General features: G+C 42.7%; 2 protein-coding genes across 2 annotated transcripts; both read right to left on the reverse strand.

Annotated features, from left to right (window-relative positions):
- Positions 1 to 317: 317 nt before the first annotated feature.
- On the reverse strand, positions 318 to 75,037 carry LOC135912318 (zinc finger protein 37 homolog). The gene is made up of 7 exons (XM_070520972.1): positions 74,911 to 75,037; positions 54,286 to 54,420; positions 54,102 to 54,170; positions 32,952 to 33,086; positions 32,768 to 32,836; positions 11,684 to 12,082; positions 318 to 1,196 (listed from the first exon to the last, which is right to left on the reverse strand). Exons 2-7 carry the CDS (start codon positions 54,311 to 54,313, stop codon positions 709 to 711), a joined length of 1,188 nt encoding a protein of 395 aa, XP_070377073.1. The 5' UTR covers positions 54,314 to 54,420; positions 74,911 to 75,037; the 3' UTR covers positions 318 to 708.
- Positions 74,823 to 95,036, reverse strand: LOC135912315 (zinc finger protein OZF-like). The gene is made up of 5 exons (XM_065444719.1): positions 94,964 to 95,036; positions 88,784 to 88,840; positions 77,862 to 77,928; positions 75,588 to 75,990; positions 74,823 to 75,082 (listed from the first exon to the last, which is right to left on the reverse strand). The coding sequence occupies exons 3-4, from the start codon at positions 77,926 to 77,928 to the stop codon at positions 75,590 to 75,592; spliced, it is 468 nt and encodes a 155-aa protein (XP_065300791.1). The 5' UTR covers positions 88,784 to 88,840; positions 94,964 to 95,036; the 3' UTR covers positions 74,823 to 75,082; positions 75,588 to 75,589.
- Between the last annotated feature and the right edge of the window lie 32,878 nt (positions 95,037 to 127,914).

Raw genomic sequence — 127,914 nt, forward strand, 5'->3', positions numbered from 1 at the left:
AAGCGGCACGCGCGCTTCGAAAGATCACAGATCGCTTGATTTCTCTGTGTCTGTTGCTGATTTTATTGATGGACTGAGCAGCAGCGAGTCTGAGGATGCTAACTGTTCGTCGGACTTTGAATCTGAGACCGACGATGATGCAAGCCAGCCCGGAACATCGACGGCCGCAGCCTGGAACACCAAAGTGTAGTGCTTGCACTTTTTTTAATGCGAGGTTAAATACCTGAGGGCATACAGGGGTATGGATGCGAGCGAATAAGGATGATTAAATGAATGAAAAAAGAGCTTGCACTTGAATTTTGTAGTGAAACAACTGCTCAATGAAACATTTTTATTTTTTTCAGAGATAGTGATAGCAATATATTTTGTACAACTCATCATTTTTGTTACATTTTTTTTAGTAGATACAAGTGTGTCTTTACAAACTTTGTTCAATTTTATCCCACAATCTTGATTTTGGCATATTATATCTTTTTTAACGGTAATATTTAAAGTAATATTAAAAGAAAAGCTCTACAAGCTGGATATCTCTCAATTCAGTTTATAAATAATTTTATGCCGAAAAAATATCAATTAGTTCGTCCACAACAAAACTTGTGACACCCTGGCCTTTAGGGCTTCTCCTCCAAGAGACAGGACATATGTCAATCAATGTGTCAAAATCAAATCAGTCAATCTAGGAAAAAAGAAACTGCAAGCTCCTGACCGCTAAGTCTTCTTCCCTGCATGACAGAACATGTGGTTGTTGAGGTGGTCTTTCCGCGAAAAGGATGCACTGCAGTGTTCGCAGGAAAAGGAACGCTCTCCAGTGTGGGTACGCAAATGGCGTGTCAGGTTGCTAGTCTGAGTGAACGTTTCCGGGCACAGGTGACACTGGTAGGGGTGCTCGCCTGTATGGGTGCGCAGATGGCGTGTCAGGCAGCTGCGCTGAATGAATGCATCCGAGCACACGTGGCACTTGAAGGGGTGCTCTGCCAGGTGGAAGCGCACACGATGGCGTGTCAGGCTGTTCTTCTGAGTGAATGCTTCCGGGCACAGGTGGCATTTGAAGGGACGCTCGCCTGTGTGCATGCGCAGGTGTTGGGTCATGTGCTTCTTGTGCTTAGTCTTGTAAGCGCACTGACGACAGCAATGCAGCCGGCTACATACAGACACGAGTGAAAGGTACTGCTCACGGGATGCCAATCGCAAGGAAACTGCAAAGTCAGAAGGAGCACAGGAAGTCAGTGTATGAATGAATGAATGAATGAATGAATGAATGAATGAATGAATGAATGAATGAATGAATATCTGGCAGAAAAAATACAGAGAATCTCTGTCAAAGAGGCTGACAAAAAGGCACGAATGCCTGACTAAGTGTTAGTCCCCTTCCCCGACCCGTTCCCAGTGCACAAAACACTCAAGCACACAGGGCAAGCATGGTACACAAAGTGGATACATGCACAAAAAATGAAAAGTACATGAAATACGTAAAAGAAATACTAATAACATAAACAACAGAAACATAACAGAAATAATAACATAACATAGCAGAAATAATAACAGAAATAGCAATGTGTCATCTATTTGATGGAACTAAAGTACTACATCTGGCAATTAAAAAGTCTTGCCACACATGAAAGCAACAAACTTGATAACATTGGCCTGGCAACCCAAATATTACTCTCATATCTACAGTGAGCTGGTGCAGTACATGTCTCACACCATTTCCTATCTCTGTATAGATATCTAAATACAGTAGTATTCCTAATACATACATTACAGCTCACAATACAGTGGGGGGATTTGGCCACCAATTTCGGTACGATGCCTCAATAATTGCTTATGCACTCACTAATAAAACAAAGTATTACATGTTTGCTTTTGCACCACAGAACAGCACAAGAGCACCAATACATATATGAACTTGTGAAGCATATGAGATGAAATATTAACATAAATGAAAGAAAGTATTACAAAACAAAATGAAAAATATGGGAAACTAAAAAAAGAATATAAGAACCAACACAGCATATATAAGAGGTTAAATTGATGTGACACCTGTTGGTAGAGGAGAATACAGCTCCACTTCTGAACATTAAAAAGAAAGCAACATTATCAAAAAAATAATAACTAGCCTTGGAAAGTACAAACTTTGGCTCCCAACACATAGAAGTCAGATTGGGCCTGTAATTTTTATATTATGCTAAACCGTTGATTGATTGAAAACCGTTTATTGACGGCACATATAAATACCAGAAAAATATGTTTATTTGCTATCTAAATGTGCTAATCACATTTAGAATAAGCATAATTAATTATAAGAAATATTTCGGTCTTTCTCAGCAGTGGGGGGTAAACAAGGTAGAAAATTGGAAGTGGCTTAACCTCAAGCCTCCATGTGGGATTTGCTTCACACCATGTGTGTGAAAGCACTGCGACCAGAGACCTTGCTTCGTACTTTCAAAAGAAAGTGAGCCACGTGCAACACTTCTTTCCCATCCTGTGCTCCTGCTCTAAACCAACAAGTGATGCTTGCTGCCTGTTTAAGTGTTGGCCAAAAACTCAGCAAGAAAAAAAATATTTTTGGTAAGTTGCCTGCAGGCAACACTCAATGAAGGGCTAAATAGTCAAATTACTTTTAATTTGAAGGTGGTGAGACAGTCCCATCTTTGAGCATTAAACAAGGGATTCTTTCACTCCAATAGCGCATTGTAAACACTTTCCATGATCCTGTTGCATTTCTTAAGCAACAGCGACATGACACAAAACCTCCCTCCCCGCCTTCACCCCCCACCCCACACATGCAATTGCACGTATGTATACACGAAAACAGTCAATATTCCACACTGTGTATTACATTCTCTGTTCATACATTGCAGGGTATATCTATTTTACCCGAATCATTACCAGGGTGTCTACCAAGTTGACATTTCCAAATTCCCTGAGTTTTCCAGGTTTTCCCTGAGCACCTTTGCGAAATTCCCTGAATGAGCCAGAACATTGTTTTATGTCAAGACAGGCCGACACCACGTTGCCCGATGCTGTCACTCTCTAGTAAGCATACTGAAACAAAAAAAAGACTTAATCCAGTTTGAATAGTAAGGAGTAATATCTATTTTATTTAAAAAGAAAACAGAAGGAAGGTGTTAAATGCACAGAGAAAGAAATGGTAAAGCCCATTCCAAATTGAGTCGAACATTTTCAAATACGAATGAAAAGGAGATGCATACATAAGTAAATATTTTTTTAATATCAGCTATTTCCATCAACTGATAGCAAGCTCATCTGTATGAGGTCCTGAACTTTGTCACAACTAATTATTAAGGTTCTCTCTCAGCAGCTGGAAAGTCAACCTCAACTGTCCTGACATACTCTCAGCCCGTACACAACATCTCAGTGTTGGGTTTCACTGCTTAAACGATTTATTTTGGTTTGGATGAGGGTCACCTGTGTCTCAGCGTCAGCCAACACTTAGTTATTTTAGCTCAAGCTCCTTCAAAAAGGCGCCGGCAATTCCTTTCCCGTTAATTCCTCAGTGCGTCGGTCCTTTCTGTTCTCATCCTCCTTCTAGCACGCTTTCACCACATGGATCATCTGAAGCATCCTCTTGGTCAGTTGTACAGTCAACATTTGATTTTTCGGATTTCCGAGGGGCCGCAAAAGAAAACGAAAAAAAAACAGGCAGTGTGAAAAAAATTAATGCATGTCTGTAACTGCCTTTAAGGGCTAAAATTACCACAGGCAAGTCTGAAAAAGCTCTGAAGGCCTGCCAGTACGCTTATTAGGCATATGAGGGCTTGTACTGTGACAGGAGACGGGGTGCACGCATGTGTAATTAAGGAATACATACTATGTCCCGTGACAATTGCCCCCTTCCCACGCTTGTTATGCTTCACCGCCTAACACTAATGTACTGAGGCGAAGCTAACTTTCGGAGACTGGCATTACGCAACGCGCTGTGCTCTGCGAGTTTCAAAGCCAATCGCGAGGATTACAAAGGCGGAGTCGGCGCCATTGGTGATAGCGGCAAATTATTTCAATGAAAAACACGGCACCGCACGGCAAGAAGCTTAATAGCGAACATAGAAGCAGCTAGGCCTAACGTTGCCGCGGTGGTGGTTACGGCTGCCAGCGGATCTGCCTGCGAGAGTGCCGGTTCGAGGCGGCGAGATAATCAAAATAGCGGCGGTGGCGGCTTTGATTAATGTCATTTCAGACCTGCAGTCAGGGCAGTATACATTGACTATATGGAGTACTTGTTGGTGCCGCAAAACCGTGCAAATTATCGGGCACGTCCGAAAAATCGGGCGTCTAGAAAATCGGTCGTTAACTACTCTGGCAATACATCGTGCCGATGACACGGCGTCAATGACGATTCGTTGCGATTCCTCTGTTACTGGAGCCAGCATTAACACGACTTTCGTTCCCTTTCAATAAAGTTACAGCTAATTTTCCCTGATGGAAGCACAAATTCCCTGAGTTTTCCCTGAGTTTTTCCAGACTGTTCAAATTCCCTGAGAATTCCCGGTTTTCCCTGTTTTCCCGGTTGGTAGACACCTTGATTACATAGCAGTCAGTGCAATAAAACCCTTTATTTTTTTTCATAACTTTAGTAAAATGATGGGACACCAAGCGAATTTGCCATTAGACTTGCTCCAGACAAGAATAGCATGGGTAGCAATCAGTAAAGGGTTGTGTCCCTAACACAATGATAAATCAACCATAGATCAAGCTTCTGTGTTAAGTAACAAAGAAAAAAAAAGGATGCTGTTTGAGAATCAGGCGAGCTGGCTTCCAGTCGAAGCCCAAGCAATACAAATTGTTCGACGTTTTTCCAGGTGGCACGGACACGTCTGAAACAGCATGAGGATCACTGTCAGAGCCAGCATAAACACTAACAGTTCCACCCACACAAAGTACTTCTTTCTTGTGTAGACAGACATACTAAGGCAGGGGCACAGTGCTTTGCTTCACAATATATTATAATCTCATATATCTATTACGAATCCTTATTCACTGACTCCTGCTGAACTTACCCAACGAAACAAAAACCTTTTTTTATGTACGAAAGAATCAGTGTTTGGACATTAAGTTCACAACACAATTAGTCTTGATCACAGTCACTCCTAATTTAAACAACCAATGTCCCAATGCTCTTGCCAGCACTCAGTGCATCAGAAGTGTGATTGGCGAGTATGGGTGAAGCCTCTTTTACTGTAACTGAACATGGCATCTATTAAATCCATCTTTCACGCCTTAAGAGAAAAATGGCTCTTGAACAAGAGTAAACTTTTACCTAGCTTGCAGCCAGGACAAAAATACTCATCAACGTCACTATTGTCCAAATGTACTTCAATTACAATTTCCCCGACTTCCTAGATTGTACAAAACTTCAGAGTAACAAAGACACCTTGGCATGTTGTAATACACGAAGCTTTTTTTGGTTACTGAATAATGTAGTGTGATCAACAATATGTTCAAATGCATACTGCTGTCGCTATCACTTGGACGAAAACACCAGTATATTGGCCATGTGTGTAGGCAATCAAGTGACGAGGTACACATATTTAAATGGCACGAAGTTCCTGGCTTTGCACTGCAGTTCGCATCAATTGCAACACTGCCACAGCACGTTTCACTGCTACACCCCCGACACGAATGCCTGTGCATACACACAGCTCTGCTAGATCTTTTGCCTTTGCACAATAACATTTACTTGGAATTTAGCGCATGTGATGCCTTAAGGGGGGACATGGATTTTCGAATATAAATTTTTTTTAGATCCTCACCCTGACTTGGCTGAGTCATGCTGGTTTCAAGAATGGAATTTAATTTTACAAATGGCCAATAGTTCAGAGATAACTAAAATGAATAGTTGTTTATCTGTACAACAGAAAGAACGCTCCCTACCAGCCAGAATGTTAATTTGACATATGGTTGGATACTATAAAATGTAAGGAAAAGAAATGCTGGAGCACTTTTTTTATAGATCAGGTGTCAAAAATTTTATTGCAAATTAAAATTTAATGTTTAGAAATGGCTAACATGTGGTGCAATTAGTGGTCAACTTACGAATTTCAAAATCAAAAGCCAAAATTTAAAAATCTGCTCCTGACCTTTCGAGCTACACGCATGTAGCTACATGCCAATGCAAAAGTAATGGCTGTGTGCCCTGAAGGTCGAGATATCCCTTCTGCAAATTAACGAAAACACCAAAAGCGATATTTTGAGCGAACATGAAAAACAGAAAATAAAGGAAACTTACTTTTATTACAGAAGACTACAAAATATTAAAATGTATACAACTGCCATTGCATCACTAAAGTCCAGGAATATAGTCTGCCTAGTTGCAGTCATTCCGGTGATGCCTTCTGAGTGCACGCTGCAAGTTTTCAGCAGAGGCATGCTTGTGTGCACATGCTGCTCCGTGACAGTCTTTCTCCGCCATGCACTTGGTGTGGCCAGGATACAGCCGCAGTTCATTGAGTACGGCTGCTGATGCTCTCTCATTCCCAGCATTACACTTCATTGCATGCAGCCTCAACCCCAGCTGCTTGCACAGTGAACAGTGATGCATGCTGTTCCTTTGGTGCAGGTACGTGCCCATGTCATAGAGTGGAGATTTTTGTTGTTTGAGTCTTTCCTCGTTCATGTCACTAAGAAGTGCTTCATCATACAAGCGCTTATACACAGGAAGAAGTGCCTCACACACATGGGGTGACAGATTGTGGCGGTGCTTCGGAGTAGGCTCTCCTTTGGCCTTCGCAACATTTTGTCAACACCATGATTATGGGCCTTCTGGAGAGAGAGATTGATTTGTCGTCACATCATTCGAAGTAGTGTGGTAATACGTGGCCGTGACTGCCTTATGCATGCCCTTTGCATCACCCATGTGCACTTTCAAGGCCCAATGACAATAATTATTCAGCTTAGTAATTAGGTAACCAGTTAGCTTATCCCTGCATGCAATGCTGCCAGCTCCAGAGTAGTTCTGCTTTGATTTAATGAGGGTGCACAGTGAAGAGCGCATTCTCTAGTCAAGATGATTCACACAATCTTCTTTTCCCACAGCTATGTATCCATACACTGGCTTCTTGTAAGGCAAGGAAGGTGCGATTTGTCACCATCCGAAAGTAGAGCTGTGTGCCGCACTTTTGTTTTTGCAGTGCCCTTTGAAAAAGGATCAGTGCACTTTCAACTTCCATCTCACCGGCTTTCTTAATGGTGTTCTTCTGGCAAACCTGATCCTTATTCCAAGCCTGTTAGGTCGGGTCGTCATCTTTTGGTGCCCGTTCGCACCCAGCACCAAAATTGGTGAGCACCACAAAATCGAGGACGAAGCCAGTGAACAGCTCTATCACCGTGGTTACGCCGATATGGGATGAGTGGCCGCGTGTAATCTACATGAGAAATACGACATGGGAGTTCTATCTGCGTTGTTTATATTCAATTGAATGCATAAATTGCGTTCACCTGCTTGCGTCTCGTGCTCCTCGGCGTCCGCGACAACCTTCAGCACGGACATGAGGTTAAAGCACCGCTCTCCCCATCTAATACCGGCTTGTGAAAATGCGCACACGGCATCAGCGCAACATACGCATCGCTTCTCAATTGGAACTTTTTTCCCAATATTCGGGCTGCCAAGTTGTGGACGCTGCCCATACACATGTGCGGCTCGTACAAGATTATATGGTTGTCGAAAATTTACCACCCCCTGTAAAGCGTGCACCGCCGTATATATAGACATGTTGAGGTGAAGGCACCGTACAGCACACTTTAGGGATATGGCGAGAGTTCGCATGGACGAAGCAGAGCTCGCGCGAGGCGATGATGCCTGGAAGGTGGCTTCGGCTGTGCTTTCAAGATGTGACGATTAGTCGCAGACTAGATAAAATTAACAGTCTGGGCGTAATTTGCACCAATATGACTGCATCATATATTACACTACCTCCGATATAGGCCCGCCGGGCGTCTTGTGCAGGAAGGGGGGGGGGGGGGGAGTCAACGAAGTGTCGATGCTAAACGTACATAATTATAGCACGGCCGTGCGCCAGCCGTTCCTATCTTAGAGGTAACCCTAGCACCGGACGAGTCAAAGCGTGCGCGAGCCCAGATGGATGGTGTCTACTCGCGCGCCTAGCGCTAGAGGTCACGTACTTAATCTCACGTTTCAGAGATGCGTTGAAGGGAGAGACAGCAGGGAAGAGTTTGCTACCCTCAGTTCCCGCTCTTCATCACACCAGCGTTTTGTGACAGCGAGTGTTGGCAGTCGAGTGAGATATATGTTCATGTTTGTTTGTTTTCACGAGGGACATAGGTAATTGCATAGTTATTACACATTTATAAGTGGTCCAAAAAAGTACTTTGTCATGTTGTTACAACATACATTAGACGCGCCATGTGATCAGAAGCACAATGCCATGGCCATGGGCTATCCCGTTTCAGAACAATCCTATAAAGATTTCCGACAAGCCTTACAGCTGTCTAACCTGAGCCTATGCTTCCCCACCTTTTACTGCTCCAAAATTTCAGTATCATATTCAATGTAAACTGCAGTTCATGTTCAATAATGCTCGAGGGTATAAACGCTTTCATAGATCTAGTCGCCATAAAAACTTAACTACAAAACTTTTATTACATCCCCCAACCAATATGGCATCTTAAGTAAATCTTCAACTTAAGATGCAGCAAAATCGATATGACGTGGAGCGTACACATCTACATTCTCAGTATGTAATGTCTATAAAGAGTCCAATTTTAACGTAGAATTAACTTCAATATATCGGCTACTTATTATACACGAAATAAATCTTAGTAAGACGTCATTTAGATATTACGACGGGATACGGACGTATCGATCATACCTGGATGTTGATAGGATATCGGTCGTTCACTGGGATATAATTATAGGATGTTTGCAATGTCTAAAGCATTATGATCTATGCACATCTATGGAACATAAATGCCTAATCTGGGAAAGAGCAGCCAAGAAATTGTGGGCCTCAAACTTTGGAATAAGGAAGCGAGTTCACAAGCCCATTCACTGAAAGCATCCAATTGTTTTATATTGTTACACGAAAAGGCACTTTTGTTCCGTTTAGAATCGATTTACTATTGATTTGACATTCTGATGGTGATGTGGCTGTTTGCTGAGTGTCGCCTTTGCTTTTCTTCTCTGAAAGAAGTAAATTGGCAGGTTTCCTTGATTCCCCGTTGATGATGAAGGGGCGTGTGGCTGAGGGCATTGTCATGGTGGAGCTTGACCGTGACGTTGATGTCAGCCCTCACATGCGCGACCCGGCGTTTCAATCTCTTGAGCAGCTCCAGGTAAAAAGCTGAGTTGACACTTTCTCCCTGCGGTACAAACTCAAAATGGACGATTCCTCAGGCATCAAAGAAGACAATGAGCATCGTTTTGATGTGAGACTTAACTGCTCATTTGTACTTTCCTGGGGCGGGGGGATGATTTTGAATGCCACTCGCTGCTCTGCCTTTTCGATTCTGGGTCATTCTCGAACATCCAGGATTCATCTCCAGTTACGACAGAGTTATAGAGTCTGGCTCATTTTTAATCAAATCCAACAATTCACGACAGTGCAAAACTCGAAGTTCTTTCTGATCTTCTGTCAACACTTTCGGCACAAGCTTCGTGCAGACTTTGTGCATTTGCAGATCCTCGGTCACTATCCCATGTACCACAAACGTGGACACGTGTAGGGTGTCAGCAATTTGCTGGATGCTCAGTCGACGGTCGAAACGCCAAACTTCGCGAACATGATCCATGTTTTCGTCGGCTCTGGTCGTTGTTGGGCGTCCGAAACGAGGTTCACAGGCGACCTCCTCCCGGCCCTCCTTAAATGCATTGTTCCACCTCCCAGACTGTAACCTTGAAATGCAGTCATCCTTGAAGGCCTTTTGAAACATCTGGAATGTTTTGGTCGCATTCTTTCCAAGCTACACGTAACTTGATAGCGTATCGCTGTTCAAGCGAAGGCTCCATCGCACCGTGTTATACGCCCACACTGCTCAAGCTCCATCACACCGTGTAATCTGCACACGATCCATCGTCGGTTCTTTCGTCGGTTCTGGTCATTGTTGGGCGTCCAGAATGGTGTTCGCAGGCAACCTCCTCCCGGCCCTCCTTGAATGCCTTGTGACACCTCCCGGACTGTAACCTTGAAATGCAGTCGTCCTTGAAGGCCTTTTGAAGCATTTGTAATGTTTTGGTTGCACACACCCACTACACCATTTCAATACTGCGCACAAGTTTTACTTGGTTTGCAGACATGACATCACCAAACAACCCCGATGCCTTCTCAAAAGTTGTGGTGCTCACTTTCTCATGTTGTTACCTTGGTGTGTGAATGCCGACCAGTGTTATGGGGTTTGCTAATGCTCAACCACAAGTATGACACTGGACGTTTAAAGCTTGAGAACCAACTCAGCTGAGGCATGCATTTCAGCTTGTGACCAGCTTGAGAACACTTCAGCTGGCACAATAGCTTATTCTGTAATAAAACAGTGTGTACTATGTTAAGAGATCATAATAATAAATAAATAGTTGTTACTAAAACATAATATTTGAACTAGGAATTACAATTGTGTCAAATGCGAACTTCACGCAGAATCTCACGTCTCAGCCTATTCCATAAGCTATGTCACAACTTTCCTAACCTGCATGGTACACTGTTACTGCCACTCGCTCGAACTTCTTGCCGCCTGTTCAACTTCTACAGCGTGCAACGCCTTCATGGTTCGACTCTTGCATTCAATAAATCGTTTCTTCCCCAGACATTGAAGACTGGAATCGCCTTCCCAAAGCAGTTGCTCTTGAGAGAAATCCAGACAAATTCAGGCAGTCCTTAACTGAGCTTTTTTGTTACATAACATGAACTATGCGTTTTTGTTTTCTCACACCACTTTTACGATACAGGCATTGTCCAATAGAAGATATTGATTTACATTATGCTTTGTATACTTTGTCTTGTATTTCAATGTCCTGTTGAGTGTCAATGTTTTATTACAAGGTATATCTTCGTTTGTTAGCTTATTCCTATTTACTCGCTCCATCCCATCCTTCTATGGAAGGATGCGTGTTCTGCCTTTTTTTTTTTGCCTTGTGTTTTTCACTGCTCCTTACTGAATCCTTTTTTGTGTGTGTGCACTTTGTACTTGTAACGTATTTGATTCATTGTTGTATAGCATTCACTCCTTTATATGTTATTTCAATACTGTTCCCCCCCCCCCTATGTAATGCCCTGTTAAGGATCCTTAAGGGTTAATAAATTACGACGATAAATAAATAATGATGATGATGTGTTGTTAAATTTTTTACAAAGACAAGAAATTTGGTACATACTACTGTACCCTGACTCAAGTGTATGTTTCTGTTTGCATTGCTCAATTCGTATCTTTTGAGTAATTTCAACAACCTTACTTACACAGTTACAAACATATTTTAGGCCATTACACAATCAAAATATAATTTCGATATGCTGGCATAGGTGAAGTGACTTGAAGGCATTCTATAAAAAATTCTCATTTATGGCAGGGTGAACTTTCCTTCAGGTAATATTAAAAGAAAAGCTCTACGATATAAAGAGCTGGAAATCCCTCAATGCAGCTTATAAATTATTTTTAGCCACAAGGAAAGTTGATCAATCGATTATTCTACAACGAAACTTGCGAGCTGCTGACCTTTAGGGCTTTTCCGCTGAGTGAGAGGACATGTGGCGCATGAGGTGGTCCCTCCGCGAAAAGGATGCACCGCAGCGGACGCAAGGAAAGGAACGCTCTCCAGTGTGGGTGCGTACATGACGTGTCAGGTTGTGCTTATGAGTGAATGCTTCTGGGCACAGGTGGCACTGATAGGGGCGCTCGCCTGTGTGGGTGCGCAGATGACGTGTCAGGCTGTTCTTCTGAGGGAATGCTTCCGTGCAGAGATGGCACTTGAAGGGCCGCTCGCCTGTATGTATGCGCAGGTGTTGGGTCATGTGCTTCTTGCGCTTAGTCTTGTAAGTGCACTGCCGGCAGGAATGCACCTGGCCACATACGGACACGAGTGAAAGGTACTGCTCCGGGGATTCCGATAGCAAGGAATCTGCAAAGTCCCAAGGAGCAAAGGACGTCAATGTGGAAATATGTCCTATATTTCATGGAATCAAAGTGCTACCTCTGGCAATCAAAAAGTGTTGCCACACATGAAGGCTAAACACATGGTGACCTTGGCCTGGTAACCCAAATATTACTCTGATATCCACAGTGTGCTGGCGCAGTAAATGTCTCGCACAATTTCCTATTCCTGTATACATATCTGTATACAATTATTCTTAATACATACATTATAGCTCACAACACAGAGGTGGGATGTGACAACCAATTTCAGTACTATGCCCCAATAAACATTATTGCACTCACCTATAAAACAATATATTACAAGTTATTTTGCATCACAATACAGCACGACAAGATCATCAATAGATATTTGAACACATGAAACATACGAAATAAAATATTACCACAAATGGAAGAAATATAAAATAAAAATGAAAAATATGCAAAGTGATAAAAAAATCAACACAGCATTATGGAGGTTAAATTGACACCACAATTGCTGGTAGAGGAGAACAGAGATCAACTTCCAAGCACTTTAAAAAATAAAAAGTGCTTTTTTGACTACATAAATAACTAGCCTCAGTAGATACAAATCTGTACTCTCAAATATAAGGCTGGATTGGTCTGCAAGTTTGATATTACAGCTAGCTCTTCATTGGCCGCACATATAAATACCAGAAAAAGATGTTTATTTGCTATATAAACATACTAACCACATTGAGAATAAGCATAATCGATTGTAAGAGAAATATTTTGCAGTCTTCTTCAGCAGTAGGGGGTAAACAAGGTAGAGAATTGGAAGTGGCTTCACCTCAAGCCTCCAGGTGGGATTTGTACAGACAGTTGCCTTCATATGTGAACCATAGCTGCACATTTCATTTGCTTTACACCATGTGTGTGACAGCACTGCGGCCAAAGATCTTGCATCGTACTTTCAAAAGAAAGTGGGTCATGTGCAAAAACTCTCCCTCATCCTGTGCCCCTGCTCTAAAACAACAAATGACGCCTGCTGCCTGTTTCAGTGTTGGCCAAAAACTCAGAAAAAAAGCAGACTTGGTAAGTTGCCTGTAGGCAACACTCAATGAAGGGTTGAGAGGGAAATATAAAGAGAGAACATAATTTATTGCATAACGTTAGACTCGTACAGGTGATCAGGAGTGATCAACGCTGTCTTTGGGCGGTCAGCCTCAGCCACGGGAACGCGCCAATAGCCAGAGCAGAAGTATAAAGACAAGTACCGAAGTATCTCGTGCATGTGTTTCGGAAAAAAAACACGAGAAAAACATACTAACCGGGAAAACATACAATCCAAATTAAAGAAATTTGACAGACTCAACTATCGTTGACATCTATGTGATGCAAAGCGTCGGGCGGATCATCGCAGCACGAGGCGCCGATGTGCGTTGAGCTGGTGGTGCTCCGGCGACCTTACATGCGTTTTGTTCTTTTCCTGTTATGTGGTGTTTTAAGAGAGCGATGGGAAACCGAAATGAAATCGAGCTTGTAGGCGACGGTGGATGGTGCTGAAGCGAAACGTGACGCTTTCATGCCTGCAGCAGGAAACAGCGGCGCGTTTGGATTATCACCAACTAAAAGCATGAAGTACCCCATCAATGGCACTACGCATCACCTGCTGTAAAACAGATAGGTGAAGATGCTTATCGCAATATGTTTGGTGGCGATAGCTGTGAATGCGGCATGCAACGACTGGGCCGAAGATTTGCTGGTACCGAAATCAGAAACCGTGTGCCCCGTCGTTTTCACGCGAGATGGGTGGCTACATATTGTTCTCGATTGCGCGCACCTCGCGCATCTTGTTCACACAGCATAGTGGCCGGAAAACATATACGATAGCAGTCTGTAGCAGAGAACGGAGGTGCATTTTGATTATCGCCAATTAAAGGCGTGCGCTACACTTCCGACAGCACCATGCGCTGTGAAAAAGATAGGTGAAGATGCTTATTGCAACAGGATTGGCAGTTATCAACTGTGATTGCTGCGTGTGACGGCCCCGGAGAAGATTTGCTGGTACCTAAGTGAGAAACAGAATGCGCTCTGGCATTTTCATGAGAGAGGGGCAGGCAAGTATTGCGGCGAAGCTGCCGTGGCAGGCAGCTGCATACTGTTGTCAATTGCGGACGCCCCATCCAAATTTCTGTTTACATGGGATCTAGCAGCCGGGAAACTTATCATGCGATCGCAGTTTGGCGACGTGCTGAACATCGGTGCCGAAAAATCTTGTTTTCTGGGAACTTATGAACCAGTAAAAAATGAGCATAACTCTATTAGGTCATTTTTTGTGTTGTTGATTGTGAATGTTGGCGCTGGGAAATTGTATGCGACAGCAACATATAAATGAGGTTCCACTGTATTCAGCACCTTGCAGACAAATAAGAGCGTCATCAATCCGAGGCAGTGGGTAAATGTCTTTTCTTGTAATCGTGTTTAGGCGGCGATAATTGAAGCAAAATCGAATGGAGCCATCTATTTTGCACACTACAACGACAGGTGACGACCAAGGGCTTTGAGAAGGATGAATGATGCTGCGCCGCAGCATGTCGTCTACTTGTTCTGTGATAACTGTGTGCTCTTCTGCGGAAACGCGATATGCATGCTGTTGCAAGGGGGCATGGGAACCGGTGTCGATGGTATGAGACACTTGTTGTGCGACCCAAGGATAGTTGGTTGCAGTCGAAAGAAAGAAACGAACCCGTTAAGGAGAGTAAAAAGTTGGGTTCAACGAGATGGTGAAAGGCCTACGGCAATGGTGTAGCCGAATGATGAGACAGGTATGACATCCAGATGTAAACGGGTGGAGCCATTGGGAATATCAAATTTTTCAATGCATATGACAGCTTACACAAATACTAAAGTCTCACCACGCTTAATGGTCACGGCATAATGATGCGGATAGACCTCTTCCTATTTGCAAACAGCATGACGTCAATGGGAGCGCCCCTCTCATTTGCCGCCCCCCGACGTGGGCGTTGGTTGGCAAAAAAACGTCAGTCGACTCATTTTATGCATAGGAGCGCTGCCTGTATCTAAATGGCTACGATTGAAAATTTTGCATATTGCTATTTTCTGAAGTGGCAGCATCAAGGAACTGTGCTCAGAAAGTAACCATCCTACAACACGTTGTTGCCAAGTGCACGGCACCTTAGAGTCAGCATATGGTTATTTCGTAAGAATGTCTTTTCCGTAGATCAAACAACCACAAAAATTACATTACTCTTCGAATGAAAATTTATTACTACAGAAGATGAGGATTTTCCCCGTGCCATAACTACACATCACTTAAACGCATGGTCATTGGAAAAAAAAAATGGAATTGCACTGACGTGAATGTACTTAATTTGCGTCCATTTACACTGCAATCTTAAACGATATACAAGATTAATTTGTCTACCACCATCAGCCATACCCGGTGGTGGCACCTAAATTCCGATGGGGGTGGAAGGCAAAACCTGTAGTTACTGTGCTTTAGGTGGACGGCGAAAAACCCCAGGTGTTCAAAATTAGGGGCTCTCCTTTACAGCGTTTTTCATAGGACACTCAGCCGAATAGGAATTTTAAACACCATACTTTAAATAATTTTTCCTCTTAAGTCATCAGAATGCAGAATGTATGAAGTGTGTATAAATCATACTGAATTCGTTGCGCATTAACTTCACTGTGCCTGCGGCCTCCATTTGCTGGTTTCAATTTTAGAAGACCTAGTTTTACGTGTTAATGTGCATGATCACAGCATAAATTTTCTGTCATAATGAGAAGTATAAGAATAAGAAATAAAACAAGAATGTTCACTGTTTTAGCTAAGGCACATGATATCTGCTATAAAGCGCTATAAGGTTAGTGGGTCGTCTTTTATGCAATCCCTGTGGCGAAATGTACACACGCAGCATCAGGAATGGTAAAAACATGATTATATAGCGCATGCACATTTCTGGTGGCGAGGCATACGCTCTTCCGGAAGAACTAGATATGTGAGGAGCTCATTTACAGTAATATGTTTAGGCCAACAGATTATACTGAAAAAATTTTTTTGCTCCACATAGCGTGAATGACACTGAGATAAACATGCTCACTGATCATTGTGTCTCATTTATTCCCACCTGTACAACAAAGGGAAGCCCTGAAGTTCTGCCGATGCCCAGTCACTAAGACTGCCCCTATTACATGTCAGCTCGTCCACATTTTTGATAACGTGACGCACTGCTAATCGCGCATTACGCTACTCACACACATTCACACAACAATGTGCTCTATTTTCCTACGCAAAGGTGAGCCCATACTGCCACTATTTTTTGCTGCACACTTTATCACGACAAAACAAATATCCAAAAAGCCAATGTCGCTGTCCACTATAAACCACCATGTTGTTAATCTCTGCTAGTAAAAAAGCCAGCGTTAACAGTTTTACACCACACCTTTTATTAAACAGTGATGCTCTCTAGCATACAATACTACTAATCTGACTGACAACAGTGGAGTTTAACAAAAATAAGCAAAAATAAAGCGTCCACATGGCGCACACCTGCAACAAGCACTGCATGACTGAACCTCGCTAAGAGCTGGCGGAGGCGGTGTTTCGCCAACCAGGATCACTGCATATGTGCCAGTGGCATCATGCTGTGATGTCGCCAGTGCCATAGGACATACCCCAGGAGAGGTCTATTGCATATAGGTATTGAAGTGAACTCAGACCTAACAGTGAGGACGGTAAATGGGAGAAATAAGTTCTTGTGATGAGCAAGCATGTCAGATAATGTAAATGCCACAGTTAACTCTAGCACGGCAGTACACAACAAGGTCACAAGCACCAACATCTCCAGAGAATGATCAATGTCAGCATCAACAAAGACTTTGTGAACACTGAGGTCGGCGCCCACCGATGGCAAGTCACATACCACTGAAAGGGCCACTTGCAATTGTTGATGGCACTATGACACGACATTAAGTCCAATCTGATGAAGAGATCATGAGAACAAGATAGTAAAACAAAAAACTCGATGATGTATAAAACGTCTTAGATGACTACACGGGGGTGCATAGTTGTAGGATGAATGCATTGCGAACTAGCAGTGCAGAGTACTATGCCAGATAGAGAAGTCATGACTTCTTTAATCTCGTGACAAAGATTTTCATGGAGGAGGGAAATGGGGGCCCGGTACAGACAAGCACTTGTGCACATGCTCGCTCAACATGGACGTCAATGACATAATGCAGTGAAAACTGAGGTCTTAAAAAGTTCGATGAGCTATGTTTTTTTTTCCTCCGGAACTGCACTAATCAGTTTCCCTCAAAAGTAGGTGGCCGACGATGCATAGATGGCAGCAACCGTCGATGTGGAGAAGGAGAACGACAGCTCTCTGAACAGTGGTCGTGATGGAAGGGTTTTTGGCGGCAAGTAAGTGGCATCTTGGCAATGAATCTTGGCGGCATGTTGCAGCACACAGCAAAACTGGTCGACGGTGCCATGGTTAGCACACATGGTATGACGACGGAAGTGCACAATGTGAGCAAATTCCACAGGCAAAGCAAATAGGCCTGCTGTCTGGCATGCATCTCGTTTCGGCTTGACAAAGAAGCTGGGGTAACTGTCGTGAAAAGGGGAGAAAGAGGAACCCAGTGCGTTGGTAGTGCGGTGAAATTCAACTGTGGCGGTTGCCTTGCGATCGTGACAGCATTATTGAGTAGTGGAGCTTTGACCCGGGGTGGCTAGCCGTCATACGAGAGTGGTGCCGCAGGAGATTTGAATATAGGTGGGTAAGTCGGCATAAGAGAGAAGTGCCGTCACAGAAGCTAGCAGGTGGACAGATGGGGCGGTGTCAGATATCTGGACACGGATGGCTTGCTGCACTGCTGGAGTTAGGGTTTGGGTAGGCTCCTGGCTAAGAGGGAGCAGCGATAGCTGGTGGATCACTTCCTCTCGAATGAAATGCTTCAGCTGAAGTCCGACACGACAAGCAAGCAGTAACTGCAATGGCCGCGATGGAGTCAGCCTAAGGAACATTTCCATGATAGATGTTACGCTGGTGGCACAATTTGTCGAAACTTTGGCAAAGGTTGAAGATAATGGTGACACTGGTTGGACTTTTGGCAAGCAGTATTTGAAATGCATCATCCTCAGTACCTTTTAGAATATGTTTGCTCTTCTCATTCTCTGTCATCATTGGATTAACATGGCTTCAGAGATGCAATACATCCTCAATATAGCTGGGAGAAGTCTTGCCCTGCTGCTGTGCTCGCTGGCGTAGATTCTGTTTAGCACGTAGCTTGTGGACAAAGGGGCCACTAAATACTTTGCTGAAATGTGTCTTCAATGTGGAGCAACTCAAGACGTCATATTCACGAATCTTAAACCACAGGTTTGTGAGGTTTGTGAGGTTTGTGAGCCAGCCTTCGACGTCATGTTCTCCAGTTCCGCTGAAGATGGCCAGGTTGCCTTGATGGAGAACGCCGGCACAAGCGACAGTAGCAGCCATTGTTTCAGACGGTGCATTGATTGCTTCAGTCATGGTGTTGGTGGGTAACCTACGAGTGTCGAGCTCCAGGGTGACTTGAGGGATTCCAACAACCTCCACCAAATGTAACAAGATTTAATTAAAGGTGAATATTAGTCTAGCAGCAGCAAACAACCCAAGCTATTGTTGATGTTTTCCTGAGCAGTTGTGGCGCACACCCACAGTAGAGGATTGTCAATGAATCGAGCAGTTAAATTAGGTGTACGAATACAAGGGAATTAACAATTTGAACGTTGGATCATGGAACGCAACATTTTTGTCAAAAATAAAGAAAGCACCCAGAACAAAACCATGAATAAATAAAGGACTAATAATAGATAGACAGATAAAAAAGAAATAAATTAATAAAACAAAACCATGGTGGGGAGGGGAAACAGTGAGTCTAACATGGTAATTGATTAGATTCAATTGGGCAACTTTGGATTTACAAGCAAACATTTCTGTGGATGAACCCAATAATGGCGGCTCCAAAAGATAGGATAAATGGCACAGTTAAATCTAAGCCAATATTGTAAAGTGGGATTTCTAGTAAATTTTTTCTTATTACAGAAAAAATGCCCACGAGATGGTGAAGGGATCAAACCTGTGTAGATAGAAGTTTCACCTAAGTACACGGCAGCACAGCCTCATGATGGAAACTTCAATTTTTCGTGTTTTGTGCCAAGAGTGTAGAAGTCCGTAGTCTATGGAGTTATTGTGGAGCCTGACACTGCCTGCATAATGACACTGCTGCAAAATATAGCAGCAGTGGTATGATCAGTCAAGAGGGCAATACAGGAGAATTGGGCCACTTATGGATGCCTTGGCTAACGAACCTGCAATTTCATTTATAATTAGTCCTATATGACCAGGCACCCAAGTTAAATGCACACCTCTCAAGGACGTAGGTACCGTTGAATGAAACGTCCACATTATACGTGAGAAACAAGAAGCAGAAAGGATTGAGCACAATGATAATGAATCAATGACCACAACGAATGACGTAACTGATGGGCCCAATTTGTGTAGAGCCAGCACAACTGCCATGAATTCGGCTCTCTTGCTATCACAGCATGGGTAGTCATCGTTGTTTTCGCGCTGTTACCAAAGAAATGAGATGCGTCTGCTTCATTAAACAGCATTCAGAGATTAGAATCGCAGCACCGTTGCTAGTGCATAAGAATGCAGCCAGCCACATTTCTGTGCATTCAACATGGGTTTGTCTCTCTATTTGTGCACTGTAATCATTTTCTATGATAATCTTCCATTTGCTTCAGCAAAAGCAAAATCAAACTACAGAGCAGTGAAGGTAACTTATTTGCCAGTTAGTGTTTCTGTTACTGACACAACCCCACATACACAAACTTTTGAACAAATCTCTGAAGACAGGCAAAATTCTTTCTTCATGATTTCAATACAATAATGAGGCTGCAGGCAAATTCGCTATTAGACTTGTTCCAGGCAAAAAAAGCATAGGCGGCAATCAGTAAGCAGTCACATCACAATGGTAAATCAATCACAGATCACAGAGCCATGTCATGCCATAAAGGCAGCAAACGGATGCTTTCCAAGAAGAAACTGGTTAAGTGAATTCCTTGCAAAGCCCGAACAACACAACTTTTTGTGTGTTTTGTAGGCGGCATGGATACATCTGTAACGAAACGGAGGTTACTGTCAAAGGCAACACAAACAATAACACACCTACACAAATTTCTCCTCTGAGCCAGCAAACATATTTGGGTTCGGAGCTTGATGCTACAGTTCAAGGTACATTACATAAATTTATTACAATCAATTATCCACTGGCTCATGCCAAACCAACTTCATAAGACTAGAATAGCTTTGGTGCAATAAAAAAGCAGCATTTTTTTTAGCACTTATGTTTCTAGACTCTGTACCTTGATCAAATTGGCTCTTCTTTCAAACAACAAATGTCCCAATGTTCCCCCCAGCATTCACTAAGTACATTGTTTCAAGGCCATCCAGGCATTACTGAACTATTTAAAAATTGCGGACCCGGATTGCAGGTTTTGAGCATGCCAAATTGCTTGCCATATGTTCTACATCTTCCTTCTATCGTCATCGCCACCCATCATGCACCTCTTTCCTCCCTTTTTCTTTCCCTCTTTCCCTTCCCCCAACGCCGAGTAGCTGGCTAGAGGAATATACCTCAGGCCGACCTCTCTGCATTTTGTATCATTAAACTTCTCTCTCTCTCTTGAAAGAGTATTGGTCAGTATTGGTGAAGGCTTTTTTAGAGTCACGGAACATGACATCTGTTAAATACATCTTTCACACTTAAGAAAAAAATGGCTCTTGCACAAGAATAAAGGGTTTTCATCTAACTTGCAGCCAGGACATGGATGCCCATCAATGTGATTGTCACGTAAATTTGTTTATGTTTTGACTTCCCCAATTTTGTCATTCGTCAAAAACCGAAAAAGAACAAATTTAGCTAGTAATGTTGGTACGTAGGAGGCTACGTCACCCCTCCATGGAGGGCCGTGGCCAGGGGGTAGCACACTGGGCATGTACCTACCCCTCAACCCCCATTTTAAGCTTTTATGTTAAAATTCAAGCCCTCCTCTTCCCATTCCAGGTGAAGTGCATGTGCCCCCTCACCCTTCCTCGTGCTGCGAAATATTTCTGGCTGAGCATACTGCACCAGTCAGACACTGTACAACATCATGCATTGGCATAAACTTCCATGCAATGCTTGTAGAAAAGTGCTTGGCATACTTTAAAAGACCACAAGAGCGTTTCTTCACAGTTCAAGAATAACATAATGCGATCCACAGAACCACTACATCTGTTAAATACATCATCACACATATATCTACATACATACATCATCATATACATCATCATATATATATATATATATATATATATATATATATATATATATATATATATATATATATATATATATATATATATATATATATATATATATATATACACATACACACACATCATACATACACCTGAGATATACATCTGTTGCTGTCACTAGAATGAAAACGCTAGTCAACTGGACATACCTGTGCCCTAGCAAGTGTTGAAGTAAGCAAGTTTAAATGGCACAAAGTTCCTGGCAAGACACTCTAGACTACATAGATGACCCAAATGCATGCAGATCTGTCACTCATCTCCAATTTTCTATATTCGAGCACAGGCTGGTGCACATGATGCATGCTGTGGTCCTAGGTTGGCAAGAATACCCTTGCTGTACATGAAAGCGTTTACATTAAGGTTGTGTAGATACATAAAACTTCGAATACCAATTGAACAGCCCCACCCTCCCATTAAATTCATATCTGATTCGAGAATTAATTATTCAATGTTGTAGAATATTAATTTCTTTTTAATATATGTAAGAAACAAAAACACTCATTGCAATCTCAAGACACATGCAACGAGGAGTGCAACAATTGTTCAGAATGTTTCTGCTGCAGGAGAGCTGCTGCTGTAGCACAGAGACACAGGTTTCTGATCGAAAACAGAGCAAATGACTCAAAATCAGTATAAAAAAAATTTGATACAGGCTTTGTTCTGAAAAAAGTAATTCATTTATGTGCATTTAAACACTGTCGCCTTTGAAATAGTCCCCTTGCATAGCAATACAGAGCTCGCAGCATAACTGCACCATTTTGCAAATATGTCTTCGACAGCTTCCTTCAGGAATGAACCAAGCACCCTTCTGTGATTCGAGCTTGATTAATGCAATCATGCAAATTTGGTGACTTCCGAGTTGGGTTTTCAATTCTGAAAAGAGAATGAGATAAGCCGCAGACGAATCTGAGGAGTAGAGTAGAAAGCGTGTTGTTTCGAGTGAGGAACTCGTGTTTGTGGAGTGAACTACGAGAGGATGCATTCTCACAGTGCCGCATCCAGCTCTTCGTGTGTCCTAGATAGGGCAGTTTTCTCCAAAAAGCCTCCCTCATTAGCCCTAAAACTTGGCAGTAAAACTCACTATCCATAGCTTGGCCATTCCCGATTCACAATGATGTGAATGCTGAGAAACACAATGACCATGCACTTTGTCGAGCTGCGGACATGCTTAGCATTGTTTTTTTCTTCATGGCGACAATGAGCTTTTCCACAGCAAAGATTTCAGAATAGTACCTGTACACCTAGGTTTCATCCCTACTCATGATCCTCAATGAGAAAGGAGTATCATACATCAGGTTTCGCTGCAGCTTATTTCTATCTCTTCCCAAGAGTAGAAACCCATTTCAGAGGTTGCAATTCTCTCACAGTTTCTTAAATGAAGCTCAAATCGACAAAAGGTGCTCAACTTGTTCCAGAAAAACAACTTCCAGGACATGTTCGCATATGGCGGGAATGCTGGAAGACATGTATTGATGTGCAAGAGAACTATTTCAAAAGTGAGAAGTGTTTGAATACATGCAAATAAATTATACTCTCAAGACATTCAACAAATATGGCTCATTTTTAAGCAGCCTCTATTTTACAATTTACAAGCACCACAGTTACCCCGACTTCTGATCGTGAACAGTATTATGCAAATGTCTCAATTGGCCTCTTTGATAATCCTTCCCTGACCATTCCGGACTGTACGAGATACTGGCTGAAACACGGCTTCCGGGAATTTGGGACCCTCGGAGACATATAACTGAAGAAGTCCAATGTATTTTGTAGGGACAATGCAACAGCAGCCAATGTGGCTTACCATCATACCTCACATTTATTAAAGGAAAAGCAAAGGTGAAACAGCAGCTGTAGCGACCATTGTAGCCAAGATTCAAAGCATGTTGTCCCATGGCTCGAGTCAAATGCACATGTACGGCACTGGCGATTATGGCAAATGAGGACTCGCGGTAATGAAGATAATGCTACAGATGGCTTCACCTGCAGAAATTAATTCGAAATGAAGCTGCTGTCGCGTAACACTTCTATTTGCACGCACACTTTTTTCGTGCTAACGCCGACTAGCTCCTTGAGATGATCACCACATGTGGCATAGCGCGGGTGTTGTTCTTGGTAGTGGTGTGTCACATTTTCCTAGATGGTGCACATAATGGCATATAATGGTGCGCAAATGCACTTATGCAAGAACCACAGACTTTCCTTCATGATGAAAATGTAGAAATGAAATGGGCGAACTTACAGCATTTGAATAACTGCTTCATAAAAGCTTTGATCACATTGATCAGAAGACGTGTGTTGTATCTGCATATGAATACAGGGTGTCCCACATAACTTGAGCCAAGAATTTAAAAATGAAGCTAATTGAACCAAACGCATGCTTTTCGCAATAGCCTATAGAAACTTGGATAATTTTATTTGTTTTCCCCATAACTCATTAATTAAGTTTAATTACCCAACTTGTTAATTATTAGCTGAGGACCCCAAGTATGATACATAGATTTGTAGAGCACCTTCAAAAACCACTGATTGAGTTGTTTCCCTTACAGTATGTCTCACGTAGTCCTCTTTTCCGGGTTGTAAAGAAAACCCCCGAAATATGAAAAAAGCCACGTGACGAACCGCTTGAACAGTGGTATCGCGCTGCTTTGAAGCGTGCGCTTGGTGAATAAGGTCGGCTCCCATTGGGCGATGGTGAAAATGCATGCTGCTGGCCGAGTGCTGCCAATGAGATAAAAAACGCCCTGCAGCTTCTTCGTCGCCAGTCACGATGCAGCCGACACTGTTCACCGAACGAATGCCCCTGCGCAAGTGCTCCATCACGTGGCTTTTCATATTTAATTTCCATATTTCAAATGCCCATTAACTATAATGGCAGAGCTGGCCTAACAGCCCAGCAGTACAGTTGCATTCTATACAAGATGCAACATGGTGCTTGTGTTTACAAGGGCTTGGAGAGTGCACTGTGGCACCATCAGGAAAAATAGAAAACTAAACACCCTTCCAAGTACTGGGATTGATTAATTACTTTTTAACTAGTTAACTTTTTGAATTTTGCCACCATTGTGCAGTCCTAGGGCAGTTTCGACCAAGGGAACTGTGTTACAGCTCATATAAAGTGCAACTGTATTTGCTGTTGCACCTGTGCAAGCTGCTCAAAGTTGGTGGTGCAGATTAAGAAGTGACCAGAAACGAAAAGATTTTTCTCAAACACCTGAACATTTCAGAATCATTATCAGATGTTAATATGCCACGGCAAGTGACCAGCAGATTTGGAAGCAGTCTATGACTTCTCGTGGAACATAAAGGAAGGTTAGGAGCCGACTGAACAGTCCAGTTTCATATTAGTTCATTCAAGCGTAGCTCAGCAAGTTCTCCACTTGCTTTAGTTTTTAGCTTGTTGGCCTTGAAGATGTCTGAATCCTGAAATTGGACACATATTTGTGGAGTTGAAGGTTGCCTCATTAGGTGATAACTCATTTGACTTGGACTGGAGCATTAGGATCCATTAGAATCCCTAACACATTTCAGAAACTAGAAGTGCAAATCAAATGTCACTGTCCAGATAGACTATCAAAAAGAAGACAATGCTGAACACTGAATTCTGGCTCATTTCTCTTGATGCTTCATCAAGGGAACTGTGTTACAGCTCAATCAGTGGAGGTATATAAAAGGTAGCATATATATAATGTAGAATTTGCGCTTTTTACTCAGCCAAACCTAAATATTTAACATTTTCTACAGATAAATTATCCTCAGTGCATTGCTATATTGTTTAAGAAGCCATGCCTTTATTTGCAGTTAGTCTTCAATTTGTCTGATAAACCAAAATAATATTGTTACACTGCTTTTGCCAGTCGTGCTCCTACTTCAGATGTTTTTTTTTTCTCTTCTTAAATGAGTGATAGCAACACAGTGACATTTTGCTGCCACCAAGACAAACGCTTCCATTTTTTAAGCTAGTGTCTAGAATATGATCATCAGAAAAGTTGTCTTCAAGTATGCAATGCAGGTATAAAAAATTTCAAGAATAAGTGCACTCAAAATAAGCACTTCATGTGTTACTTTATAACTTCATTGTCAAAAAATGATAGTGAAGTCAAGAAATAGTTATTTGCAGTAAAATGTTGCTAAGAGATTGCGCAAAAGATATAAAGGGCTTAATCAAATGTTAACAAGACTTTCTTAATGATGACCCTGATTATGGAGTACCATAACATATCCTTTATTCAGGATGCACAGGGACTTGTCCTTTGGCATCCTGGCAGGGAACACACATATCTCCCACCTAGGTCCGTCATCTGCTGCTACCTGGATGGTACATATTAAATGTGCCACAATTAGTGCACATGGACACTTGTAATATGAATCCCATAGCACAGCAACCCCTAATTTACAACTATAGGCTCACTAAAATGCACTAAAAGACATTACAGTTCAGGTACATGGTATCAAAACCAACTAGAAAGACCTCTTTTTGGTACTGCTTCAAAGGTGTACAATAGAGGCTGGAATGAAGCATATGATGGTCGCTGCAAACACAGCAAGAGGAAACATTCAAGGAACCTTAACAAAACAAGTGTATGAAATGTATGCTAAAATAACATAAACATTACTGACTCCTAGAATGTGAAAAAAAAATGAGAAAGGAGAGTGATTTTAGGTGCACAATGCGGCACTACAGTGATGACAATTAGTGAATATCACTTATGCACGAAATAAATGTAAATGCGGTCCAAAGAACTAAATTCACCTACTGTGACATAATATACAATGTGAAGAGCTACTATACATGAAGCCAGATTGCACATAATTGGAATTGCATCACTTTCTCTGAACAACATAACATTCAAGAGATTAAGTGATATCAATGACTGGCCCATGCCCTTTTTTTGTTTTGGAGTAGTGTTTGGAGTAGCCAAAGATATGTCTCAGAGAAGTTAAATGGGCTTACAGAGGAGGCTTATGAAAACAATTGCAATACATATTAGTATACCAAGCTTTTACAGTGGCCAAGCCATGTGAAAGCAATAAGTGATCGCTTCTTTATAACTTCAACTGAAACATGAAAAAACAGAATGCCGCTTTATTAGAGTTTTCTCTATGAACTGCGATGAAACAATTGTGTTTTAAGATGAGCTGAATAAACAGTTAGGTGGCTTTGAAAAGCACTGAAGCACTTGAACATGCTACCTGGAAATGTCAAAGGCAGTTGAGATCTTTCAGCATGATCCACCAGTATAAGCATATCTTGCAAGATGGGGCAGTCTATAAAAAAAATAAGTACCTTGATAAGACAGCAGAGACATGTGTAATACTCCTCACTTCCTTATATGTATGATTTTTCAAACAATTTTTATGTGTAAAGTCAACCTTAAGTTTGATCAAAACTAAGGGTAGGTGAATATTTGAAGTTAGTAGCATGAATCACACAGTACACAGAAAGTATTCCTATTGAAAGAGGAACTATTCGGTATTTTTGGCTATTCCAAACTAATTAAATATTTCAGAACAACTGACTGTTGGAGTTTGGTTTCTGTTCGCTGTCGGCTAAACAAAGGATTCCAAGTTATAAAAAGTAAACAAACAACAAGTTTTTGAAACGATGCACAAACAAAATGTGCAATGCAGGCTTTGTTCTCTGTTTTGCAGTGGAAGCCCACATGACAAACATTCCATGTGATTACATGTAGCATAGGTTGAAAGTTGAGTTGAGTTGAGTTTAATGGCACATAAGCAGCTTAGGCTATCATGCGCCAAACACTAGGTATAGATTCTTTAAAAAAGTTGGGACACCTCAGTGAGTCATTGTCTGGGCAAGAGCCCAGGAAGTCCCAACAAATTAACTAAAGACCTCGGCCTTCTTCTCAGGGATGACAAGGTGGATGAGGTGTTCTGTAATATGTAGTTAAGCACTCTGCAAGGTCTTAAAGATTTATGAGAACTCCTGCTTCCTTTAGAAAGCTAAAAACACATGATACATCAACAAGCGTATCTTCTCCTAAAATCAAAGCTGGGTGAAAAGGGATGTGTTCTTTGTAAAATATGGTAAAAAAAGTCTTCCTCAGTGGTTCAAGTTTTCTGCATGAAAGTAGGATATGGTTTACTGTTTGTTCATCTCCACATAGTTCATATTGGTGTTTGTCTTGCTTTGTTAGAATGAAGTTGTGTGTTAGGTGTCTGTGTCCTATGCGAAGACGGCACAGAATCACTTCTTTGAAATGTTCCTGGTGTGTGCAAGATTTCCATTCGCCTAACAGAGTCTTTAACAGGTGTAATTTCTTGTTTACTTCATTGTTCCAAGCAGACTGCCATTTCTTTCTTAGTTTAAAATGTATTAACTTTATGCAGTCGTTGGGAGGTATCTTTATTTTTGTGATTTCTTTGTGCAGGGCTTGTGCCGCACACGCATTTGCTCTCTCATTGCCACTAATTCCGACGTGGCTCGGAACCCAGCATAATTTAATGTACAGTCCTTGTGTGGCGGCTTTTATTAAATTGTGTATAATGTCTCCTACTAATGGTGTGACTGCATTTCTGGCATCAAGAGCTGTGAGTGCACTTAGGGAGTCTGTGTATGTGATACTATTTGCGAGGTTCTCCTTTACTATTTTCTCTATTGCTATAAGAATAGCGTAACATTCAGAAGTGAAAATGGATGTGCACTGCAAAAGTCTTAATGTTTTTCCCCAGTTCCCTTGGACAACTGCACTTCCAACATGTTCATTCGTTTTCGAACCATCCGTTGAAAGGTTGAAAGTAACAAAACTGAATACATCGCCAATACTTGTAAAGCATTTATTGAACCAGTTTACCTAATCTTCGTTTCACATAAATTCGAATATGTGCATTGGTTCTCCATATTTTTCATTTTCCACAACTACCAGCAACTCACCAACCATTTATTTAGCACTATTGAAAAGCTAGTGATACAGCAGCGATGCATTCTTGGAAAGCTTGTTTGCCACAAGATGCGAAAGATGTTGAAATGCTATTCAGGCAGCTTTTTTAGTGATAATCATCAATTCTATGTTTAAACCGATCCTTTGCCCCATAGCTGCCTTATTTGCACTTGTCAGTAAAGGCATTGTATCTAATTACAGTGAAATAATTATTCTTGCTGTAAATATATGCATCCACATTTTAATATTTCATATTTGCTTCGATATCCAATACTTACTCTTTGTATTTGATAAGTATTCTAAACAGCTGATAATAGCCAACCTCTAAGAAACATGCTGTTAACTTCTTAAATTTAACAATTCATGGTATGTTTATGCTTATGAATGTGTGTAAGGATATTTTAATTTCAACTTTATTTTTCTGGATAAACTGAAGCACACCTTGTGAAATGGCCCGCTACAAGACCATGCCGTATATTATTAAAGTTTGTTATGTGCTACGTGTGATTGCACGAGGATCGATCATACAGCGGTATACAACGTGCAATCAGAGTCTATGTTCACATTGCAAGCATGGCTACAACCATTACACGTTGACGAAACGTAAAGGGCACACATATGCCTCAGACCATATCCAAATGCTCTGCAGCTAATGACAGAGCTAATCTACAGGGTCACTTAAGAAAAACACCACCACAGGATTGAAGCCTATATAACAATGACATTTATTGTACACCACCGATAAAAAGAGGTTTACAAAACACGTTATACAAATACTCATTCAAAAAGTATAGCTATTGAGGGATGGATTTGAAATGTAAGCTCCGACCAGGTACTGCAATGATATCATGTGTCACCCCCAACAATGGCTGGCCCATACACTGGGTGTTTCTATAGACCTTTATCAATTTTCAGAAATCACCTGTGGCAGATTGCACAATTCTAATCCTTGAGGTGGACAGCTCAGACAGGCAGACATTATTTGCACAAGAAATTGAAATTTATAACTGGTTATTACCAAACTTCTCCTAGTTTTGAACTAACTATCTCTAAAGTACAGCTATTTCCTAGTTTTCTTAAACAAACTCATGCCTTGTACATTTACTTTAGCATGGAATATTGGTGGAAATGCTGTTCTTTGTTCATTCTTTATTATGTTCATTTTCTTGTACGTATCAGTGACCTGTCACCAATGTTTACACCTGTTGGTAACACAGAAACAAACACTAAATGTACGAAATCTTACAGCAGATACTGAAATTAACAAATTGTAGCAAGGTAGTTTACAAGGAGGATTCACTTGAAACGATTTCTCAGAATGACACCAATTAGGAAATGTTATTTCTTCAACATTGCAAAAAGAAATAGATTGACGGTGAACTTACTCTTGTGCTCCAATGCATAAAACGGCATTTTGACAAAAAAGCAAGTGGAATGACAGTGCATTTTTACTGCAAGTTAGATGGCGCATATCTCAAATATGGTGTCACCCACTCAATTCTCTTTAAGTAGATATGCTTTGCAGTCTCACTGGCTAAAATTTGCAAATTGCAATATGTGCCATAAAGTTATTGGTCAAAATCTTGATCAGTTATTTTTTTTTAATTAGTTGATCATGCATTTTGATTTCTCATGCAAGTAACCTCTGCGTCTTCTGAGTAGACTGGCTCAAAGACTAGAATCGTACTACTATCTGCAACAGGCAATCTTTAGGAATAGCTAATATTCTTCATTGGTATATATGGGTGCGGCTAAGGGAACACGACAAGGATAAACACAGTGAACAAGACATTTAATATGCAAACTTTTTCTTCACTTCTGCCACATCCCCAGCAGGCTGGAGAGAGAGAGAGAGAGAGAGAAAGTGAGTGAGTGAGTGAGTGAGTGAGTGAGTGAGTGAGTGAGTGAGTGAGTGAGTGAGTGAGTGAGTGAGTGAGTGAGTGAGTGAGTGAGTGAGTGAGTGAGTGAGTGAGTGAGTGAGTGAGTGAGTGAGTGAGTGAGTGAGTGAGTGAGTGAGTGAGTGAGTGAGTGAGTGAATTAGTGCATGCATGTGTGTGTGCCTGCATGCATAAAAAATAATAAATAGAAAGTACCACAAAGGAATACAATACATAATGTAGAACATTACACCTCTGACATGTGCACTGTGCCTGCCAAGCCGGCTATGGAGAGAATGTCAGTGGCAGCATGCTGTCGAGCAGGACAAGCCCTGCTAGTGTTTACTATTCTGCCTGTGATCTTGGCTATCTCCTTCACTAAATTTCTGCATGAAGCTCTACAGGCTTCGTGGGCAGGTACTTGAAGTCTTTGAAATAGCTCGATTGCTCAGACAACTCTGACGCTGCAGTACTGCTGGCTGCACCTGTGTAAAGAGCCCAGTTGGCATGTGCTTTACACTTTCCAAAACCATAACACCAGCAAGAACTTTATGTACAATACAGAGTACAAACAACATTCCCAGCCACTTCTCTGAATTTCTAATTTACTAAGCATTCTTAGGATGCTTTACGCCCTTTTCAGTAGCTATCATTGTCTCTAACCATTTTCTAGCCAACTTGAGTGATTGGGTTAATGGGATTAGCACAGTGCTGCTGTGCTGAAGGATCCGAGTTCAAAACCAACTGTTAGAGCAATTGAGTCTTTGATTATGTGACCCTGGGTATATTCTGCTCTTCCATGAACCACTTTGATGCCAACTTTGGTAATTGGGTAGGTGCCAATAGGTATGCGTGGCACTCGTGAATGTAAACAAAAATCATTTAGAGGTTCTCTGGTGCTGGGCATAATCAAACCCACATCATATATATTCAGACACAAGTCATGCACAAATATTGCAGTGGCACTGCTAGATTGCGCAGCGTGCCTAAGGGGATGGTGCGAGATGGGAGCGTGGATGCATTCTTACACTTGAAACATTATGCATTTTGGCAGAGACTATACAGTTTATCAGTACGCTACTTTACAGGTACTCGCATTAATGTCGACATTCACTGCGAGATGGGTTCTGCAGGAATTTTCTATTTTCTGAGCGGGTCTGAGTGACACACAGATAAGCGTGGTAAGTTACACAGTCATATACGAGCTAGCCAGCACATATCTTTAGCTGAATTTCATAGTAAGAGAATTAAATTGGCTCTAGGTTATTTTGTTAAATTTATTTTCTTGACAAGGTTCTGTCGTTTATAGCGTAGCAAACTATATGCATGCATAATTCACTTTCAAAGCAATAGCAGAGGAACCACACTGCAGTGTTAATCTCACAGTAATGTGTAATTTGCAGTTCCGACCCAATAGTTGTGATAGGTTACATCATGAGAACCTATGGATAATCTTCAGTAAACCTGCAAGAAATATCATACTGTCATCACTTCATGCAAGACATGTGAGACAAGTGTATGTGCACAATGTTTTTCCAGTCCGCATGTCTAGATATCTCTGCAGCTGATTCCGGCCAGAGGAAACACCCACCGCACCATTTCAATACAGCATGCAAGCTTTACTCGGTTTCCAGACATGACATCAGTAAACATCAACGATGGCTTCTCAAAAGTTGTGGTGCTCACTTTCTCATGTTGTTGCCTTGGTGTGCGAGTGCCGACCAGTGTGTTGGGGTTTGCTGATGCCCAACCAAAAGTATGAGACTGGATGTTTAAAGCTTGAGAACCAACTCAGCTGAGCCATGCATTTCAGCTTATGAACAGCGTGAGAGCATTTCAGCTGGTGCAATAGTCTAGTCTGTAATAAAATAGTATGTACTATGTTAGTGAGATCGCAATAAATAAATAGTTGTTACTGAAACATAGGTATTTGGACTAGGGAGCACAATTATGATATGCGAACTTCACCATACTAGAACTGGTACAGCACAACATACAAAGGAAGAAACAAGCCGAGCCGGCCAGATAAAGGAACAGTATGTTGCGCTGCACCAGTTCTAGAATGCAATACCAACTCGCCCAAACCTCAACCCTAGTGAACTTCACCATAGATGCATTGTTAAATTTGTGCATAGGACAAGAAATATGGCACATACTACTGTGCCCTGAATCAATTGCATGTTTCTATTTTCATTGCTCAATTCTTATCTTTCGAGTAATTTCAAGAAACATATTTACACAGTCACGAACGCATTTTAGGCCAATCGACAATCAAAATATAATTTCAATAGGCTGGGATAGGTCAAGTGACTTGAAGGCATTCTATAAAAAATTCTCATTTATGGCAGGATCACCTTTCCTTTAGGTAATATTAAAAGAAAAGCTCTACGATATAGAGAGATGGAAATCTCTCAATGCAGTTTATGAGTTATTTTTAGCCATAAAAAAAATGTTCTAAATTGTTGATCTACAACAAAACTTGCAAGCTGCTGACCTTTAGGCCTTCTCCACCGAGTGACAGGACATGTGTCGCTTGAGGTGTTCTTTCCGTGAAAAGGATGCACTGCAGCAGATGCAAGGAAAGGAACGCTCTCCAGTGTGGGTGCGCAGATGACGTGTCAGGCTGTTCCTCTGAGTGAATGCTTCCGGGCACAGTTGGCATTTGAAGGGGCGCTCACCTGTGTGTCTGCGCAGGTGTTGGTTCATGTGCTTCTTGTGCCCAGTCTTGTAAGTGCACTGCCGGCAGCAATGCACCCGGTCACATATGGAGACCAGTGAAAGGTACTGCTTACGGGATGCCAATCGCAAGAAACCTGTAATGTCGGAGGGAGCACAGGAAGCCAATGTAGCCAATGTGTCATCTATTTTATGGAACCAAAGTACTACATCTGGCAATTAATAAGTGTTGCCTCACTTGAAGGCAAAAAACTTGATAAGCTTGGCCTGGCAACCCAGCTAATTACTCTGATATCCACAGTGTACTGGTGCAGCATATGTCTCGCACCACTTCCTATCTCTGTATACATCTCTGTATACAATTACTCTTAATACATACATTATAACTCACAACACAGTGGTAAGATTTGGCCCCCAATTTCGATATGATGCCCCAATAATCACTTATGCACTAGCCAATAAAACAAAGTATTACACATATTTTTTTTTCATCACAAAACAGCATAACAAAAGCATCAATACATATTTGAACATGTAAAGCATATGAGATCAAATATTAACGTAACTGAAAGTAGTAAAAATAAAATGAAATATATGTGAATATATGTATTTGCCGAGGTTAGTTATTAATGTTTTATTGATAACAATGCTTTTATTTTAATGCTCAGACGTTTAGCTGTGTTCTCCTCTACCAGCAAGTGTGGTGTCAATTTAACCTCTTATAAATGCTGTGTATAAATGTGTGTATATGCTGTGTGTGCTTTTAATTTAAATGTCACTTTGAAGGCGCCTACAGGTTTTGCATCTGGGACGACAACATGCTTTTATTGCAGGGGAATAATGTAGGCTGACTTTGGCGTGCACTAACATGTCTTTAAAGTTTCTGTTGCGGCGATAGGTAACCCTTGGTACATCCGGGAATGCTTTTCTCAGATGCTCGTTCTACTGGTCTATTGTCTCCACTTCACCACAGAATGAGCATAATGGTGAAGGGACCAGACCTGTGTAGATAGAAGTTTGACCTAAGTACCCAGCAGGCGCAGCCTCATGATGGAAATTTCAATTTCTCGTGTTTGACAAGATCTCTCTGCTAAGGGTGCAGAAGAAGTCGGTAATCGATGGAGTTATTTCAGAGCCTGACACAGCATGCATAATGACACGGCTGCAAAATCTAGCAGCAGTGGTATGGTCAGTCAAAGGGCAATATCGGAGAATTGGATCGATGCGTTGGCTAGAAAATCTGCAGTTTCATTTATAATTAGTCCTTTATGGCTAGGCACCCAAGTTAAATGCACTCCTCTCAAGTACCCAGGTACCAATGAATGAAACGTCCTCATTAGTGTTTCTATTACTGACACAATCCCACAGGCACAAACTTTTGAACAGATCTCTAAAAACAGGAAACATTCCACACACTATATTTACGTTCTCTACTAGTACATTTCAGTTTTTTTTTTTTACCCAGATGATTACTTAACAGTAAGTGCAATAAAACTTTTTTCTTTCTTCGTGATTTCAATACAATAACGAGGCAGCAGGCGAATTTGCCATAAGACTTGTTCTAGGCAAAAAAAGCATAGGCGTCAATCAGTAAATGGTCACATCACATCACAATGGTAAATCAATCATAGATCAAAGTGCCAAGTCATGTCATAAAGGCAGCAAACGGATGCTTTCCAAGAAGAAATTGATTGAATGAGTTCCTTGCAGAGTCCGAACAACACAACTTCTTGTGTGTTTTGTAGGAGGCATGGATACATCTGTAACAAAATGGAGGTCACTGTCAAAGGCAACACAAACACTAACACACCTACACCAGATTCTTCCTATGAGTCAGCAAAAATATTTAGGTTGGAAGCGCGGTGCTACATTTCACAGTATATTACTTAAATTTAGTACAAGCAATTATCCACTGGCTCATGCCAAACCAACTTCATAAGACAAGAATTATTTTCTTGCAATGAGCAGCACTGTTTTGAGCATGAACTTTTTTACACCCCGGGTCTTTGTCAAATTGGCTCTTCTTTCAAACAACAAATGTCCCAATGTTCCTGCTAGCACTAGCTAAGTGCATCGAAAGTGTGATCTGTGAATAATAATAATAATTTTATTTCCAGGTAAACATACATTGTAATAGCCAGACCACTTAGGCATTAATGCTTGTGACCGCAGCTGGGCAGCGCAGCACCGTTGCATCAGTGCGGAGGCATGCATAAATTAAGCATTTAAACATAATATTAGAAGTAGTGGTGAAGACTCTTTTATAGTCACGGAAGATGACATCTGCTAAATCCATCTTTCACACTTAAGAGAAAAATGCCTCTTGCACAAGAATAAAGGGTCTTCATCTAACTTGCAGCCAGGACATAGATGCCCATCACTGTTACTGTCCTGTCAATTTATTTCTATTATGACTTCTCCGACTTCTCCGTCATAAATCAAAAACAGAAAAAGAAGAAATGCAGCTTGCAATGTTGGGACGCAGGAGACTAAGCCACCATTCCATGCAGTGGCATAGCCAGGGGATAGCACACAGGACATGCACCTAAACCCCCAAACCCCCTTTAAAGTTTGGTGTTAATATGCCAGCCCCCTCTCCCCGTTTCGGGTGAAGTGCAACCTCTACAAAGATGTCATGCATTGGCATAAATTTCCACATAACAATTTCTGTGCAATGCCTGTCGAAAGGTGCTTGGCACACATTAAAGTACCCCAAAAGCTTTTCTTCGTGGTTCAAGAACAACGTAATGAGATCCACTGAACATATACACCTGTTGCTGTCATTAGGATGAAAACGCCAACACATTGAATGTACCTGTAGCCTAGCAAGTGTTGAAGTATACATGTTTAAATTGCACAAAGTTACTGGCAAGACTTTATCTAGTCCACATCGATGGCAACCCTGGCACCGCATGTTTCATTGATGCCTGACCAGAATGCACGTCCCACATGTGCCACTCATTCCCAATCTTCAATATTCTAGCACAGCCTAGTGCATATGTTGTGTGCTGTGGTCCTAGGTTGGCGAGAACACCCTTGCTGTGCTTTAAAGTGTTTACATATATGTAAATATTTAAAACTTCAAATACCGATTGAACAGCCTCAGCCCCCATTCAATTCATTACTTATTCGAGAATAAATTATTCAAAGTTGTGGAGTATTCATTTCTTTTTATTACTTATAAAAAAGAAAAACACTTCTTGCAGTGTTTGCACCACAGGAGGGCTGCTGCTGTGGCACAGAGGCACTAGTTTCTGAGCAAAAACACGGAGCAGGTGACTTTTGCTCAAATACTTTGGGGCTATAAAAATTTTGATACTGACTCCATTTTGAAGAAAGTAATTATTTATGTGCATTCAAACGCTGTCACCTTTGAAATAGTCCCCTTGCATAGCAGCACGGTGCTCACAGCATTCCTGTGCCACTTTGTGAATATTTCCTGAATGCCGTCCTTCCTGAAAGAGCCAAGCACCCTTCTGCGATTTGAGCTTGTTTGATGCAATCGTGCAAAACTGGCAACTTTTGAGATGGGTTTTAAATTTTGAGAAGACGAGATAAGCGAAAGCCGTATCTGACGAGGAGGTAGAAAGCATGTAGTTTCTGGTGAGAAACTACATGCTTATGGAGGGAACTATAAGAACCCTTTCAATGTGCAGCATCCAGCTCCTCGTGTGTCCCAGATTGGGAAGTTTTCTCCAAATAGCCTCCCTCAGATGCCCTAAAACTTGGCCGTAAAACTCACTGTTCCTGATGTAGAATACTGTGAATACCGAAAAACACAATGAGCATGCACTTAGTCAAGCTTAGACATTCTTAGCCCTTTTTCTTTTTGTTTCTTTTTTCGTTCGTGGAGACAATGGACTTTTCCGCAACAATGACTTTTGCTTTCAGGGTCATACCTGTACACCTAAGTTTCGTCCTTAGTCACGATCCTCAATGCGAAAGGAGAATCATTCATCAGGTTTCGCTGCAGGTTATTTCGAAAAGTAGAAACCCATTTCAGAGGTTGCCAGTTTGACGTTGATTTCTTAAATGAAGCTCAAATTGCCGAAGGGTGCTTGACTTGTTCCAGAAGTAAGACTTCCAGGATATGTTTGCATATGACGGGAATGCTGGGAGCAGTGTATTAATGTGCAAGGGAGTTATTTCAAAGGTGAGATGTGTTTGAATACATGTAAATAAATTGTACTCTCCAGTCATTCAACAAATATGGCTCACTTTTAAGAAGCCTATATATGCATTTCTACAAGCTATTGTTAAGGCAGTCTCACAATGTTTGCATCCATTTAAAACAATGTGCAGCGATATAGTACCTCATTCATTTCCTTCATCAAACCAAACACTATATGAGAATCCAGGAATATGTTGCTCCCTCCTTTCATTATTTTCATGGTTCATTTACTTTCATCAGATTACTTTTAGATCAAAACTAATGAAACATCAAGGCATCGTTATAGTAAGTTTATCCCATTACAGCCTATAAAAAATAATTGTTTCAAGTTTAGTTATTTTCCCCGAACTTGTAGAGACTGGAACTCTCTTCCAGATTCTGCTGTTCGGTCAACATCATTAGCTGAATTTCTACGGCACTTAGATAATTATATCTATGGCACTAGCACAGGGCGATGAGGTCAGATTGCTGCTGCATAAGATGGCTGTTCCGATTTCTGAGTGATGCATCTTCGTTTTGTTTATGTGTGCATTTCACGAGATGTTTTCTTTTTCTTTAACTAATGTATAACTATGGTTTTCAATATGTTTTGTACTACTTATTTTGCTGTTCAGTTTCTTTTTGTTTTTTCCACGCCTGTTACAGCCCCTGAATGAGGCTGACAGTCTTAATAAATGAATGAATGAAATGATTGGTCATGGTGCCTTAGGTAAGCAAAACTAGTAGTTAATAATTTGCAAGCTCCACACTTACCCCGACTTCTGATTGTGAACAGTATTATGCAAGTGTCTCAATGGGCCTCTTTGACAGTCCTTCCCTGATCGTCTTGGACTGTACGAGATACTGGCTGAAACACCGCCTCTGGGAATTTGAGACTGTCGGAGACATATAATCGAAGAGGCCCGATGTATATTGTAGGGACAATGCAACAGCAGCCAACGTGACTTGCCGTCATACCTCACATCTATTAAAGGAAAAGCAAAGGCGAAGCAGCCGCTGTGGCGACCATCGTAGCCAAGGTTCAAAGCGTGCTCTCCCAAGGCTCAAGCCACATACACATGTGAGGCACTGATGATTATGGTGGATGAGGACTCGCAGTAATGAAGATGATGCTACAGATGGCTCCACCTGCAGAAATTAATTCGAAATAAAGCTGCTGTCGCGTAACACTTCTATTTGCACGGACACTTTTTTTCGTGCTAATGCCGAGTAGCTCTTTGAGATGATCACGACGTGTGGCGTAGCGCAGGCGTTGTTCTTGGTAGTAGTGCGTGACATTTTCCTCCATAGTGCGCATAAGCGCACTTATCCTTTATGCCATAAATGCAGGAATGAAATGGGCGAACTTGCAGCATTTGAATAACTGTTTCATAAAAGCTTTGCTTCACATTGATCACAATATGCGTGTTGAATCTGCATATGAATGCAGGGAGTCCCACATAACTTGAGACAAGAATTTAAAAATGAAAGGTGCGTCAGAAGCGAATTGAACTGAATGCATGCTATTCACAATAGCCTATAGTAACTCAGACAATTTTTTTTTTCCCCAACTCACTAATTAAGTTTAGTTACCCAACTTGTTAATTATTGGCTGAGGACTCCAAGTATGATACACAGATTTGTAGAGCACCTTCAAAAACCACTGTCGAGTTGTTTCCCTTACAGTACGTCTCACATAGTCCTTTTTTTCCGAGTTGCGAAGAAAACCCCCGAAATATGAAAAAAGCCATGTGACGGAGCACTTGCGCAGTGGTATAGTGCTGCTCTCAAATGTGCGTTCGGTGAACAGGGTCGGCTGTCATCGGGTGACGGTGAAAATGCATGCTGCTGGCCGAGCAATGCCAATAAGATAACGAAGGCCCTGCAGCTTCTTTGTCGCCAGTCATGATGCAGCCGACCTTGTTCACCGAACGCATACCATCGCGAAGTGCTCCGTCACGTGCCTTTTTTCATATTTTGCGGGTTTTCTTTGCAACCCGAAAAAAAGGACTATGTGAGACGTACCGTAAAGGAAACAACTCGATCAGTGGTTTCTGAAGGTGCTCTACAAATCTGCATATCATACCTGGGGTCCTCAACCAATAATTAAAAAGTTGGGTAATTAAACTTAATTGGCGAGTTATGGGGAAAACAAGATTGTCTCAGTTACTAAAGGCTATTGTGAATAGTATGCATTTGGTTCAATTTGCTTCCGACATGCCTTTCATTTATAAATTCTTGACTCAAGTTATGTGGGACACCCTTTATATGTCTTTCATTTTGGTCAGCAAAAGGGAGCGCTTTGCTAAAGGTGTATGTCACGTTCTTATGTGTAAATAAATGTAATGAAAACATGTAATGCTAATTATAATAGTGCTACGTGCTACTAGAAGATGACGATGTTGACCCTTGGATTCAGTGGGATCTACCAATAAGCGGCCACAGCTGATTTGATGATGACAACATGCCTTCCTTGATGTTGACGGACTTCCATGTTGGCCAGTGCTTGCGAGCCTTGTAAATACACCCTGTAAATAGTTACATTACTGTGCTTTCAGGTGACAATATCTTATTTTTGAAGCCATACTATACCAGGTGGTATTGTTATGTATAGGAAAGAAGCCATTAGTAGATCACGCATGTGCAATGTGCACAGACAGTTATGCCCCGCTTGATTCACCCGGAATTCAATTTAGCCTCTCGGTCGAAGGTGCGACAGGTGTAGCTTGCCGGTATGCAACCGACCTTGGCCATATCTACGCACGCACTGCCCTCTCTTTGTCCCCACTCCTCACATTCGTGGCTAGTTTTCTTTGGTTCCCCGAGGAGGCGGTAGTTGATGAAGAAAAATAATGACCATTGATTCAAGAAAATAAATGTGTGTGCATAACTTTTATCACAATGACCACTAATCAAGGCAATAAATGAGTTTGTCCCTTTCTTAAAAATTCTGTGTCACCTCTGTGTCGTGAACTAAGCAGCTTCGCTGGTCATCCACTTTCACAAAGTGGAATGGCTCAAGATTTTTTGGTTACCCTGCACAGGTCTTTTCCATAATACCTTTTCTGTGTGTGTGGGCTAAACATATTTATCAATAGATTAGGGACTATATTACAGCCCATCCAGATCCACTCCTAAGATTACAACTGCAGCAAACCTTGAAAGGAGGTAGACACATATCTTATTGCTGAATGCATTTTGCTAACTTCAATATTTATTTTCTAGACAGAACAGGCTATGCTTTGCAGCCAAAATGGATCCTGGATGACAAAACTTTTCAACCCAACTCTACCTCTTCATATGGGACACAGGGGTTTTCAACACCGTTTGTGTGTTTTCACAAAAAAGCCTAATAATGAACCGACCTGCATGTTAAGGACTGCTTTTCTCACAGAAATATAGAAACTGACATTCACTGACAATGGAAGGGCATGGGTAGATGAGTTGGTTCTGATGCTCCTCCCATATACAGCCCGACATCATGAAACCTTCACCATATTTCAAGCGTGCATTAACTATAATTTCAAAGCTGGCCTAACAGCCTTTAGAAGTACAGGTGCATGCAATATAAGTGGCAACATGGTGCTTGTCTGTGCAGGGGCTCGAGGAGTGCACTGTGGCACTCTCAAAGAAAAAATAGAAAACTAAACACCCTTTCAACTACAGGTATTTATTAAACCATCTTTTTGCATTTCACCACCATTGTGCAGTCCTAGAGCAGTTTTGACAAGAGGAAGCATCTGGCAGTTCATATTAAATGCGACTGTACTTCCTGTTGCACATGTGCAAGCTGCTCACATTTGGTGGGGTGGATTAAGAAGTAACCAGAAACAAAACGCTTTTTGTCAGACAAATATATTAAAATTTCAGAATCATCATCAGATGTTAAAATGGCATGGCAAGTGACCAGTAGATTTGGAAGCAGTCCTCAACATCACGTAGAACGTAAAGGAAGGTTAGAACCAGACTGAACAGTTCAGTTTCATATAAGTTCATTCAGGCAAGTCGCTTCTAATAAACAGCTCGCCAAGTTCTCCTGCTGCTTCAATTTTAGCTTGTTGGCCTTGAAGATGTCCCAATCCAGAAATTCGACACATATTTGTGGAGTTGAAGGTCGTCTCATTAGGCAATAACTAATTTGGCTTGGACTGGAGCATTAAGATCCCTTAGGATCCCGAACACATTTCGGAAACTAGAAGTGTAACTCAAAGGTGACTGTCCAGATAGATAATCAAAAAGGAGTGAGTCAATGCTGAACACTGGATTCTGGCTCATTTCTTTTAATACTTAAATTAACTTAAGCCCAATCAGTAGAAGTATATAAAAAGGTAGCATATATAATGTAGATATTGTGCTTTTTACTGAGCCAAACCTAAATATTTAACACTTTCTTCAGATAAATTTTCCTCAGTGCATTGCTATATTCTTTAAGAAGCCCGGCCATTTATTTGCAGTTTGCCTTCAGTTTGTCTGATAAACCAAAATAATATTGTTACACTGCTTTTGCCAGTCGTGCTCCTACTTCAGATGTTTTTTTCTTCTCTTCTTAAATGAGTGATAGCAACACAGTGACATTTTGCTGCCACCAAGACAAACGCTTCTATTTTTTAAGCTAGTGTCTAGAATATGATCATCAGAAAAGTTGTCTTCAAGTATGCAATGCACGTATAAAAAATTTCAAGAATAAGTGCACTCAAAATAAGCACTTTATGCTTCTTTAATAAATTTATTGTCAAAAAGTTACATGAAAAAACAGTAAAAAGAATAGCTCATTTGCAGTAAAATGTAAAGAGATTGTGCAACATATATAAGGGGCTTAATCAAATGTTAACAAGACTTTCTTAATGATGACCCTGATTATGGAGTACCATAACATATCCTTTATTCAGGATGCACAGGGACTTGTCCTTTGGCATCCTGGCAGGGAACACACATATCTCCCACCTAGGTCCGTCAGCTGCTGCTACCTGGATGGTACATATTAAATGTGCCACTATTAGTGCACATGGACACTTGTAATATGAATCCCATAGCACAGCAACTCCTAATTTACAACTATAGGCTCACTAAAATGCACTAAAGGACATTACAGTTCAGGTACATGGTATCAAAACCAACCAGAAAGACCTCTTTTTGGTACTGCTTCAAAGGTGTACAATAGAAGATGGAATGAAGCATATGATGGTTGCTACAAACACAGCAAGAGAATACATTCAAAGAACTTTAGTGTATGAAACATGTATGGTAAAAAAACAAACATTACCAACCTCTCAAATGTTAAAAAAAAATGAGAAAGGAGAATGAATCTAGGTGCACAATGTGGCACTAGATTAATGACAATTATTGAATATCACTTATGCACGAAAATAAAAGTAAATGCGCTTCAAAGAACCACATTCACCTTGTGTGACGTAATATACAATGCGGAGAGCTACTATACATAAAGCCAGATTACAGATAATTGGAATTGTATCACTTTTTTTGAACAACATAAAACTCAAGAGATCAAGTGATATCAATGACTGGCTCATGCTGTTTTTTTTTAGTAGTGTTTGGAGTAGCCAAAATGTGACTCAGAGAAGTTAAATGGGCTTGCATGGGAGGTTTATGAAAGCAATTGCAATACATATTGGTATACCAAGCTTTTACAGTGGCCAAGCCATGTGAAAGCAATAAGTGACCGCTTCTTCATAACTTCAATTGAAACATGAAAAAACAGACTGCCGCTTTATTCGAGTTTTCTCTATGAACTGCAATGAAACAATGGTGTCTTAAGATGAGCTGAATAAACAGTTAGGTGGCTTTGAAAAGCACTGAAGCACTTGAACAGGCTACCTGTAAATGTCGAAGGCAGTTGAGAACTTTCTGCCTGATCTCACTGGTATATATAGTCTGCCTGATCTCACTAGTATATATATATATATATATATATATAGTCTCCCAGCATATCTTGCAAGATGGGGCAGTCCATAAAACAAACAGGTACCTTCATAAGACAGCAGAGACATGTGTAATACTCCTCACCTCCTTATATGTATGATTTTTAAAACATTTTTTATGTGTAATGTCAACACTAAGTTTGATAAAAACTAAGGGTGGGTGAATATTTGAAATTAGTAATATGAATCAAACAGTACAAAAAAACTATTCCTATTGAAAGAGGAACTATTGGTATTTTTGGCTATTCCAAACTAATTATATATTTCGAAACATGTGACTGTTGGAGTCTGGTTTCTGTTTGCTGTCTGCTAAACAAAGCATAACAAATGATAAAAAAGTTAAACAACAAGTTTTTGAAACGATGCAGAAACAAAATGGGCAATGCAAGCTTTGCTTTCTGTTTTGCAGTGAAGGCCTACATGACAAACAAACATTCCATGAGATTACATGTAACATAGGATGAAAGCACCAAAACAGAATACATCGCCATTATATGTAAAGCATTTAATTACCTGCTTTACCTAATCTTTGCTTTACATAAGTTCCAACATGCACGTTGGTTCTCCATATTTTTCTTTTTCAACAACTACCAGCAACTCATCAACCATTTATTTTGCATTTATGAAAAGCTGCCTCAAGTGGCAGCGATTCATTCTTGGAAAGCTTGTTTACCACAAGACTCCAAAGATGTTGAGAGGTTATTCGTGCAGCGTTTTGAGTGACAATCAGCAATTTTGTGTTTGAACCGATCCTTTGTCCCATAGCTGTCTTACTTGCACTTGTCAGTAAATGCATCGTACCTAATTACAGTGAAATAGTTATTCTTGCTGTAAATATGTGCGTCCATATTTGAATATTTCACATTTGCTTCGATATCCAATACTTACTATTTGTATTTGATAAGTATTCTAAACAGCTGATATTTGCCAACCTCTAAGAAACATGCTGTTAACTTCTTAAATTTAACAATTCATGGTATGTTCATGCTAATGAATGTGTACAAGCATATTTGAATTTCAACTTTATTCTTCTGGATGAACTGAAGCACACCTTGACAAATGGCCTGTTACAAGATCATGCTGTATATTATTAAAGTTTGTTATGTGCTACGTCTGATTGCACGAGGATCGATCATACAGCGGTATACAACATGCAATCAGAGTCTACGTTCACATTGCAAGCATGGCTACAACCATTACACGTTGACAAAACATAAAGGGCACACATATGCCTCAGACCATATCCGAATGCTCTACAGCTAATGATAGAGCTAATCTACAGGGTCACTTAAGAAAAACACCGCCACAGGATTGAAGCCTATATAACAATGACATTTATTGTACACCACCGATAAGAAGAGGTTTACAAAACACGTTATACAAATACTCATTCAAAAAGTATAGCTATTCAGGGATGGGTTTGAAATGTAAGCTCCGACCAGGTACTGCAATGATATCATGTGTCACCCCCAACAATGGCTGGCCCATACACTGGGTGTTTCTATAGACCTTTATCAATTTTCAGAAATCACCTGTGGCAGAGAGCACAATTCTAATCCTTGAGGTGGACAGCTCGAACAGGCAGACATTATTTGCACAAGAAATTGAAATTTATAACCGGTTAATTACCAAACTTCTCCTAGTTTTGAACTATCTCTAAAGTACACCTATTTCCTAGTTTTCTTAAACAAACTCATGCCTTGTACATTTACTTTAGCATGGAATATTGGTGGAAATGCTGTTCTTTGTTCATTCTTTATTATGTTCATTCTCTTGTACGTACTGGTGACCTGTCACCAGTGGTTACACCTGTTGGTAGACACAGAAACAAACACTAAATGTACGAAATCTTACAGCAGATATTGCAATTTAGAAATTGTAACAAGGTAGTTTACAAGAAGGATTCATTTGAAACGATTTCTCAGAATGACACCAATTAGGAGATGTTATTTCTTCAACATTGAAAAAAAAAAAAAAGATTGACGCTGAACTTACTCTTGTACCACAATGCAGAAAATGGCATTTTGATAAAAAGGCAAGTGGAATGACAGTGCATTTTTACTGCAAGTTAGATGGCGCATATCTCAAATATGGTGTCAACCACTCAATTCTCTTTAAGTAGATATGCTTTGCAGTCTCACTGGCTAAAATTTGTAAATTGCAATATGTGCCACAAAGTTATTGGTTAAAAACTTCATAAGTGAAATTTTTTAATTATTCGATCATGCATATTGATGATCTCATGCAAGTAATCTCTGCATCTACCCAGCAGACCGGCTCAAAGACTAGAATCATGCTACTATCTACAACAGGCAATCTTTAGGAATTGCTAATATTCTTCACGGAAACACCTGGTGGTATATATGGGTGAGGTTGATGGAACATGGCAAAGATAAGCACAGTGAACAAGACAATTATTATGCGAATGTTTTCTTCGTTCCTGCCACATCCTCAGTGGGCTGGAGAGAGAGAGAGAGAGAGAGAGTGAGTGAGTGAGTGAGTGAGTGAGTGAGTGAGTGAGTGAGTGAGTGAGTGAGTGAGTGAGTGAGTGAGTGAGTGAGTGAGTGAGTGAGTGAGTGAGTGAGTGAGTGAGTGAGTGAGTGAGTGAGTGAGTGAGTGAGTGTGCACGCATGCGTGTGTGCCTGCATGCATAAAAATTACCGACGATTACGTTACTTCCTAATGCGAAATTTGAGCGCAGCAAATAAGCTGTTTCACCTTTTCAATAGATTGAGGCAAAGAATTCGAGCAACACATGTATGCGCTATCACAGAATGTTTTTTTTTTTATTTTTCACACGTATTCCTTTAACAAAGACTCCGCTAACAGTTCTTGACAGTCATGAAGGAAGCTTTGTGGTCGGAGAAATAGACTGATATATGTTCGACTTGGTACACCAATGCTTGATTCTCAAAGACGTTCTCGGCGGCGGCGATGAGCTTCTGCTTCAGCCTCGCTTACTGCTGGTTGCTCTCGACGGCGGCGATGAGCCTCCGCTTCGGCGGCGCGAACTGCAGGGTCTTCTCGGCGGCGGCGATGAGCTTCTGCTTCAGCCTCGCTTACTGCTGGTTGCTCTCGACGGCGGAGATGAGCCTCCGCTTCGGCGGCGCGAACGGCAGGGTCTTCTCGGCGGCGGCGCTTAGCCTCTGTTTCGGCGACGCGTACTCCTGGATCATCTCGACGGCGGCGACGGTAAGCTTCTGCTTCGGCGGCATGCACCTCTGGATTCTGACGGCGACGGCGCTGGGCCTCTGCTCTGGCAGCTCGTTTAGCAGCAGCAGCAACAGCAGCAGACGGAGGACTTCCATCGGTCGTCTCGCTCATGGCTCAGAAAGAACTGGCAGATAATTTCGCAGTGGCGAACGGCAGCGGCAATTTCGGCTCGGGCGGTGCACATATACAGATCCGCCGCCACCGATCTGGCTCTCTGATTGCCACCGCACAGGGGTTGCATTGGAGGAGGAGCGAAGAAAGGAATTAAGTTCGAGCCGGCGCTTTGACAACCGGAGACTCGCAGGAAGAGGGGGGAGGGGGGCGGCGTGTACACCCAGCGGCAAACGATGGGGGCAGAAGCGCGCGCAGCAAGCGGACAACACGATAAAGGGAGGAGGGAAGAGATAGCAGCGACTGACTGATGCCGCTGACGCCGATGGTGAGTCAACCCCAGCTGCGGAGTTGGTTTCAGGGACAACGCCGCCGATGCCGACACAAACAATATGATACCCTCGCTTCCGCAGCGCTAAGAACCAGGTCTAGCCGTGGGAAGGTGGTCACGTATTCGTCGACGTGCCGGGGCCTACGTGAAATAACCGGCGCGTCGGCAACTGAAGAGCACCCTATCCGCCACACAAGAACAGGGGGGGGGACCCTTTCCTCCTCTTTCTGCATGGCGGCGACGGTGTTCTATGCAGTCACGTTATCTTGACTCTCTAGCGGCGTCAGCGGCATCCAGCGGTATCAGTCGGTCGCTGCCAGCGCTGGGGGGATGAAAGGGGGGCGGAGCTGGTTACGAGGCCGACGACAACGCCGACGACGCGAAACCCAGGAACGGACGCCAAAGAGCTGCGCTCTAAAAGTAATAAATAAAAAGTACTACAAAGGAAGACAATACAGAATGTAGAACATTAAGCCTCTGACATGTGCACCATGCCTGCCCAGCTAGCTATGGAGAGAATGCCTGTGGCAGCATGCTGTCGAGCAGGACAAGCCGTGCTAGCAGTTGCTATTCTGGCTGTGATCTTGGCTATCTCCTTCCTTAAATTTCTGCATGATGCTCTGCAGGCTTCATGGGCGGGCACTTGCAGTCTTTGAAAGTGATCGATTGCTCAGACAACTCTGAAGCTGCAATACTGCTGGCTGCGCCTGTGTAAAGAGCCCAGTTGGCATGTGTTTTCATTATCATCAGCAGCAGCCTATTTTATGTCCACTGCAGGACGAAGGCCTCTCTCTGTGATCTCCAAGTAGCCCTGTCTTGCGCCAACCGATTCCAACCAGCACCCTCAAATTTCCTAATTTCATCGCTCCACCTAGTCTTCTGCTGTCCTCGAATGCATTTCCTTTCTCTTGGTATCCATTCTGCAATGCTAATGGTCCAACGGTTGTCTAACCTGCGCATTAGATGACCTGCCCAGCTCCATTTTTTTCTCTTAATCTCAATTAGAATATCAGCTATACCCGTTTGCTCTCTGACCCAAACCGCTCAATTTCTGTCTCCTTAACGCTATGCCTAACATTCTTCCTTCTATCGCTCTTTACGCAGTCCTTAAATTATTCTCAAGCTTCTTTGTCAGTCTCTAAGTCTCTGCCCCATATGTCAGCATTGGTAAAATGCCCTGATTGTACACCTTCCTTTTCAATGATAATGGCAAGCTTCATGTCAGGAGCTGACAATGTTTGCCGTATGTGATCCAACCCATTTTTAGTCTTCTATGAATTTCTTTCTCATGATCAAGGTTTCCTGCAATTATCTGATCTAGGTAAACATATTTCTTTACTAACTCTAGAGGCTGACTGGCGAACCTGAATTCTTGTTCTCTTGCCAGGCTATTCATCATTATCTTTGTCTTCTGCATATTAATTTTCAACCACAATCTTACGCTCTTCTCTTTTAAGGTTCTGTATCATTTGTTGTAACTCGTCTACAGTGTTGATGAATAGAACAATGTCATCGGCAAATCGAAGGTTGCTAAGATATTCCCTGTCGATCCTTACTCCTAAGCTTTCCCCTTTTAATAGCTTGAATACTTCTTCCAAGCATGCAGTGAATAGCACTGGAGATTGTGTCTCGTCATCTGACCCCTTCCTTTATAGCCATCTTCCTACTTTTCTTGTGTAGAATTAAGGTGGCTGTGGAATCTCTGAGATATTGTCCAAGGTATCTATGTAAGCGGTCTGTACTCCTTGATTACGTAATGCCTCTATGACTGCTGGTATCTCTACTGAATAAAATGCTTTTTCACAATCTATGAAAGCCATATAGAGAAGCTTATTGTACTCTGCGGATTTCTTGATAACATTATTAATGACATGGATGTGGTCCGTTGTAGAGTATCCCTTCCTGAGGCCACCCTGTTCCCTTGGTTGACTAAAGTCCAGTGTTGCCCTTATTTTATAGGAGATTATTTTGGTAAATATTTTATATAATACAGGGAGTAAGCTAATGGGCCTATAACTTTTCAGTTCTTTAACGTCTCCCTTTTTGTGTATTAGTATAACGTTTGCATTCTTCCAATTTTCTGGCACCCTTGCAGCCAATAGACACCTTGTATAGAGAGCCACCAGTTTTTCAAGCATTAAGTCTCCTCCATCTTTGATTAAATCGACTGTTATTCCATCTTCTCCAGCCGCTCTTCCTCGTTTCACGTTTTGCAAGGCCCTTCTGACCTTATCGCTAGTTATAGGAGTCTCTGCAACCTGTTGATTACTGTTTCGAATGGAGGTATTGTGGCTCCTCTGGGTACTGTACAGGTCAGTACAAAATTATTTCGCAGCTTTTACTATACCTTTGAGACTGCTGATGACATTACCCTGCTTATCTTTCAGTGCATACATCTTTGTTTGTCCTACGCCAAGTTTCCATCTCACTGATTGAAGGCTGCGTCCATGTTTTACGGCTTCTTCACCCTTTCTCATGTTATAGTTTTGAATATCACTTATTTTCACCTTGTTTATCAGTTCTGACAGTTCCGCATACTCTATCTTATCTCTTTAAGTTGGACATTTTCGGTCCTTGTTGTTTCTGTATTAGGTGCATAGTTAGTTGGGAGAGCTTGCCTACTGGTTGCCTTAAGGCATTGCCTCCCACTTCAATTGCTGCCTGTGAAACCAGTCTAGTTATGGTTTCATTAATTAGCTCTGTCACCTTCATCTCTCTGTTCTAAGGTTGCATATTTGTTGGTAAGTACCAGCCTGACTTTGTCTGCTTTTACCCTTACTGCCTCTAGGTTGACCTGTTTCTTCTTGACTAATTTTACTCTTTCTCTCTTCAAATTGAGGTGAATCCTAGCCCTCACTAATTTATGATCACTGCACTTTACCCTACCTATCACTTCTACATCCCGCACTATGCTGGGATCGGCACAAAGTATGAAATCAATTTCATTCCTTGTTTAACCATTAGGACTTTTCCAGGTCCACATTCGGTTGCTACATTTCCTGAAAAAAGTATTCATTATTTGAACCTTATTTCTTTCGGTGAATTCTATCAACATCTCTCCTCTAGCATTCCTAGTATCGAAGTAGTAGTTGCCAACTGCTTGTTGCCCAGCCTGCTTTTTCCCCACTTTTGCATTGAAGTCGCTCATTACTACAGTATAGTGAGTTTGCACTTTTCTCATTGCTAATTCAACATCTTCATAAAACTGATCTACTTCATCATCGTCATGACTGGACGTTGGAGTGTAGGCTTGAACTATCTTTAATTTATACCTCTTATTTAGTTTGGTTACGACTATGGCTACCCTCTCATTAATGCTGTAGAATTCGTCAATGTTGCCCGCTATGTCTTTATGGATTAGGCATGTGTTCTACACATTCCCAAACCATAACACCAGTGGGAACTTTAGGTGCCATATGAAGTACAAACAACATTTCCAGCCACTGCTCTGACTTTCTAATTCACTTAGCATTCTTAGGATAGTTTATGACCTTTTCAATAGCTATCATTGTCTCTAATCATTTTCTAGTGCCATGCTGCTGTGCTGAAAGATCCGAGTTCAAAACCAGCTGTTTGAGCGATTGCGTCTTTGATTATGTGACACTGGGTCCCGGCTGCTCTTCCATGAACCTCTTTGACGCCAACTTTGGTAATGAAATATGTGCCAGAGGGTATGTGTGGCCCTCATTAACGTAAAAAAATACCATCATTCAGAAATTCTCTGGTGCAGGGCATAATCAAACCAACAGGGAATCAAACCAACAGGGACAGAGATGGTTTGCCTGCCAACGCCACGCAAGACTTCTTCAAGGCTGCTCTCGAATCACTGTTTTGTTAAACTCAGCCCATTGCTCATGTAATACTCCATGTCCGGGGTCTTTGAGGTATAATAAATAAATAAATAAATAAATAAATAAATAAATAAATAAATAAATAAATAATATATTCAGACATGCATCATGCATAAACGTTCAAGCGGAAGTGCTACATTGCGCAGTGTGTCCAGAGGAATGTGCGAGATGAGAGCCTGGATCATTTTTACGCCTCAAACATGACACATTTTGGGAGTGGCAATGCACTTCGTCGCTATACTCTTTAATGGCAATTGCATTAGTAACGACATTCACTGTGAGATGGGTTTTGCTGCAAGTTTCTGATATATGAGCTAGCCAGCACATAATTTTAGCTGAATTTCACAGTAAATGAATTAAATTGGCTCTAGGTGCTTTTGTTAAATTTCTTTCCTTCAGGCAGAACCTGTCAACGCAAGATGTCTTTCTTCTACTCAAGGAAGACCTCATCGACCACCTGAGTACCCGAAGCAAATCATCGATTTTAGCCATCGACGTAAAGGGGGCCTTTGACAACGTCAGTCACGAAGCTATCCTCTGCAACCTCGAAGACGTGGGCTGCGGTTCCCGGACATACGACTATGTCAGGAATTTCCTCACGGGCCGCACGGCCACCGTTGGAATATACAACCTGCACAGCGACAGCTTCCGACTACCGAGCAAAGGCACCCCGCAGGGCTCGGTCATATCGCCGTTGCTCTTCAACGTCGCAATGATCAAACTACCCAGCCTCCTTGACGCGATACCAGACGTAAGACACGCTTTCTATGCAGATGATATCACGTTATGGACAAGGGCCTCAAACACTGGACCACAAGAAACATGCCTACAGGAAGCAGTAGATACCATCGAGAGCTACTTGCACAAATGCGGCCTCTGCTGTGCTCCCGAGAAGTCCGAACACCTCGTCCTCAAGTCAAGAACGAGAGGCAGACCACCCGGCTACGATGAACCCGATCCTAACGTCACCCTCAATGGAACGCCCATTCCAAAAGTGGAAACCCTACGAGTTCTAGGGTTACACATACACAAAGACGGGTCCGGGGCGGCCACCCTCCCGCGACTACAGCGAACGCTATCACAGCTCACGCATCTCGTCAGGAGAGTTGCAAGCCATAGAAGCGGACTTAAAGAACAGGACACGCTACGCGTGATGCAAGCACTCCTCACCAGTCGAATAACATACGGCACGCCCTACCTCGCGCTGAAGAATGTAGAGGTAGAAAAAATCAACATTCAAATACGAAAAGCCACCAAAATCGCCCTGGGCCTACCATCTACGGCTTCGACTACGAGGCTTCTCAAGATGGGCGTACACAACACCTGGCAAGAGCTAGCTGAAGCTCACAAAGCCAGTCAATTAGAACGACTGAAGCTCACGCCCACCGGAAGATCAGTGCTGCAACGGCTGAGCTACGGTGAAACCTTTATAGCCACCACGGACCGAAAAGAAAAAATTCCTGCGAACATCCGCGAATCCCTGTGCATAGCCCCAATTCCACGCAACATGCACCCCACGTACCACAAGGAAAGAAGACAAGCCCGAGTGGATGCTCTACGGCGAAGACACAGGCAAGATCCGGACGCCAGATAAACCGACGCAGCCAAATACCCGCAAAGAAACGCTTACGCCCTGAGCGTCGTAGATTCTCAGGGCAGAGAGCTAGCGTCTGCCACAGTCCGTGCACAAAACCCCGAGACTGCAGAAGAGACAGCGATCGCCCTAGCGACTACCACGTGCATGGACGCAGCTGTCATCTTCTCCGATTCTCAAGCAGCCGTCAGAAACTACGCTAAGGGTCGCGTGTCGACACAAGCACTGAAGCTATTGAAGCACCGCAGTACTCCGATCCCCTACACCTGCGTGATATGGGTTCCTGGGCACGAGGGGCTAGAGGGGAACGAAGCGGCACACGCCGCGGCCCGAGGCCACACCTGCCGGGCCAACCTTTCCTACTCTCGAGACGCCCGGTCTGCGCCAGCGGAGGCAGAGACCGTACCCATCACGTACTCAGGGATGCTTCAACATCACAGGCTGGAACGCAGGGTGTACCCACCACCTCACCCAAAGCTCAACAAAGAAGAAAGCACTACACTCAGAAGACTGCAAAGTAATACATATATCCACGGAATCATCATGCATAGACTGTACCCAATGCTACAAGGATACCACTGCCCAATGTGCGGCGTACCGGACACCTTAGCGCACCTGATCATCGAATGTCCATGGCATATAGACAAAGACGCATTGCCTTCACCAAGAGACTGTTGCAACGCCAGACAAAGCGAAGACCTCATGGAAACGTGGGAGGCCAAGCTAGTCTCCGAGGACCTGGAACAACAACGACGTCTCGTTGCCAGGGCCAAGGAAGCAGCGAAGGCCAGAGGGTTCCTGGAATGAGGAGACCTCCCACCGAGAGTTGAACCAGGGCTTACCCCGGAAAACTGTTTCCAAAATAAAAGTTTATTCCTCCTCCTCACGTGGTTCTATGCTATATAACGTAGAATATAAAATGTGTGTAATTTGCTTTCAAAACAACAGCAGAGGAACCACAGTGCAGTGTTAATCTCACAGTAATGTGTAATTTGCAGTTCTAACCCAATAGTTGTGATAGGTTACATCATGAGAACCCTTGCACAATCTTTAGTAAACCTGCGAGAAAAATCACTGTAATAAATTCATGCAAGACATGTGAGAAGAGTGTAAGTGCACAATAACCTTTTTCCAGTGCACATGTCTGGATATCTCTGCAGCTGATTCCGGCCAGAGGAAACACCCACCGCACCATTTCAATACAGCATGCAAGCTTTACTCGGTTTCCAGACATGACATCAGTAAACATCACCAATGGCTTCTCAAAAGTTGTGGTGCTCACTTTCTCATGTTGTTGCCTTGGTGTGCGAATGCCGACCAGAGTGATGGGGTTTGCTAATGCTGAACCACATGTATGACACTGGACGTTTAAAGCCTGAGAACCAACTCTGCCGAGGCATGCACTTCAGCTTATGAACAGCATGAGAGCATTTCATCTGGCGCAATAGTTTAGTCTGTAATAAAATAGCGTGTACTATGTTAGTGAGATTGTAATAATAAATAAATAGTTGTTACTAAAACATATGGACTTGAACAAGGAAGCACAATTATGTCAAATGTGAACTTCCCCCATGCTGCGTTGTTAAATTTGTGCAGAACATAAACACTACTGTGTCCTGTATCAACTGTATGCTTGTTTCCATTGTTCAATTCTTATCTTATGAGTAATTTCAAGACACAACACAGTTTAGGCCAATCTACAATCAAGATAATCATTCATTATGCTGGATAGGTGAAGTGACATGAAGGCATTCATAAAAAATTCTCATATATGGCATAGTCAACTTTTCTTTAGGTAATACTAAAACAAAAGCTCTACAATATACAGAGCTGGAGATCTCTCCTTTTATGAGAGATCATATAAATTTTATGGATCCTATAAATCATTTAAATCAATAAATAATTTTATGCTATAAAAAATGATCAATTAGTTGATCTACAACAAAACTTGCGAGACCCTGACCTTTTGGCCTTCTTCTCAGAGTGACAGGACATGTGTCGCATGAGGCAGTCTTTCCGCGAAAAGGATGTACTGCAGCGGATGCAAGGAAAGGAACGCTCTCCTGTGTGAGTGCGCAGATGGCGTCTCAGGTTGCCATCCTGGGTGAATGCTTCCGGGCACAGGTGGCATTTGAAGGGGCGCTCACCTGTGTGTATGCGCAGGTGTTGGTTCATGTGCGTCTTGTACTTAGTCTTGTAAGTGCACTGCTGGCAGCATTGCAGCTGGTCACATACGGAGACCAGTGAAAGGTATTGCTTATGGGATGCCAGTCGCAAGGAACCTGCAATGTCGGAGGGAGCACAGGAAGCCAATGTAGCCAATGTGTCATCTATTTGATGGAACCAAAGCACTACATCTGGCAATTAAAAAGTGTTGCCTCACTCGAAAGCAAAAAACTTGATAAGCTTGGCCTGGAAACCCAAATATTACTCTGACATCTACAGTGTGCTGGTGCAGTATATGTCTTGCACCATTTCCTATCTCTGTATACATCTCTGTGTAGAATTATTCTTAATACATATATTACAGCTCCAAACACAGAGGTGGTATTTGGCAACCAATTTCAATACGATGCCTAAATAGTCACTTCTGCACTCACCTATAAAACTAAGTATTACATGTTATTTCACATCACAATACAGCACGATAGGAGCATCAATACATATCTGAACACGTGAAGCATATGACATGAATATTAACATGAATGAAAGTAATATAAAATAAAAAGCATGTGAAATCAAAACAAAAGAAGGAATGACTCAACACAGCATTTATAAGAAGTCAGAATGACACCACACTTGCTGGTAGAGAAGAATACAGCTACACTTCCAACCATTAAAATAAGGGCATTGCTATCATTAAAGAAAATAAATAACAAGCCTTGGTAAACACAAACTTCGTCTTCCAACACATGGACATCGGATTTGCCCAGTAATATTTATATTGTGCTAAAACTGTTTATTCACGGCACATATAAATACCAGAAAAAGATGTTTATATTTATCTAAATGTGTTAACCGCATTGAGAATAAGCCTATTGAATTATAAGAAAAATATTTTGCAGAATCTTTTTCAGCAGTAGGGGGGATCATACTTTCAAAAGAAAGTGAGTCACACACGAAACTTTTCCCTAGCCCTGTGTCCTGCTGACTAATTAGTCAAATTTGCAGGTGATGAAACAGTCTTGTCTTTCAGCATTAAACAAGGGATTCTTTCACTCTAATAGTGCAATGTAAACACTTCCCATGATCCTGTTTCATTCCTTAAGCAACAGCAATATGAAACAAACCCTCCCACCCACCCTCACCCCAACACATGCTATTGCACATATGTATACATGAAAACAGTCAATATTCTACACTGTATATTACATGCTATGTTCATACATTGCAGTGTATTTTTATTTTACCAGGATGATTAGACAGTAGTCAGTGCAACAAAACCTTTTTTTTTTCATGACTTCAGTAAAATGATGGGGCAGCAAGTGAACCTGGCATTAGACAAGAAAAGCATAGGTAACAATCAGTAAACAGTCGTATCACCGTTACGATGATAAATCAACCGTAGAGTGTAACTGCTGTGTTATGTAATAAACAACAAAAAATTGATGCTGTTCGAGAATCAGGCAAGCAGGCTTTCAGTTGAAGCCCAAGCAATACAACTTGTTCGATGTTTTTCCAGGTGGCACGGACACATCTGTAACAGCACAAGGATACTGTCAGAGTTAGCACAAACACTGACAGTTGCGCCCACAAAAGCATTTTTTTTTATTGACAGACATACTTAGGCTGAGGTACAATGCTTTCCTTTTCAATATGTTATAATCTCATACATCTATTACAAACACTGACTCATGCTGAATCTACTCAATAAAACGAAATAATTTTTTTAAGTATGAAAGAGTCAGTGTTTTGAACAGTAACTTGACTACACAATCAGTCTTGATCATATTGGCTCCTAATTCAAACAATCAATGTCCCAATGCTCCTACCAGCACTCACTGCATCAAAAGTGTGATTGGCAAGTACTGGTTAAGCCTCTTTTACTGTAACTGAGACATCTATTAAATACATCTTTCACACCTTCAGAGAAAAATGGCTCTTTAACAGGGATAAACTGTAACCTAGCTTGAAGCCAGAGCAAAAATACTCATGTATGTCACTACTGTCCAAATTTATTTCAATTAATATTCTCCCCCTCCCCCCCCGAATTTTTAGACTGTACAAAACTTCAGAGCAAACAAAGGCACCTTGGCATGTTGTAATGCATGAAGCTCTTTTTGGTTATTGAATAATGTTATGTGATCTACAATGTCTAAATGCCTACTGCTGTTGCTATCACTTGGATGAAAACACCAGTCTATTGGCCATGCCTGCAGGCAAGCAGGTGATGACCGAGGTACATATGTTTAAATGGCACGAGGTTCCTGGCATTGCAGTGCAGTTCGCATTCATTGCAACAGTACATTTCATTGCTGCAACCCCGACATGAATGCATGTGTCACATTTGCCATTTGTCCTAGTCAACCACATCATAGTAGTCTATCACACACATTATTATTATTATCATCATCATCATATTTTTATGACCACTGCAGGACGAAGGCCTTCCTCTACAATCTCCAATCACCCCTGTCCTGTGCCAACTGATTCCAACTAGCACCCCGAAATTTTCTAATTTCATTGCCCTAGCTAGTCTTCTGCCATTCTCGAGTACACTTCTCTTGGCACCAATTCTGTAACCCTAATGGTCCACTGGTTATCTAACCTGTGCATTACATGACCTGCCCAGCTTAATTTTTTTCTCTTAATGTCAATTAGAATATCCGCTATACCCGTTTGTTCTCTGATCCAAACCGTTCTTTCCGTCTCTTATGCCTAGCACTCATCGTTCCATAGCTCTTTGCGCGGTCCTTAACTTGTTCTCAAGCTTTTCTGCCAGTTTTCAAGTTTCTGCCCGTATGTCAGCACTGGTAAAATGCACTGATTGTACACCTTCCTTTTCAATGATAATGGCAAGCTTCCAGTCAGGAGCTGACAATGTCTGCCGTATGCACTCCAACCCGTTTTTATTCTTCTGTGAATTACCCTTCTCATGATAAAGGTTCCCTGTAAGTAATCGACCTAGGTAAGCATACTCCTTCACAGACTCTAGAGGCTGGCTGGCGATCCTGAACTCTTGTTTCCTTGCCCGGCTATTCATGATTATGTTTGTCTTCTGCATAATATTCTTCAACCCTAAAATTACACCCTCTCTGTTAAGGTCCTCAATCATTTGTTGTAACCCGTCTGCAGTGCTGCTGAATAGAACAATGTCATCTGCAAACTGAAGGTTGCCGAGATATTTGCCGTCGATTCTTACTCCTAAGCCTTCTCATTTTAATAGCTCGAATACTTCTTCCAAGCACGGTGGCACATTTGGATTATTGCCTAGTAAAAGCGTGCAGTACGCTACCAATGGCACTACGCACCCCGCACTGTAAAACAGGTGAAGATGCTTGCTGCAACAGGTTTGGCGGCGATAGGTGTGAACGCAGCATGCAGTGACATGGCCAGAGATTTGCTAGCACAGTACCGAATTAAGAAACTGTACATGCCGTCATTTTCACATGAGACGGGAGGCTATAATGGGGGGAGCTCCACCACTGGAAAAGCTGGTGCTGCAGTCCGTGTGACGTGGCATGAAGGACCATGTGGACACAGCAACCATGTCGGCTGCTTCGAAAGCAACGAAGCAAGCTGAAACCGAAAGCTTAAAGTCGCACCTGTGCTGCGTTTCTGATTAAGTGGGGTGTCTTCAGGTGTCTACTTGACAGCACTTGAAAGCACTATAATGTGTAGTGGCTGCCTTTGAAAGTGTCTAACATGGTACGCTACTGCTCGGTGCTGAAGTGCCAGACGTACGCTATGGAGCCCGGTATCGGCCTTCACATATACCCGCAGGACAGGAAGCTGCGTTGGGTCACGAAACTTAGAACCGGCAAGTAGCCATTGGCTATAACTCAGGTGTGCAGCAAGCACTTAAGATTAAGCAACACCATAGCATAAGATTTCTGCTATGGTGTTGGGGCTATGATGTTCAGTGAGTAGCACAGGGCGCGCACTGATACGCTCGCCTGTGTTCATTGTCCAGCTAATGTCATAAAGTTAAGCTTTGATTTATGAACTTGTTGATGCTAGATACTGGCAAGTTCACGGGTATGGAAAGGGAACTATAGATAGCCCATTAAAAAGAGGCATGGCATATGCTCATGTTTGCTTTAGCACCAAAGAATCAAAGTATATAGAATTAAGAAAAATAAGCAGTGAGAAATTGCTCGCTGAGAACACCGATAAGCATACAGTGCGATGCAACTTAAAAAATAATGATAGTGAAATGTCCAAGATTTCAGAAGAAACAAAAAACAACAACACTGAATTGTCGCAACGGAACATCACAAGTCGTCGTAGGCGTCGAAGTCCCTAGTTATAACGAAATTATTTTTGAACAGCTCTGATTGCGTTTACGCAACAATGGTTGCTACTGTACTGTCAAATGCTCATATGCTGCAGCCTAAAGCTCAAGGCATGATGCAAAAGCAAAACATTGTGTGTAGACATGCATGCAAGTGTGCAGATGGTCGCTGCAAACCCGTGCAACCACTGCATTGAGCCTTCATTCTGCTATGCTCCATTTGGTCGTACAGACAGCCCACTATAAGAGTATATTTCACATAGTTTGCTCTCAGCAACTGCCTACCTTTAACGCAAGAAACCAGTTCTGGGGATTCAATGATGGCAACCACGTGCAGTAGGCATTCACTGTACGTATTCAGTAAAGAGACAGCATCTGTAAACCATCCTATGCTCTGTTTGCCCAAGATTATTACTTTGACAGTCAAGAACTTCTGTCACTTCAAGAGTACTTTCAGAAATGTCCAGGAAGGCTCCCACATGGTGTTTTTATTGAGCACCAACATCCAAACCTATGATGAGCACGTCGTGTTATCCCTCATACTACGCAAGCAAGGCACTTGCGACAGATAGCGAGTCCGTAAGTCCTCACCACCAATACTGTTCTCAATCACGGGCCTCGCGCAGTGTTCTTGTTCACATGGGATCTAGCGGTCGGAAAATGTATACGATAGTAGTCTGCAGCAGAGAATGGCAGCACATTTCGGTTATCACCAATTAAAAGCGTGCGCTACGCTTCTGAAGGCATTACGCACTGTGGACAGCACTTATCATAATAGGACTGGTGGTGATAGCTGTGAATGCTGTGTGTGATTACCCCGGAGAAGATTTGCTGGTACTGAAGTGAGAAACTGAGTACCACTGCATTTTCATGTGAGACGGGTGGGCGAGTATTATGGTGATGCTGCCGCAGAGGGCAGCTATATACTGTTGTTGATTTCGTACGCCCCATGCATTTTCTTGTTTACATGGGATCTAGTGGCCGGAAAACTTATCATAAGATTGCAGTTTGGCGATGTACTGAACGTTTCTGGTTTTTCGGGTACGTATGAACCAGTAAAAAATGAGCATAACTCTATTAGGTCATTTTTTGTATTCTCGATTGCACGTGCTGAGGCCAAGAAGATATATGTGACAGGACCGTATCAACGAGGTTCTGCTATGTTCGGCACCTTGCAGTCAATCAACAGCATTATCAATCCGAGACAGTGGGTAAACATTTTTTTTTTTTTCGTAATCCTGTTTAGGCGATGATAATCGAAGCGAAATTTAACGGAGCTATCTTTTTTGCACTAGAACAGGTGCCGACCAAGGGCTTACAGAATGATGCTGCGCCACAGCCTGTTGTCTACTTGTTTTGTGATAACTCTGTGCTCTTCTGCGGGGAAACGTGGTACGCACGCTGCCGCAAAGGGGCATGATAACCAATCTCGATGGCATGGTACGTTTGTCCTGCGACCCAAGGATGGTTGGTTGGAGTCGAACGAAGAAACAAACTTGTTAAGGAGAGTAAGAGGTTGGGAGCGAAGAGATGGTGAAAGGTCTGCAGCAATGGTGCAGTCAAATGATGAGACAGAAGTTATGGCATACAGATGTAAATGGGTGGTACCATTGTGAACGTCTTCAATACACATGACAGCTTGCACAAATCATAAGGTCTAACCATGCAGTATGGTCACTGGATACCAGTGCAGATTGCATATGGGTGACGATGCAAATTCAAACCTAACAGTGAGGAAGGCGAATGGGAGAAATAAGTGCTTGCAGTGAGCAAGCACATCAGATAGTGTAAATGCCACAGTTGAGTCTGACACGGCAGCACACGACAAGATAACAAGCACCAACGTCTCTGGAGAGAGATCAGTAGGTCGAGATCAAAGGGTATTGGCGGCGAGTCAGCGGCGTCTCGGCAACGAATCTCAGGGGCATGTTGCGGCGATATCTCTGCAGCATATTGCTGTGCTTAGCAAAACTGGTCATAGGCACCATGGCTAACAGACATGGTACGACAACAGAAGTGCACAATGTGAGCAATTCCACAGGCGAAGTAAATAGGCCTGTTGTCTGGCGTGTGTCATGTGTCGGCTAAACAAAGAAACTGAGGTGACTGCCGTGGAATGTGGAGTAAGAGGAAACTGGTGCGTTGGTAGTGGAGTGGAATATGATGGTGGGGGTTGGCTTGCGATCCCAGAAGCATAGTTGAGCAGCGGAGGTGTGACCTGGGATGGGTAGTCAGCCTACGGGAGCAGTGCCATCACAAAAGTCAGCAGGCGAATAGAGGGAGGTGTGTCAGATATCTGGGCACAGATGGCTTGCTGCACTGCTGGAGTTAGTATTGGGGTAGGCTCCTGGCTAAAAGGGAGCAGCGATAGCTGGTGAGCCACTTCCTCTCGAATGAAATCCTTCAGCTGAAGTCCGACATGGCAAGCAAACAGTAACTGCAGTGGCCGAGATGGAGTCAGCCTGTGGAACATTTTGGTGGTCGATGTTACGTTGGCGGCATAATTCGTCGAAACTCTGACAAAGGTTGAAGAGAATGGTGACACTGGTTGGACTCTTGGCAAGCAGCATTTGAACGTATCATCCTCAATACCCTTCAGAATATGTTTGATCTTCTCATTCTCTATCATCTTTGGATTAACATGGCTTCAGAGATGCAGTAGATCCTCCATATAGCTGGGAAGTCTTGCCCAGCTGCTGTGCTTGCTGGCATAGACACTGTTTGGCACTTAGCTTGTGGACTGCGGGGCAGCTAAATACATTGGTGAAATGCGTCTTCAATGTGTGCCCACTCAAGATGTCAGATTCACGAATCTTAAACCACAGGTTTGAGACATCAGCAACGTAAAATATGACGTTATTCAGTTTTGTCTGGTTTTCCCACTTATTGTGAGCGCTTGTTCATAGGAGGACTGCAAGCCTTCAACGTCATGTTCTCCGGTCCCGCTGAAGATGGCCGGGTTGCCCTGATGGAGAACGCCGGCACAGGTGACACGAGCAGCCATGGGTTCAGACGGTGCATTGGTCGCATCAGTCATAGTGTTGGTGGGCAACCTAGGAGCGTGGAGCTCCAGCCTGACTTGAGGGATTATAACAACCTCCACTAAATGCAACGAGATTTAATTAAAGGTGAATATTAGTCTAGCGGCAGCGAATAGCCTGAGCTATTGTTGATGTTTTCCTGAGTAGTTGTGGTGCACACCCACAGTGTGGGGATTTGCAGTGAATCAGGTTGTTAAATTAGGCGTACAAATACAAGGGAAATAACAATTTTAACGTTGGAGCATGGAACGTAAAATTTTTGTGAGAAAGAAAAAAAGCAAGCAAAACAATATCATGAATAAAAATGAACTAATAATAGATAGATAGACAAAAATGAAATAAATTGATAAAACAAAACCATGGTGGGGAGGGGAAACAGTCAGTCTAACATGGTAATTGATTAGATTCAGTCAGGTAATTTTGGATTTACAAGAAATATTTCTGTGGCTGAACCCAATAATGGAGGCTCCAAAAAGTACTGTTAAATCTAGGCCAATATTGCAAAGTGGGATTTCCAGTAGTCTTTTTTTTTATTTCTTTAGAAAAACGCCTTAAAGATAAAAAGAAATGGTCTATTGTCTCGACTTCGCCACAGAATGAATATAATGGGAAAGGAACCAGACCTGTGCAGATAGAAGTTTAACGTAAGTACACGGCAGGGCAGCCTCGTGATGGAAATTTCAATTTTTCGTGTTTGGCAGAAATCTCTGTGCCAAGAATATAGAAGAAGTTGGTAATCCACAGAGTTAGCTAGAGAGATGTACTTCCACTTCGTTTGCTAGTTCCTGCGCTCATGCAGTCACTTGCGCAGGTACCAAAACTATGCCATTTTCTACCGTGTTTTAGCGCGTGATCAAGCTCTGCAATATGCTTGCGTCGGCCTCAGTATTCGTGTACCACTGAATTATACCACTAGTCATGTGTCCTTGTGCGCAGCGAGCAAAATCGTGCACTGCGCAAAACGAGTCAATCACAACAGCTCGTGCATGACACCATCAGTGGAAGTGTACAATGCTGCAGAAAAAAAAAAACATGAAGGCGAGGCCCGTGACGTATGTGCGACACAATCCTTGAGGTCTGGTATGGGAGAATGCAGGGGAGGAATTTTGCTTGCGGAGGCTAGACGAGTAAGTGGAGAGAGAGTTTATGTCTGCGGTGAAGATCACCTTCTGAAATCATGGGTTCACAACACTGAAATTGTTCTATCTTGGCTATCAATGAGCCGATATGAAAAATTCTTGCGACAGAATGCTCCCTAGAGAACACGTAGCAACTTCCAGCATATAACAAAAATTTGCCATGGGGCCTGCTACCCAAACTTTTGGTAAACAAACTTTAAGCCAGTCTCACAATGTTTGCATCCCTTTAAAACAATGTGTAGCTGTGTAATATCACACTCATTACGCGTGCAATGCTCTTCACGTAATGCGAAGACGTGGGATGTTTTCCCACCTGTGGCAAGTTGTTTTTTCATCCACTTTATTTGCCATTAATTTATAATTTCTTTAATTCCATTAGTAAGTAAAAGTAATATCCCCTATGTTGTCCTTGTTTGTTGGCTTCTTATGATATGATTAATAAAAATTGGGCCCCTCTGTTAACCCCATTTCTTCTTGTTACACACACACACACACACACACACACACACACACACACACACACACACACACACACACACACACACACACACACACACACACACACACACACACACACACACACACACACACACACACACACACACACACACACACACACACACACACACACACACACACACACACACACACACACACACACACACACACACACACACACACACACACACACACACACACACACACACACACACACACACACACACACACACACACACACACACACACACACACACACACACACACACACACACACTGATGTTACATGCCTTTCATTTTGGTCAGCATAGAGGATTCCCTTTGCGAAAAGTGTATGTCACGTTCATGTATTAAGGAAATGTAAATAAAACATGTAATGCTAGTTATATTTTTGCAGCCATACTATACCAAGCATGGTACCATTATGGTTATGTCCGCATGATGCAATCGAAGGTAAATTTATCCTCTCCCTCAATGGTGAGAGAGGCAGAGCACGACCACACCACATTGTGGGGGAGTGGCTGAGTTTGAGACAGCACACTCTGCCGTAGTAGGTATAAGTTATCTAACTCAAACCTGCGCTAGTTAGGAATAATAAGGCTTAAAATTTACAATCAGTTGCAGAAATTTGATGATTGCTCGGCTATGGTACACCTGTGTTCGACATGTAGGGCCTGTACAGAAATGGAATGAAGAGATATGGCCCGGAACACAGGGGTGCCAATCGCCGCCTGCTACCTTTGACCACGGTGGGCCTACTACAAATCGGGGGTGCATGTGATTGCAAAATTAGACCATAGGATGTCCACTTATATATATAGCTGGATATCATGTAAGGCATGTAAGTTTTGTAATGCACAAATAAGCATCAATTCTGCATTTTTGATGTCATTTTTGTACCCTAGTGGCCCGTACACCGTCAGCAGCGTGCACACAGTGCATCACGTATCCCACCACAGCTGCTTCCCCCAATACAGTATAATTAACTTTTTTACCAAGCGGACCGGGTAAAAATTTCTAATTTCATGAACTAGAAAAGAACAGCACCAACTAAGATAATCAGAAGCAGAAGAATGACACAATACCGCTTGTGATTGTCTTAGTCGGCACTGTTCTTTCCTAGTTCAGGTATGCACCATCTAGCCCAAATGAAGGTTGTTCTGAACCATGTTTCTAATATTATGTTGATTTCGAAATGAGAAAACATTTTATACTCAATTTAATGTTCGGTTGTAGTTTTTCTCAATGTTCATACTCAATTCCAGTACAAAATTTCACTATTTCAACATTCCCAGTTTCTACGGATGAAGCATCTGGCTGTTTTAGCAATCAATGGGCTGACTGATGCGACCAAAGGCATAACACACTTTTTTTTAAAGTTTCCTACTGCTACTACTATTACTACTACTACTACTTTTTTTATCCTGCACAAGTCTTTTCCATAATGCTTTCTCTGCATGTGTGGGCAAAACAGATCCATCAACAGATGTGAGCATATTCTTCAGCAAATCAAGCTCCACTCTTAGGATGAGAACTTTGGCAAACCTTGCGAGGAGGTAACACAAATATCTTCTCGCTGAATTCACTTTCCTAACTGCAATATATTTTTCTAGAGAGAATAGGCTATGCTTTGCACAATAGAAGGATTGTGGATGACAACTTTCAATCCAACTCCACCTCTTCATAGTGGACACATAAGTTTCCAAAACAGTTCATGTGGTTTCACAAAGAAGCCTAAAGATAGACACCCGCACATATTAGGTGCTGCTTTTCTCACAGGTGTATGGCAAGCTGCAAATACACTGCAATGGAAGGGCATGAGTAATCGAATATGTTTTGATGCTCCTCTCATGTCCAGCCCAACATCATGAATTCACCATATTTCAAGCGCGCATCAACTATAATTGCAAAGCTGACCTAACAGCCCAGCAGTACAGTTGCATTCAATATGAGCTGCAATACGGTGCTTGCGTTTGCAATGGCTCGAAGAGTTCAATGTGGCACCGACACACGAAAAACAGAAAACTAAACACCCTTCCAACTACAGGTATTTATTAAACCAACTTCTCGCATTTTGCAACCAGTGTGCAGTCCTGGAGCATTGTCGACCATGGCCACCGCATTGCAGCTCATATCGAATAGGACTGTACTTCCTGCTGTGCATGTGCAAGCTGCTCAACATTAGTGGCGCAGATTAGGAAGTGAGCAGAAAAAGAAATACCTTAAAATTTCAGAATTAGCATCAGTTGTTAAGGTGCCACAGTAAGTGATTAGTAGATTTGAAAACAGTTTACAACAGCATTTGGGACATAAAGGAACGTTAAACCAGACTGAGCAGTTCTGTTTGATATAAATTCATTCAGATGTGTCCCTTCTGATCAATAGCTTGCCAAGTTCTGCTGCATATTTCGTTTCTTTAGCTTTTTGGCTTTCAAGATGTTTGAAACCACAAATTGGAGACATAACTGTGCTGTTGAAGGTCACATCATTAGGCAATAATTAATGTGGCTTGGACTGGAGCATTAGGATCCATTAGGATCCTAACACTTTTCAGAAATCAGAAGTGCAGCTCAAATGTCTTTGTCGAGACAGATCACCAAAATAAAGTCGATACTGACGACTGGATTCTGGCTCATTTCTCTCAATATTTCAACCAACTTAAGCCTGTTCAGTAGAGGTGTATGGAAGTTATCAAATAACATAAAAATTGTGCTTTTTACTCCACCGAAACTAGATATTTAACACTTTCTTCGCATAAAATATCCCCCATGCAACAGTATATTTTTTGATGATGCCATGCCATTTATTTGCAGTTGCTTTCTATTTGTCTGATAAACCAAAATCATATTGATACACTGCTTTTGCCAGTCGTGCTCCTGCTATAGCTGTTACAGCTTTCTTTTCTCTCTCCTTAAACGAGCGACAGCAACAGTGACATTTTATTGCATGAAAGCAAAAGCTTTTCTTTTTTTACCTACTGTCTAGAATATGATCACCAGGAAACTTGTGTTCAAGGGAGCAATGCACATATAAAATAAAATCCACAAATAATTGCACTCAAAATAAGTATGTTATGTGTTTTTTTAAATAATTTATTGTCGAAAAGTGATATGAAACAACAGTCAAGAAACAGTTCATTTACAGTAAAATGTCAAGAAATTGTGCAACAGCTATAGGGGGCTTAATGAAATATCAACAAGACTTTCTTGAAGTTGACCCCAGTTTATGGAGCACCATAACATAACCTTTACTCAGGTTGCAGAGGGACTGGTACAGAATATAGATATCTCCCATCTAAGTCCTTCATCTGCTGCTACTAGGATGGTACGTATTAAATGTGGTGCTATTAGTGCGCATGAATGCTTGTAATTTGAATCTCATAGCACAGCCACTCGTAAATTACAGCTGTAAGCACACTAACGCACATCAAAGGACATTACAGTCTGGGCATATGGTATGAAAGCCAACCAGAAAGGCCCCTTTTTGGTACTGCTTCAAAGGTGTGAGAAAGAGGCTAGAATGAAGCATACGATGGCTGCTACAAATACAGCAGGAGACACAACAATAGCGTATGAAACACGTCTGCTAAAATAATGCAAACATTATTGACCTCTCAAACATTAAAAAAATTAAGAGAGTGATTTTAGGGACAATATGTGGTACTACATTATTGACAATTAATGAATATCACTTGTACACAGAATGAAAGCAAATACGGTTCAAAGATCGAAACTCACCTATACTGACATAATATACAATGCAAACAGCTACTATATGTGAAGCCATATTACGCATAATTGGGATTGCGTCATTTTCCCTGAACACCTTAAATTTCGTTATCAAGTGACATCAATCACTCGCCCATGTCCTTTTGGAGTAGAGTTTGAAGCAGTCAAAAATTTGCCTCAGAGTCATTATATGGGTTTGCAGAGGAGGTTTATGAAAGCAATCGCAATACATATTAGTATACGGAGCTCTCACAGCGGCCAAGCCATGCGAAAGCAATAAGTGTTTTTTTTTTTTGTTTATAACCTCAATCAAAACATTAAAAATCAGAGCACCGCTTCATACCAGTTTTCTCTATGAATTGCAATGAAACAGTGGTGTCTGAAGATAAGCTGAAAAAACACTCAGGTGACTTTGAAAAGCACTGAAGCACTTGGACAGGTTACCTGGAAACTTCGAAGGCAGTCGAGAAATTTCAGCATCATCTCACCGGTATAAACATATCCTACAATATAGGGCAGTCCATGACACAAAAAGGTATGTTGAAAAGACAGCAGTCATGTGTACTAATGCCCCTCACCTCCTTCTACGATTTCTTTTTTCGATTTTTATGTGTAAAGTTTACACTAAGTTTCATAAAAACTAGTGAAGGGCAAATATTTGAAGTTTCGAATACAAATCAGACACAGTACCGTACACACTACAGTACACACTACCATATTTACTCGATTGTAACCCGACTTTTTTTCATGATTTTCGTTGCTTGAATTCGACTCTCGCATTACATTTGAATCACAGCAATATTGACCATTTTAAAACAAATGTCCTAAATCTCATGGTTATTAGCATTACGCTGGCAACCTGTGCGCTTCGATTCAATCCATAAACAAGTCAATTTAAGTCAGTTTTTGTTGTAATCGACCCCATTTTCCCTGTGCTTGTCACTGGTGTTGCGGTTACGGTGCTGCAGTACCCCCGAGGCCTTTCGCACTTTGACTCCATTTATTTGTGACATTATGGCACCATAGCGCATTCGATATGACGCCCGAGAGGATGGGAAACTCCACCATGGCACAGCGGCTCGAAGTCAATGTGTCGATGGTTCGTGGATTGCAAGACCAACATGAGGCCTTCTTTAAATCTGAGGCCAGTCCGAAGGGCTTTGTGGACTTTGTATTGGCCTTATAGTGTCCCCGAATGAAATGGTTTTGCAGCCTCTTAAGAAGTACTTAATCTTGAACAAGCTCGAAGATGATGCGATTCTCAGGCAATCACTTTCGGAGATAGTTTCGCTTTCGCGAGACTTGGCTCGTTTCGGTACTGAATGCTTTGAAGTGTACGGCTGACAGCGCTCATGCCACTGGTAGCAAGCTTGGCACAGCACTAAAACACTTGTCAGGGATGCTTTCGGGGCCAAGTCACGTAAAATTTCGTGAAAGTGAAACTACCTCTGAAAGTGATCGCCCATCAATACCGCTCAAGAGAAGTTGTCATAACCTCAGACGATGACGATAAGTGAACAGAACTCGTTTCTGAATTGTGATTTCTTTAATAAAGGCACAATTTCTTCTTACTTTCATCTCGCATTACATTTGCGGTATTATTTTTTGTTTATTTTGCTTGACTGGAAAGTCAACCCTTGCGTTACGATTATGGTTGCATTGCATTCGAGTAAATACAGTAACGATTCATATTCGAAAAGGTTCTACTTGGTACTTTTGACTATACCAAACAATTAATTATTTTGAAACAACTGACTGTTAGCACATCTTGAAGGGTCAGTGCAAGATGATGAAGACAGAAGGCAAAAACACACAGGACAGCACTGAACTCACAACTAACATTATTCGAAGCACACACAAACTTATGTACTACAAGCCATAGCCACGTGCTCTCCCATCGATGGCTTCATTATAAGTGCACAGGCAAAAATGCAAAATCCTATAATCTAATGCCACTGGGAGAGCACGTGGGAAATCTAATGGGAGAGCACGTGGCTATGGGTTGTAGTACAGAAGTTTGTGTGTGCCTTTGAATAAAGTTAATTGTGAGTTCGGCGCTGTCCTGTGTGTTCCTGCCTTTCGTCTTTGTTATATTGCGCTTACCCTTCAAGATGTTCAACCAGTATCAATTAGCCGAAATGTCGATCCTTCTATAGTCTATGACTGTTAGAATCAGGCTGCTGTTCTCTGTCTGCTAAACAAACAAAGGATTGCAAATTAGAAGAAGTGAAACAACAAGTTTTTTTTAAACAATGCAGAAACAAAATGGGCACTACAAGCCTTCTTTTCTGTTTTGCAGCAGAAGCCTACATGACAAAGAAACATTCCACGAGATTACATGCTACATAGGATGAAAGCAACAAAATTGTATGCATCACCATTAGTTGTAAAGCATTTATTTAACCACTGTAGTTAAGCTTCGCTTCACATGAATTCCAACCCGTGTGTTGGATCTCCACATTTTTTTTTTTCAGAACTAACAAAAAGTCGGCACCAAATTATTTTGCATTTTTGGAAAGCTAATCATAAAGCAGTTACAATGATCTTGAAAGGTCATTCATGTAGCTTTTTTAGCGACAATCATCGATTTTGTGTTCAAACCTATCTTTTGTACCTGATAGCTGTGTTACCTGCTCTTCACAATAAATGCATACCAGAACAAAGTGAAATAAGTATTCTTGCTGTAAACATACGTGTTCACATTTGAATATTTCGTATTTGCGTTTATATTCGATACTTGTTGCGTGTACTTGATCCGCAGTTATAAGAGTGGAAACCTGTGTACCTCTAATAAAAATGCTGTTAATTTAAATTTCAAAACTCATGGTATGTTTAGGCTAGCAAACTTGCATGAGCATATTTTAACTCCAATTTGATTGTTGTGGATAGACATAAGCACATTATATCAGATGGCCACCAATAAGACTATGCAGGACATTACTAAAGTGTGTTATGTGTAACATGTGATAGCAAGAGGACTAAAGGTACAGCGGTATACAAGGCGCAATATGAGTCTATGTTCACATTGCAAGCATGGCTACATCCATTACACGCTGACAAAACATAGAGGGCACACATATACCTGAGACCATAGCTTAATATAGGCCTAGAATGACAGAGTGAATCTACAGGTTCGCTTAGGAGAAACATAGCATTAAGGCCTATATTACTATGACATCTATTGTAGAGCGCTGAAAAAAAGGTCTACAAGACAAATTATATAAATGCCCATTGAAAAAGTATAGCTATTTAGGGATGGATCCTAAATGTAAGCTTTGAGCACATGCTGCAATGATACCACATGACACCCAACACAATGGCCGGCCAATATACTGCGTGTTTCTGCAAAGACATCAATTTTCACAAATCGATGGTGGCAGATAGCACAATTCTAATCCTTTAGCTGCATAGCTCAAACAGGCAGACATTATTTGTGCAGGAAAATGAAATGCACATACGGCTGATTAACAAAAATTCTCGAAGGCTTGAACTCAAGTACATCTATTTCTTAACTTTCTTGTACAAACTGATGCCTTGTATACGTGCTGTGGCATGCGATATTGGTGGAAATACTGTTCTGTGTTGATATTTTACACGATAGCATTAAGGAGCTCGTGTTGCAGAAAAGCCGGTGTCTACGGCAGTGTTGGCTGTGCGCCGAAAATGGCGGTAGGCAATTCATAAATAAAAACAACTTGCAAAATGGGCTGGGTGGGAATCGAACCAGGGTCTCCGGAGTGTGAGATGGAGACGCTACCACTCAGCCATGAGTTTGATGCTTTAAAGTGGGACAAAAGCACCTCTAGCGAATGCGGTGTTGCCTTAGAAACGTGCCGTAGAAAGTTATACTGCGGTGTATATCAGTAATTATGAGCATGTAAATTAGAGAAGTCACAGTTCAACGCATAGCGAAGTATATTTCCGCTACATTTCTTCTGCGCTTGGCGCGCACGCAGAGCCATCTTGCGGCAAACACAGAAGACCCCCTCCTCTCAATGTACGGCTCTGCTCCAACTGGTGGCACGCCACTCGCCCGCACAACGCGGCTCCTCTTTCTGCTCACAGTGCGATTCCTAGGTGCAGCATTCGATGCAGGACACCTCTGACGCGTCGCTGCTCCATAGCGCATCTGGTGGGATAGTGTCCTCTGCGATGTGTGCCATGCTGCTGGCGAGGAGTCATGCGCCTGCGTGGTGCTCCCAAGCTAGAGGACAATCCGAATGAGGCGTCAGCCCCATGATTGCGTCCACTTTCATGGCGCGTCGCGACCCGGCTGTTCGTGCCAATCACGACATATGGCTCACGTAGATTGTTTCTCCCTCCGAGACACCAGTGTGAGTTCTTTGGTTCGTTCCGCTTGCTCAGGTGCATGTTTCGTCTTTGTGTGACTCAAGAGCATGCCGAGTGAATGAGTGGGCGGTGCAAATGGGTTGCGATAACGCTATCGCGTTCCGTTCTTGAAGGCGAAGCTTAAGCGTCCTCCAATTTTTATTATGTTCATCCTTCTGCACGTAATAGTGACTTGTCACCAAGGCATTAAAGCTGCTGGCTGGCACTGAAATAAACAATAAAAGAATGGAAATCTTGCAGCACATATTGCAATTTACAAATTGCAACCGGGTAGTTTATAAGGCGGATTCACTTGAAACAAATGCTCACAATGATGCCAATTTCGAGATATCTCCTGAACATTGCGAAGAAATGCATTGACAGTCAAGTTACTCTTGTGCTTCTAGGCATAAAATGCCGTTTTGTCAAAAGAGTTAGCAGAACACCAATGCATTTTTACCGAAAGTTTGACGACGCATATCTCAAATATTGTGTGATCCACAGAATTCTCTTTGAAGTTGATATGCTTTGCAGTTTCACTGGCTACAATTTGTAAACTGCAATTTTCGCCATAAAGTAGTTGGTTAAAAACTTTTGAGCAAATTTTTTTCTTTAGTCGATCATGCTCTTAACTTCTCGTGAAAGTAATGTCCACCTCTTCGAGTAGACAAGTTCAAGGAACGAATTTTGCTACTATCTGCGACAGGAGATTTCAAAAAAATTGCTAGTATTCTTCACAGGAAACCTGGTATATGGGTCAGAATGAAAGCATGTGGCAAGGATAAAACAGTGCACAAGACATTTGATATGTGAAAGTTTTCTTCACTTCTGCCTTATCCCCAGCGAGCTGGAGAGAGAGAGAGAGAGATGGAGAAAGTGTGTGTGAATGCAACTGAATGACTGCATGCATGCATGCATAACTAAAAATAAATAAATAAGATACACAACAAAAGAAGACAGTATAGAATGTAGAACATCATACCTCTGTCATCTGCATCGTGCTTATTTCTGCTGCAAATGACAAACTTGCCCAAGTTCCTGCACTTACTATATCTATTTGCATTTGGGCCAGCATACTTCTCTATATATCTCCGAATGCAAAACTCACTGCATGAAACAGATTTGGGAATGTGGTGTAAAGAGCAAATAGTGCATGGTGCCCAGACTCGTTGACATTAGCTTTAAAAAAACATCCAACTGCCACAATGCTGGCAACACAGAAAGAAAGGAGTGTGGCGGTGACCATGATTGCAACTGTGGAGACTCATGCTCAGCAGGCTATGGCAAGAATGCCTGTGGTCGGATGCTGTCGGGTGGAACACACCCTGCTAGCTGTTGCTATTCTGGCTATAGTATCAGCTGTCTCCTTCACTAAATATCTGCATGCAGCTCTGGAGGCTTCGTGGGCAGGTACTTTACTCTTTGAAGTTGCCAGATTGCTCATCTAGGGCTCTGAAGCTGCAATGCCACTGGCTGCACCTGTGTTAAAGAGCCCAGTTGGCATGTGCTTCATACATTTCAAAACCTCAACACCATCAGAAACTTTAGGCGCCAGACAACGCACAAACAAGTTTTTCAAGTCGCTGCTCTGACCTTTTAACTTGATTAACATTCTTAGGATACTCTATGCCTTTTTTGGCAGCTATCACTGTCTCTAACTGTTCTCTAGCAAACTTGCACCTGCCGTCGTTTCTCAGTGGCTGTGGTGTTGGGCTGCTGAGCACGAGGTCACGGGATCGAATCCCGGCCACGACGGCCGCATTTCGATGGGGGCGAAATGTGAAAACACCCGTGTACTTAGATTTAGGTGTACGTTGAAGAGCCCCAGGTGGTCAAAATTTACGGAGACCTCCACTACGGCGTGCCTCATAATCAGAAAGTGGTTTTGGCATGTAAAACCCCATAATTTTTTTTCCTAGCCAACTTAAGTCATTGTCTTAATGGGCTGAGCACCTTGCTACTGTGCTGAAGGGTCTGGATTCGAAGCCAGCCGTTCAAGCAGCATGGGTCTTTGATTATGTGATACTGGGTGTCTGCTGCTCTTCCATGAACCTCTTTGATGCCAACTTTGGTCAAAGGGTATGTGCAAGTGGGTACAAGTAGCACTCAGCTAAGTAAAAAAAAAAAATTGGAGGACGCTTAAGCTTCGCCTTTAAGAGTGGAACATGACAGCATTAAAAGATCCCTGGCAGCTTCTCACGCTTCCTTGCAACTGGAATGTATGTAACCATAATGTTTACCAGGAAACACTGGCTGTGAATGCTATGCAACGACGAGCGCCAGCTGGAGGTATTGCAAGGAACTGGATGCGAGGCTCCGTGGCCCCCAAGACACCCGCACGCTGGTGCTCGCAAATGGCAGACAGCACAGCTGGTTTGTGAATGGTAGAAATGCTGCAAAAGGGGTTTCTTTGAGTTTTTGCGTAACAGAATTATTTTTTCTCATATAGTCAAATTACAATCTGTGAGCTATCATGTCTGTAGGTTGTGTGTAGGTCACAGTTTACGATTTTTCCACATCTTTTAGCTTGAGAAATTCAATTATTTCAGTAAATTTCTTGTGTCACATGAAGAACCTGGGTATAGGGGGTACAATATTTTTTTTTTTTGCCGAAATGACGTCTGATGCCGACACCAGATTTTTTGTGGCACAACCTCCTTAACGCTGTCGCGTTAAAATCCTCTACAAATTCTCTGGTGTTGGGCAGAATCGAACCTGCATCACATATATTCATACACGCGTCATGCATAAAGTTCGCAGTGGCACTGCTAGATTGCACAGAGTGCACAGAGGGATGCGCGAGAAGAGGGCCTGGCTGCATTCACATCTCAAACATGACGCATTATGGCAGTGGCAATGTAGTTTCTCGCTACACTACTTTAATGCTAATCGCATTAGTGCCGACATTCACTGCACGATGGGTGATGCTGGATAAATCTCAAACATGAAGCATTATGGCAGTGGCAATGTAGTTTCTCGCTACACTACTTTAATGCTAATCGCATTAGTGTTGACATTCACTGCACAATGGTTGATGCTGGAACTTTCGATTATCTGAACCGGTCTGCATGATAAGCATAGCATTTTACCTAGGCATATAGGAACTAGCCAGCACACAATTTTAGCTGAATTTCACATTAAATGAATGAATTTGGCTCTAGGTGCATTCGTGAAATTTTTTTCGTTCACGAGGTTCTGTGGTATATGACACAGAGAAAAAATATACATATGCTATTTACTTTCAAAACAATAACAGAAGAGCCACAGTGCAGCGTTAATCTCAAAGTACTGTGTAATTAGCAGTTCAGACCCAATAGCTGTTATATGTTACGTCATGAGAATCTATGGATAACCTTCAGTAAACTTGCCAGAAATATCATACTGTCATCAATTCATGCAAGACATGTGAGACGAGTGTATGTGCACGTTTTTCCAGTCCACATGTCTACATATCTCAGCGGCTGATTCCGATCAGAGGCACCACCCACCACACCATTTCAATACAGCATACAAGCTTTACTCGGTTTCCAGACATGACATCACTAAACATCAACGATGGCTTCTCAAAAATTGCAGCGCTCACTTTCTCATGTCGTTGCCTTGCTGTGCGAATGCCGACCAGAGTGACAGGGTTTGCTAATGCTCAACCACAAGTATGAAACGGGACGTTCAAAGCTTGAGAACCAACTCAGCTGAGGCATGCATTTCAGCTTGTGACCAGCGTGGGAGCATTTCAGCTGGCGCAATAGTTTAGTCTGTAATAAAATAGTGAGTACTATGTTAGTGAGATCGTAATAATAAATAAATAGTTGTTACAAAAACATAAGGACTTGAACTAGGAAGCACAATTATGTCAAATGTGAACTTCACCCACGATATGTTGTTAAATTTCCACAGAAGACAAGAAATTTGGCACATGCTACTGTGTCCTGTATCAACTGTATGCTTGTTTCTATTGTTCAATTCTATTGTTATGAGTAATTTCAAAAAATGTATTTATACAGTCACAAACACATGTTAGGCCAATCCACACTGAAAATAAAATTTCGATATGTTGGGACAGGTGAAGTAACATTAAAGAACTTATAAGAAAACTTCGCATAAGGTATGGCGAACTTTACTGTAGGCAATATTATAAGAAAAACCCTATGGTTGAGAAAGCCAGAAATATTTCAATACAGTTTATAAATCATTTCCTGGCATAAAAAAGATATATACAGATCAACCAGTTGACCTACAACAAAACTTCAAGCCCCTGACCTTTAGGGCTTCACCTCCGAGTGACAGAATAGGTGGCGATAGAGGTTGTCTCTCCGTGAGAAGGATGCACCACAGTGGATGCAGGCAAAGGCACGCTCTCCAGTGTGGGTGCGCAGATGACGTGTCAGGCTGTGATTCTGAGTGAATGTTTCTGGGCACAGGTGGCACTGGTAGGGGCGCTCTCCTGTGTGGGCACGCACATGGCATGTCAGACTGTTACGCTGAGTGAATGTTTCCGAGCACAGATGGCACTGGTAGGGGCGCTCTGGCATGTGGGTGCGCAGGTGTTGGATCATGTGCTTCTTCTGCTCAGTCTTGTAAGTGCACTGCCGGCAGGAATGCAGCTGGTCACATACTGACACGAGTGAAAGGTACTGCGCTGGGGATGGTGATGGCAAGGAAACTGCGAAGTCACAGGGAGCAAAGGAAGCCAATGTAGCAATGTGTCATATACTTCGTGGAACTAAAGTGCTACATCCAGGTATCAAAGAGTGTTGCAACACTTGAAGGCGAAACACTTGATAACGTTGGCCTGGCTACTCAAACATTACTCACAAGGCAACAGTGCACTGATGCAGAACATCTCTGTACATCTCTGTACACAATTATTCTTAATACATACATTACAGCTTTAAACACAGAGGTGGTATTCGGCAACAGATTTCGATACGATGCCTAAATAGCTACTAATGCAGTCACCTACAAAACTAAGTTATTACATGTTATTTCGCGTCGCAAAACAGAACAATAGGAGCATCAATACATATTTGAACATGTGAAGCATATGAGATAAATATTAACATAAATTAAATAAATATAAAATGAAAAGTGTGTGAAACTAAAAAGACGAAGGAAAGACTCAACACAGCATTTATAAGAGGTTAAATTGACACAACTGCTGGTAGAGGATAATGCAGCTACACTTCCGAGCATATAAAAAAAAAGCATTGTTCTCACTACAAAAATAACTAGCCTTGGTAGACGCAAACTTCTACTCCCAATATATGGAAGCTGGATTTGGCCAGCAATTTTGATATTACAACTAACTCTTTATTGACGGCACATATATATACCGGAAAAAGACGTTTATTTGCAATCTAAATGTGCAAAACACTTTGATAATAAGCACTATCAATTCAAAGAAAAAAAATGTTGAACAAACTTTTTTCAAAAGCAGGGGGAAACACAAAGCAGAAAACTGGAAGTGAGCTTTACCCCAAACCTATGGCTGGATTTGGAATTTCTAGACAATTCTCTTTACATAGGAACCATATGAGTACATTTTATTTGCTTTATACCTTGTGTGTGACACCACTTCAGCCAGAGATCTTGCATTAGTGTGTCTCCTCTGAGCATACTTTCAAGAGAAAGTGAATTACGAGCAAAATTTCTTCCTCGGCCTGCGCTCCTGCTTTAAGCCAACAAGTGACGCTTACTGCCCGTTATTCACTGTTGGCCCAAGACACTTAGCTAGAAACTTTGTACTTAATACCAAAACTCTGCAAGAAAAACAATGTTTTTCTGGCACTTTGCCTGTAGTCAATACGAAGTAAAGGGTTAAATAGTTAAATTAAGTTTATACCAAACACTGTGCCACAGAAGGATTTATACAACACGTCACAAGAGTCAACTGATGTTATCACATGCAGCATATAAAGTGAAATAGCATTATAAATGAAAGAAAGAAATATAAAACAAAATGATCAATACTTAAGCTAAATAAAGAATAAACACAGTGTTGATCACATTGACACCATATTTGCAGCAGCTGCATCTTTAAGCATTAAACAAGAGATTCTGTCGTTGTAGTAGTGGATTTCAAACAATTTACATGATCCTTTTTCATTGCCTCAGCAACTGCAATATGAAACAACACGCACCCCCCCCCCCCCCCACACGCACGCGCGCGCACACACACTTACACACACACACACACACACACACGCATTGCACATATATATGAAAACAGTCAATATTCCACACTATATATTACACTCTCTACTTGTACGTTACGTCTTTCTTTTTTTTTTTAGCCTGATGATTACATGTCATTCAGTGCAATAAAAGTTTTTTCTTTTTTATGACTTTAGTAATATGACAAGGCAGCAAGTGAATTTGCCATTAGACTAGCTCCAGACAAACAAGAGAAGCATAGGTGGCAATCAGTAGTCGTATCAACATCACAATGGTAAATCAATTGCAGATCAAACTGCTGTGTCGCACAGCAAAGAGAAAAAAATTTAAGCTGTTTGAGAAACTGGCGAGCTGGTTTACAGTCGAAGCCCAAGGAATACAACTTGTTACAACTTGTTCGACGTTTCTTCTGGCAGCATGGAAACATCTGTAAAAGCATGAAGATTACTTTCAGAGCCAACATAAACACTAACAGTTACGCTCACATAAAGTTTCTTTTCTCTGTAGTGACAGACGTTAATAAAGGGAAAATGAGACAGACGTATTTAGGTAGAGGCCCAATACTTTGCTTCACAATATATTACAATCTCGTATATCTATTACAATTATTCACTGACTCATGCTGAAGCTACTCGATAAAACTTTTTTCAGTATGAAATAATCAATGTTTTGAACATCAAGTTCACTAAGCACTGTCTTGATCATGATGGCTCCTACTTCACTCAAATGATGTCCAAATGGTCTTGCCAGCACTCACTCAGTGCATCAAAAGTGTGATTGGCAAGTACTGGTGACACCTCTTTTACTGTAACTGAACATGACATCTATATACATATTTCACACTTTCAGAGAAAAATGGCTTTTGAACAAGAATAAACTGTTACCTAGCTTGCAGCCAGGACATGAATGCTCATCAATGTCCCAATTGTCCAAATCTATTGCAATTACAATTTCCTTCCCTTTCCAAATTGTACAAAACTGGTTATCAAAATAATCTAATGCAATCCACAAGACGTCCAATGTCTACAGCTGTCTTTGACACTTGGTTGAAAACCTGTCTTTTGGACCTGTTCATAGGCTCTCAAGTGATGAGGTACACATGTTTAAATGGCATGAAGTTCCTGGCAATGCAATGCAGTTTGCATCAATTGCAACACTGCCACAGCATGCTTCATCGCTGCAACCCCAAAATGAATGCATGCGCCACATCTGCCGTTGGTCTACAGTCGACCATATTGTAGTAGTCTAGCACTCATACAACTGTGCTAGATATTTTGCCCTTGTGCAATAAATTTTACTCGGAGTCAGCGCGTGTTTCATGCATTCCCTTGTGTGGGGACGTGGTTCTTTAAAAACAGCTTAGTTTTAGAAGAAATTTAACGAAAATTCTTTTGGACCAAGTTTCTCACGCTGGTTTCAAAAATGTAACGAGATTTTGGATATGGCCAATAGTTCCAGAGTGAAATAAATTTAATTAGGTATTGTTTATCTGTACAATAGCAAGGACACTACCAGCCAGAAAGTTAGTTTTGACATATGGCTGGATAGTAGAAACTGTAAGGAAAACAAATCCAGGAGTACTTTTTTTATATGGCAGATATTAACAATTTTATAGCAAATTAAAGTTTAATGTTTAGAAATTGCTCTCATGTGGTGCAATGAGTGGCCAACATACAAATTTTCTATGGCGGAATTTAAAAATCTGCTCCTAGTATCTCAAGCTAAACGAATGTAGCTGCATGCCACTGCAAAAATAATGGCTCTATGTGCCCTGAAGGTCAGTATATTGCTTCTACAAGTTTAAAAAACACCAAGAACAAGCCTTTGAGAGAACATAAAAAATAACACTACAAAATATCAAAATATTTACAACTGCCATTGCATGAATAGCCTCCGGAAATATAGTCGGCCTGGCTGCAGTCATTCTGGTGATGCCTTCCGAGCACCCGCTGCAAGTTTTCAGCAGAGGCGCGCTTGTTTGCACGTCATCCTGTTACCTGCTGGTCTTTCTCCACCATGCGCTTGGTATTACCACGATTCAGTCGCAGTTCTTTCAGAACAGCTGCTGAGGATTTCTCATTCCCGGCATTCGGAGACTTTCATTTTGTTTTGAGCCTTTCCACGTTGGTATCACTCAAGATGCGCTTCATCAGACAAGCGCTTATACATCAGGTGAAGTGCCTCCTACACATGGGGTGGAAGATTATAGCAGTGCTTTGGAGCAGGCTCCCCTCTGGCCTTTGCAGCATTTTGTCGACACCATGATTATGGGCCTTCTGGACAGAGAGAGCGATTTGATGGCACATCATTCGAAGTAATGTGGTGGTGCATGGCTGCGACTGCATGGCCTTTGCACCACCCATGTGAGATTTGAAGGCCCAACAGTAATAATTACTCAGCTTAGTAATTAGGCTACCAGTTAACTTACTCTTGCCTCCAAGGCTGCCAGTTTCAGAGCACTTCTGCCTTGAATAAATGAGGGTGCGCAGCATAGTGCTCATTCTCTTGTCAACATGATCAACACAGTCTTCTTTTCCTACCGCTATGTATCCATACATTCTGGCTTAAGAAAAGTGCAGTTGTCACCATTCAAAAGTAGCTGTGTACTGCATCTCATGCTTTTACAGTACCCTTTGAAAAAGTATGAGTGCACCTTCAACTTCCATTTTGACCGGCTTTTACAGCAAAGCATGGCTAGGGTTCTGTGCATTTTTGTTCTCCATGAACAAACACTATCATCATCAACGGCTCATGCCCTTGTAAGCATTCATACTCCCATTCCTACATTTCGCCGTGCCCACAAGGCAGACGCTATAGGCACTCAGCAAAATGACGTGAACAGTGCTTAAACTCTTTCTAATAATGCATACAACATACGGAACAGCATGTTGAAAAGTGTTATCAATGGCTCATACCTCCGTGAGCAATGGCTCATACCCCCTTGCACCAGCAAAAAATGCAATGACTCATCCTGTAAGGTTCATGGCTACTCACTTTGCATGAATTAGCTGCGATGACGCTATTCCTGTTTTCGGTGATTTCAATGTGGATGTGTCGGTACCAAAAAGGGAGGAGTTTACTTACACATTCTGTGTTGCAGACGTGTCCCTTGCGATGCCACACCGATTCCAGCCCAACTGACCACCCGGCAGTGTACGTGCATCGATTTGACATTATCAAAGAATGTAATTGCAGTTGCAAGTGAAATAATGGCCACCAATCAGGACAATAAATTAGTGTGTGTGCCTTTCGTTGCGCTGACCAACCCTCAAGACAATAAACGAGTTTTATTTTGGAGGGCAGCTCTTAGGTGCCCGTTCCTGCAATGAGTGTCAGCATGCTCAGTGTAACTGAGCGAACGAAAGGCAGCGGGGCATGAAAGACGGTAACAGCTAAGAGAGCGCAAGGAGCGCACAGCAGAAGCATGAGGCAGAAAATGGAGGAGGAGGGCATGGCGAAAGCGTGAGAAAAACATAATGCGGTGACGATGGCTATGAGATCGCTACAGAGTAGCCCACGTCAGTTGGATCAGTCAGTTGGACATAACTGTAGGCTACCAGGTGACAAGGCATACATTTAAATGGCATGGAGTTCCTGGTATTGCACTGCAGTTCGTATCAATTGCAATTACAGCATGTTTCTTAGCTGCACGCCCAATACGAGGAAGCGTGTCAGGGGTGGAGGAAAATGAAAAAAGCGCACCATAAAATTGTCAAGCAAATATTTGGACAGCAGTGGAGGGGTGGGGGCAAATCAAGAACCATCGGCTAAGGAAAAGGTTAAAAAAATGGAGAGGAGTGCAGACGAAATCATCACTGTGAACATTCAGAACTTTCAAGCAGGAGATTGCCAATGAAAACATCTACAATAATTCTAGGGGAAGCTCTTTGTTTGAAGTTATGAGGAGTGTTTTGTGGACTAAAACGTTCCGAGTCAAATACCAAGGATTACACGTTATGCGGTGCATGAGGAGAGGAGGAAACGGCTTAACTGATACTTTTCTGTAAAGTGCTTTGCCCAACAGAGGAACAGGGCTGATTTTTTTCAAAGTATTGGGGTTTAGGGACAGTCTAGGCAAAATAGACCTTAAGCAGGTAGAACTAAGAAAACGGAGGTCATCTGATTGGTGGAGCAAGGGTGAAATTTCACTACCCACGAAGTACAATGTTATCACTAGTAACGGCTAGGTGGCATGAGCCGTCACCCGATATAAGGAGTTTAGCTTTATCCATCCATCGCCAGTTTACTGATGACGCCAACGATAAGGCATGCAGCGAGGGCGTCACCGATACCATATATGGAAAGGAAGCGCGCCATGAGCGCAGGTCTGTCTGCGGCGGCGGCTGCTGTTAATCGCGCCCAAACGTCACCCATCCGCTGTCTCTTGCGATCTCCTGATCAGCGAGGCAGTCACGCCACACTTCGCTCCATTTGCAACGTGCCACACGAGAATTGTCCGCGCTAGCCAAATATTTCACGAAATGAAAACTGCGCTCCATATTAGCTTTAGGAAGTATCGTAATCGTCGGTGAAATTTTTTTGATGCCACTGCAGGACGACTTCGGCTGGCAAGTAGTGGGTGGCCGAAGATCACGAGCTAGCACAAAGGCTGTGGATGAGGAGATCACATTGCCATGTAATCAGCGAGAGCATGGCGTCAAGAGAACTGCCGTCGGTAGAATGGTTCAGAATGGGATTATCAAAGCTTCAAGGATGCCTCAACTGACTGAAGAGCACAGAAAGATAGAAAGATCATTATACGGCCTCGAGGAGGGCTCAATTTGAACAAGGTGAGCACCACCCCGATTGGTTCCGCAGTCATCGAGGCGTCCGGCCTAACGGAAGAGGAGGCCCGTGAAGATGTTGTCTGCCCAAACTTCACTCAAAATATCATCGTAGTCAGCACACCTAAGCCCGAACATCCTGCGAAGTACGTTAGAGTCAAGCCTTTCAAGATTACGGAAGCGGAATACGAGGTAAATGCATACAAAGCGGCACCACATGCAAAGGCGTCATCCAAAGAGTGGACATCAGACTCCCAAGCTATGATAACAAGAAATATTGTGCATGACTTAAGCCCGCTTGCACTGGCTGCTAAGCGCATCAAGATGTCGGGATCAGTCATTGTACTTTTCGAGGGACTAAAAGTGCCCAATTTTGTCAGGTATGGATCCACACTAGTGAGATGCTACCTTTACAGGAAGCAATTCGACGTCTGCTTCACCTGGGGAAGGGTTGGGCACCACTCTGATGCGTGTCCAACACCTGACTTTGTTCAGTGCAGGGGATGTGGAGCTTGCAACCCAGGAGATGAACATGTGTGTATACCTAAGTGCAAATTTTGTGAAGGCGATCACCCTACTGGCGACAAGTTTTGTAAGCAAAGATTTCAAGTCCCTTACGTCGTAAGACTCCATCGAAGAGAGTGCAACAGGACTCGGTTGTCAATATGAGTGCAGTGGGAGGCGCAACAGCTGGCGCCCAACCATCGCCCCGAGAACAGGGAGCACTCACGCTCCAAGAGTCGCACCAGATCCAGGCATCATTCACTATCCAGGGAGAGAAGGCGCTCCAAGTCAAGGGAAGTGCAGGTGCGCTTCGTGCAAAGGGACTCAATACCTGGCGAGAAGACAACGCCAGGAACCACCTGGGCTGACAAAATCAAAGGTATGGCGAGGGTTGCTGGGGGCGCCTCGGCAGCTGTGGGTGATGACAATGATGCCAGAATAGAGCAATTAATTAAAGAAGTAACTTCTTTGAGAAAAGCTAATGAAGAATTGACCATGCAGGTAGTAGAGCTTCGTAAAAAAGAGCAGTCAGGCCCTGCTAGAGTAGAGATAGACCTGTAAGCAAAAGCAACGATCCAGGGGAATCCAGCTCCCCTGCCCCTAAAAAGAGAGCGGTGAGTTCCGAGGATGATTCAGTCTTCTCAGCCCTCAGTGAAATAAAAGAGGCAATTAAAGCGATAAGAGAGACAGTGGAAACAACTAACCTTAAAGTGGGCAAATTGTGGAAATGGAGGCTAATGGCAGAGAAAATACTTAAGAAAATGGAGGCTTGAGGGGATGATAATGATGAGTATCTGCCATCAGAGGCGGATAGTATAAACTCCATTCCTGGATTGTCTAGGGCCATCTCAAAAAGTAAAATAGTGGGTAATAGAAAGGCAGCCTCACCTAATAACAATGGACAGTAATCATGGATTAAACGTGTGGCAATAGAATTGTCATGGGTTCCAACACAAAAAAGCAGCACTGCAACAGGTGATCAGGTCATCTGAGGCCAGGCCAAAGGTAATTATGCTGCAGGAAACCTTAGCGGACGAAATTATGCTTACTGGGTACAAAGTTATATGTAGAGACAAAAAAATTGGGAGGGGGTTGGCGACCCTCATTGACAAAAAGTTGCCATACATTGAGCATGATATTCACCTTAGACATTCCTGGTTTGAATTTATTCTAGTTGAGATAATACTTAAAAGGAACAGAGGTAAGATGCAAAGCATTTTCTGCTTGAATATTTATAGCAATCCTAACGACACGAGACAGAAGTTTAGAGCACTCTTCAACAAGGTGCTTTCGGTTGCCAAAAACTCCCCGCTCATTATTGGAAGGGACACACGTGGGGATGCACTTGGAACACAAAGAAGGGAGAGGAGCTATGGAGTCTTGCCATGGATCTGGGGTTATGCTTGATTACTGATCCGACGTATCCCACCCGTCCACAAGCAGGGACCCCACACCAGATCTTACTTTTGTAAACAGTTCAAGAGCAGCCAATTGGGAAAATTCAAACTTGGATCTCGGCAGAGATGATTACATCATACACATAACCATACGCATACCGAGACAGGAAACTAGAATCTTCAAGTTCGCTGATTGGGATCAGTTCAGAAAAATCAGGGCGAACAGAAGGAAAGTGGGGCCTCTAGATGCCGAGCAGGAGCCCCTTCAGACATGGGTTATCCAGCTCAGAGAGGACGTCAGAGAGGCCACTAAAGAAATCAGGACAGAGGAAAATATTGAAGCTATGGACAGCAGGCTGGCGCATCTGATTGAAGCCAAACAGGCTATATTACAGAGATGGAAAACGCAGAGACTTAACAGAAGGCTAAGGAAAAAATAGCGCAATTAAACAGAGAAATTGATGATCATTCAAAGACCCTCGTGAAGCAACAGTGGGACGAGATCTGTAATATAGCTGATGGTAGACTCAAACATGGAGGTAGCTGGAACCTCCTCAAGCACTTGCTCAACGAGAATGAAACAAGGACAAGCAAGAGAACAGCTATAGCTAAGTTGGTTCATCAGGAAAGCCAAGATAAAAGAGAGAGGGATATCATGGATAGTCTCACAGCCAAATATCTCCCACTTAAACAACCAAACGAAGGAGACAAGAGCCCAGAATATATGGGAGGCATATGTGAGGAACTTGACCGGGACTTCACTGAGTGAAGTGAGGGCGGCTCTTCACAGTCTTAATGGTAGATCGGCGGCTGGACCTGACGGAATAACTAAGATATTAAGAAATCTAGACGATGAATCAATTTCTTATCTAACTGAACACTTCAATGAATGTTGGAGAAAAGTGGTATACTTAGAGGAATGGAGGGTGGCCAATACTATCCTCATACCAAAACCAGGCAAACAACTCGCTCTAGACAACCTCCGTCCTATTTCCTTAACGTCATGTCTAGGCAAAGCTATGGAACATGTCGTCCTAAATCGACTCACGAAATACGTTGAGCAGAACAACATCCTCCCATACAACTTGATTGGCTTTCGTCCCGGGCTGTCAACTCGGGATGCTATGCTGCTGATCAAACAGTAACTTATACAGGCCAGCCCAGCGCATACGAAAACTCTTTTGGGATTGGAGGTGGAAAAAGCTTTTGATCGTATAAAGCATAAGGCAATACTTGACGTCCTCTTGGAGATGGGTTTAGGTAAGAGACTTTTCAACATGATTAAGGACTTTCTTAGAAATAGAACTGCACAACTCATGCTGGGTGAGCTTAAATCAGAAGCTAAGAATTTGGGAAATAGGGGCACTCCACAAGGGGATGTGCTCTCACCCATGCTATTCAATTTAGCAATGTCCAAGGTTGCAAGAAATCTGGAGAAAATTGAGGGTATACATTATGTGATATATGCCGATGACATAACCATATAGAGTGCCAAGGGTAATGTAGGACAGACAGAGACCAGATTACAGGAAAGTTTATACGTTGTAGAGAACACACTGAAAGACATGGGGTTGAAATGCTCGGCAGCCAAATCAGAACTCTTAGTCATTAAACATCGCAGAAAAGGTCGTAAACCAAGAGGTTACATTCCGGAAGATGAGCCAAGAGTGTGCTTATACACTCATGAAGGATCCGCAATCAGGCTAGTTGAAAAAATCAAGGTTCCTGAGTATCACATAGATGGAAACAATGCTAACTATAGAACCAATACTCGAATAAAACAGATGAAGTCATTAGGTTACTAATGAGAATTACCAATAGACACGGAGGCCTAGGAGAAGACAGCGCTTTGAGGCTAATACATGCCTTTGCTCTCTGTCCCTTCACCTATGTGGTTGGATTATTCAAATGGAAGCAGGCAGAACATAACAAACTTCATGTGATGCTCAGGAAGCTCGTTAAAGTAGCCCTAGGGATACCTAGTCACGCTGCAACCGACAAACTCATGAGTTTAAGGGTGCACAACACAATGGAAGAAATTGTGGAGGCCCGACAGCTAGCGCAACACGAAAGATTGACAAAGTTACGAGCTGGCAGGAACATATTACAGGCAACAGGTGCAGAACTGAATACATCAAGGAGCTCAATAGAGGCTGAAGTAGAATTAAGGACTGAAGTTAGGAACAAGATCAGAACCAACCCTCTCCCCAAAAACATGCATCCAGAATATAATGTTGAAAGGAGAAAGGCAAGAGCTAAAGCACTCTTGCAGGAAATAAAGCAGGAGAACGAACTGACAGCTGTAGTTGATGCTGCCTGTGTGAAAGGTAAAGAAGCATATACGGCCATTGTGTCAAATTATCAAGGAAAGGTGCAAGACGCTCTCACTATTTTTACCAAGGACCCCATGGTAGCAGAACAAGCAGCAATTGCTCTAGAGATCAGGAATAACAAGTTGGCCTGCATTTACAGCGACTCGAAATCCGCTGTAAAGTGTTTTGATAAAGGCTACGTAGCCAGAGTTGCAGCTAAACTTTTTGAAAACATTGGGATTATGAGAACTGAAATCCGATGGTTTCCTGTGCATATGGGGAAAGTGGACGAGACTCGGGTAAATCTCAATGAGATTGCTCATGACTTGGCACGAGGACTTGCTAACCGTGACAGTCACAACCGAGCCATTCACCATTAAGCTAGAGAATCTAGAGATCATTCAATAACATACAGTGACGCTAGCAAATATTACTATTTAGGACGCAGACAATTCCCATTGCCACATTCAAAACTGAACAGGGCTCAGGCAGTCTCACTGCGCTTATTGCAAACGGGTACATATCCCACACCGTACACCATTAATAAAATATATCCAGAGGGGTAGATTAAGATGGACTGCAACGAATGTAATGGCATCATTGGAATCAGACATATGCTGGCGGGGTGCCCCGCGACTCTCCCCAACCTCGTTGAGGAATGGACACAGTGGGAGAAAAGGATTCAAAGCCCATTGTTTCAGGACCAACTATAAGGGCAGTCCAGAGGGCCCATGATGTCGCTGAAAGGCTTGGCCTGACTGTGCCAACGTGGGAGCGGCCCGCCTTGGCTTAAGAAGTCGAGCCTCCGGACCTCATTGCAAGTTTTCACACACACATACACACACACACACACACACACACACACACACACGCGCGCGCGCTGCAGGTTTTGCTGTGCATGCCTTGGTGAGAGACGTTCATTGCCGCGAGAATATCGTTTAGGGTGGTTTGGCGATTGCGAGTGCTCTGCATTGTCCGCAGAGCGAGAATGTTCACGACGGACGGCTTGACTTTTGTTTCGCTGCTTACACGCGGTGAACTCCACCTCTCCACAACATCGCCGCAGTTTGCCCACTCGACAGCCTACTTCACAGCAAGTCCATAATTCCGCTCACCTTTTCGCACTGTGACGCTAGCACCACACATCGTACACTTCACACATACCAGCAACGTATTCGGAGTCCAAACCCGCAATGATGAAACTCGTAGCAAGCTCGTTTGTTCCGAGCAGCAGCGACGTAAACGCATCCAAAAGGTACGGTTTCCACTCAGTTACAGAAGTTGAAGCTGGCGCTTGAAGTTTGTTCTTCGTGAATGCGCTCCAAATCTGACGCGGCCGCGGTTGAGAGCGAGAGGTAGGCGTAATCCGTAGTTGGAGGCTTCGTCGTCGCTCGACCATGTCGACTCTGGGAGCGAGACGTTCTCGATGTCGTTGGAAATTAACAGTGCTGAGCGCTTCAAGTAAAACTCCCCGTCTTTCTCTTCCTTTTCTTTCATGTCGTCATGAGGTCATGTCGTCGGCGTACACAAATATCACCGACGATTACGATAACGCTAATTTTGAGCGTAGCTCCACACGTGTTTTCATTTCACGTCTCATGCTTGTCTCGCGCGGCACCCGCGGCTGGAGAACGCGAGAGCTAGTGCATGACCAGTGCGAGAATAAAGAACGAACGTTGGTTCTAAGTCATAGAGTGTTGGCCAAAAACTCAGCAAGAAAAAAAATATTTTTGGTAAGTTGCCTGCAGGCAACACTCAATGAAGGGCTAAATAGTCAAATTACTTTTAATTTGAAGGTGGTGAGACAGTCCCATCTTTGAGCATTAAACAAGGGATTCTTTCACTCCAATAGCGCATTGTAAACACTTTCCATGATCCTGTTGCATTTCTTAAGCAACAGCGACATGACACAAAACCTCCCTCCCCGCCTTCACCCCCCACCCCACACATGCAATTGCACGTATGTATACACGAAAACAGTCAATATTCCACACTGTGTATTACATTCTCTGTTCATACATTGCAGGGTATATCTATTTTACCCGGATCATTACATAGCAGTCAGTGCAATAAAACCCTTTATTTTTTTTCATAACTTTAGTAAAATGATGGGACACCAAGCGAATTTGCCATTAGACTTGCTCCAGACAAGAATAGCATGGGTAGCAATCAGTAAAGGGTTGTGTCCCTAACACAATGATAAATCAACCATAGATCAAGCTTCTGTGTTAAGTAACAAAGAAAAAAAAAAGGATGCTGTTTGAGAATCAGGCGAGCTGGCTTACAGTCGAAGCCCAAGCAATACAAATTGTTCGACGTTTTTCCAGGTGGCACGGACACGTCTGAAACAGCATGAGGATCACTGTCAGAGCCAGCATAAACACTAACAGTTCCACTCACAGAAAGTACTTCTTCTTTTTTGTGTAGACAGACATACTAAGGCAGGGGCACAGTGCTTTGCTTCACAATATATTATAATCTCATATATCTATTACGAATCCTTATTCACTGACTCCTGCTGAACTTACCCAACGAAACAAACACCTTTTTTTAAGTACGAAAGAATCAGTGTTTGGACATTAAGTTCACAACACAATTAGTCATGATCACAGTCACTCCTAATTTAAACAACCAATGTCCCAAGGCTCTTGCCAGCACTCAGTGCATCAGAAGTGTGATTGGCGAGTATGGGTGAAGCCTCTTTTACTGTAACTGAACATGGCATCTATTAAATCCATCTTTCACGCCTTAAGAGAAAAATGGCTCTTGAACAAGAGTAAACTTTTACCTAGCTTGCAGCCAGGACAAAAATACTCATCAACGTCACTATTGTCCAAATGTACTTCAATTACGATTTCCCGGACTTCCTAGATTGTACAAAACTTCAGAGTAACAAAGACACCTTGGCATGTTGTAATACACGAAGCTTTTTTTGGTTACTGAATAATGTAATGTGATCAACAATATGTCCAAATGCATACTGCTGTCGCTATCACTTGGATGAAAACACCAGTATATTGGCCATGTGTGTAGGCAATCAAGTGACGAGGTACACGTTTAAATGGCACGAAGTTCCTGGCTTTGCACGGCAGTTCGCATCAATTGCAACACTGCCACAGCATGTTTCACTGCTACACCCCGACACGAATGCCTGTGCATACATACAGCTCTGCTAGATCTTTTGCCTTTGCACAATAACATTTACTTGGAAGTCAGCGCATGTGATGCCTTAAGGGGGGACAGATTTTCACATATAATTTTTTTTTAGATCCTCACCCTGACTTTGTCATGCTAGTTTCAAAAATGGAATTAAATTTTGCATATGGCCAATATTTCAGAATAACTGAAATTAATTGTGTATTGTTTATCTGTACAATAGAAAGAACGCTCACTAACAGCCAGAATGTTAATATTGACATATGGCTGGATACTACAAAACGTAAACAAAAGAAATGCTGGAGCACTTTTTTTATATAGCAAATTAAAATTTAATGTTTAGAAATGGCTAAAATGGGATGCAATTAGTGGCCAACTTACAAATTTCAAAAGCCAAAATTTAAAAATCTGCTCCTGGCCTTTCGAGCTACACGCATGTAGCTAACATGGCAATGCAAAAGTAATGGCTCTATGTGCCCCGAAGGTCGATATATCCCTCCTGCAAATTTACGAAAACGCCAAAAGCGATATTTTGAGAGAACATGAAAAACAGAAAATAAAGGAAGCTTATTTTTAATACAGAAGACTACAAAATATTAGAACGTATACAACTTCCATTGCATCACTAGTGTCCAGGAATATAGTCTGCCTGGTTGCAGTCATTCCGGTGATGCCTTCTGAGTGCACGCTACAAGTTTTCAGTAGAGGCATGCTTGTGTGCACATGCTGCTCCGCGCCGGTCTTTCGCCGCCATGCACTTGGTGTGGCCAGGATACAGCTGCAGTTCATTGAGTATGGCTGCTGATGCTCTCTCATTCCCAGCATTACACTTCATTGCATGCAGCCTCAACCACAGCTGCTTGCACAGTGAACAGTGATGCATGCTGTTCCTTTGGTGCAGGTACGCACCCATGTCAGAGAGTGGAGATTTTTATTGTTTGAGTCTTTCCTCGTTCATGTCACTAAGAAGTGCTTCATCATACAAGCGCTTATACACAGGAAGAAGTGCCTCACACACATAGGATGACAGGTTGTGGCGGTGCTTCGGAGTAGGCTCTCCTTTGGCCTTCGCAACATTTTGTCAACACCATGATTATGGGCCTTCTGGAGAGAGATTGATTTGTCATCACATCATTCGAAGTAGTGTGGTGGTACGTGGCCGTGACTGCCTTATGCATGCCCTTTGCATCACCCATGTGCACTTTCAAGGCCCAATGACAATAATTATTCAGCCTAGTAATTAGGTAACCAGTTAGCTTATCCCTGCATGCAATGCCGCCAGCTCCAGAGTAGTTCTGCTTTGATTTAATGAGGGTGCGCAGTGAAGAGCGCATTCTCTAGTCAAGATGATTCACACAATCTTCTTTTCCCACAGCTATGTATCCACACACTGGCTTCTTGTAAGGCAAGGAAGGTGCGATTTGTCACCATCCGAAAGTAGAGCTGTGTACCGCACTTTTGTTTTTGCAGTGCCCTTTGAAAAAGGATCAGTGCACTTTCAACTTCCATCTCACCGGCTTTCTTAATGGTGTTCTTCTGGCAAACCTGATCCTTATTCCAAGCCTGTTAGGTCGGGTCGTCATCTTTTGGTGCCCGTTCGCACCCAGCACCAAAATTGGTGAGCACCACAAAATCGAGGACGAAGCCAGTGAACAGCTCTATCACCGTGGTTACGCTGATATGGGATGAGTGGCCGCGTGTCATCTACATGAGAAATACGACATGGGAGTTCTATCTGCGTTGTTTATATTCAATTGAATGCATAAATTGCGGTCACCTGCTTGCGTCTCGTGCTCCTCGGCGTCCGCGACAACCTTCAGCACGGACATGAGGTTAAAGCACCGCTCTCCCCATCTAATACCGGCTTGTGAAAATGCGCACACGGCATCAGCGCAACATACGCATCGCTTCTCAATTGGAACTTTTTTCCCAATATTCGGGCTGCCAAGTTGTGGACGCTGCCCATACACATGTGCGGCTCGTACAAGATTATATGGTTGTCGAAAATTTACCACCCCCTGTAAAGCGTGCACCGCCGTATATATAGACATGTAGAGGTGAAGGCACCGTACAGCACACTTTAGGGATATGGCGAGAGTTCGCATGGACGAAGCAGAGCTCGCGCGAGGCGATGATGCCTGGAAGGAGGCTTCGGCTGTGCTTCCAAGATGTGACGATTGTGACTAGACTAGATATGTGACTAGATATGTGACTAGATAAAATTAACAGTCTGGGCGTAATTAGCACCAATATGACTGCATCATATATTACACTACCTCCGATATAGGCCCGCCGGGCGTCTTGTGCAGGGAGGGGGGGAGGGGGGGGAGTCAACGAAGTGTCGATGCTAAACGTACATAATTATAGCACGGCCGTGCGCCAGCCGTTCCTATCTTGGAGGTAACCCTAGCACCGGACGAGTCAAAGCGTGCGCGCGCCTAGCGCTAGAGGTCACGTACTTAATCTCACGTTTCAGAGGTGCGTTGAAGGGAGAGACAGCAGGGAAGAGTTTGCTACCCTCAGTTCCCGCTCTTCATCACACCAGCGTTTTGTGACAGCGAGTGTTGGCAGTCGAGTGAGATATATGTTCATGTTTGTTTGTTTTCACGAGGGACATAGGTAATTGCATAGTTATTACATATTTATAAGTGGTCCGAGAAAGGTATTTTGTCATGTTGTTACAACATACATTAGACGCCATGTGATCAGAAGCACAATGCCATGGCCATGGGCTATCCCGTTTCAGAACAATCCTATAAAGACTTCCGACAAGCCTTACAGCTGTCTAACCTGAGCCTATGCTTCCCCACCTTTTACTTCTCCAAAATTTCAGTATCACATTCAATGTAAACTGCATTTCATGTTCGATAATGCTCGGGGGTATAAACGCTTTCATAGATCTAGTCGCCATAAAAACTTAACTACAAAACTTTTATTACATCCCCCAGCCAATATGGCATCTTAAGTAAATCTTCAACTTAAGATGCAGCAAAATCGATATGACGCGGAGCGTACACATCTACATTCTCAGTATGTAATTGGACAGTATGAAGAGTCCAATTTTAACATAGAATTAACTTCAATATATCGGCTACTTAATATATACGAAATAAATCTTAGTAAGACGTCATTTAGATGTTACGATGGGACACGGACGTATCGATCATACCTGGATGTTGATAGGATATCGGTCGTTCACTGGGATATAATTATAGGATGTTTGCAATGTCTAAAGCATTATGATCTATGCACATCTATGGAACATAAATGCCTCATCTGGGAAAGAGCAGCCAAGAAATTGTGGGCCTCAAGCTTTGGAATAAGGAAGCGAGTTCACAAGCCCATTCACTGAAAGCATCCAATAGTTTTATATTGTTACACGAAAAGGCACTTTTGTTCCGTCTAGAATCGATTTACTATTGATTTCACATTCTGATTGTGATGTGGCTGTTTGCTGAGTGTCGCCTTTGCTTTTCTTCTCTGAAAGAAGTAAATTGGCAGGTTTCCTTGATTCCCCGTTGATGATGAAGGGGCGTGTGGCTGAGGGCATTGTCATGGTGGAGCTTGACCGTGACGTTGATGTCAGCCCTCACATGCGCAACCCGGCGTTTCAATCTCTTGAGCAGCTCCAGGTAAAAAGCTGAGTTGACACTTTCTCCCTGCGGTACAAACTCAAAATGGACGATTCCTCGGGCATCAAAGAAGACAATGAGCATCGTTTTGATGTGAGACTTAATTGCTCATTTGTACTTTCTTGGGGCGGGGGGATGATTTTGAATGCCACTCGCTGCTCTGCCTTTTCGATTCTGGGTCATTCTCGAACATCCAGGATTCATCTCCAGTTACGACAGAGTTAAGAGTCTGGCTCATTTTTAATCAAATCCAACAATTCATGACAGTGCAAAACTCGAAGTTCTTTCTGACCTTCTGTCAACACTTTCGGCACAAGCTTCCTGCAGACTTTGTGCATTTGCAGATCCTCGGTCACTATCCCATGTACCACAAACGTGGACACGTGTAGGGTGTCAGCAATTTGCTGGATGCTCAGTCGACGGTCGAAACGCCAAACTTCGCGAACATGATCTATGTTTTCGTCGGCTCTGGTCGTTGTTGGGCGTCCAAAACGAGGTTCGCAGGCGACCTCCTCCCGGCCCTCCTTGACCGCCTTGTTGCACCTCCCGGACTGTAACCTTGAAATGCAGTCATCCTTGAAGGCCTTTTGAAACATCTGGAATGCTTTGGTTGCATTCTTTCCAAGCTACACGTAAAACTTGATAGCGTATCCCTGTTCAAGCGAAGGCTCCATCGCGCCGTATTATACGCCCACACTGCTCAAGCTCCATCACACCGTGTCATCTGCACACGATCCATCGTCGGTTCTTTTGTCGGTTCTGGTCATTGTTGGGCGTCCAGAATGGGGTTCGCAGGCAACCTCCTCCCGGCCCTCCTTGAATGCCTTGTGCCACCTCCCGGACTGTAACCTTGAAATGCAGTCGTCCTTCAAGGCCTTTTGAAGCATTTGTAATGTTTTGGTTGCATACACTCACTACACCATTTCAATACAGCGCACAAGCTTTACTCGGTTTGCAGACATGACATCACCAAACATCCCCGATGGCTTCTCAAAAGTTGTGCTCACTTTCTCATGTTGTTACCTTGGTGTGTGAATGCCGACCAGTGTTATGGGGTTTGCTAATGCCCAACCACAAGTGTGACACTGGACGTTTAAAGCTTGAGAACCAACTCAGCTGAGGCATGCATTTCAGCTAGCGACCAGCTTGAGATCATGTCAGCTGGCACAATAGTTTATTCTGTAATAAAACTGTGTACTACGTTAGTGAGGTCATAATAATAAATAAATAGTTGTTACTAAAACATAAGTATTTGAACTAGGAATTACAATTATGTAAAGTACAGACTTCACCATTGATGCGTTAAATTTTTGCAAAAGACAAGAAATTTGGCACGTACTACTGTACACTGACTCAAGTGTATGTTTCTGTTTGCATTGCTCAATTCGTATCTTTTGAGTAATTTCAACAAACTTACTTACACAGTTACAAACATATTTTAGGCCATTACACAATCAAAATATGATTTTGATATGCTGGCATAGGTGAAGTGACTTGAAGGCATTCTATAAAAAATTCTCATTTATGGCAGGGTCAACTTTCCTTCAGGTAATATTAAAAGAAAAGCCCTACGATATAAAGAGCTGGAAATCCCTCAATGCAGCTTATAAATTATTTTTAGCCACAAGGAAAGTTGATCAATCGATACATCTACAACAAAACTTGCAAGCTGCTGACCTTTAGGGCTTCTCCGCTGAGTGAGAGGACATGTGGCGCATGAGGTGGTCCCTCCGCGAAAAGGATGCACCGCAGCGGACGCAAGGAAAGGAACGCTCTCCAGTGTGGGTGCGTACATGACGTGTCAGGTTGTGATTAAGAGTGAATGCTTCTGGGCACAGGTGGCACTGATAGGGGCGCTCGCCTGTGTGGGTGCGCACATGACGTGTCAGGCTGTGATTCTGAGTGAATGTTTCTGGGCACAGGTGGCACTGGTAGGGGCGCTCTCCTGTGTGGGCACGCACATGGCATGTCAGACCGTTACGCTGTGTGAATGTTTCCGAGCACAGATGGCACTGGTAGGGGCGCTCTGGCATGTGGGTGCGCAGGTGTTGGATCATGTGCTTCTTCTGCTCAGTCTTGTAAGTGCACTGCCGGCAGGAATGCAGCTGGTCACATACGGACACGAGTGAAAGGTACTGCTCTGGGGATGGTGATGGCAAGGAAACTGCGAAGTCACAGGGAGCAAAGGAAGCCAATATAGCAATGTGTCATATACTTCGTGGAACTAAAGTGCTACATCCAGTTATCAAAGAGTGTTGCAACACTTGAAGGCGAAACACTTGATAATGTTGGCCTGGCTACCCAAACATTACTCTCAAGGCAACAGTGCACTGATGCAGAACATCTCTGTAGATCTCTGCACACAATTATTCTTAATACATACATTACAGTTCCAAACACAGAGGTGGTATTTGGCAACAGATTTCGATACGATGCCTAAATAGTCACTAGTGCACTGACCTACAAAACTAAGTATTACACGCTATTTCGCGTCACAAAACAGAACGATAGGAGCATCAATACATATTTGAACATGTGAAGCATATGAGATAAATATTAACACAAATGAAATAAATATAAAATTAAAAGTGTGAAACTAAAAAAAACAAAGGAAAGACTCAACACAGCATTTATAAGAGGTTAAATTGACACAACTGCGGGTAGAGAATAATGCAGCTACACTTCCGAGCATATAAAAAAAAAGCATTGTTCTCACTACAAAAATAACTAGCCTTGGCAGATGCAAACTTCTACTCCCAATATATGGAAGCTGGATTTGGCCAGCAGTTTTGATATTACAACTAACCCTTTATTAACGGCACATATAAATACCGAAAAAAGACGTTTATTTGCAAAATGTGCAAAACACTTTGATAATAAGCACAATCAATTCAAAGAAAAAAATTTTGAGCAAACTTTTTTCAAAAGCAGGGGGAAACACAAAGCAGAAAAACTGGAAGTGGGCTTTACCCCAAACCTATGGCTGGATTTGGAATTTCTAGACAATTCTCTTTACATAGAAACCATATGAGTACATTTTATTTGCTTTATACCTTGTGTGTGACACCACTTCAGCCAGAGATCTTGCATCAGTGTGTCTCCTCTGAGCATACTTTCAAGAGAAATTGAATTACGAGCAAAACTTCTTCCTCGACCTGCGCTCCTGCTTTAAATCAACAAGTGACGCTTGCTGCCCATTATTCACTGTTGGCCCAAGACACTTAGCTAGAAACTTTGTACTTAATACCAAAACTCTGCAAGAAAAACAATGTTTTTCTGGCAGTTTGCTTGTAAATACGAAGTAAAGGGTTAAATAGTTAAATTACGTTTATACCAAACACTGTGCTACAGAAGTATTTATACAACGCATCACAAGAGTCGACTGATGTTATACCACATGCAGCATATAAGGTGTAATAGCATTATAAATGAAATAAAGAAATATAAAACAAAATGATAAATATTTGTAGCTAAATAAAGAATAAACACTGTGTTGATCACATTGACACCACATTTGCAGCAGCTGCATCTTTAAGCATTAAACAGGAGATTCTGTCGCTGTAGTAGTGAATTTCAAACAATTTACATGATCCTTTTTCATTGCCTCAGCAACTGCAATATGAAACAACACGCCCCTCCCCACACACACGCATTGCACATATATATGAAAACAGTCAATATTCCACACTATATATTACACTCTCTACTTGTACGTTACGTCTTTTTTTTTTTTTTAGCCTAATGATTACATGTCATTCAGTGCAATAAAGGTTTTTTCTTTTTCATGACTTTAGTAAAATGACAAGGCAGCAAGTGAATTTGCCATTAGACTAGCTCCAGACAAGAGAAGCATAGGTGGCAATCAGTAAACAGTCGTATCAACATCACAATGGTAAATCAATTGTAGATCAGACTGCTGTGTCGCACAGCAAAGAGAAAAAAATTTAAGCTGTTTGAGAAACTGGCGAGCTGGTTTACAGTCGAAGCCCAAGGAATACAACTTGTTACAACTTGTTCGACGTTTCTTCTGGCAGCATGGAAACATCTGTAAAAGCATGAAGATTACTTTCAGAGCCAACATAAACACTAACAGTTACGCGCACATAAAGTTTCTTTTCTTTGTAGGGACAGACGTTAATAAAGGGAAAATGAGACAGACGTATTTAGGTAGAGGCCCAATACTTTGCTTCACAATATATTACAATCTCGTATATCTATTACAATGATTCACTGACTCATGCTGAAGCTACTCGATAAAACTTTTTTCAGTATGAAATAATCAATGTTTTGAACATCAAGTTCACTAAGCACTGTCTTGATCATGATGGCTCCTACTTCACTCAAATGATGTCCAAATGGTCTTGCCAGCACTCACTCAGTGCATCAAAAGTGTGATTGGCAAGTACTGGTGACACCTCTTTTACTGTAACTGAACATGACATCTATATACATATTTCACACTTTCAGAGAAAAATGGCTTTTGAACAAGAATAAACTGTTACCTAGCTTGCAGCCAGGACATGAATGCTCATCAATGTCCCAATTGTCCAAATCTATTGCAATTACAATTTCCTTCCCTTTCCAAATTGTACAACACTGGTTATCAAAATAATCTAATGCAATCCACAAGACGTCCAATGTCTACAGCTGTCTTTGACACTTGGTTGAAAACCTGTCTTTTGGACCTGTTCATAGGCTCTCAAGTGATGAGGTACACATGTTTAAATGGCATGAAGTTCCTGGCAATGCAATGCAGTTTGCATCAATTGCAACACTGCCACAGCATGCTTCATCGCTGCAACCACAAAATGAATGCATGCGCCACATCTGCCGTTGGTCTACAGTCGACCATATTGTAGTAGTCTAGCACTCATACAACTGTGCTAGATATTTTGCCCTTGTGCAATAAATTTTACTCGGAGTCAGCGCGTGTTTCATGCATTCCCTTGTGTGGGGACGTGGTTCTTTAAAAACAGCTTAGTTTTAGAAGAAATTTAACGAAAATTCTTTTGGACCAAGTTTCTCACGCTGGTTTCAAAAATGTAACGAGATTTTGGATATGGCCAATAGTTCCAGAGTGAAATAAATTTAATTAGGTATTGTTTATCTGTACAATAGCAAGGACACTACCAGCCAGAAAGTTAGTTTTGACATATGGCTGGATAGTAGAAACTGTAAGGAAAACAAATCCAGGAGTACTTTTTTTATATGGCAGATATTAACAATTTTATAGCAAATTAAAGTTTAATGTTTAGAAATTGCTCTCATGTGGTGCAATGAGTGGCCAACATACAAATTTTCTATGGCGGAATTTAAAAATCTGCTCCTAGTATCTCAAGCTAAACGAATGTAGCTGCATGCCACTGCAAAAATAATGGCTCTATGTGCCCTGAAGGTCAGTATATTGCTTCTACAAGTTTAAAAAACACCAAGAACAAGCCTTTGAGAGAACATAAAAAATAACACTACAAAATATCAAAATATTTACAACTGCCATTGCATGAATAGCCTCCGGAAATATAGTCGGCCTGGCTGCAGTCATTCTGGTGATGCCTTCCGAGCACCCGCTGCAGGTTTTCAGCAGAGGCGTGCTTGTTTGCACGTCATCCTGTTACCTGCCGGTCTTTCTCCACCATGCGCTTGGTATTACCACGATTCAGTCGCAGTTCTTTCAGAACAGCTGCTGAGGATTTCTCATTCCCGGCATTCGGAGACTTTCATTTTGTTTTGAGCCTTTCCACGTTGGTATCACTCAAGATGCGCTTCATCAGACAAGCGCTTATACATCAGGTGAAGTGCCTCCTACACATGGGGTGGAAGATTATGGCAGTGCTTTGGAGCAGGCTCCCCTCTGGCCTTTGCAGCATTTTGTCGACACCATGATTATGGGCCTTCTGGACAGAGAGAGCGATTTGATGGCACATCATTCGAAGTAATGTGGTGGTGCATGGCTGCGACTGCATGGCCTTTGCACCACCCATGTGAGATTTGAAGGCCCAACAGTAATAATTACTCAGCTTAGTAATTAGGCTACCAGTTAACTTACTCTTGCCTCCAAGGCTGCCAGTTTCAGAGCACTTCTGCCTTGAATAAATGAGGGTGCGCAGCATAGTGCTCATTCTCTTGTCAACATGATCAACACAGTCTTCTTTTCCTACCGCTATGTATCCATACATTCTGGCTTAAGAAAAGTGCAGTTGTCACCATTCAAAAGTAGCTGTGTACTGCATCTCATGCTTTTACAGTACCCTTTGAAAAAGTATGAGTGCACCTTCAACTTCCATTTTGACCGGCTTTTACAGCAAAGCATGGCTAGGGTTCTGTCCATTTTTGTTCTCCATGAACAAACACTATCATCATCAACGGCTCATGCCCTTGTAAGCATTCATACTCCCATTCCTACATTTCGCCGTGCCCACAAGGCAGACGCTATAGGCACTCAGCAAAATGACGTGAACAGTGCTTAAACTCTTTCTAATAATGCATACAACATACGGAATAGCATGTTGAAAAGTGTTATCAATGGCTCATACCTCCGTGAGCAATGGCTCATACCCCCTTGCACCAGCAAAAAATGCAATGACTCATCCTGTAAGGTTCATGGCTACTCACTTTGCATGAATTAGCTGCGATGACGCTATTCCTGTTTTCGGTGATTTCAATGTGGATGTGTCGGTACCAAAAAGGGAGGAGTTTACTTACACATTCTGTGTTGCAGACGTGTCCCTTGCGATGCCACACCGATTCCAGCCCAACTGACCACCCGGCAGTGTACGTGCATCGATTTGACATTATCAAAGAATGTAATTGCAGTTGCAAGTGAAATAATGGCCACCAATCAGGACAATAAATTAGTGTGTGTGCCTTTCGTTGCGCTGACCAACCCTCAAGACAATAAACGAGTTTTATTTTGGAGGGCAGCTCTTAGGTGCCCGTTCCTGCAATGAGTGTCAGCATGCTCAGTGTAACTGAGCGAACGAAAGGCAGCGGGGCATGAAAGACGGTAACAGCTAAGAGAGCGCAAGGAGCGCACAGCAGAAGCATGAGGCAGAAAATGGAGGAGGAGGGCATGGCGAAAGCGTGAGAAAAACATAATGCGGTGACGATGGCTATGAGATCGCTACAGAGTAGCCCACGTCAGTTGGATCAGTCAGTTGGACATAACTGTAGGCTACCAGGTGACAAGGCATACATTTAAATGGCATGGAGTTCCTGGTATTGCACTGCAGTTCGTATCAATTGCAATTACAGCATGTTTCTTAGCTGCACGCCCAATACGAGGAAGCGTGTCAGGGGTGGAGGAAAATGAAAAAAGCGCACCATAAAATTGTCAAGCAAATATTTGGACAGCAGTGGAGGGGTGGGGGCAAATCAAGAACCATCGGCTAAGGAAAAGGTTAAAAAAATGGAGAGGAGTGCAGACGAAATCATCACTGTGAACATTCAGAACTTTCAAGCAGGAGATTGCCAATGAAAACATCTACAATAATTCTAGGGGAAGCTCTTTGTTTGAAGTTATGAGGAGTGTTTTGTGGACTAAAACGTTCCGAGTCAAATACCAAGGATTACAAGTTATGCAGTGCATGAGGAGAGGAGGAAACGGCTCAACTGATACTTTTCTGTAAAGTGCTTTGCCCAACAGAGGAACAGGGCTGATTTTTTTCAAAGTATTGGGGTTTAGAGACAGTCTAGGCAAAATAGACCTTAAGCAGGTAGAACTAAGCAAACGGAGGTCATCTGATTGGTGGAGCAAGGGTGAAATTTCACTACCCACGAAGTACAATGTTATCACTAGTAACGGCTAGGTGGCATGAGCCGTCACCCGATATAAGGAGTTTAGCTTTATCCATCCATCGCCAGTTTACTGATGACGCCAACGATAAGGCATGCGGCAAGGGCGTCACCGATACCATATATGGAAAGGAAGCGCGGCATGAGCGCAGGTCTGTCTGCGGCGGCGGCTGCTGTTAATCGCGCCCAAACGTCACCCATCCACTGTCTCTTGCAATCTCCTGATCAGCGAGGCAGTCGCGCCACACTTCGCTTCATTTGCAACGTGCCACACGAGACATTGTCCGCGCTAGCCAAATATTTCACGAAATGAAAACTGCGCTCCAATTTAGCTTTACGAAGTATCGTAATCGTCGGTGAAATTTTTTTGATGCCACTGCAGGACGACTTCGGCTGGCAAGTAGTGGCTGGCCGAAGATCACGAGCTAGCACAAAGGCTGTGGATGAGGAGAGCACATTGCCATGTAATCAGCGAGAGCATGGCATCAAGAGAACTGCCGTCGGTAGAATGGTTCAGAATCGGATTATCAAAGCTTCAAGGATGCCTCAACTGCCTGAAGAGCACAGAAAGACAGAAAGATCATTATACGGCCTCGAGGAGGGCTCAATTTGAACAAGGTGAGCACCACCCCGATTGGTTCCGCAGTCATCGAGGCGTCCGGCCTAACGGAAGAGGAGGCCCGTGAAGATGTTGTCTGCCCAAACTTCACTCAAAATATCATCGTAGTCAGCACACTTAAGCCCGAACATCCTGCGAAGTACATTAGAGTCAAGCCTTTCAAGATTACGGAAGCGGAATAAGAGGTAAATGCATACGAAGCGGCACCACATGCAAAGGCGTCATCCAAAGAGTGGACATCAGACTCCCAAGCTATGATAACAAGAAATATTGTGCATGACTTAAACCCGCTTGCACTGGCTGCTAAGCGCATCAAGATGTCGGGATCAGTCATTGTACTTTTCGAGGGACTAAAAGTGCCCAATTTTGTCAGGTATGGATCCACACTAGTGAGATGCTACCTTTACAGGAAGCAATTCAATGTCTGCTTCACCTGGGGAAGGGTTGGGCACCACTCTGATGCGTGTCCAACACGACTTTGTTCAGTGCAGGGGATGTGGAGCTTGCAACCCTGGAGATGAACATGTGTGTATACCTAAGTGTAAATTTTGTGAAGGCGATCACCCTAGTGGCGACAAGTTTTGTCAGCAAAGATTTCAAGTCCCTTACGTCGTACGACTCCGTCGAAGAGAGCGCAACACGACTATGTTGTCAATAAGAGCGCAGTCGGAGGCACAACAGCTGGCGCCCAACCATCGCCCCGAGAACAGGGAGCACTCACGCTCCAGGAGTCGCACCAGATCCAGGCATCATTCACTATCCAGGGAGAGAAGGCGCTCCAAGTCAAGGGAAGTGCAGGTGCGCTTCATGCAAAGGGACACAATACCTGGCGAGAAGACAACGCCAGGAACCACCTGGGCTGACAAAGTCAAAGGTATGGCGAGGGTTGCTGGGGGTGCCTCGGCAGCTGTGGGTGATGACAATGATGTCAGAATAAAGCAATTAATTAAAGAAGTAACTTCTTTGAGAAAAGCTAATGAAGAATTGACCATGCAGGTAGTAGAGCTTCGTAAAAAAGAGCAGTCAGGCCCTGCTAGAGTAGAGATAGACCTGTAAGTAAAAGCAACGATCCAGGGGAATCCAGCTCCCCTGCCCCTAAGAAGAGAGCGGTGAGTTCCGAGGATGATTTAGTCTTCTCAGCCCTCAGTGAAATAAAAGAGGCAATTAAAGCGATAAGAGAGACAGTGGAAACAACTAACCTTAAAGTGGGCAAATTGTGGAAATGGAGGCTAATGGCGGAGAAAATACTTAAGAAAATGGAGGCGCGAGGGGATGACAATGATGAGTATCTGCCATCAGAGGCGGATAGTATAAACTCCATTCCTGGATTGTCTAGGGCCATCTCAAAAAGTAAAATAGTGGGTAATAGAAAGGCAGCCTCACCTAATAACAATGGACAGTAATCATGGATTAAACGTGTGGCAATGGAATTGTCATGGGTTCCAACACAAAAAAGCAGCACTGCAACAGGTGATCAGGTCATCTGAGGCCAGGCCAAAGGTAATTATGCTGCAGGAAACCTTAGCGGACGAAATTATGCTTACTGGGTACAAAGTTATATGTAGAGACAAAAAAATTGGGAGGGGGTTGGCGACCCTCATTGACAAAAAGTTGCCATACATTGAGCATGATATTCACCTTAGACATTCCTGGTTTGAATTTATTCTAGTTGAGATAATACTTAAAAGGAACAGAGGTAAGATGCAAAGCATTTTCTGCTTGAATATTTATAGCAATCCTAACGACACGAGACAGAAGTTTAGAGCACTCTTCAACAAGGTGCTTTCGGTTGCCAAAAACTCCCCGCTCATTATTGGAAGGGACACACGTGGGGATGCACTTGGAACACAAAGAAGGGAGAGGAGCTATGGAGTCTTGCCATGGATCTGGGGTTATGCTTGATTACTGATCCGACGTATCCCACCCGTCCACAAGCAGGGTGGACGGGTGGGATCTTACTTTTGTAAACAATTCAAGAGCAGCCAATTGGGAAAATTCAAATTTGGATCTCGGCAGAGATCATTACATCATACACATAACCATACGCATACCGAGACAGGAAACTAGAATCTTCAAGTTCACTGATTGGGATCAGTTCAGAAAAATCAGGGCGAACAGAAGGAAAGTGGGGCCTCTAGACGCCGAGCAGGAGCCCCTTCAGACATGGGTTATCCAGCTCAGAGAGGACGTCAGAGAGGCCACTAAAGAAATCAGGACAGAGGAAAATATTGAAGCTATGGACAGCAGGCTGGCGCATCTGATTGAAGCCAAATAGGCTATATTACAGAGATGGAAAACGCAGAGACTTAACAGAAGGCTAAGGAAAAAATAGCGCAATTAAACAGAGAAATTGATGATCATTCAAAGACCCTCGTGAAGCAACAGTGGGATGAGATCTGTAATATAGCTGATGGTAGACACAAACATGGAGGTAGCTGGAACCTCCTTAAGCACTTGCTCAACGAGAATGAAACAAGGACAAGTAAGAGAACAGCTATAGCTAAGTTGGTTCATCAGGAAAGCCAAGATAAAAGAGAGAGGGATATCATGGATAGTCTCACAGCCAAATATCTCCCACTTAAACAACCAAACGAAGGAGACAAGAGCCCAGAATATATGGGAGGCATATGTGAAGAACTTGACCGGGACTTCACTGAGTGAAGTGAGGGCGGCTCTTCACAGTCTTAATGGTAGATCGGCGGCTGGACCTGACGGAATAACTAAGATATTAGGAAATCTAGACGATGAATCAATTTCTTATCTAACTGAACACTTCAATGAATGTTGGAGAAAAGTGGTATACTTAGAGGAATGGAGGGTGGCCAATACTATCCTCATACCAAAACCAGGCAAATAACTCGCTCTAGACAACCTCCGTCCTATTTCCTTAACGTCATGTCTAGGCAAAGCTATGGAACATGTCATCCTAAATTGACTCACGAAATACGTTGAGCAGAACGACATCCTCCCATACAATTGATCGGCTTTCGTCGCGGGCTGTCAACTCAGGATGCTATGCTGCTGATCAAACAGTAACTTATACAGGCCAGCCCAGCGCATATGAAAGCTCTTTTGGGATTGGATGTGGAAAAAGCTTTTGATCGTATAAAGCATAAGGCAATACTTGACGTCCTCTCGGAGATGGGTTTAGGTAAGAGACTTTTCAACATGATTAAGGACTTTCTTAGAAATAGAACTGCACAACTCATGCTGGGTGAGCTTAAATCAGAAGCTAAGAATTTGGGAAATAGGGGCACTCCACAAGAGGATGTGCTCTCACCCATGCTATTCAATTTAGCAATGTCCAAGGTTGCAAGAAATCCGGAGAAAATTGAGGGTATACATTATGTGATATATGCCGATGACATAACCATATGGAGTGCCAAGGGTAATGTAGGACAGACAGAGACCAGATTACAGGAAAGTTTGTACGTTGTAGAGAACACACTGAAAGACATGGGGTTGAAATGCTCGGCAGCCAAATCAGAACTCTTAGTCATTAAACATCGCAGAAAAGGTCGTAAACCAAGAAGTTACATTCCGGAAGATGAGCCAAGAGTGTGCTTATACACTCATGAAGGATCCGCAATCAGGCTAGTTGAAAAAATCAAGGTTCCTGAGTATCACATAGATGGAAACAATGCTAACTATAGAACCAATACTCGAATAAAAGAGATGAAGTCATTAGGTTACTAATGAGAATTACCAATAGACACGGAGGCCTAGGAGAAGACAGCGCTTTGAGGCTAATACATGCCTTTGCTCTCCGTCCCTTCACCTATGTGGCTGGATTATTCAAATGGAAGCAGGCAGAACTTAACAAACTTCATGTGATGCTCAGGAAGCTCGTTGAAGTAGCCCTAGGGATACCTAGTCACGCTGCAACCGACAAACTCATGAGTCTAAGGGTGCACAACATAATGGAAGAAATCGTGGAGGCCCGACAGCTAGCACAACACAAAAGATTGACAAAGTTACGAGCTGGCAGGAACATATTACAGGCAACAGGTGCAGAACTGAATACATCAAGGAGCTCAATAGAGGCTGAAGTAGAATTAAGGACTGAAGTTAGGAACAAGATCAGAACCAACCCTCTCCCCAGAAACATGCATCCAGAATATAATGTTGAAAGGAGAAAGGCAAGAGCTAAAGCACTCTTGCAGGAAATAAAGCAGGAGAACGAATTGACAGCTATAGTTGATGCTGCCTGTGTGAAAGGTAAAGAAGCATATACGGCCATTCTATCAAATTATCAAGGAAAAGTGCAAGACGCTCTCACTATTTTTACCAAGGACCCCATGGTAGCAGAACAAGCGGCAATTGCTCTAGGGATCAGGAATAACAAGTTGGCCTGCATTTACAGTGACTCGAAATCCGCTGTAAAGTGTTTTGATAAAGGCTACGTAGCCAGAGTTGCAGCTAAACTTTTTGAAAACATTGGGATTATGAGAACTGAAATCCGATGGTTTCCTGGGCATATGGGGAAAGTGGACGAGACTCGGGTAAATCTCAATGAGATTGCTCATGACTTGGCACGAGGACTTGCTAACCGTGACAGTCACAACCGAGCCATTCACCATCAAGCTAGAGAATCTAGAGATCATTCAATAACATACAGTGACGTTAGCAAACATTACTATTTAGGACGCAGACAATTCCCATTGCCACATTCAAAACTGAACAGGGCTCAGGCAGTCTCACTGCGCTTATTGCAAACGGGTACATATCCCACACCGTACACCATTAATAAAATATATCCAGAGGGGTAGATTAAGATGGACTGCAACGAATGTAATGGCATCATTGGAATCAGACATATGCTGGCGGGGTGCCCCGCGACTCTCCCCAACCTCGTTGAAGAATGGACACAGTGGGAGAAAAGGATTCAAAGCCCATTGTTTCAGGACCAACTATAAGGGCAGTCCAGAGGGCCCATGATGTCGCTGAAAGGCTTGGCCTGACTGTGCCAAGGTGGGAGCGGCCCGCCTTCGCTTAAGAAGTCGAGCCTCCGGACCTCATTGCAAGTTTTCACACACACATACACACACACACACACACACACACACACACACACACACACACACGCTGCAGGTTTTGCTGTGCATGCCTTGGTGAGAGACGTTCATTGCCGCGAGAATATCGTTTAGGGTGGTTTGGCGATTGCGAGTGCTCTGCATTGTCCGCAGAGCGAGAATGTTCACGACGGACGGCTTGACTTTTGTTTCGCTGCTTACACGCGGTGAACTCCACCTCTCCACAACATCGCCGCAGTTTGCCCACTCGACAGCCTACTTCACAGCAAGTCCATAATTCCGCTCACCTTTTCGCACTGTGACGCTAGCACCACACATCGTACACTTCACACATACCAGCAACGTATTCGGAGTCCAAACCCGCAATGATGAAACTCGTAGCAAGCTCGTTTGTTCCGAGCAGCAGCGACGCAAACGCATCCAAAAGGTACGATTTCCACTCAGTTACAGAAGTTGAAGTTGGCGCTTGAAGTTTGTTCTTCGTGAATGCGCTCCAAATCTGACGCGGCCGCGGTTGAGAGCGGGAGGTAGGCGTAATCCGTAGTTGGAGGCTTCGTCGTCGCTCGACCATGTCGACTCTGGGAGCGAGACGTTCTCGATGTCGTTGGAAATTAGCAGTGCTGAGCGCTTCTTCAAGTAAAACTCCCCGTCTTTCTCTTCCTTTTCTTTCATGTCGTCATGAAGTTACGATAACGCTAATTTTGAGCGCAGCTTCACACGTGTTTTCATTTCACGTCACGCTTGTCTCGCGCGGCACCCGCGGCTGGAGAACGCGAGAGCTAGTGCATGGCCAGTGCGAGAATAAAGAACGAACTTCAAGTTATCGCCACAGAGCGCGAAAAATCTACCGCGGCGCCACGCGGCGCATTCCAGCGTTCCAGCATGAAGCGCGCAAGTGTAGTTACTATAATATTGTCGCATACTTTAGTTTGTATTTTTTATGCTAGGGGCGCTCAACGCGGCTAAATATTGGTTGGTTGGTTGGCGATTTTGTGGCGGAAGGACGTGCGTTTCGGAGCTCCGTGGCGACGACGAAATCATAAGTTTTTGTGCATGCTTTGAGCTTGCTTCTGTTTTTATTAGCTGTTTTTTGTATTTAAATAGTAATTGGGCGTGCGGACGCTCCTGTGTCGAGGCTTTAGCGACTTCGTTCGTGGCTAGGTGGTCTTTTTTTCTTCTTTTGTTTTGCATGGAGCGGGGGCGCAAATTTTGAATTCGTGGTAAGCGTGGTAAACGTGCCGGCTTTGTCTGGATCTGGCGGTTTCCCTCGTTGGGCCTGGGTGCTAGGCGGGACCTGTTTGATAGGCCTATGTAACTATCTCAGCTAGCTCTTCGAAGTGATTTGGCGGACGTGCTCGTTGAGCCTGAGGAAGTAGGCCTAGCGATGAAACCAAACAAAGGGAAGGCCGCGGGGGATGCGGAGCAAGTGCAGTGCGACGAGTGCCTGCGCTGGTGCTCCCTCGACGAGACCAGTTTCCAGAGCTTAGCAGACGCGGAAGAGTCTAGCTTTACGTGCAGGCTGTGCGAAAAGGTCAGGGAAGCAGTCCAAAAACTGGAAGGAAATTGGACAGCCAAGTTCGAGGAGCTGAAAGCAGACCTGAAGGAGGAGCGGGAGAGGCGGTTAGCTTTGCAGGCGAAAGTCGCCGAGTTGGTCAAGGTGGAAGCGGTGCAGGCCGCGCAATTAGTAAGAACCGTGGCCGAGCTTGGAGAAGAGAAGGAAAGGAGAGCAGAACTGCATAGGCGTCTCGATGCGCTTGAGACGCGCGCAGCGGAGAATGATGGGTCGGAACACCAAGCCGGAGGCAAAAGCACAGAAAGTAGGGTAGACCCTACATGCGAAGTCGGGGGCAGGGTGGCAGGGCAAGCGGTAGTCAGCTCGCCGCCGGTGAATCGGCGTAGTTATAGCGAAGCAGCGCAACACGCCCCGCGGGAGGCGACGCTGCAGCCACAGGAAGCCGGGAAGCAGGGAGAGGTAGGAGAGAGTGAAAGGGTGATCATCGCTGGCGACTCAAACATGGCTGGGTGCTCAAAAGCAATTGTGGAGAGGGTGAAAGGCGACAAAAGAGTGGCGGTAGGGACATTTCCAGGGCAGACACTGGGTTCTGTCATGGAGCGAGCAAAAGAAAAGCTCACGGAAAATGCCCACGTGCGCAACCTTGTCGTAGTAGCAGGTGGGCTAAATGACGTCCTGAACAGGAAAGGGCCAGGACTAGCCCAGCGCTTGGCGAAGGGGGTGGACGACTTGCGCGAGCTATCCCCTCAGGTGCAGATCGTGGTGTGCACGGTGCCGGAGGTGCCTGTGCGTGACAGTCACGTACAAAGAGCCGTAATGGCTGCCAATGAGGCAATATGGAAAATGAGTCGAGAGAAAGGCTTCGAGGTTGTCGAAGTAAACAGGGAAGTGAGAAGTTGTGGTGGTTTTAAACGAGATGGGATCCACTTCAATTACAGGCTAGCACGAGAAGTGGGCTGGCGACTTGGGGGTCGCGCTGTTGCTTTTTTAGGGGGCCCGCGGGCGCTCGGGAGGTCAGAGTAGGTAGTAATAAAGAAGGTCCCCTAGGGGAACAGCAGAAGAGCATCGCCGTCGATAAGAGGAAAAGGAGGAAAGCAAGAACAAGAGCTCGCCATGCAATAGGCTACATAAACATGCAGGGCGGCAGAAGAAAGGAAAAGTGGGCAGAGATTGAGGAGCAGTTACATAGAGAACAAATAGGGGTATATGCGGTTACAGAAACGCACCTTAGAGACTCAGAAGAGCCGCCACTTATTGAGAATTATGTATGGGAAGGGTGCAACAGAACTAAGTCGGAAAGAAAGGGAGGGGGAGTCGGAATGCTCATCCATCAGGGAGCCAAATGGAAAAGAGTAAATTCACAATGTCAAGAGCATCTTTGGTTATCAGGTACAATGAGTGGGAAAGAAACTTGGCTTGGAGTTACGTATTTGTGGACCGGAATAAATTGCACAGAGAAGAATAAAGAATTAGTAGAATGCATAAGCGCTGATATTAGGGGTTTCGGGAATGGTGCTGAGATAGTCCTATTAGGTGACATGAATGCCCACATAGAGGATTTAGACGGCTATACCGACAATAACGGGAAGTTAATGCTAGACCTTTGCGAGCAACATAACCTCGTGATTGTGAATACAGGGCCTAAGTGTGAAGGACAGATCACGTGGGAAGTGGGAAACCGGCAATCGACCATTGATTACTGTCTGATGACAGAAGGAATTCAGGATAAGTTGAGAGAAATGGTCATCGATGAGGAAGGGTTTAGCAGCATAGGGAGTGACCATAAACGCATCATTTTGAAAATGGGATATGTAGTTGGGAAAGAGAGCAACGAAAGCAAAATGGCCAGCCCAAATTTGAACGCTGAACAAATAGCAAATATAGTCACTAGAGTGGAGGAAGAAATTGGCAAGTCGCCAAGTAAGGGGTGGGAATATGGTGAGCTTCTAAGTGTAGTAACGACAGAAATACGGAAAGAGAAACAACACGTTCATTGGAAAGGAAAAAAGAAACCGAAAAGCTGGTGGAACAAGGAGATACGAGAAGCGATCGCCGAAAGACAGAAAGCATCTCGAGAGCACAGGCAGGCAAAGAAGGCGCAGTTGCCACAGGATGAAGTAACCGGTAAATGGGAAATATACCGGGAGAAAAAGTCTATGGTTCAAATACTGGTGCAAGCAAAATTAAAAGGTGAAAGTGAGAGTTGGTTGTCAGAAATACGTGAGAAAAAGAAGGCCGCACCTAGAATATTTTGGAATCACATAAAATTATTAGGCAGAAAATCAACAACAATACAACAACATATCCTAGACGAAGATGAAAACAGACTGGAAGGAGAAGCAGCAATAAATTACATCCAAAAAGTAACAGCCGAATCTTTCCAAGGCAAGGACGAGGTTGTATTTGAAGAGAAAAAGAGCATGAAAGAGACCCAAGGGGGAAAGGAGCTAGTGCTTACAAATTTAAACTGGAAGAAAGCGGAAGAGAAAATACCTAAGCGCACAGCCACAGGGCTAGACGAGGTTCCCGTTAGGCTGATAAATGAACTGGGACCAAAAAGTAAGGAAGCTCTCGTGAAAGCAGTTGAAAAAACTTTAAAAGATAGACGAATACCAGACAGTTGGCGACAAAGTAGAATGAATTTAATTTATAAAGGTAAGGGGGAGAAAGACAGAATTCACTCGTATAGACCGTTGACCATTACATCGGTAATATACAGGCTAGCAATGCAGGCAATCAAATTAAAGCTTCAAGCATGGGCAGAAAATAATGACATTTTGGGAGAGCTTCAGAATGGCTTTAGAATAGGTAGGCGTTTGGATGATAACTTGTTTGTTCTTACTCAGTGTATTGAAATATCAAAAGCAGAAAGCAGACCGTTGTATGTGGCCTTTTTGGACATTACAGGAGCATACGACAACGTAGACCGCAGCATTTTGTGGGATATTCTGGAAGGGGAAGGCTTAGGTAACGATTGTATACAGCTTTTGAGAGAGATTTACCTAGAAAATACTGTTTGCGTTGAATGGGAAGGGATGAGGAGCGCGGAGAAAGTTCATATCAACAAGGGACTGAGGCAGGGGTGCCCTTTATCCCCGCTGCTGTTTATGATGTACATGGTGAGGATGGAGAGGGCGCTAGAAGGAAGTAATATCGGGTTTAATCTCTCATACAAACAGGCAGGTACAGTAATAGAGCAGCAACTCCCAGGTTTATTTTATGCAGACGACATTGTGTTGCTCGCAAACAACCAAAGTGATTTGCAACGTCTGGCTAATATTTGTGGACAGGAAGGCAACAATTTAGGTTTGAAATTTAGTGTTAGAAAATCAGGTGTTATTGTATTCAATGAAAACAGTGAACAGACAGTGGAGATACAGGGCCAAGAAATACCTCGGGTAACAGAATATAAATACCTTGGTATATGGATAAACGAAGGCAACGGATATATGGAAACACAGGAAAAAACCATAACAGTCAAGGGGAAGAGAAATGCAGCCATAATGAAGCACAGAGCGCTATGGGGATACAATAGGTACGAGGTCCTCCGAGGTATGTGGAAAGGGGTAATGGTTCCAGGACTTACTTTTGCAAATGCGGTTGTTTGCTTTAAATCAGGGGTACAATCAGGACTCGACGGGAACCAAAGGTCAGTGGGTCGCCTCGCATTGGGCGCTCACGGGAAGACTACAAATGAAGCTGTGCAAGGGGATATGGGCTGGACTAGTTTTGAAGTGAGGGAAGCTCGCAGTAAAATTGAGTATGAAGAACGGCTGAGGAATATGGAGGAAAGTAAATGGGCTGGGAGAGTGTTCAGGTATCTGTACAGGCAAAACATTGATTCACAGTGGAGGAAAAGAACTAGGAAGCTTACCAGCAAGTATGCGGCCTGTGGGGTGGGCAACACAGCAACAAAGAAGGTCAAGCGGAAAGTCAGAGAGGCTGAATTAATCTCATGGGTGGCGGCAATGGAAAAGAAACCTGCCATGAGTAACTACTTAAGGGGAAAAAACGAAATTAGGAAAGAAACCATTTATGATAACTCAAAGGGAAGCTCATTACTTTTCGAAGCGAGATCGGGATGCCTTAGAACACGCACGTATAAAGCGAGATATAAGAAGGAAGAAGAAGCATGTGCTTGCTGCGGTAAAGCTAGGGAAACGACGGAGCATATTTTATTAGAATGTGAAGACATCTATCCAGCGGTCGATTTAGGCACCACTGGCCTCCTTGAAGCCCTTGGGTTCAGCGGGAGCAGTGGAAAAGCAAACAGGTCCGCAATAGACATCAGTAAGAGGCGATTGGAGGATTGGTGGAAGAAAAGTAGGGAAACGACAAAGGACGGAGACGTACAAAAGCACAGTTCGCAATAGGGTATCAGAAAATTTGGACGTGGTAGTTCATAGTGTGTTTTTTTGTTCTCATGGGTTAACCTAGGTAGGATATTAGGCAGCATAGTAGCAAGAGCTTGGTGGCGCAAGCCACCGCCCCGTTCCAAAGGGGACGCTCATAACATCCATCCATCCATCCATATTCTATTTATAAATGTACATATAATAACGAACAAACATAGTTAACACGTCATTTTGTTTTAAAAAAGTGGGCGGCTGTTTCTAGTGGACTTTTGTTAACAACATTTGTGTTTTATTACTTGAATAAAGTTTTTGAGACCTTACCTACGTTTGATATGCAGCAGCTCACTGATATTGATTGCAATACGTGACGTTCGTCGATTCAAATTGTACGGCGGTAACATGGGTGCTCCATGTGGGCGGTAATGCTTGCAAAAGGGGTGGTCGTTCTTTTCTTTTTTTTAAGCAGTATCACGCAGATTCTTTTTAATTAGGTAACAATAATATCTCAGTCAATTTATGCGTCTAACATTCGATAGCCGCCACCAAGCGAACGTGTTTAAAGACGGTGAATTTTAACAGCTGCGGCGTAATTCAGTGCTATAATTAACGGCTGCATGCACGGCTTTCGTCGTTAGCGATCTGCTACGTCTGGCCGTGTAATGACGTGTTTGACTTTTAAAAATTTGCTAGCTAGCGTGAAAATTTGCCACTGGAACCTGGCACAGTCTGTCTAGAAACTACCCACGAAAATAGATTAACCAATTGCAGCCTCAAGGTGTGTGTAGCGCTGAGTGAAAATCACTGCTTCGCATTTTAAACTTTGTATTTCCTTGCGTGCGAGGCGGATAAAACAGATTCCGGTAGTCATTTCTTAAAAGTGGACAATAATAATGATAAGGTTGTTGCTCTTCGAAGAAAATTCAAACAAAGCTCTTGTTATTTTTCCACGTTGCTAAAATTCCCAAGACGGAGTACAGCATAAATAAATAGTTTTGTATGTTTCTACATAAATGATACGCTGCGATAAATTCATTGCACATTAGTGCAAGTGTGATTCCGGTACGTGATAGTTGGACTACTTGCATTTAGTAGATAACAAAATTACCGTGGTTTTTAGCTAAGCTATATAGCAAAGATTTCATCTAATCGAGGCTTCACTAGCACAGCCCACACAAGGACACCATTGAAAGAAATGCACACTCAAAACAGTGTTGTGTGTGTTTGTGTGCTTTTCTGTCATGGATCGAGCGTTTTGTGGACTGTTCTTAGTCATACATGAATCACAAACTCACCCACGCTTCCACCATAGTAATTGAGGCGCTTTCTTATTTTGCCTGCAGCTTCCAAGATGCGCGCTGCTTATATTTGATCACCCCTTGGACTGTATGTCTCTGGACTTGTACGTCCAGATCTGAATGTGTCACCACTGCGCCAGAATCCTCACAGGGTATGTTTCTGAATACTTCACCTATAACCATGATTTGTTCATTTATTTGACTAACTTTTGTTTCACCACTTTTGCTTGCATGTTTGTCATGGTTTCATCATTTATCTTTTCAGGAAGATGGACAAAAGAGAGATTATTTGTCTGCAAGATGCCCACGCCAAGCCATAAGAAGCTCATCGGTCGACAATAACATGCAGGTCCTCTTGAACTATATATGTGCCTCACCAAGAAATGTTTGCAGGTTTACCAGACAGAGGGGTGCGAGCATCAGCTAGGAAAGCAGCAGTCTACAGTTTTGCATCGTACCGAGCGGCAATGCCGAAATTTTAGATACAAGCTTATTTGCATGTAAGGGCGTTTTATGACAACTTGTTTCTTTTCAAGACATTATAGCTATGACGCGACCAGAAGAGAAACAGTGTAGCAAGCTCCTATAGGAGCTTGCTACACTGTTTGATAATTCACGAACTATGTCATCTGCTCTTTGCAAATCAGTTTGACGGGTATTACTTCCAAGTATTGCATGCTCCCTCTCAACATTAATTTGTTACATGAAAATGCAAACAGCTTTAAAGCCATCAGAAACGCTCGCAGTTTTGAAGAAATTATACTTCATGTTGAGAGGGAGCAAACCTTGGCAGTCACGCTTCAGTTTATTATTCTATCTTTTATTTAAAGTACCCTCAGGGCCATATGGCATTAAAACGGGGAGCAGTTCCAACATAGTATAAGTAAAGCAAACACACACACAAGTGCAGTGAGTTCTGGAAACGTAATGATTCTCCTGAGCATACAATGTTAGCTAATGTTTTGCAAAAAAGTTTGCTGTTGGTGATGGCTGCCATACTTGAGGGAAGGTTGTTCTATTCCAGCTGAGATGTACGGAAGATGAAAGATTGAAAGACTTCGTGCAACATGAATAAATTCCTACCTTACTGCAATGATTATAAAATGGTTTGAAATGTACTGAGGTCGCAGTATGAAGTCGTTGTGAAGTGTGGTGTGATGGAAACATTTATGAAATAGTGAAGTACTGGCAACTTTGTGGCAGTAAGCTAGTGGAATAAGTGCTAAGTTAGTTTTCATTGAGGTACTTGTGGTACGGTTATAATAAGAAAGAATGAAACGAGTAGAGAGAAGTAATAAGATTAATGCTACTAGGATCCCCATATGCGCTTGGTGTGGCCAAAATATAGCCATAGTTCTCCGAGTATGGCTGCTGAGGCCTTCTCATTCATGGCATTAAACTTCATTATAGCTTCAGCCACAGCTAGCTGCTTGCACAGTGAACAGTAACGCATGTTGAACTCCTTTGTCACAAGAGCTAGCTCATACCATAGAGCGTAGACCTTCGTTGTCGTTTTGAGTCTTTCCTCGTTGACATTGCTCAAGTGCTTCATCAGATAACTACTTATACGCAGGAACAAGCGCCTCACATTCACGGGGTGGCAGATTGTGGTGGTGCTTTGGAGCAGGCTCCCCTTAAGCTTTCGTGGCATTTTGTCGACCCCATAATTCTAGGCCTTCTCGACAGAGAGTGATTTGACATATCGCATCATTCAAAGTAATTATGGTGGCACATGGCCATCATTGCCCTAGGCGTGGCCTTTGCATTCCCCTCACGCAATTTCAAGGCCTTTAATTATTACCAATTAACGGTACTAATTACTCAGCCTTCTAATTAGCTCACCAGTCGGCTTACCCATGCCTCCAAGGCTGCCAGTTCCAGAGCACTTACGCTTTGATTCAGTGGGGGTGTGCTGCACAGTGCGCATTCTCTCGTGAACATGATTAACACAATCTTCTTTTCCTACAGTTACATATCCATACACTCTGGCTTCTCGTAGGGTTAAGGATAACCTTCCGAAACTGGAGTTGTGTACCTCATCTTATGCTTTTGCAGTGCCCTTCGAAAAGGGATCAGTGCTGCTTCAACTTCCATCCAGCTTAATTGCAACTGGCACACGTCATCCTTCTTCCAAACCTGGTAGGTCGGGTCGTCACCTTTAGGTGCCCATTCGCACCCGGCACAAAAATTGCAGAGCACCACAAGATCGAGGACTAAGCGTGCCAACAACTCAGTCGCCGTGCCGACGCTGATATGGGACGAGTGGCCGCAAGTCATCCACGAGCCTCCGTATGACACGGCAATTATATCTGCATTGTTTATCTTCTATTGACCATATAAGCTGCGGCCGGCTGCTCGCTTCTCGCGCTCCCCGGCATCCGCGGCAAGCCCGGACGTCAAGTTTAAGCACCGCCCTCGATCGCCATCGAGTAGCGGCGCGCGAAAATTCGCTGATGCGCGCGCGCGGCGTCAGCGCACCGAACGCGATGTTTCTCGGCTGGAATTAGTTTCTTTTTCAATTTTTGGGCTGCCAGCATGAGAGTGCTGCCCGTACACATGTGCGGCCCTTAGTCGAGATTATACGGATGTCGAAAATGTACATTGCACTCCCCCTGTAAAGCGTGCACCGCCGTATATACAGACACGTTGAGGCGAAGCCACCGTACGGCCCACTTTGGGGAACTGGAGAGAATTCGCTTGGATTACGCAGAGATAGCGCGAGGCAATGATGCCTAGAAAGTGACTTCGGCTGTACCCAGAAGAAGCCACAGGTAAAATTAACGGTATGGGGGTAATTAGCGCCAATATCAAGGCACGATAGACTGCATGTGCTATCTCCCCACAAGCCGGCCCGGCTTGTGGGGTGAGGGGGATCGAGTGTGAATGCTAAAGAAGACAAAGTCGACGTAATCCAAGCACGGCCATGATCCGCCCTCGTTGGACGTAAAGCTCTGGCGGATTCAAACATTGTGCGAGCCAGGATGGATGGTGTCTCCGCACGCGCCTAGTGTTGGAGGTCACGCACGTAATCTCACGTTTCGGAGACTCGTTGAAGGTAGAGACAGAAGAAACAGTTTGCTACCCTCAGTTCCCGCTCTTCATCGCGCCACCATTTTTGCGACATCGAGTGTCGGCAGTTATCGAGAAAGATATCTGTTCATGATTTTTTTTTTCACGCGTGACATAGGTAATTACGTGGTTGTTATAGATAGCTATGTCTGGTCTGAATAAAGTATTTTGTCGTGTTATTACAACATACATTAGACCTCATGTGATCAGCAGCACAACGCCATAGCCATGGACTATCACGTTTAGCAACAATAATTACCCGAAGATTTTCGACAAGCCTTCACAGATGTCTAACCCGAGCCTATGCTTCCACATTCTACTTCTCCGAAATTCAAGAATCACTTTCAACGTGAATGACATTTGATGCGCAATAAAGCCCGGGGGATTTAGCGTTTTCAAAGATCTAATCGCCACAAACTATTAACTACACAATACTTTAATTGCATCCACAAACCAATTAGGGAATCTTAAATAAATCGTCAAAAAAACTGAAAATGCAGCCAACGGACATGACGTAGCCCGTACCTCTACGACGTCAGAATATGTGATGTTCATAAAGAGTCTGAACGTCAGTAAGATATCGGCTACTTATATTTTTAAAAATAGACGTTAACAGGGCGGCCTTGATGTTATGACGAGATGTGGACGAAACATACCTGGATGTTGATAGGATATTTGCAATGTCTAAAGCATATCATGTTCTATGCACATCTATGGAACATAAATGCTCATCTGCATGGGACAGAGCAGCCATAAAGTTGTGGGCCTCGGGGCTTGCAATAATTGGAACCGAGCTCACAAGCCTGTTCTCTGAACGCACGCAATTGTTTTATTTGTTACACGTACGGCAGAGCTTTTGTCCTGATTACCGCCCATCTACCATCGATTTACCGAATTGCCAGTGATGCGACTGTTTACCAAGTGTTGCTTTTACTTCAATGCTTGTCTGAAACAAGTGAAATGGCATGTTTCCTAGCTGCCCCGTTAGGTGATCCAATCAAAAGGACAAGAAAGGTTGTTTTAGTGCAGTGACTGAGTTGTAATCATAGGGATAAAATGTACACCGCAGTGCAGCAGCATAAAGTGTAGTTCTGTCAAGATAGTATGCAGGATGCAATTGCATTAGATTTCAGTTACGGTATTTACCTGATTCTGTCGCGTGCCACCCCCCTCCCCCCCCCCCCCTTAGGAAAATTGGCCTGCTTGGTGCACTCAAAATTCAAAACTAAAACCGCAATTGTACGCTTTACCACACAACACGACTGCATTGGGGTGAAGATGGCTTTAGCAAACCGGCCGCAAACCAGCTGGCTCGTTGGCGCCTCTCGGCGGTGCCGCGTGCACGCGTTCGTCCTAGTCATTAATTAAGAAACACAAAGACGTAACGAATTTTACAGCGAAGCCGTTAGGGGCATGTTCCGCCACGATCGTGAGCGTGTCATACGTGGGCCGATCCCCATACGTGGGCCGATCCCGAAGATAGTGCATGCAATACCGGGACAACTCACGGCGGAACTGAAGCAGGTGTTAAGCACTCCCCATACGTAGGTCGATCCCGACGATGGCGGGCCAATCCGCGGCGGGGGTGCAGTTTGCCATTGAGGGGCCCGCATACACACACTCTTCGCTGGTCATCCTTCTTGACAGGGTGGAAAGGCACTTGACTTTTCTTACCAATCACTCGGGTGCTCGATATAGTTCTACTTCATTTCGGAGCCTTAATGTCATTTCCACTTTAGTTGTCTACGCTGGTCAGATGGAAAGCAGGCGCGCGTTTGATTTGAGGGCGTGTTAGAATCTCCCTAATGGAAGAACTGTTGCTGCATGACTGTAGCCTTCAGCTAGCACCGGTGATGAAAGCGATGGCTCCTCAATATGTTGCGTCAGATTAGGAACATGCTAAGCGTGCCCGTCTGAAGCGGTGGCGTCCAACTACCGCTCCCTGGAACCATCAGCTAGCACCATGGCAGCCAGCTTCAATAAACTGCAGCTGTGGCGGCTTTATTTTGCGCCGCCTCCACAGAGTGTAACATGGTAGTCTTATTGTATCAATAAAGAAAAACTTATTAAGACATAAACACTTTAACTAGGAAACACAATTATGGCAAATGCAAAATATGCCACAAATGTGTTTATAGATATGCAGAAAGGACTGCAAATTTGTAGGGGCGCACGAATGCTCGAAACTTTCAAATAGCGAATCGAATAGTGGCTCATTCGATTCATTCTTCGAATCAAACAATCACTATTAGTAAATGCGCATCTTTTTTCAAATACTCCCAAAATATCAACGGTGCCAAAGTAATCATAAGATTGGAGCAAAAGTATGGTAAATTTTCACCCACGCAGGGATAGTATAGACATAAAACATAACTTGTGTAGTGGAGCAGGCTACATCACTTAGGAAGCCATACTTTACAGGTTGTACAGGGATCATTCACACTCTCTGAATAGTCGTGTGCATGCGAAGAAACTACTTGTTTGCTCGAAGAAATTTTCATACAGTATACAGCCTTCTACATAACATTACAAGAAACTCTAAGGTTTAGGGACCCGGAAACCTCTTGATGCAGTTTAGAAATCACATACTGCCATGAAAAAATCTATCAATCCGTTTATCCACAAGAGAACCGCACACCCCCAACCTTTAGGGCTTCTTGCCTGTGTGGCGGGACATGTGGCTTGTAAGGTGGTCCTTCCGTGAAAAGGATGTGCCACAGTGTATGCAGGAAAAGGGGCGCTCTCCTGTGTGGCAACGCACATGCCGCTTCAATGTTGAACTGTCAGTGAACGCGTCTGGGCACAGATGGCACTGGCAGGGGGCGCTCGCCTGTGTGTGTGTGCAGGTGTGACTTCATGTGCTTCTTGTGCTCAGTCGCGTAGGTGCACAGCCGACAAGAATGCAGTTGGCCTTGTATAGACACGAGTGACTGGTATTGCTCCAGAGACCGCAATGTGAAGGAACCTGCAAAGTCACAGCGATTACAGAAAAGTGATGCAAACAATGCGTCACACTCTACGAAACCAGAGTGCTATACCCGACAATCAAAAAGGGCTGCCACATTTGTATACGAAGTACGTGATCTACTGTATAGACCCATGTAAAGGCCGCGTGCACCCACAACTTGGCAACCCGAAATTCGAAAAAAATAAAAATAAAAGAAAGTCCAACCCAGAAGCAATTGTGTTTGGTGTCCCGATGCCATGCATGTGCATCACTGCATTTCCGTGCACAGCCTCTGATGCAATAGTACATCCGTAGATCCTGGGTGCGCACAAGTCAAGGCAGTGCCAGCATAATTTTGACCAAAAGGTTCGATACCATGCAAGGGCCACACCTTGCCAAAATTGGTGAAAAAGAAGTGCTGCCCTTAGAGGAAGCGACATGATACCTTTGGACTACCGAAAACAAATATTACTGTTATGGCAACAATGCACTGACGCATTACATGTCTCACACAAGTTTCTATCCCTATATACTTAACTATCCTTCATACGTACAAACTCCTACTGCCAGTACACATCGGTTGGAATCGCCATGCAATTTTGATATTAGGCACTGATAATGAAATTACTTTGTATGCATAACACTTCTTTATGTACTCACACATCAAGCTATTACTTCTTTTTTTTAAATAAGAAAGATTAGCACAAATGCATGAATTGATATAAGAACACATGTAGCACATGTGAAATGAAGCACGAATATGAAAAAAACTAATAAGCAAGAAACTGAAAAATGTATGATAGTGAAAAAGAAAAAAAAGAATAAACACAGCATTTACAGAGGTCAGGATGGCACCGCATTTGCTGACAGAGGAATATACAGCCACATTTCTGTGCATTAAACAAGAGATTGACTCTTTATTTGTGCATTGTAATAATTCTTCAAGATAATTTTTCCATTGTTTCAGGAAAAGCAAAATGAAACTACTCAGTAATGAAGGTAAATTATTCACCAATTAGTGCTTCTGTCACTGACACAACCACACATGTACAAATTTTTGAACAGATCTCTGAAGATAGGCAACATTCGATGTACTATAAATTACATTCTCTAATAGTATATTGCAGTCTTCTTTTATCGTTATGATTACTTATCACTCAATGCAATAAAACTTCATTTTCTTCATGATTACAATTCAGTTATGAAGCAGCAGGCGAACTTGCCATTAGACTTGTTCCAGACTAGAGAAGCATACGTGACATTCAGTAAGCAGTCACATCAACACCACAATGGTAATTCCATCCGAGATCAAACTGCCGCTTCATGTAACAGAACCAACAAATGGTTGCTTTCTGAGAAGAAGCTGGTTAGATGGATTCCTTCTAAAGTCCGAACAATAGAACCTCCTGTGTGTTTTGTAGGAGGCATGGATACATCTGTAACGAAAAGGAGGTCACTGTCAAAGCCAGCACAAACACTAACACACCCACACAAACTTTTTCCTCTGAGTCGACAAACAAATTTAGGTTGGGAGCAGGGCACTACACTTATATTATGACCTCATATATCTATTACAAACATTTATCCACTGGCTCATTCCAAAGAAAGTTCATGAGACTAAAATACCATTTTTGCAATAAGAAAGCAGCATTGTTTTGAGCACTAATGTTTCTACACCCTACGTCTCGATCAAATTGGCCCTTCTTTCAAACAAATGTCCCCATGTTCCTTAGTGCATTGAAAGTGTGATTGGAGAGTATTGGTGAAGGCTCTTTTACAGTCACTGAGCAGGACATCTGTTAAATCCAGCTTTCACACTTAAGAGAAAAATGGTCCCCATTTTTAAATCCCCATTGCTAAAAGTGTATGTGACGTTCATTTATACACAGATTGTCACAGATAGTCACACAGATAGTCATGGATAGTCACATGTGCACAGATAATCAAGCCCAGCATGATGCAATTGGAGATAAATTTAGCCTCTCATTCTATAGTGCGAAAGGTGTCAATACGTGCAGGAGTGGCTGTATGTGAGAGAGCTCACTCTGCCTTAGTAGGTATAATATATCGAACTCAAGCCGACGCACATCAGGAAAAATAAGGCTTACAAATATGCAATTTATTGCAGAAATCTTAGGGTTGCTCAGCTAGCTTCTCCATGAAGGACATGTCCAGAAATGGAATGTAGAGATGCGGGCAGCAAGACAGGGATGCAAATTCACACTTAACACCTTCGACTATGGTGAGCCCACTATGAACAGGGAGCAAGCATGATTGCAAAATTACATCAAAGGACCTCCACTACATAGTTGCATATGATGTTAAGCATGTTAGCTTTGTAACACACAAATAAATATGAATTCGGTATTTTTAATGTCAGTTTTATACCCTAGTGGCCTGTACACTCTCAGCAGTATGCACAAGAAGCACCACATATCCCATCACATGTGCATCCCCAATAGAGTGTACCTGACTGAGTGTACCTAAATGTTTTACTGAGCAGACCTGGCACAAACTTATTTCATGTTGCTTTAGAAATGAGGAAACATATTATACTCAATTTAATATTCAGCTGTAGTTTTTCTCAATGTTCATACTCGATTCCATTAGAAAATGTCACTATTTCTACATTCCCAGTTTCTATGGATGAAGTACCTGGCTGTGTTGGCTGACTGACGTGGCGGAAGGCAGAACACACTTTTTTGAAAAGTTTACTGCTGCTGCTACTACTACTACTAATTTTTTTATCCTGCACAAGTCTTTTCCATAATGCTTTCTCTGCGTGTGTGGGCAAAACACATCCATCAACAGATGTGAGCATATTCTTCAGCAAATCAAGCTGCACTCTTAGAATGAGAACTTTGGCAAACCTTGCTAGGAGGTAACACAAATGTCTTCTCGCTGAATGCACTTTGCTAACTGCAACATCTTTTCTTTTTTTCTAGAGAGAACAGGCTATGCTTTGCAGCCAAGATGGTTCCTCGATGAGAACACTTTTCAACCCAACTCCACCTCTTCATATGGGACACATAAGTTTCCAAACTGTTTGTGTGGTTTCACAAAGAAGCCCAAAAACAAACTCCCCTGTAAGTATTAATTTCTCACAGGAGTACAGAAGCTGCATATATGCTGCAATGGAAGGGCATGGGTAGATGAACCGGTCTGGATGCTCCTCTCATGGCCAGCCTGACATCATGCGTTCACCACATTTCAAGCACACATTAACTATAATTGCGAAGCTGGTCCAACAGCCCAGCAGCACTGTTGCATTCAATATTAGCTGCAACACAGTGCTTGTGTTTGCAGAGGCTTGAAGAGGGCACTGTGGCACTGTCACAAGGAAAAATTAGAAAACTGAACACCCTGCCAACTACAGGTATTTATTAAACCAACCTTTTGCATTTTGCCACCATTGTGCAGTCCTGAAGCAGGTTTGACCAGAGGAACCGTGTTGCAGCTCATATTAAATGCGACTGTACTTGCTGTTGCGCATATGCAACCTGCTCAACGTTGGTGGGGGGATTATAAGGTGACCAGAAACAAAAAGATTTTTTCGAAGACAAATATATTTAAATATCAGCAGTATCATCATATGTTAAAATGCCACAAGTGATCAGTAGATTTGGAAACACTGCCTAAAACATCACGTGGGGCGTAAAGGAAGCTTTAAACTAGACTGGACAGTCCTTTTTGATATAAGTTCATTCAGGTGTGTCACTTCTGACCAGGAGCTCCTCCTTTTGCTTTAGTTTTTTTAGCTTGTTGGCCTTCAAGATGTCTGAATCAAGAAATTGGGTACATAATTGTGCACTTGAAGGTCGTATCCTTAGGCAGTAATTAATGTTGCGTGCCTCATAATGAAATTGTGCCTTTGGCATGTAAAATCCCAGAATTCAATCAATTCAATAATTCGTGTCGCTTCGACTGGAGCATCAGAACCCTAACACTTTTCAGAAACCAGAAGCACAACTCAAATGTCACTGTACAGACAGACTATCAAAAAGAAGTCATTGCTGACGCCTAGATTCTGGCTCATTTCTCTTAATATTTCATCCAACTTAAGCCCACTCAGTAGAGGCGTATGAAAGTTAGTGTATAATGTATAAATTGTGCTTTTTACTCAGCCAAAACTATAATATTTAACGCTTTCTTCAGATAAAATATCCTCTGTGCATCGCTATATTTTTTAAGAAGCCATGCCATTTATTTGCAGTTTGCCTTCAATTTGTCTGATAAACCAAAATAATATCGTTACACTGCTCTTGCCAGTCGTGCTCCTACTTCAGATGTTATGGGTTTTTCTTTCTTTTTCCTTAAATGAGTGACAGCAACAGTGACATTTTATTGCATAAAGGCAAAAGCATTTTTTTTTTTTACCTAGTGTGTAGAATATGATCATCAGAAAAGTTGTGTTCAAGGGAGCAATGCACATGTAAAATAAAATCCATAAATAATTGAACTCACAATAAGTATGTTGTGTGTTTCTTTAAATAATTTATTGTCGAAAAGCAATATGAAACAAAAGTCAAGAAATAGTTCATATGCAGTAAAATGTTGCTAAGAAATTGTGCAACGAATATAGGGGGCTTAATCAAATGTTAACAAGACTTCTTTAAATATGACCCTAGATTATGGAGTACCATATAATATATCCTTTATTCAGAATGCACAGGGACTTGTCCTTTGGCATCCTGGCAGAGCATACACATATCTCCCACCTAGGCCTGTCACCTGCTGCTACCTGGGTGGTACATATTAAATGTGGCACCATCAGTGCACATGGACGCTTTTAATTTGAATCTCATAGCACAGCCACTCGTAACTTATAGCTCCAGGCGTCCTAAACTGCACTAAAGGACAGTGCAGTCTAGGTATGCAGAATAAAAAACAAGAAAGGCCCCTTTCTGGTACTGCTTCAAAGACGTGCAAGAGAGGCTAGAATGAAGCTGATAATGGTTGCTACAAACACAGCAAGAGAATGATACACTGATGGTTCCTTCACAAAACAATAGTGTACGAAACATGTTTGCTAAAATAATGTAAACATTACTGATCTCTCAAATATAAACAAAAATGAGAAAAAAAAGGTGATTCTAGGTATACCATGCGGTATTACATTAATGACAATTAATAAATATCCACAAAATGAAAGCAAATGTGGTTCAAAGAACAAAATTCACCTATTGTGACATAACATGCAATACAAGAAGCTACCATACCTGAAGTCAGATTACACATGATCAGGATTGCATCACTTTCTCTGACACCTCAAAATTCGATATGAAGTGATATTAATGACTGGGACATTTCGGAGTAGCATTTGGGGCAGTCAAATATGTGTCTCGAAGCCATTAAATGAGCTTGCAGAAGAGGCTTATGAAAGCAATTGCAATGCATATTAGTATGCGGAGCTCTTACAGTGGCCAAGCTATGTGAAAGCAATAAGTGGTCGCTTGTTTATAACCTCAATCGAAAGATTAAAAATTCCAGTTTTCGCTACAAACTGCAATGGAGCAGTGGTGTCTGAAGACGAGCTGAAGAAACACTTTGGGGTGGCTTTGAAAAGCACTGAAGTACTTGAACAGGCTACCTGGAAACTTCGAAGGCAGTTGGGAACTTTCAGCATGACCTCACTGGTGTAAACGTATCCTACAAGATGGGGCAGTTCATGAAACCAAAAGGTATGTTGAAAAGACAGCAGAGGCATGTGTATTAATGCCCCTCGCCTGCTTATGTGATTTTTTTTCAACTGTTATGTGTAGAGTTTACACTAAATTTTATAGAAACTAAGGTTGGGTGAATATTTGAAGTTTCAAATACAAATCGAACAGTACACACTAACCGTTCATGTTCAAAAAGGAACTATACGGTATATTTGACTATTCCAAACTAATTACTTCGAAACAAGTGCCAGTTAGAGTGTGGTTGCTCTTCTCTGCTTACTAAACAAAGGATCGCAAATCATAAGAAACGAAACAAGCTTTTGAAAGAATGCTGAAAAAAATGGGCAATGCGAGCTTTGTTTTCTGTTTTGTAGTGGAAGCCTACATTTCAAGCAAACATTTGATGCAATTACATGTTGCATAGGATGAAAGTAACAAAATTGTATCCATCACCATTAATTGTAAAGCATTTAATTAACAGTTAAGCTTCACTTCACATAAATTCCAACATGTATGTAGGATCTCAATATTTAAGAAATTTTAAGAAATCACCTGTGGCCCTTCTATCCAATTCTACCCCTTGAGCTGGATAGCTCAAACAGGCCGACATTATTTGCACAAGAAATCGAAATGTATAGCTGGTTAATTACCAAAAGTTATCTAAGTTTTGAACTAGTTATCTCTAAAGTACATCTATTTCTTAGTTTTCTTACACAAACTCATGCCTTGTATATTTACTCTAGCATGCAATATTGGCGGAAATGCTGTTCTGTGTTCATATTTTATTATGCTCACGCTCTTGTATGCACATAGTAACCTATCACCAAGGCTTGTTGGCAGGAACTGAAATAAACAATAAAGGAATGGAAATCTTACAGCACATATTGTAATTTACAAATTGTAACCAGGTAGTTTTAATTGTAACCGGGTAGTTAGATGCGTTTTGATTGCTCGTGCAAGTGATGTTCCCCCTCTTTGAGTAGACCAGCTCAAGGACTAGAATTTTTCTACTATCTGCAACAAGCAATTTTAAACAATTGCTAATATTTTTTCACAGAAACACCTGGTGTATAGTTGAGAATGAGGGCATGTGGCAAGAATAAGCACAGTTCACAAAAAATTTGATATATGAACGTTTTCTTCACTTCTGCCATATCCCCAGCAGGCTGGAGAGAGAGAGAGAGAGTGTGTGTGTGTGCATGTGAATGAATGCATGCATAAATAAATATTAATGAATAAAAAGTAAAACAAAGGAAGACAATATAGAATGCAGAACATTACACCTCTGTCATGTGCATCGTGCTTACTTCTGGTGCAAATCACTAACTTGTCCAAGTTCTCACCCTTGCTACACTTACTTGCATTTGAGCCAACATACTCCTCTTTAAAAATCTGCAAATACGAATATCACTGCATGAAACAGATTTGAGAATGTGGTGTAATGAGCCAATAGTGCATGCTGCCTAGACTCGCTGACATTAGCTCTTAACAAAACACAATCCAACTGTCACAATGCTGGCAACATGGAAATAAAGGACTGTGGTGGTGATGATGGCTGCAACTGTGGAGACTCCTGCTTGGCAGGCTATGACGAGAATGCCTGTGGTCGCATGCTGTCGCGCAGTACACGCCCTGCTAGCTGTTGCTATTCTGGCAATGTGGCAATTCTGGCTGTCTCCTTCACTAAATTTCTGCATGCAGCTCTGGAGGCTTCGTGGGCAGGCACTTGCAGTCATTGAAATTGCTCGTGTGGCTTGTGTGGCACACTTTAGGTGCCACACAAAGCACCAACTTTTTTCTAGCTACTGCTCGACATTTGAATTTGTTTAACATCTTAGGATACGTTACTTTCTTTTGAGTAGCTATCATTGTCTCTAACCATTTTCTAGCCAACTTGAGTCATTGGGTTAATGGGCTGAGCACCGTGTTGCTGTGCTGAAGAATCTGAGCTCAAAACCAACCACTAGAGCAACTTGGGTCTTTGATTATGTGACACTGGGTATCTGCTGCTCTCTCAAGAACCTCTTTGATGCCAACTTTGGTAATTGGGTATGTGCGAGTGGGTATGTCTGGTGTTCATCTATGTAAAAAAAGGAGCCTTTACAACAAGCCCCGCATTCGTCTGAAAATCACCCTCGTCTGGTTCCCAGCACACGCTGGCGATGTCCACCCGCACCTCACCAACCTCAACGAGGTTACACACTCCACAGCACGAGGACTAGTCAAATGTGCCAGAGACGGTGCAGGCGCACCCGCAGGACACGACCGCCTTTCAAAATACGCCGACCTTGTGAAGTAATTTTACCTCGAAAGAAGAACCTTACCCACCTCTCACCGCAAGTT

This window comes from Dermacentor albipictus, chromosome 6, assembly GCF_038994185.2.
Source record: "Dermacentor albipictus isolate Rhodes 1998 colony chromosome 6, USDA_Dalb.pri_finalv2, whole genome shotgun sequence".
NCBI classification, from domain to species: Eukaryota; Metazoa; Arthropoda; class Arachnida; order Ixodida; family Ixodidae; genus Dermacentor; species Dermacentor albipictus.

Coding starts and splice junctions, on each gene's coding strand:
- LOC135912318 (XM_070520972.1), bottom strand. CDS start 54,313: ATGAACCAACACCTGCGCATACACACAG. Junction 54,171..54,285: donor ACACCTGCGCATACACACAG/GTGAGCGCCCCT, acceptor CATCCGCTGCAG/TACATCCTTTTCGCGGAAAG. Junction 1,197..11,683: donor TCACTCAGCGGAAAAGCCCT/AAAGGTCAGCAG, acceptor CTGACTTTGCAG/TTTCCTTGCGATTGGCATCC.
- LOC135912315 (XM_065444719.1), bottom strand. CDS start 77,928: ATGTTTCCATGCTGCCAGAAGAAACGTCGAACAAGTTGTAACAAGTTG. Junction 75,991..77,861: donor GTATTCCTTGGGCTTCGACT/GTAAACCAGCTC, acceptor GTGACTTCGCAG/TTTCCTTGCCATCACCATCC.